The sequence below is a fragment of the Canis lupus genome, chromosome 25 (genome assembly GCF_003254725.2).
Source record: "Canis lupus dingo isolate Sandy chromosome 25, ASM325472v2, whole genome shotgun sequence".
In the NCBI taxonomy this organism is placed as follows: Eukaryota; Metazoa; Chordata; class Mammalia; order Carnivora; family Canidae; genus Canis; species Canis lupus.
This window is the reverse complement of record NC_064267.1, coordinates 3,577,597-3,711,018: the sequence shown is the minus strand read 5'-3', so window position 1 is coordinate 3,711,018 and position 133,422 is coordinate 3,577,597. Positions and strand designations below refer to the sequence as shown.

The following is a 133,422-nucleotide window of genomic DNA, read 5'->3' as shown; positions in this document are numbered from 1 at the left end:
ACAGATTTTATTATGTTCTATTTTCATTTTCATTCACATATATATTAAAATTTCCCTTGAGACCTCCTTTTTGGCCCATGCGTTATTTGGAAGTGTGCTGTTTAGTTTCCAAATGTTTGGGCAGAGATTCTCCTGTTCTGTTTCTGCTATTAACTTCTGGTTTCATGTGTTGTATTGTTGAGTACACTCTATATGATTTCAATTCTTTCATTTGTTGAAGTTTCCTTTATGGTCCAAGATATGATTAACTTGATATATGTTCAATATCAGCATTAGAAGAGAATATATAGCTGCTGTTTCTGGGTGAAGTTTTCTATAAATATCTGTTAGATCCTGTTAGTTGGTGGTGGTGTTTTCTATATTCTTGCTGATTTTATGTGTAGTTTTTGAAAAATCATTTATTGAGAGAGGAATATTGAAGCCTCTAAGTATAATTTATTTGTTTTCCCTTTCAGTTCTATCAATTTTTGCTTCATATATTTTGTTACTCTGTTGTTTGGGGCATACACATTTAATATTTGTATATCTTCTTGGTATGTTGAATCTTTTTATTATTTTTATATAATGTTCCTTTATGTTTCTGGTAATTTTTGATTTAAAGTCACTTTATCTGATATGATACTCACTCCTGCTTTCCTCTTTGATTCAGTTTTATATGATATATATATTCCTATTATTTTAGTTCAGCTATGTCTAAATTGTTATATTTGCTGTGAGTATCTTGTATATAGTATACAGTAGGGTCATGTTTTATAAATCCTCTCTGCAATCTCTGTCTTTTATTTGTTGAATTGAGACCATTTGTATTTAATGTAACATATTATTGATATGTTAGAACTTGTCTGTTATTATATTTTTTGTTGTATGGTTGTTCTGTTTTGTTTTCTCTGTTTCCTTTTACTGCTATCCTATAGGTTACTTGAACAATTTTTAAAATTCCATTTTGATTTATTTGTAGTCTTTTTGAATATATGTATATATAGCTTTTTTAGTGATTGCTGTAGATATTACATTGTATATGCATAATTTTTCACAACCCACTGGTGTTATTTTACCAGTTAGAAGGAAATACAGAAATCTAATCTCTGTTCTTAGTCCCTCTATACTCCTTTATGTATAATTATATAATTGTGTTATATATTCTTCTACATACATTTACAACATCAGATAGTTATAATATTTGTCTTTGTCACCAAACATAATTTTAAAAGTCTAGGGGAAAAGGAAAATCTTTGTATTTACCAGTATTTTGCTTACCATAATCTTCCTTCCTTCCTTCCTAATGTTCCAGGTTTCTTTCTTTTGATGCTTTCTTTCTGTTTAGAGAACTTTGTGTAGCCATTGTTTTGGTAGGTCTGTGGGTGCCAAATTCTCTAAGCTTTCGTTCTTCATCTGAGATTGTCTTAATTTCCCCTTTATACTGGAAGGATTTTTTTCCCCTAAGTATAAGAAACTATGTTGATAGTTCCTTTCTTTTTGCATTCAGAAAATATTGTGCCACATCCTTCTGACCTCTCCATGATGTCTGATGGTGAATTCTGTAATTCTGATTGCTTCCTCACTACAGGTAATATGCCATCTTTTTTTCTGGTGGTTTTCAAGATTTCAAGAGTTTTTCTGTCTGTAGTTTTCAGAAGTTTAATTATGTGTCTTTGAGGAGTTTATCCAATAAGGAATCAGAATCTGTAGGTTTATGTTTCTTGCCAAGTTTGAATTTTTGGCCATTTCCTCAAGTACTTTCTCAGCCCTTGCAGGGACTCTGATGATACAAATGTTAGATCTTTTTATAGTTTCACAGGTTCCTGAGGCTTTTTTTTTTTTTTCCATTTTAGTGTCTTTCTTTTGATCAGATTGAATAATTTCTATTTATCTTTCAGGTTACTGCCTCCTTCCTTCATCGCCTTCATTCTACTGTTGAGCCATCCACTAAGCCTTTTATTTTATTGTGTTTTTCAATTCTAAAATTTCCATTTAGTTTTTGATAACTTCTTTTACTCCACTGAGATTTTCTTTTCTTTTCTTTCTTTTTTTTCCTAAGGCTTTCTGTTTTTTCATACGTTTCAAGCATGCTTATAATTGCATTGTAGCATTTTTATGATGGCTACTTTAAAAACATTGTCAGATAATTCTAGCATTTCTGTAATCTCAGTGTTGGCATCTATTGATTGTTTTTATTCAAGTTAAGATTTTTCTGGTCCTTGTTTGACATATGATTTTCTCTTGAAACCTGGACATTTAAAAAAAATTGTTTTTGTAGACCCTGGATCTCATTTAAACCTTTCTTTTTTAAAAAAATTTTTTTTAAATTTATGCATGAGAGACAGAGAGAGGCAGAGACACAGGCAGAGGGAGAAGCAGGCTCCATGTAGGGAGCCCGATGTGGGACTCGATCCCAGGTCCCCAGGATCACACCCTGGGCTGTAAGGCGGCCCTAAACCGCTGAGCCACTGGGCTGCCCCTCATTTAAACCTTTCTTATTAGCTAGCTTTTTCTGACACTACTCTGACAAGGGAAGGGGGAGCATGTCTTACATTGTCAGGTGGAGGTAGAAGTACAGATTCCCCACTTGGCCCCTATTGATACCAAAGGGAAGAGAGGCTATTTTTTACTATTGGAGGAATGGGAGTTCTGGCTACATGGTCTTCATTGTGAGGGTTCCTTTATTACTGCTGGATCACTAGAGTTAATGATGCCTTCTCTGACACCATGTCAGTGAGGAGGAGGTAAAGCAGCTTGTTACTCTGTGAGGAGGGTGTGGGAGTGGAAGAGAGGCTCCTCTGGTGATCTCCACTATGTCATAAGGTAGAGGACTCATCACTGGCTGGTGGGAATGAAAGTCCTGCTCCTTACGTGGCATTCTCTGACTTCACCCTGCTAAGGGTGTTTGGGTGCCTTATTATAGCCTCATGAGAGTACCAGTCTAGGCTCCCCATTTAGCCTTTGCTATTGTCAGCAAGGTTAGGGTCACCATTTGTTTTCTGTAGTGTTTGATTGGAAGGGAGCAGTTACTGTCTGAAGGTTTTCTGTTTTGCTGACCTTGCTCCTTTCATGGTCTTTTGGCAAGAGAGAGAGGCATTTTAGGAATTTTTTTTTTTTTTTTTTTTTTTGCCTGTGCCCATTAGCATTTTTAGTGACTGCTTCTCCTACAAGTCTGAGATATATGAGACAAAAAGAAAACGTAAGGAAGTCACCACTGTGTCCTTCTGTATGTCTCAAGGTCCCTAGACAGTCTGCCTTCTTCTTGCATCTTTCAGAATCTACTTCTGTTTCTTTTATATATAATGTCCAGGGGTTTTATTTGTGCTTAGCAAGAGAGAATAGAGTACATTTATTTCACCTTGCTACTTTAATTTTTTTTTTTTTTTTGGTCGTAGAACAATTATCCTGCTTTAGCTTTAGCTGTCCCTTCCACTAAAGCTTTTAAGAAAATATTTCTTTAGATCTCAAGGAATACAGTTAACACTATAAATGAGTGGGACTGCTATTCTAAGTTTATTTCGGAAGAATGACAAAGAGCAAAAGGAACTGGGAGGATATAAAGTATCTTCCCAGATGGAGGTGTTTTTACTTCTATCGAAGCTGTACATCATGCATGGAGAGTCCTATAGAAATATAATAATTTAGGGAAAATTTTCCTAATTTTCAACTGCAAAGATTTAATTTTCCTCAGAACATATCTGGCCCCTTGATTTTTACATTACTTGAATTGCTATGTAAATGCTTCACACTTTCTTTCCAAGTAGATTGTTCGAGATTAGACACCTTTAAATGTGATTTCCTCCGAATTACATAATAAATCCATCCAATAATGCTTGGGAGCTAGGCATTCAATATGTATGTACTCACTGAGTAAATGATAGAATGAATGAGTTATTTATAAAAGATATATATATTTTTAAGGATTTATTTATTTATTTGAAAGAGAGCACTGTGGGAGGGGCAGAGAGAGAGGGAGCCAGAATCCCAACCAGGCTCCCCACTGGTTGGACCCTGAGATCATTATCTGAGTAAAAACCAAGAGCCACACATTCAACCAATTGCACCACCAAGCTTCCCCCAAAATAATCTTTTTCTTTTTAATTTTTATTTATTTATGATAGTCACAAAGAGAGAGAGAGGCGCAGAGACACAGGCAGAGGGAGAAGCAGGCTCCATGCGCCAGGAGCCCGATGTGGGATTCGATCCCGGGTCTCCAGGATCGCGCCCTGGGCCAAAGGCAGACGCCAAACCGCTGCACCACCCAGGGATCCCATCTTTTTCTAAAGATTTGGTAGTGTACACATTGTTAGTTTAAGGACTTGTACTTTCTCTTCAATTTTATTTTGGAGGATTCAAATTTAAATTCATATACTAGTGTGTGTTTGGGGCATATTTATGGGCACTATGTATTTTGAGGCCTAGGTTTTCCTGTTCCTGCACTCATAGTGGAATGAGTTGCATTGACAATCACCTACCCTCTACCTTCATCACATACACACATATATTACACACACAATTGCATATGCATGCCCATTTTCTTGTTAATGTAAACATTTGTGGGTCAGAGGTAGTATACATAACTTCACTTTCCAGGAGTATTTCTGAGGTGCATTGTGATACTTTTCAGATAAAGATCACCGCTGTCACTCTTGGTCCTTTCTCTGCCCTCAGTCCTTTCTGTAGGACTAATGTAGTCTTTTCTATAGGACTACCTTTTGATGGAAGAAACCTGGAGGCAGGTTTCTGCTGATTACCATGGAAGCCCTTGCTCTACCCCGACCCTCCTAGGTGGGGGAAGTTGCCCAGTGTCTGCAGAAGCTTCAGTGAGGTTTAAACCCACTGCTGATGTGCCTGACTTTTCATTGGGATTCCTAGAGGCTGTGGGAAGAGACAGTTTCTGGCATTTCCACTTGGAAAATGGAAAACAATTTCTCCACAGAAATAGCATTGCAAAACACGGTCAGGTATTACTGCAGACTAGTACAGAGTAGTTCAGGTATATTATAGACTTATTATACATGTTTCAGACTGCTGTAAGGACTTAACCATACTTTTCTAATATTGTTTTCATGGGAAACAACTTATGAGTTCCAAACAACTGACTTATGAGCAGGCGTGGGTTTATAAATAGAAGACAGGCTGAGTGCCTCCAGGCATGTGGTTCTACAGGTGGGATTGGCAGGCATCGTGCCCTTAAAATGCAAAGTTCTCAGAAGGCAAGGATAGTATCTGTTTTGCTTGCACATGTAGTGCACTCTATCACTGTATTAAGTGATCCTGGGATGAGTTTTTTTTTTTAAATCTATGTATTTATATATCTATCTGTTCGTATTGTGTACAGAAAGAACACCTACATGGGTTCAAATCTGCTTTTTTGTGACCATCAAAATACTACCTGGAGTTTTACTTAAAATCAGTGAATTAGGGGATCCCTGGGTGGCTCAGCGGTTTGGTGCCTGCCTTCCGCCCAGGGTGTGATCCTGGAGTCCCGGGATCAAGTCCCATGATTGAGTCCCATGTTAGGCTCCCTGCATGGAGCCTGCTTCTCCCTCTGCCTGTGTCTCTGCCTCTCTCCCTCTCTCTCTCTCTGTCTCTCATGAATAAATAAGATCTTTTAAAAAAATAAAATCAGTGAATTATAAATGTATCACTTCATAGAGTCCTTTATTGGATTAACATAATGAAATAATTAATTTGTAGATTTGACGGATTTTGAGATTGCACAAAAAACAAAGCATCCTACCAGACTACTATTTCAGGGGACTTAGCTGTCAATAAAGTGGATAAACTCACTCATATATTTTTTTTTTGACAAATAAATTGAAATGGTGGCATTATCTGTTTACTTTGGGAAACTTTATTGAATAATCACAATTTAGAATGTGTGTAGACACAAATTAAAGGCAAGGTGTCTGCTGTGAAGGAAATTATAACAATAAAGAAAGTGGAAAATAGAACTGGAAAATCAACCATGAATGGCAGAAGTGCATAACTATGGAGAGAATGGAATTACAGATGTCAACACATTATCATCCAGATGGAATCTGAAGTCAAACAAACTCTGTATTAAAATATTCTGTAAGAATAAGTCAGAAGGTAGAAAATAAATGGTCAAGTTCTTTTTTTTTTTTTTTTTTTTTTAATTATTTTTTTTTTTTATTGGTGTTCAATTTACTAACATACAGAATAACACCCAGTGCCCGTCACCCATTCACTCCCACCCCCCGCCCTCCTCCCCTTCTACCACCCCTAGTTCGTTTCCCAGAGTTAGCAGTCTTTACGTTCTGTCTCCCTTTCTGATATTTCCCACACATTTCTTCTCCCTTCCCTTATTTTCCCTTTCACTATTATTTATATTCCCAAATGAATGAGAACATATAATGTTTGTCCTTCTCCGACTGACTTACTTCACTCAGCATAATACCCTCCAGTTCCATCCACGTTGAAGCAAATGGTGGGTATTTGTCATTTCTAATAGCTGAGTAATATTCCATTGTATACATAAACCACATCTTCTTTATCCATTCATCTTTCGTTGGACACCGAGGCTCCTTCCACAGTTTGGCTATAGTGGCCATTGCTGCTAGAAACATCGGGGTGCAGGTGTCCCGGCGTTTCATTGCATTTGTATCTTTGGGGTAAATCCCCAACAGTGCAATTGCTGGGTCGTAGGGCAGGTATATTTTTAACTGTTTGAGGAACCTCCACACAGTTTTCCAGAGTGGCTGCACCAGTTCACATTCCCACCAACAGTGTAGGAGGGTTCCCTTTTCTCCGCATCCTCTCCAACATTTGTTGTTTCCTGCCTTGTTAATTTTCCCCATTCTCACTGGTGTGAGGTGGTATCTCATTGTGGTTTTGATTTGTATTTCCCTGATGGCAAGTGATGCAGAGCATTTTCTCATATGCATGTTGGCCATGTCTATGTCTTCCTCTGTGAGATTTCTGTTCATGTCTTTTGCCCATTTCATGATTGGATTGTTTGTTTCTTTGGTGTTGAGTTTAATAAGTTCTTTATAGATCTTGGAAACTAGCCCTTTATCTGATATGTCATTTGCAAATATCTTCTCCCATTCTGTAGGTTGTCTTTGAGTTTTGTTGACTGTATCCTTTGCTGTGCAAAAGCTTCTTATCTTGATGAAGTCCCAATAGTTCATTTTTGCTTTTGTTTCTTTTGCCTTTGTGGATGTATCTTGCAAGAAGTTACTATGGCCGAGTTCAAAAAGGGTGTTGCCTGTGTTCTTCTCTAGGATTTTGATGGAATCTTGTCTCACATTTAGATCTTTCATCCATTTTGAGTTTATCTTTGTGTATGGTGAAAGAGAGTGGTCTAGTTTCATTCTTCTGCATGTGGATGTCCAATTTTCCCAGCACCATTTATTGAAGAGACTGTCTTTCTTCCAATGGATAGTCTTTCCTCCTTTATCGAATATTAGTTGCCCATAAAGTTCAGGGTCCACTTCTGGATTCTCTATTCTGTTCCACTGATCTATGTGTCTGTTTTTGTGCCAGTACCACACTGTCTTGATGACCACAGCTTTGTAGTACAACCTGAAATCTGGCATTGTGATGCCCCCAGCTATGGTTTTCTTTTTTAAAATTCCCCTGGCTATTCGGGGTCTTTTCTGATTCCACACAAATCTTAAAATAATTTGTTCTAACTCTCTGAAGAAAGTCCATGGTATTTTGATAGGGATTGCATTAAACGTGTATATTGCCCTGGGTAACATTGACATTTTCACAATATTAATTCTGCCAATCCATGAGCATGGAATATTTTTCCATCTCTTTGTGTCTTCCTCAATTTCTTTCAGAAGTGTTCTATAGTTTTGAGGGTATAGATCCTTTACCTCTTTGGTGAGGTTTATTCCTAGGTATCTTATGCTTTTGGGTGCAATTGTAAATGGGATTGACTCCTTAATTTCTCTTTCTTCAGTCTCATTGTTAGTGTATAGAAATGCCACTGACTTCTGGGCATTGATTTTGTATCCTGCCACGCTACCGAATTGCTGTATGAGTTCTAGCAATCTTGGGGTGGAGACTTTTGGGTTTTCTATGTAGAGTATCATGTCATCGGCGAAGAGAGAGAGTTTGACTTCTTCTTTGCCAATTTGAATGCCTTTAATGTCTTTTTGTTGTCTGATTGCTGAGGCTAGGACTTCCAGTACTATGTTGAATAGCAGTGGGGAGAGTGGACATCCCTGTCTTGTTCCTGATCTTAGGGGAAAGGCTCCCAGTGCTTCCCCATTAAGAATGATATTTGCTGTGGGCTTTTCATAGATGGCTTTTAAGATGTCGAGGAATGTTCCCTCTATCCCTACACTCTGAAGAGTTTTAATCAGGAATGGATGCTGTATTTTGTCAAATGCTTTCTCTGCATCCAATGAGAGGATCATATGGTTCTTGGTTTTTCTCTTGCTGATATGATGAATCACATTGATTGTTTTACGGGTGTTGAACCAGCCTTGTGTCCCAGGGATAAATCCTACTTGGTCATGGTGAATAATTTTCTTAATGTACTGTTGGATCCTATTGGCCAGTATCTTGTTGAGAATTTTTGCATCCATGTTCATCAGGGATATTGGTCTGTAATTCTCCTTTTTGGCGGGGTCTTTGTCTGGCTTTGGAATTAAGGTGATGCTGGCTTCATAGAACGAATTTGGAAGTACTCCATCTCTTTCTATCTTTCCAACAGCTTTAGGAGAATAGGTATGATTTCTTCTTTAAACGTTTGATAAAATTCTCCTGGAAAGCCATCTGGCCCTGGACTCTTGTGTCTTGGGAGGTTTTTGATGACTGCTTCAATTTCCTCCCTGGTTATTGGCCTGTTCAGGTTTTCTATTTCTTCCTGTTCCAGTTTTGGTAGTTTGTGGCTTTCCAGGAATGCGTCCATTTCTTCTAGATTGCCTAATTTATTGGCGTATAGCTGTTCATAATATGTTTTTAAAAATCGTTTGTATTTCCTTGGTGTTGGTAGTGATCTCTCCTTTCTCATTCATGATTTTATTAATTTGAGTCTTCTCTCTCTTCTTTTTAATAAGGCTGGCTAATGGTTTATCTATCTTATTAATTCTTTCAAAGAACCAACTCCTGGTTCTGTTGATCTGTTCCACAGTTCTTCTGGTCTCGATTTCGTTGAGTTCTGCTCGAATCTTTATTAATTCCCTTCTTCTCTTGGGTGTAGGATCTATTTGCTGTTTTTTCTCTAGCTCCTTTATGTGTAAGGTTAGCTTTTGTATTTGAGTTCTTTCCAGTTTTTGAATGGATGCTTGTATTGCGATGTATTTCCCCCTTAGGACTGCTTTTGCTGCATCCCAAAGATTTTGAACGGTTGTATCTTCATTCTCATTAGTTTCCATGAATCTTTTTAATTCTTCCTTAATTTCCTGGTTGACCCTTTTATCTTTTAGCAGGATGGTCCTTAACCTCCATGTGTTTGAGGTCCTTCCAACTTCTTGTTGTGATTTAGTTCTAATTTCAAGGCATTATGGTCCGAGAATATGCAGGGGACAATCCCAATCTTTTGGTATCGGTTCAGACCCGATTTGTGACCCAATATGTGGTCTATTCTGGAGAAAGTTCCATGTGCACTTGAGAAGAATGTGTATTCAGTTGAGTTTGGATGTAAAGTTCTGTAGATATCTGTGAAATCCATCTGGTCCAGTGTATCATTTAAAGCTCTCGTTTCTTTGGAGATGTTTTGCTTAGAAGACCTATCGAGTATAGAAAGAGCTAGATTGAAGTCACCAAGTATAAGTGTATTATTATCTAAGTATTTCTTCACTTTGGTTAATAATTGATTTATATATTTGGCAGCTCCCACATTCGGAGCATATATATTGAGGATTGTTAAGTCCTCTTGTTGAATAGATCCTTTAAGTATGATATAGTGTCCCTCTTCATCTCTCACTACAGTCTTTGGGGTAAATTTTAGTTTATCTGATATAAGGATGGCTACCCCTGCTTTCTTTTGAGGACCATTCGAATGGTAAATGGTTCTCCAACCTTTTATTTTCAGGCTGTAGGTGTCCTTCTGTCTAAAATGAGTCTCTTGTAGACAGCAAATAGATGGGTCCTGCTTTTTTATCCAGTCTGAAACCCTGCGCCTTTTGATGGGGTCATTAAGCCCGTTCACATTCAGAGTTACTATTGAGAGATATGAGTTTAGTGTCATCATGATATCTATTCAGTCTTTGTTTTTGTGGACTGTTCCACTGAACTTCTTCTTAAAGGGGAATTTTAAGAGGCCCCCTTAAAATTTCTTGCAGAGCTGGTTTGGAGGTCACATATTCTTTTAGTTGCTGCCTGTCTTGGAAGCTCTTTATCTCTCCTTCCATTTTGAATGAGAGCCTTGCTGGATAAAGTATTCTTGGTTGCATGTTCTTCTCATTTAGGACCCTGAATATATCCTGCCAGCCCTTTCTGGCCTGCCAGGTCTCTGTGGAGAGGTCTTGCTGTTACCCTAATACTCCTCCCCATAAAAGTCAGGGATTTCTTGTCTCTTGCTGCTTTAAGGATCTTCTCCTTATCTTTGGAATTTGCAAGCTTCACAATTAAATGTCGAGGTGTTGAACGGTTTTTATTGATTTTAGGGGGGGATCTCTCTATTTCCTGGATCTGAATGCCTGTTTCCCTTCCCAGATTAGGAAAGTTTTCAGCTAGAATTTGTTCAAATACATATTCTGGCCCTCTGTCCCTTTGGCGCCCTCGGGAACCCCAATTAAACGTAGGTTTTTCTTCCTCAGGCTGTCGTTTATTTCCCTTAATCTATCTTCATGGTCTTTTAATTGTTTGTCTCTTTTTTCCTCAGTTTCCCTCTTTGCTATCAACTTGTCTTCTAGGTCACTCACTCGTTCTTCCACCTCGTTAACCCTCGTCGTTAGGACTTCTAGTTTGGATTGCATCTCATTCAATTGATTTTTAATTTCTGCCTGATTAGCTCTAAATTCTGCAGTCATGAAGTCTCTTGAGTCCTTTATACTTTTTTCTAGAGCCACCAGTAGCTGTATAATAGTGCTTCTGAATTGGCTTTCTGACATTGAATTGTAATCCAGATTTTGTAACTCTGTGGGAGAGAGGACTGTTTCTGATTCTTTCTTTTGAGGTGAGGTTTTCCTTCTAGTCATTTTGCTCAGTGCAGAGTGGCCAAAAGCAAGTTGTATTGGGAAAAAGAGAAAAAGAGAGGAGAGAAAGAAGGAAAGAAAAGAGAAAGAGAAAAAAAAAGGGAAGAAAAAGAAAAAAAAAAAACGAAAAAAAAAAAAAGAAAAAGAGAAAGAAAAAGAAAGGAGAAAAAAAAGGGGGTGGGGGAAGGAAACAAATCAAAAAGCAAAACAAAATAAAAACAAAAACAAAAACAAAAACAAACAAACAAAAAAAGAACCACCGGGGAGTATCTTCTGATTCTGTGTACTTTAAGTCCCTTGGCTTCTCCTGGAAGTTGTCCGTCTATCTGGTGTTCTGGGGGAGGCGCCTGCTGTGCTGATTCTCAGGTGTGAGCACTTGGGGGAGCTGCTGTGCCCCTGCCTGGTGCAGGGCTCAGTGGGGGGCGGGGGGGGTGTTTACCCCGTGAGGCCGCAGGAGGAACAGCCCCAGTGGCGGGGCAGCTCTGGAACCTGGATTCAGCTCCGGCAGGAACTCCGTCTGCAGGGCCTGGAGGCTCCGGGGCGGGGCCGCTGATCTGCTCAGCTGGGGCAGGAGCGTCCTTGCTGTCCTGGGCCCTCCCGGCCTCTGCCTGTCCCGGGGGAGGCGGGATCCTGGGCTGTGTCCCGGCGCCCTGTGCTCCGGAGCCTGCGCTGTTGGATTCGCGCTCCCGGGCCGCGCAGCCCCCTCCGCGGAGCCGCCGCCCGAGCCCCTCCGAGCTGCTCCTGGAACCGCGCAGCCCCCTCCGCACGGAGCCTCTTCCTCTGCCCGAGCCCCTCCGAGCTGCTCCCGGGGCCGCGCAGCCCCCTCCGCGGAGCCGCCGCCCGAGCCCCTCCGAGCTGCTCCGGTCCCGCCGGGTCCCGCCGTGCGCGCTGCAGCCCTTAGGGAGCTCGGCGCACTCTCCTGGGCGCGCAGTTGCTGTTAGTGTCCCCGGGATCCCGAGGGCATCCCCGCCCTCCTGGGTCCTGCTCCACCTCCCTGGAGCCCCTTTCCCCCGGGAAGGTCGGTGCAGCTCCTGCGTCTCCGGGACGGGGCTCTCCTGTCCTGGGGACACTCGCCCCGGCCTCAGCCCGGCTCCTCGCGGGGCCCCTCCCCCTTGGAGGCCTTTGTTTCTTTACTTCTTTTTCCCCGTCTTCCTACCTTGATAGAAGCGCGAACCCTTCTCACTGTAGCATTCCAGCTGGTCTCTCTTTAAATCTCAGGCCGAATTCATAGATTTTCAGGATAATTTGAGGGTTTTCTAGGTAGTTTGGTGGAGACAGGTGATTTGGAGACCCTACTCTTCCGCCATCTTGCTCCTCCCCCCCTCAAGTTCTGATTATAATAAGATTGTCCTCTCATTTTTAATCATGTCCCACTATCCTTTATACTTTCTTTTATTTAGAAGTACAACTATTGGCTACTTGTGGGACCTTGGGCAAATTACTTGCCTAAGCCTAATTATTCATTTCTGAAGTGTGGGTAATTATTCCTATAGGATACATTTGTTTGATCAGACTAAACTAATGCATGTAAAATTCTTATCAAACTTTCTTATACATAGGTAAAATAATAGTAGCCGATATTTTCACTTTTGCTATGGCTGCTTGTTATATTGTTAGCAGGTTCTGTAATGTCAACAAGTCAAACTACATTTTTTTTCTCACAGAGTGCTTCAGATTCTACACTATGCTGTTAACCTAGGTGAAATGAGTTTAGAAAGGTGAATTTGCATCAAGGATACCAGAACCCTATCTTAATAGTATTCATGGATGAACTACATAAAAGTATTGATACTTCCCCCTCAGAATTCCTATATGCTTCAAATATGCATTTTTATGCTAGCTTGCAAAGAGCAAGCTAGCAGGCATATGTCGACAGGCATATGTCGGATATATCATGGGTTTGATTCCAAACCACTGCAATAAGCCAAAATTGCAATAAAGTCCGTTGATTTTTTGGTTTCCCAGTGCATATAATAGTTGTGTTTACACTACTCTGTAGTCTGTTAAGTGTGTAATAGCATTGAATCTAAAAAAGTTATACACACCTTAAAGATTGCTTCACACTGGGTGTTATTCTGTATGTTGGCAAATTGAACACCAATAAAAAATAAATTTATTATTAAAAAAAAAAGATTGCTTCATTGCTAAGAAATGCTGACCATCATCTGAGCTTTCATTGAGTCATGATCACTGATCACCATAATAAATAATGACAAATTTTGAGGTATTGTGCGAATTACCAAAATGTGATGGAGACATGGATTGAGCAAATGCTGCTGAAAAATGGCACTGAACCTTGCTCGACACAGGGTGACCAAACCTTTCATTTGTAAAAACTATGTGAAATGCAATAAAATGAAGTATGCCTGTAAATTATTTTATTTTTAGTATAGTTTCATTAAGGATCTTATTTTTGGCTTGGGTTTGTACTTTAAACTCTTGTAAATGTTCATGATCATTCTTCTACTCTTGGCTTTCTATCATTTCTACTTGCATAAGCCTTGCTTTGTTCTCTTCATTTAAGTGACTTTAAATGCTCTTAAAATCTGGTAATAGGGCAGACTGGGTGGCTCAGCAGTTTACTGCTGCCTTTAGCCCAGGGCGTGATCCTGGAGACCCAGGATCGAGTCCCACATCGGGCTCCCTGCATGGAGCCTGCTTCTCCCTCTGCCTATTTCTCTGCCTTTTTCTCTCTCTTTGTGTCTCTCGTGAGTAAATAAATAAAATCTTAAAAAAAAAAAATCTGGTAGTAAATTAAGTTTGTTTATTCAGTTAATCACCAGTCAGTATCTACTATAGGCTAAGCACTGTGCTAGGGATTCTAATTTGAGTAAGAAATGGTTTCTGTATTCAAGGTTCTTATTGTCTATTGCAGATATGATCATATTACTGTTGTTGAAACCAGGGAGGAATCACTTTTCAGCTTATTTACTTTTTCACTTGAGTTTTGTCTTTAAAATGTTTTAAGGTACTTCTGAAACTTTTTGATATTTCCAATTTTCATAGCTTCAGAATCTCAAGTAGCATAGTCCTTAGAGCGTAGGCTTTGGATCCAGACAGACTACATGGACTAGAATCATGACTCTTACTATTTCCTAGCTGTGTGACCTTGGGTTAAGTAACCACTTTATGCCTCAGTTTCCTCTTCTATTGTAATGAATTATTATATACTAAGTGCATAGAACAGTGGCAGGCACACAGTAAGCATTGAATAAATGTTAGGTATTATTATTAGTTTCTTTAAAACATCAGGAAATCTAATTCTGAATTTTAGGGGTAAATTATTTTATAATTGCTATTTTATTAGTCTTTTTTTTTTTTTTTTAATATGTTATCCATCCATTCAACAGAGAGAGAGCAAGCACAAGCAGGGGAAGCAACAGAGGGAGGAGAAGCAGGCTCCCCACCAAACACAGAGCCTGATGTGGGGCTCGATCTGAAGACCCTGGGATCATGATCTGAGCCAAAGGGCAGACACAACCAACTGAGCCACCCAGGCGCCCCATATTAGTCTTTATAGTATCTCAGAAACAGGCTTCTGATGTTAAGTGTATACAATTATTAATATTACAAGAACTTTCTCTTTTTTAAAAGTAATCTCTATACATAGTAGGAGGCTCGAACTCACAGCCCTGAGATCAAGAGTCACATGCTTTACAGATTGAGCCAGTCAGGTGCCCCCAAAACTTTCTTTTTAATAAAGGATTTTTAGTTTCTAATAACATGAACTCAAGAGCAAGGTGTTGCCAAGAGAGAGACCATTTAAGCAAGTGAAGGCCTTTGTGACAGAACCTATGTCCTTTAATATATAATTTCTTAGAATTTTTTAAGTTGAAATATGGACTTAATATTGATAAATTTATATATATTTAAACATGTTAATTTGATTTTTAAATCTCTGAGCACAGATATATGATTTTGGTTTATATTTAAGTTCGGGAGAATTATGCAGGTACTTTAGAGTAAGATTCTCTCTTCTGTTTAAAAGTTGTATTTCTCAGAATCACAATGAGAGTTAATCTAAATACATAAAATTGCTATAGCAAAAGAAAATCTGACTTACAAATACCTTATATTTTTTTGGTCCAAAAGAGGTATAAGCATTTTGAGTTATGGCATTTAATTATTTAAAATTACCAAAAGGCAGACAATGTTTATTCCAGGTTTATTTAAAATTTTAATTTCAAATGAAATGTGAGACACTGATACATAAGAATACAAAGATGGCAAATAACCTAATTCATCTTCCCGGTTTGTTCAAGCCTCCAGGCACCAGTCAAATACCGAAGTCGTATAAAAAGTAGATCCTTGCCCATTTGTAGCCAGCTCCAAAATGGAACTAATTTAGAACCTATGATTAAAAAATAATTAAAAACGAATTAACTTAAACTCTGGAGAAAATATATCAATTAAAATTATATTTTATATTCAGTCTTACATGACCTTTGTGACCTTCCGGTTACCTTAATTTACTTTTTATATTATGTATGTATGCATATATTTATGTATATATTTAATTCCATCTGTACATTTAAAAATGACTTTTTAGGAAAATTTTCATGTTTCACATGCTACTTTTCAGTTTCATGTACTGCAGAGAAGTAGGTACATTTCCATACATAATATAAATTAATAATCTGGGATAAGAAATCCAAGACAAAAACCCAATTTTTATTCTAATTCTACTAAAGACTCTCAATCAGCTAAAAGAAAAACAATTTTAGCTAAGACATCTTGTCCAGTGGTTGCGAAATGGCAGTGTGCCAAGCCCAGTTGACTACAGGAGATCTGCCTCCTGGAGCATGTTTTAAAAGCTTGTATTCCTTGATTTTATCCTGTGGAACTGTTTTTTTTAATTAAGTCAAGGGTAGACTGCAGGTCGGGTAACTGGGGTGCTGGATGGTAAAGTGTCATGGCGAAGATCAAAATACCAACAATTTTCTAGATTTAAACCCAAATATGCTAGCTTCTTCCTCTTCTCTCTTTTCTTCCCCAACTTTATTGAGGTAGAATTGACAAATAAAATTGAAATAAATGTAAAGTGCAGAATGTAAGGATATATATATCCACATATATATACTTATGTACATATACTGTAAAATGATTACCTCAGTCAAGTTAATTAACTCATCCATCTTAATTTTATTTGCATCATTTACAAAGGAATTAAACATCTTCAAAGCTGAAGTGAGTGGTTTCACTAATGACAAAAACAAAACATCTTGGAAGTTAAATGAAATTGGGAATGATCTAAATTGTGGAGATTTCATATGGTCCTATTATAGGGAGGAGGGACTGAGTATATATGGGCAAGGATTCTAGAATGACTAACAGAAAACTACACATTGAGTGTCCATTAACAAAAAGTAATACACAACTGTCTCTGAAATGCACATGAGCAAATGATGTAAATACGAAACACATTTTTACTTTTTCCCATTTCAACTTCCCATAGAGTCTACGCTGGGCGCAGATCAACACATCAGATCCTTACAAGTCTGAGCAATCCTTTACCAGCTTCTGAATCCCCTTTGACCTAGGCCGCTACTGTGGAGAGTAGTTAGATTTTTCTAAGTTAAACTGATTCAGCAAGATTCCAAGAGGTTTGAATTTGTTTTAGACTCTATAGTTTGTATGATTCCCAGACTAGTTCTTAATCTTCTCCTGTCCCTAAACATTCATGGTTCCAGAACAATAATGGCATACTATAAGAACTACTTTCTAAGTGGAAGCCATGCTCAGCTGGGGAGGGGTGACTCTGAAAGTCTCCAGTTGACTGTTAACTGCTTCCATACTATGAATTAATTTTGATGCATTCTAAGGTAAGCAAAGGGGAAAACTAGAATATATTTTCAGTTCTATAAATTATAAGCTAAGCTTTTTCAAACAGGAATTATTAAGAATTATGATAGATTTCACATTATTAGAGATCTTAGAGATTTTCACATTTTTTGGATATATGTACAGGTACCAGTTAAAGATTGGCTCTGAACAGACTATGGACATTTGGAGTAAAAACAACTATAATTCCTTATTTTGCTCTGCATGGTGGCTTATAGGTACTCAATACCTACTGAGTAATGAAATAAGACAATAAATGAAAGGTGATACAAACAAAATTTATCTCAAAAGACTTAATCAAGCTTGTTTCTAGCCTTAGATTGCCATGATCCTGTCCGTTGTAGAAGTTTTACTGAATTTCATGGGCCGGGTAGGAGGCCTATTGAAGACCCCAGGAAGAGACTGCATGGATAGAGAAGGCAGGATGCCATCTAGAGGATGGAGGGGATTAGGAGGCAGAACTCTCTATGGAACTGCCCCTTCTCAGTCAAGTCAGTTGAGTAGGCCCTGATGGGGGCAGCCAGCTAACTTTACAACTGTATTGTTACCTACCTCCACCACCACTTAGTATCAGCTGCCACATGAACAAATATACTCACCTTCAATTTCAGTCCAGTTCACAGCAATCTCTGCTATTGGAATTTTAAAGAATTGTGCTATGTAAAGTAATTCTACATCAAAAGCCCTGAAACAGAAAATATATTGATTTTTATTCTTAAAAAGAGAAATAGAATGTAATTAAATCTCTACCTGGACATGTTTTAAAGAAACTTATAAAGCAGATATATAGCTTATATAGTAAAACTGAAAGTCAGATTCTTAGAAGGTCAAATAAAAGGTTAAGTAGTTCAGGAGCTTCAAGGTAAATAATTTAGTGTGTCACTGCATAACATTTAAATGAGAAATATGGTGTCCCTATCATAACTCAGAAGCTCCCAGGGGTAAAATTGGGCTGTAAGAGAAGATTTAATCATGCAAATTTTCAAGATTGATGGTTTTCAATCCCAGGCTTAACTAGCTGAAGGTATAGAATTGATAGCATTTTCAACTGATTTAGAGAGCTGATAAAACAGAACTCTAAGCAGCTCTTGGAGAAATGTCAGTCACTTTAGAGTAACTTGATTACATTCTCTACCATCAAAGGATCAAGGATTCTTTTTTAAATACAGGGTTGCTTAGGGCCTTGTCTTTTCCTTTTCCTTTCCCCATGCCATTCTGGGCAAGACAGTACTGCCAGCTGTGGAAAGTGAAAAGCCACCTTAGATTAGTCTGAAATGCTCTTTGGGTATAAGCAAATATATACATGGGAATAGATATATTGTCTCATTTTAACTTAATCATTAAAAGAATTTCTAGTCTGAATTCCCAGTTCATCCTTCCTTCTCCCAGTAGAAAGCTCTGAAAGCTCCTCCTCAGTTACCCCTTGGTTTAGGTGAAATCTGCTTCCCCTAAAGTTTCTGAATCCTGACTTAGAAGTTCTCCTGGATTCCACTTACAAATTCTCTGAAGCCAGTTTCTTTCTCTCACTGGCAGTGAGCTCAGGGAGAGAAGCCCCACTACCTGTTAAATCTCCTTCATGCTCTTCAAACCAAAAGCGCTGGGGTCCTTTACTGTTTTGCTTTCATCTTGTGCCCGTTAAGCAAGCCCCAACCCTCACTTTCTAGACTGCAAGGGAATACACTTCAGACTTCCAGGGGTTGGTTTCAAAGTATTAGCACAAACAAAAAAATACCTAAAATCCATTTCTATTTGATTTTCCTCCCAGAAAACTTGAATTTGGGAGCTTTGTTTTCTTGGCCACAAAACTACTACTATGCACTTTGTGACTAGTTTAAATCCCAAGTATTTATATAATTCACTATGAAAACTATTTTTTTAAAGCACTTAATTCTTTTTCTTATCCTAATAAAATATTTACTTAAGATGATAAAACAATCTACAAAAGCTTTCTTTGTGTTATTAAAAAGATTGCATATAAGTTCTGTTAACTAGCATGGGACACTCAAGAAAGGAGGAAATTATTTGAATATTAAGCCTGGTTAACCCTTAACCCTCTCCTTTAACACAAAACAAAACAATACCTAAAAGGCTGAATTAGTTCTAATGATATTCAATAATCTAAACAAGATTATTAAGTATTCTAAGGATATCAGCATATAGAGTGACTTATCAAAGACGTAAAACAACACAAGGAGTGGGGGAAGAAAAGCACTAATTAATTGAATTTATATTATATTATATTTATATTAACAAAAAACTGAAAGGGCTATTCACCTTCTACTATTATTACTATTACTTTTACTCTATCCTCTTTTAACATTTTAAAACAGACATGAAGATGTTTACTTAAAAAAAAATGTATCGTTCACATCATATTATAAGAGACCAATCTGTTACCAAAGCAAACATAAGTAACATACCAAGTATTTCTGCATAGAGCCTTATACTATTGTACAGAAACAGTGTAAGGGTTAATTTCCAAATCAGATGCCTTAGTGTTTTGTTTTGTTTTTTTTTTAAAGATTTTATCTATTTATTCATGAGAGATATACAGACATAGGCAGAGGAAAAAGCAGGCTCCATGCAGGGAGCCCAATGTGAGACTTGATCCCAGGACTACAGGATCACGCCCTGAGCCAAAGGCAGGTGCTAAACCACTGAGCCACCCAGGCGTCTCAACCTTTGTGTGTTTTTGCAGATGTGGGGAAGGCAGAGCCACTGTTTTCTTTTGTTACTCAGTTCCTGGTATAGCTGTGACCTCACAGATACATTCCTTAAGAACAAAGAGTGTGTTGATACTCTGTTAAACATAGCAGACATACACATATCCTACTGCTCCCTCCTGAAACCCCCCTAAAATTAAAACAACAGTGATGGAATAAACACATAAGAACAAAGAAGAAATGAAAATAATTTTAAAAATTGGGAAAAAAAATCTGAAACTTGGAAAGTAGTTGGTCAACCAGCAACTAAGAAAAGTAGATTGTGACAATGGGAGAAGCCTAGAAGCAGATGAATGGGTACTGCAGAGTGCCCCTCAAGGCTTAGGCATCACTAGCTTCTCTGCAAGTGATGTCTGCAAGTGGTGCAGGTGGGGCATTACAAGGGAGGGCCCACAGAAAATCTCTATGAGATTTTCCTTTGCTCAAGTTGGTTCTGTAAATGCTGGCAGCCGGGCTCATACTTCCCTGGCAGGAAATCGAGAGATCCACTTTAGTGAAAACAACCAGTCCAAAGATAATGATAGTTGGGATTTTACCGCACAAAGTGGCCCCACTACTTAGTCTGCAGTAAAATCTACCAGTTGATCAGAGTTCTCTGACCATGCACACTGCTTCTGATGAAGCTATACTATACTATACACATGTGAGGATAGATTTTAATGATTGAAAATATGGAAAAAAAATTGGAGCAACAGAAACAATGTAGAAAGAAAAAATGTCCAAGTTTTAAATAATACATTAAGTAATGGAAGATGCTGTTGTCATGAAACAAGAACAGGTTAAAAGATTAATACTGGAAAACAAAAGAGTTGTAGAAAATTATAATTTCTGATAACAGAAATACAAATTTAATCAGGATAGAGTTTCCACATCTGTTTTATAAGAGGGAAGAGAAAAAAGAGAGAGAAATATTTAATGATTAAAGGACATTTCCCAGAACTAGAGTATGGACTTGCAGATTTAGAGTGGCTACTGCAAACTTAACAAGATGCATGATAAAGAGCCACATTAAGTCCCCAAAATCATGGTATTTTGAAACACTGTGGAGAAAAAGCTTCCAAAGGGGGATGGGAATAACACCAAACAAAGAACTGAGATTTAGATTATTGTCGGAATTGGACTTCTCCACAGAAACACCGAGTGCCAAAGACAATACAGCAATGCTTTCAAAATCCAGAAGAAAAATGATTTCCAACCTAGAATGCTTTCTCCAGCTAACTATTAGGCAAATGTGAGGGAAGACTAAAGGTGTGTTTCACACACAGTATCTCCAGGTTTCTTATTAAATGCTTTGGCAGTTTAACAGAGGATGTAATCTACTGCAATGGGGTGCAAACCAAGGAAAAGGAAGAACAGGGACTGTGCAGCAGGCCAGAGAACTAGAAAGGTGAGAGCTGACGAGACGTCTTCAAGAAAAAGGTGACACTGATGCATAATCTGGTGCATCAGAACGTATAGGGAGATATTTTCTACTCCTCATAGAGTGGGAGCCTAAGTGACATGTCCATAGTAAAGGAGTGGATAGAAACTCCAGATATTTATTATCTTCAGGAAAACAGAAAGTACAATAATCATATTGCACAGTATGTCTCAAATATGAATTATCTTTACACAGCTATACCAATCAGTAGTGATCCAACCACAAATTATTTAGAAACTGTATTAGCAGGGTGTGGAGCGTGTACAGGCGTTTAAGAGAACTAATTACATATCTATCAGTTGATTTATTTTGGAAGGTAATATCTAAAACTGAAGAGAGACAGGACTATGCAAACCCATTATTCTGAAGATGAAAGCAAATTCCACAAAGAAACAGCGGAGAGTTCAAAGTGGCTGTAGTTAGGGAGAAGGAACTGGGGACAGAAGGGAGATGGGGGAAGGGACAATGATTTTTTTAGTATAAGCCTTATGGAACTGACTTTAAATTATTAACATGCATAACACTGATTTAAAAAAAAAGCATTCTTGGAACGAATAATCATAAGATTTGTGTGGAATCAGAAAAGACCCCAAATAGCCAGGGTACTATTGAAAAAGAAAACCAGAGCCGGGGGCATCACAATGCCAGATTTCAGGTTGTACTACAAAGCTGTGGTCATCAAGACAGTGTGGTACTGGCACAAAAACAGACACATAGATCAATGCAATGGAATAGAGAACCCAGAAATGGGCCCTCAACTCTTTGGTCAACTAATATTCGACAAAGCAGGAAAGAATATCCACCGGAAAAAGCACAGTCTCTTCAATAAATGGTGCTAGGAAAATTGGACAGCCATGTGCAGAAGAATGAAACTAGACCATTCTCTTACACCAGACACAAAGATAAACTCAAAATGGTGGAAAGATCTAAATGTGAGAGAAGAATCCATCAAAATCCTAGAGGAGAACATAGGCAACACCCTTTTTGAACTTGGCCACAGCAACTTCTTGCAAGATACATCTATGAAGGCAAGGGAAACAAAAGCAAAAATGAACTATTGGGACTTAATCAACATAAAAAGCTTCTGCACAGCAAAAGAAAGAGTCAACAAAACTACAAGACAACCTACAGAATGGGAGAAGATATTTGCAAATGACCTATCAGATAAAGGGCTAGTATCCAAGATCTATAAAGAACTTATTAAACTCAACAGCAAAGAAACAATCAATCCAATCATGAAATGGCCAAAAGACATGAACAGAAATTTCACCAAAGAAGACATACACATGGCCAACAATCACATGAGAACATGCTCCGCATCACTTGCCATCAGGGAAATACAAATTAAAACCACAATGAGATCCCACCTCACACCAGTGAGAATGGCAAAAATTAACAAGACAGGAAACAACAAATGTTGGAGAGGATGAGGAGAAAGGGGGACCCTCTTGCACTGTTGGTGGGAATGTGAACTGGTGCAGCCACTCTGGAAAACTGTGTGGAGGTTCCTCAAAGAGTTAAAAATAGAACTGCCCTATGACCCAGCAATTGTACTGCTGGGGATTTACTCCAAAGATACAGATGCAGTGAAAAGGCAGGACACCTGCACCCCAATGTTTATAGCAGCAATGTCCACCATAGCCACACTGTGGAAGGAGCCTCAGTGTCCATCGAAAGATGAATGGATAAAGATGATGTGGTTTATGTATACAATGGAATATTCCTCAGCCATTAGAAACGACAAATACCCACCATTTGCTTCGATGTGGATGGAACTGGAGGGTATTAAGCTGAGTGAAGTAAGTCAATCGGAGAAGGACAAACATTGTAGGGTTTAATTCATTCGGGGAATATAAAAAACAGTGAAAGGGATTAAAGGGGAAAAGAGAGAAAATGAGTGGGAAATATCAGTGAGGATGACAGAACATGAGAGACTCCTAACTCTGGGAAATGAGCAAGGGGTAGTGGAAGGGGAGGTGGGCGGGGGGGATGGGGTGATGGGGTGACGGGCACTGAGCAGGGCACTTGATGGGACGAGCACTGGGTGTTATGCTACATGTTGGCAAATCGAACTCCAATAAAACAAACAAATAAAAAAGCATTCATCAGAGAAAGTACATTTTAAGGAATCCATTTTTAAAATTACCATAAATTCAGTCCAATTATACTTTAATATTAAAAGGAAAGAATTTAGATGGGATACAGTTCTGAGGATGGAGATTATATATATACTTATATGTAACATTACATATATCTTTATTGTTTACCAGAACCCATACTCAGGTCTGTTATTTTGAATCAGAGATGCCTGCCCAGTCTTTCTACTGTAGCTTAATGTTTTCTAATACCTAGCAACTCTACTTGATTTGAATTTCCTGAAAGTTATGAGAAAAATGACAATGAATTTTTGGGATAAATCCTTAAAATGCCAGTCTGAGGTGACACATGGAGATAAAGAAGAGATGTGCAACTTGCTTTCTATAAGTTATGCTGCATAAGAAAGAAATACATTTGTTCTTTAGTCTTTCTTGATTCTAAGTCCAGGACAAAGATGCTTGAATAAAAGTCAGTGATGAAACATTAATATAGTGAAGGGTATACTGCTAATCAAGTTGATATATGCATATTTGGTGGTTCTCATTACACAAAATAAACATATTTGGACCCCAAAGAGAGATGTAAGAGGCTGAATTTTAAATTAGGTCAATACTATTGTTAATCAAATCCAAATAAATATTAAAAAGGCATGCACACAAACATCACATTTATTTTTTATTTTTAAAATTTTTTTTTATTTATTTATGATAGGCACACAGTGAGAGAGAGAGAGAGGCAGAGACATAGGCAGAGGGAGAAGCAGGCTCCATGCACCGGGAGCCCGATGTGGGATTCGATCCCGGGTCTCCAGGATCGCGCCCTGGGCCAAAGGCAGGCGCCAAACCGCTGCGCCACCCAGGGATCCCCAAACATCACATTTAAAAGAGAAAGTATGAGCATGTTCTTTAACTTAAAAAACCCCCAAAACTCTAGAATTATGATATCCAATACTGTAACCAGTAGCCAAGTGTGGCTACTGAGTGAGCACTTGAAATGTGGTTAGTGTGATTGGAGGTGTACTTTAGTTTGAAGACATAGTACAAAGAAAAATATGTGAAATACCAGATTATTTTTTCATACTGAGGGCATGCCAAAATGACATTTTTTTTCTATAAAGATTTTAGTTACTTATTTGAGAGAGAGTGTACCCAGGCACACATTAGCAATGGGGAGGGGCAGAGGGAAAGGGAAACACAGAGAATCTGAGAGGGAGAATCTCCGTTGAACAGGGAGCCCAACACAGGGCTGGATCCCAGGAACCTGAGATCATGACCTCAGCCAAAGGCAGATGCTTAACCAACTGAGCCACTCAGGTGCCCTGAAATGACATTTTTATATTGTGTTAAAGTACACTATTAAAATAAATTTCATGTGTTTCTTTTTATTTTTTTTAATGTGGCTACTAGAATATTTAAAATTATATAAATGTCTCAGATTATATTATAATGGCCATTATATTACAGAACAGACATTATATTGCTAGAACAATTCTGACAAGAGAAGCTTTATGAGGGGAGCCGGGGTGGCTCAATAAGCATCTGCCTTCGGGTCAGGTCATAATCTCGGGGTCCTCGGATCAAGCTCAGCATCAGGCTCTCTGCTTAGTGGGTTGTATGCTTCTCCCTCTCCCTCTACTGCTCCCTCTGCGTCAAATAAATAAATAAAACCTTAAAATAAAAAAAAAAAGAAAAAAAAACTTCATGATTTTTAAGTTATCAACCCTAATTATCAACTCTAACCCTAAATGTCCTCAACCCTCAGTCCCCAACTTCCTTTCAAACTACAGAGAACCTAGTACTTTGACTCTAGTTCTGGACCCAAAAGCTGATTGAAAAATATCTAATGTAGAGGGAGGGCTTTATTTCTAGAGTGGCTTCTTCAATTAGATTCTCTGATTGTGGAGTCAATTAACTATCAATCTATTTTATTTTTTAACATAACAGAAACATGTATCTGAATTTGAAGATCAAATATACATTACTTAAAAATTTTCAATCTATGAAAAAAAGATTAAAAACCATGTATGAGAATTTTAATTCTGAAATGATAGTTTCTTACAGTTATGGGGGGGTGGTCATATGACACCTATTTCTAGGGAGATAATAGATCTTTGCAAACAGATGCACAAAAGTTATAGAAACTATAAAAGTGAACATCCATTGGAATAATTATTCAGATTCTCACCATGAACACAACTCCCACAGAACCAATGAGTAATACTAAGTATTAACTCTTCCAACAATATTTATTGAGCAGCTGTAATGTGCCAGGTACTGTTAGATAGTGGGATATACTAGCAAGCAAAATCAGATGGGATTCTTGTCCTTTTGGAGCTTGTTTTAATAGAGGAAAAGAAAATTCTGCAAATAAAAAGAAAACTACAGGTGTGACCTGTGAAGAAGGGCTATGGTACTGCAACAGCACACAATTAGGGGTGTCTGATTTGTTTGGAAAGAGAGGATTGGTTGCTCTAAGGAAGAGCTGAAGAAGTTGGGAAGGGAAGGGTCCCATGTGGAGACACAGGTAGGCTGGATTATGCAGCATCTCTCAAGGCCACAGGAAGGCACGGAAGGATTTTAAGAAAAGAGGTGCATTTGATTGATCACTTTTAAGTTTTGAAAAGACTCCTTGGGCAGCATAGGCAATGATGGGTGTGCTGGATGCTGATGGGGAAGATGAAGAGAAACAAAGGGACACAAAAGCTAAAATCAAGAGGCCTGGGCCATGAACTGGGGAATGTCAGAGCTGACTGCAAGGTTTCAAGCTTCTGTGTATCAGTGTTATTCACTAAACAGGCAGAGAGCTGAGGCGAGGTCTGGGATAAAGATAGGCCGGAGGACCAGGATATGTCAAGAGAGTGCTCAGAAGTATGGAACACTGCTGATGGATTAATTAAGACAGTAAGTGGTCATATCACATGACCTCTCGGTTTCATGACAGGAGGTCCCTAGATGCTAAGATGGAGGGATGGGGAAAAATCCATATTGAGGTGGGGTGAGACATGAGTGGGAAGAGAGAAAACAGAAGACACAGGGCACTCTTTCAATAAAAGGCTGGCTGTAAAAGAGGTCTGGAGCTGGAGGGGCACTAAGCGGGTGGTCAATGGAGAGAGGTTTTGTTTGTTTGTTTTTAATGGTAAGAGAAATTGAAGCTTGTTTTGAAAACGGATGGGAAAGACAAGAAAAGATGGTTGACAGGAAAAGACAAGACAAGTAAGTGAACAGGATGAAGTTCTTAAGAAGGCAGAAGGGGATGCAGAGGTTGGTCACAGGCAGGAGAAGGAACTTACTACTAAAAAGGAAAGAATGAAAAGAAAACAGGTGCCCTCTTCTGTTTTGATATTTATGGGCTTTTTTTTTCTTTACAGGAAGATATAGACGCCTAAGGAAACAGGATGTTTCCAGGCCTTTTGATCTATACGGTCCACAATTAAAGTGAATAAATTAACTTTATACCATGTGTTTAGTTTGAGATTTTGAAAACAAGATCCAACTCAGGAAAAGAATAAAGGCATAGATTAACTTTACATATGTAAGTGTCAATTTTGTTTAAACCTCAATGTTCCTTCTGAGAATGTAGGGCTGCTTCTTATGACCTGGAATAGCTGCTGTGTAAGACATGCCCAATACATCTGGTTAGGAACTTACCATCGTTCAATGTGTAGAGATGAAAACGTCCGTGAAGCTGCTTCTCGAGTAAATAATTTGAACCCACACTGTGTGTCTCTGATTCCTTTGACACAAAGGAACCATACCAGAAAGTGGAACCCATACATGAGCAGAGTACGGAAGTAAGAACGCTGAAACAAAACCAAAATATAAATGACTTTTCCATTAATCTATAAAGGACAATTGAAAACACCTGGCTGCAGACAACTGCATTTTAATATTTAATTGGCTGTGTAGACCTTACATATGACACCACTGTTTCATTAGCTTCACTGGCAAAGTATAGTGAAGAAACTCTGAGGATGCCTACTCCTTACCACAGGGCAGAGGGACCAGGGAAGTAGCTATTCATTTTGCGAAGATTCAAGAAGAAACAGACAAGAAGAATCACAGTACATGTGAGAGGCCAGGGCTTTAATCTACCAGGAGATTATCATAACTCTTTTGGGCTGCTAAGAACTCGGAGAGCATCTCATTTGTCTACATACTTTGTGCTTTGGATATATTTCAGTTTCAAAAACGGTGAGAGAGAGAGTTGGGACACCTGAGTGACTCAATTAAGTGGGTGCCTGAGGCTCAAGTCATGATCTCAGGGTCCTGGGATGGAGAACCAGGCTGGGCTTCCCATTCAGCAGGGAGCCTGCTTCTCCCTCTCCCTCTGCCCACCCCTGCCCCACCTCACTCATGCTCCAGTGCTCGCTTTTTCTCAAATAAATACTTAAAAAAAAAAAAAAAAAAAAAAAAAAAAGAAAAAAAGGTGACACCTACTGGAACATCTTGGAAAAATGAAACACTATGATTTAAACCTAGAGTTCTATGCCTAGTTAATGAGAATACTGATCAAAGAAGTGCAGCAGAATATCACAAAAGTCAGAGTAAGAAGGAGTCTGAAACGAGTCTTTCTAACTAGAAATAGATAATGGATATTCAACTTAAGTAGTCTTTAATTCTACCTGAGTGTTCATATTATTAGTAATTAATTTTGTTATGAGTAGTAGCATGACTTAATATTCCATTATTTATTAAATATTGCAAACTTTAAAACTAAGAATAATGAATCATTATTATCATTGTATTCAAGACTCTCCTAGTTAGGATTAAAAGGATCTCTTAAAATTTTCTATAATGTAATAGATCCATGGAATGATATACTATATATGCACATTGGGAACCTAATAAGAGTCTATGTAGAACATTTACCATTTCATTTTATTATTTCCCTTCCTTCTTTTGGTTCTTGCTTTTTATAACTGTAATCTTTAGTATCATTCTTCATTTATATGGCTTTTTCTATCATTATCAAATGGAACCATGACTAACCAGTGATAACACAACAAAGCAGAGAAAGCTACTGACCTGAGCAGACCTCAGGTCTATATTTGAATCTTGGCTGCAATAATATTTAGCAGGGTGACCTTGAGCAAATTATTTCAACTCTTTCCAGCCTACTTTCCTCATCTATCAAATGGGAAAGAAAATGCCCACCCCACAATGTTATTGTAAAGATTAAATGAGATAATATTCAAGCCTTTAGCCAACTGTTTGGCACAGACAGTAACAGGAACTCAATAAATGTTTTTAATAAAGGAAGAAGGCTTGAAAGCTCACTTTAACCTCCTGACCACAATTTCACTTGTGCATTATATAGGGCAGGAAGGGAAGGAAAAATAAAATAATTATCTGTAAGGTATGTGAAACACAGTTTTTAAGCATGTGTGTATTTCTCTATGTTTTTATTATATTTCATATCAAAGAGGAAAAAGTCAAATAACAGTGAAACAAGATATCTGCAGTACATGTAACTGAAAATGAGTAGTATCCATTCTTTCTATGTTAGAAAAATAAAATTTTAGAATTCTCTAGAAATAAAAAATAAAAACGAGTACAATCCTAAAGCAGACTGGACACAACCTAAGAGTAGCTCATAGAAAAGTAGCCTTATAAACATATTAAACAATGGTCATTCTCATTAGTGACCAATAAAACCAAATTTTAACTACAGCATGACACCATATTATACCAATCAAACTGGCCAACTCTATAAAGAATCACAGCATTAAATCTTTTGTTAGGATATGGAGTGTTGGGGATACTCCACTAGTGGGAGTATAAATTGATCATCACTTTGGAGAAGAATTATGCAAAATGTTTGTAAACTGTAAAATAAACTTTTTGGAAGGATCTAGCACTTCTCATTTATCACCTAGAATTATTAGTTATGTTCTGATATAAATAGGTCTTACCTCTCTAAGCAGATAGGGCAGAAACCTCATCTTAAAATACTTTGGTAATCTCACAACAGCTTGCTCAGTGCCTTCCATATAAAATATTTCCAATAAATGCTGGTTGACTGATTAAACCTCCAAAAGAGCATTTATGCTTAGGAAAGGAAAAATTGAAATCGAAAGATAGAAAAATTAAAATTAAAAGGTAGAAAAAATAATGCCTATAAACTATTCTTGAATGATTTTTAATGCGATTTAGGTGTGCTTACTAGTTACCAGATGAAAATATTCTATGACTACTTTTGCTTGGATCTTAATAGAAGATTTTTATTTGCTTTAGGATAATGGTTATTTTTTAAAAATCAGAAACACATGGAGATCACATGAGGACCTTATTTGATTTCTAACATATTGAAAGCACAACAAGGTAAACGACAAACAATAAGATCTCCCTTTACTTTTTATAACCTTGCAAAATATCTTAAAATTTACAAGATATCTAAAATATATTATGGAACAGACTTAGTTCAATAAAACTAACAAAGTCATAGAGTAATATTATATAAACCTCTGAAGTAGACATTTAAAAATATGAAAAAAATTCACTGCTTTAATATTAATAATAATCTGATGTGGATAAAATGAAAACAAGGAATTCAGGTGAAATTTAAAGCTGACTGGTACTTTCAATATCTTAAAATAAATTCAAAGAAGTCCCAAGACTTAAGCCAAGACTTTAAAGAAAATCTGAAGACATCAAATAAACACTAATGGATTCTATTCTGAATCCTTTAAAAATGATAAGTGCAAGAATACTCAGACAATATAAACATCCCTGGTATAACTGTTATAAAGAACATGTGGCATACAGATTCACTGAAGATGGTAAGGACTCCAGAGAAGCTGTATCATGTTTGTCTTCCAAGGGAGCAGTAGAACAGATGGTAGGATTAACAGAGAATATGTCTAAAAGTATTCAGGATAGAGAGATCTGAAAACTATGCAATTAAGCTATTGAAGTTGCTGTTCACTATCTTCATTAATTCTTTTATAATTTCCTCACTGTCCACAGACTAATCACCATGCAAAGGTTTATACTGTGTATAGCACCTTAAGAGAAACCTGGAGTGGTTCAGGAAGAGAACACCATACTGCACTTTCTTCCACATGTGGCAGGTGGAGATGACCTTTTCTAAGGTAGGCAGGGTTCTATGACAGTAAGCAGGACTACTTGAACTACAAACCTACAGAGCAGCAGTCATGTGTAACATCTGCAGTAGACAACTGCTGGTTTCTCACCAGTGGATCAGTTTTCCTTCCTTTCTATAGTGTAGCAGCTGATTCTGTGGGCTTCAAGATTTTTTTTTTTTTTAAGATTTTATTTATTTATTCAGAGAGAGAGAGAGAGAGAGAGGCAGAGATACAGGCAGAGGGAGAAACAGGCATCATACAGAGAGCCTGACGTGGGACTCGATCCAGGGTCTCCAGGATCATGCCCTGGGCTGCAGGCGGTGCTAAACCACTGCACCACCAGGGCTGCCCTGATTCTGTGGGCTTCAAAGGCTCTAAATCAATCACTAAGTTTTACAGATGGAGGAACAGATGAACGGATGACAAAATAAATGATAAATACAAAGATCCTGGGATAGTTCCCTTGAGGTCTAGCTAAAAGCAGCACTAGATAAAAAGGAAATTTAGACCACAGCACAGCCTTATTTAACTACTATCACTAGGAAAAATTCAGAGTTTTCAACTAATGGAAGTTCTAAGTGAAAAGAATTTACACCATTAAAAACAAAACCAAAAACGTGGTTCCTTTCTACTGCCGCCATATAAATATTTGGAACCTAAATATAGGTCCCAGCTATCTCTTGCCTAGAGATTATTTCATTAACTTTCTAATTACTCTCTTGCTTCCTATTTTGCCGTATCCTTTTTTTCCTTTACCAAATATATTATCTTTTTTCCTCCTATTATGTTTTTTTAAAAGAAAAAAAATTATTCATAAAACCATTAAATACCAGCCTAGTCTTAAGTGTTTTTGTTTACAGATATTTTTGCATAAATAATTATGCTGTATTTATTCTTTTTTTCTCATACAACTTAATATTTTGGGTATTGAATGGGTATTGAACAGCAAGTTGAATGGTTCACAAATGCATAATTTGGAAAAGTTTGTCTTATATTAAGAACTGAATGGGGACTCTAGTATCTTAAAAAATAAATAAATAAGAGCTGTTTGCATCTTAAGTCAAAGTAAAGTCTACATACTTTTTGTATACTTATTTAAAAAAACCCAATGTGGGGATCCCTGGGTGGCTCAGCGGTTTAGTGCCTGTCTTTGGCCCAAGGCGCGATCCTGGAGTCCCGGGATCGGGTCCTGCGTTGGGCTCCCTGCATGGAGCCTGCTTCTCCCTCTGCCTGTGTCTCTGCCTCTCTCTCTATGTCTGTCATCAATCAATCAATCAATCAATCAATCTTTAAAAAACAACAACAACAACAACAACAAAAAACACCAATGTTATTATATAGTCTCCACGGTCATCTGTTTTATTGGCTGCATGGTATTCCATCCAGGAGAAATATCTATTTATATTTTCTATATTTAAAATTTAGTATTTTATAGTTTATTGTTTTATAATTACAAAATAATGTAAACATCTTGGACATATACTTTTCCTTTCCTTATCCCTTGTTTATCAGCAAACTGATGAAGTTGGACTAGCTAATCTCTAAGCAATCTTTCAATTTTAAATTTCTAGGAATATGATATTCTCTATGGTTAATAGCTTACCTTTTTCAAATATCACTAAGAGTCTACAGAGGCAGAGAACACTGGATTACATTAGAAGACATTAAAATAACTGATTTTTTAAGAGTCTAGGTTTCCACACTTGAGCATAATCCTTAAGAGGTTCTATGACCCTGCCATCAGTGTATGTTAAAAAAAATTGTAATTTCTTCACATCTTATTTCAGAATCATTGAGGGAAAGATTTAGCCTTTTATTCTGTTAGTTCTCAAACTCTGGTATGCATAAGGTTGGCCTGGGAAATTATTAAAAATATAGATTCCTGGTTCATCCCTATAATCTGATTCAGTGTGTCTAGGACTGGCTAGAAATATGCATGTTAAAACTAAACAAAACTCCCCAGGTAATTTTGACCTTGCATTAAAAAATACTGCCTTATTTTTTTTATCTATTTGACCACTCTAGTAGATGAACTATTAAAAATATAATGGACAGGTTGGGAAGGCGTAGCGGACGGAGTCGATTCAACGGGGTTCCGGGCTGGGCTATGGAGCAAGTAAATGAGCTGAAAGAGAAGGGCAATAAGGCCCTGAGTGTGGGCAACATCGATGACGCACTGCAGTGCTACTCTGAGGCCATTAAGTTAGATCCCCAAAACCATGTGCTCTGTAGCAATCGCTCCGCAGCATACGCCAAGAAAGGAGACTACCAGAAGGCTTATGAGGATGGCTGTAAAACAGAGGACTTAAGGCCCAACTAGGGCAAGGGCTATTTGAGGAAGGCTGCAGCCCTTGAGTTCTTAAACCGATTTGAAGAAGCCAAGCAAATCTACGAAGAGGGTTTAAAACATGAAGCAAAAGCAAATAATCCTCAGCTCAAAGAGGGCTTATAGAATATGGAGGCTCGGGTGGCAGAATGGAAATTCATGAACCCTTTCAACATGCCCAATCTGTAACAGAAATTGGAGAGTGATTGCAGGACAAGGACACTGCTCGCTGATCCTACCTACTGGGAGCTGATAGAGCAACTACGAAACAAGCCATCTGACTTGGGCACGAAACTGCAAGATCCCCGGATTATGACTAGACTACTCTGAGCGTCCTGCTGGGTGTGGATCTGGGCAGTATGGATGAGGAAGAGGAAGTTGGAACACCTCCCCCACCTCCTCCTCCCAGGAAGGACACCAAGCCAGAGCCAATGGAAGAAGATCTTCCAGAGAATAAGAAGCAGGCGCTGAAAGAGAAAGAGCTAGGGAACGAAGCCTACAAGAAGAAAGACTTTGACACAGCCTTGAAGCACTATGACAGAACCAAGAACCTGGACCCCACCAAAATGACTTACATGACCAATCAAGTAGCTGTGTACTTCGAGAAGGGCAACTACTGTAAATGCGGGGAGCTTTGTGAGAAGGCCATCGAAGTGGGGCGAGAAAACTGGGACTATCACAGATTGCCAAAGCTTATGCTCGAATTGGCAACTCCTACTTCAAGGAAGAAAAGTACAAGTCTGCCATCCATTTCTATAACAAGTCTTTGGCAGAGCACCGGACCCCAGATGTGCTCAAGAAATGCCAACAGGCAGAGAAAATTCTGAAGGAGCAAGAGCGGCTGGCTTACATAAACCCAGATCTGGCCTTGAAGGAGAAGAACAAAGGCAATGAATGTTTTCAGAAAGGGGACTATCCCCAGGCCATGAAGCATTATACAGAAGCCATCAGACGGAATCCAAAAGATGCCAAATTGTACAGCAATCGAGCTGCCTGCTACACCAAACTCCTGGAGTTTCAGCTGGCGCTCAAGGACTGTGAGGAATGTATCCAGCTAGAGCCGGCCTTCATCAAGGGGTACACTCGGAAAGCAGCTGCCCTGGAGGCAATGAAGGACTACAGAAAAGCCATGGATGTCTACCAGAAGGCGTTAGATCTGGACTCCAACTGTAAGGAAGCAGCAGACAGTTACCAGCACTGTATGATGGCCCAGTACAACCGCCACAAGAGCCCCAAAGACGTGAAGCGACGGGCCATGGCTGACCCTGAGGTGCAGCAGATAATGAGTGACCCGGCCATGTGGCTTATCCTGGAGCAGATGCAGAAGGACCCTCAGGCACTCAGCGAACACTTAAAAAATCCTGTAATAACACAGAAGATCCAGAAGCTGATGGATGTGGGTCTGACTGCAATTCGGTGATGACTTGCTCATCATTCCCTTCTCTTCGCCCTCATGTGGAAAGAGGAGCTGGGATGGCGGCAAGTCCCACGGAGCATAGGGGAGAGCAGGGGAAAGTGAACAACTTCTCTCTATATATTTATATAGACCTATGTGGAAGACACAGAGACTCGTACTCATGTTACTCACACCGCCGCTGCCTCTGGGCCCTCCCAGCACACGCATGGTCTCTTCCGCTGTCCCCCGGGTTCCCTGTTCCCTTCCCCAACTTCAGTCACTGTCTAAGCTGCTCTCCCATAGTTGGTTATTTTTTATTTGGGGCAGTGGGCATGTATGGGGAGGGGATGCTATTCTTCCCCGACCTCAGGTCCCAATTGTCCTCATGTTGTTAACTCCACATGCCCTTCTCCAATAAAACAAACCAGTTGGGTGTGGTTATATATATATATATGTAAAAAAAAAAAAAAAAGAATATAATGGACAATTACTGGGCTTGACACACTGGACCCAGATATTTAACCCAGATATTTAAGTGAAAATATAAATAAAATAATTTTTTAAAAATTATACATAATAATTCCTTAATATATTTTTTCCTCCCAATATACTCCAGCTTTTCTAGCCTAATATACAAATAACAAAATGAAGAATTTAAGGCCTATGGTGAAGGTAGTCACAATTTTAGTTTTAAAGTACAGCACTTTTCTAAGAGGAATAAAGTTAAAAAAAAAAAAAAAGATAACAAAATACTTTAAATGAAACCCAAAATATAGTACTTGAAGTATGCCAATGTCAGAAAAACTATAGGCAAGTCGAATGGCTCACAAATCCATCATTTAGAAAAGTTTGTTTTATATTAGAACTGAATGGGGACTCTTGTATTTTAAAAATTAAATAAATAAATAAATAAATAAATAAAAGAGCTGTTTGCATCTGAAGTCAAAGTCTACATACTTTTTGTATACTTATTAAAAAAACCCAAAAACTCAATTCCTAAACATGCTAATCTTTCACAAACTTTCCAATAAAAAAATTCCTTTGAAAGGAAACTCATTTTTATAAGATTAAATATGAAAGCTTATTTTTTGCTAATAAGTATGAAAAGAAAAATAATCTGCTGATCCATGCCAGTTAGTGAAAGCCTCACCTGAGCAATTGATTCTTTTTCCAAATGAGCTCGAGATCCACATGCAATAGCCATTTGTTCCTGAAGAAAAATAAAATGATTTTTCAGTATTTGAATATTGTATTTGAATATCAGTATTAAATATCATTAATAAAAATATTTTCAATCCAAGTCATCTCATTTTTTAGATACTATTTTTTTAAGGTCACATTAAAATCTTTATTTATTTTTAAAAGATTTTTATTAATCTATTCATGAGAGACAGAGAGAGAGAGAGAGGCAGAGACCCAGGCAGAGGGAGAAGCAGGCTCCAAACCATTGAGCCACCCAGGGATCCCACATTAAAATCTTTCAAGGTTTACTTAGATGTTCAGAGTATGTACAGCTTCAAGAAGCCAATTATACTTAATAAGAGGATAATATTCAGGGCTAAATATCAGGGACATGTACTACTTGAAAATTCATATTTTTAAATGATTTTTCTGATTAAAAATATATTAAGGTCATTAGAAGGAAAAGGTAGTGGTATTAGAAAAATGGTATCTTTCTTGGGTGTTGACTTAATAAGTTTTTTTTTTAATTTATTTTTTATTGGTGTTCAATTTGCCAACATAGAGAATAACACCCAGTGCTCATCCAATAAAGTGCCCCCATCAGTGCCCGGCACTCAGTCACCCCCACCCCCCACCCACCTCCCTTTCTACCACCCTTGGTACATTTCCCAGAGTTGTAGAGAAAGCAGAACCCTCTTGCACTGTTGGTGGGAATGTGAACTGGTGCAGCCACCTGGAAAACTGTGTGGAGGGTCCTCAAAGAGTTAAACATAGATCTGCCCTACAACCCAGCAATTGCACTGCTGGGGATTTACTCCAAAGATACAGATGCAGTGAAACGCCGGGACACCTGCACCCCGATGTTTCTAGCAGCAATGTCCACAATAGCCAAACTGTGGAAGGAGCCTCGGTGTCCATCAAAAGATGAATGGATAAAGAAGATGTGGTCTACGTATACAATGGAATATTACTCAGCCATTAGAAACGACAAATACCCACCATTTGCTTCGATGTGGATGAAACTGGAGGATATTATGCTGAGTGAAATAAGTCAATTGGAGAAGGACAAACATTATATAGTCTCATTCATTTGGGGAATATAGAAAATAGTGAAAGGGACTAAAGGGGAAAGGAGAGAAAATGAGTGGGAAATATCAGAGAGGGAGACAGAGCATGAGAGACTCCTAACTCTGGGAAACGAACAAGGGGTGGTGGAAAGGGAGGGGGGTGGGGGGGGTGGAGTGACTGGGTGCCGGGCACTGATGGGGGCACTTTATCGGATGAGCACTGGGTGTTATTCTATATGTTGGCAAATTGAACTCCAATAAAAATAAAAAAAAAAAAAAAGAAAGAAAAATGGTATCTGTAAATGGTATGATTATACATAACCATTACATTCTGGAAAACCCAAGATTATCAACTGAAAAACTACAAACATTAAGGAAATTTAAGATGATGAGTGGGCATAAAATGAATATATGAATATATATATATATATATACATATATATAAAATTAGTCTTCATATATACAAACAATAATCAGAAAACATAATGGAGACAGTATTTGTAACATCCATAAGAAAGAAAAATCTTAGAAATAAACTTTACAAAAATGTGGCAATATCTTAAGTAAAGAAAACATGTACATGCTACCAAGAGAAACAAAAGAATCCAGAACAAAGAAAGGCATACCATGATCATGAATGAGAAGATGTGATGATGGTATCAAAAATCAATTCTCCTTAAAATTAATATTTAAGTCCATACTAATAGAAATGTCAAAATAATTTTTCACTGAACTAGATAAGCAATTTGTAAGACTTAATATTGAAAAATAAAGAATCAGAAGAGCCAGGAAAAATCTAATAATGAGGAAGGACCAGCCTTAAGGGATTTAATATATAGTATAAGCTATAATAATTAAAACTAAAGTACTAGAATGTTAATAGATAAATTCATGGACCAGAATAGTATGCAAAGACTAGAAACACACACACACACACACACACACACACACACACACACACACACACGGATAACTAGATACAATAAAGATGACATTTTCAATCAGTGGGGAAAAGATGAACTGATAAATGCTGTGGGACATTGGGTAGCTTCTTGGAAACCAAATTAAGTTTTATGAACCTGAGCCTCATACTGAATAGTATTTAAGTGTAAAATATCAGGAATGATTTTTAAAATGATCTCAAGGACAACATAAGTACATGAAATCTATAAGAAAAGGTAAATCAATTTGATAATAAATTTTTTGAAAATTACATGGCAAAACAAAAATCCAAGCACATTCAAAGTTAAAAGACATATAAATTGGGGGTAATTCTGGTAATTTATATTACAGACAAGAGGATAATTTCCAAAATGCTAAAGTACCCCTATGAATTATTTAAAAAGTACCCTGAGAACTCAGTTGGAAAAGAGGCAAAGTTTATAAACAGAGTGTTCATAAAAGAGGAAGTGAAAATAGCTCTTAAACAACTGAAAACATCCTTAATCACATGTATCCCAAAAGCAATGCAAATAAAACCTATCAGTGTTTACAATATGGTGCCTACACACTCTGCAGACAGCAATGTGAAAACTATCAAAATTACAAATATACTTATGGTCTGACTCAGCAATTCCACAACTAGGAATTCTTCAGGTAAAAACTTGGGAGATGTGTGAAAGGACTTTCACACAGGGTTAATCATTTCAGTGTTGTCTTAAGTGGGAAACCTGTATATCTATCCAAAGGCATTAGTTATGACTCTGTGAAAGAATGAGGAAGCAGTTTGCTGTATAAATATGACTCAATCCCCATGTTACATTTTTTTTAAAGATTTAATTTATTTATTCATGAGAGACACAGAGAGAGGCAGAGACATAGGCAAAGGGAGAAGCAGACTCCCCACTGAGCATGGAGCCTGATGCAAGCATTGATCCCAGGACCCAGGGATCATGACCCGAGCCAAAGGCAGACACTGAACAAGTGTCCCAAGAGTACATTGTTAAATGGAACAATAGAACAGTAAATAGTGTTACAATTTGCATTTTTTAAAAAGATTTTATTTATTTATTCATGAGAGACAGAGAGAGAGAGAGAGGCAGAGACACAGGCAAAGGGAGAAGCAGGCTCCATGCAGGGAGCCCGATGTGGAACTTGATCACAGGACTCCAGGATCACACCCTGAGCCAAAAACAGACACTCAACTGCTGAGCCATCCATGGTTAGAGTCAGGCGTCCCTCAATTTGCATTTTTAAATAAAGAATACAAATACACATCTTCTAGAAGGATACACAAGAAATAAATACACTGGTTACTTCTGAGAGTAATTGGGTGATTCAGAAATGAAGGGCTTGCCTCCTTTCACTGTTTATCTTCTTGTACCATTTGACTTTTGAACTATTCAACAAAATGAACAAAATTAAAAAGTGCATACTGTAAAAAAAAAAAAAGGCAAGCATCTAAATTTGCATATAACTTTACTATAAAAAGTCACGTATAATCTCCCTACCTAAAAGAAGGCACTGATAGTATTTTATTTTTCCCTTGAGTTTTTTCCCCTCTGCATTTAAAACTGTAGCTGAAATTCACCTACGTATCAGCTCTTTTTCACTTAAAATAATCTAAAAATTTCTTTATTCAAGTTCATTGTTTTTCAACTTTTTATTACGGGTATTTTCAAACAATACATAAAAGCAGAAAAAGGGCTGCCCAGGTAGCACAGCGGTTTAGCGCCACCTTCAGCCTAGGGCGTGATTCTGGAGACCCGGGATCTAGTCCCACATCAGGCTTCCTGCATGGAGCCTGCTTCTCCATCTGCCTGTGTCTCTGCCTCTCTGTCTCTGATGAATAAATAAATAAAATCTTAAAAAAAAAAAAAAAAACAGAGAGAATAGAAAAATGAAGCCCCCATGTATCCATAGTCTGGCTCAATAATTATCAATAGATTAAAAAAAAGATAAAATGAAAAATAAAAACAATACATGGCCAATCTTGCTTCCTTTTAAAGCCCCTCATCACTATTCCACCTAACAAATTCTGGGCATCACATACTATAAATTGCTGTATATGTCAGTCACAAAAGTACCATCAAAACTAAAACATTAATAATTCTTTAATATCATCAGATAGTTTTCAAATTTGTCCAATTATCTCTTAAATGCATTCAGTTTATTTGAATCAAACCAAGTAAAATTCTTACAAGTTGGCTGATGTTTCTTTTACCTGTGGATTCCCCCCTACTTCTGTTTATTTTTTTTCTTATAAACTATTTGTTGAATAAACTATGTAACTTGTTTTGTAAACCTTCCTAGACTTTGGATTTTGCTGACTGTACCCACCCTGGTGACATTTACCATGCTTCTCTGTCCCTTGTATTTCCTGTAAACTGGTTGTTAGAAGCTTGATAAAATTCAGGTTTACTTTTCAAGAACTTATCATAGCAGTGTTGCATGTCTATCTTTCTTTTTTGTGTCAATGGTCAGGGCAATATTATATTTCATCATAAAGATGTACCATATTTTCACTAGTTTGTCTGTGTTTACTATTTCTAATTTCATGATTTTAGAAAGGTACCCAAAAGAATATCTTTGAATATAATAAAACTCTATTTGGATTTCCTTCTTTGGAAAAAGTCATAGAAGTAGAATACTAAATTGAAAGCATGAATGTTTTAAATGTATATGGCCAAATTATTCTTTAAAAGGCTCTATATATTCCCATTAAATGGGCATAATATTGACTACTTCATCAAATCTTTGCCAGTTCTAATTATTCTCATTTTAATTTCCTAATTTTATAAGGGGAAAATATAACCATATGTGATCTCATTTCCTTTTCTTTTTAATAAAAAGAAACTTTGGGGAAATTTTAGTGTCTATTATATTTTCTTTTGGAAATTATGTGTTACCTACTTTCCCTACTATTTAGTAGTAGAATAATTTCTTCCCTTTTTCTGGCAGAGGTACTTTGCTCAGGAAGAGAGAGAATACTTTTCTTAAGAACCATGTAAAAAGTTCAGACAGTGTATGGCAAATAAGATTCAACTTTAAATCCAAAAAGAGCAGTAATGTTACTATTAAAAAAAAAAAAATAAAGGACCTCCTCCCACCTTTCAGACACTGAGTAGAATTAAAATGTCACTTAATTAAAATATAAAAATAAAGTGTCACTTCATTAAACTAAAAACAAACAAATGAAAGCTTTCATTTAAAATCTTTTTCTCTCAGTCTAAGTCCCTAAAAGCTTTTAGAAGAAGTTTGTATTTCTGCAGTTCGTATATAAGAATTGAATCCCTGGTACTGTCCTCAATATTGCAAGGAATACATCTAAATAGCTTTTAGAACAGTTAGCTGTTTTTTTTGTTTGTTTTTTTTTTTTTTTTTTTTTTTTTTAGTTAGCTGTTCTTTAGGAAAAGATATTCTTGTTTTTAAAATTGCTCATATTAGAAAATGTTTGTAAACATGGAGTCTCTTTTAAGCTGCTTTAGAGTATTGCTAATTTTTTGTGGGTATTGAAAAATGAATACTTCAATTACTGTGACAGCTTTTATTTTTTTTTTTAAAGATTTTATTTATTTATTCGAGAGAGAGAGAGAGAGAGAGAAAGAGAGAGAGATGGGACACCTGGGTGGCTCAGTGGTTGAGCATCTGCCTTCGGCTCAGGGCATGATCCTGGAGACCTGGGATCGAGTCCCACGTCGGGCTCCCTACATGGAGCCTGCTTCTCCCTCTGTCTGTGTCTCTTCCTCTCTCTCTCTGTGTCTCTCATGAATAAATAAATAAAATCCTTAAAAAAAAATTAAAAGAGAGAGAGAGAGAGAGAGGCAAAGACACATGCAGAGGGAGAAGCAGCAGGCTCCATGTAGGGAGCCTGATGTGGGACTCAATCCCGGGCCTCAAGGATCACGCCCTGGGCCAGAGGCAGGCGCTAAACCGCTGAGCCACCCAGGGATCCCCAACAGCTAGCTTTTAAAAGTGGCAAAAAGTGGTACTGTATTGTCTTCTAGAAAGAAATGCTCAATCAGAATTTCTCTCACCTAGTACTTCTCCATTTAAGTATTTCCACACAATTCATGGGAGAGAAGGAACGGACTAGAAGAACTAGGTAGATCTAATTTATATGAACAATTACAAACAATGACATAAGAATCCTCTCTGAAAATCAAGCACAAAGACTAATGTTAATAATTAGAGATAATGGTTATTGAGTGCTGAACACATGCTAAACACCTGACCACATATCTTAAAACATTTTAATAATTCTCTCAGGATTATGAACTTAGGCTCATTGTCCCTATGTCAGTGATGAGGAAAATGAGGTGGATGGATTAACTTGCCCAAGGTCACATGCAATTTGAACCTAGATGCATTTGAACCCCACACCCAAAGTTAAGAAACATAAATGAAGTGGAAATGGAAATTGACACAGGTACTCCATAAGGCAAACCTGACTCCAAATGAGGTAGATATATAAAGTTGCAACAATTTAGAAATTGGTAAAAGAATACTCAGATAGTGGAATTAGTCCTATTTAGCCAATGTGGGCAGAAATGGAAAACTTAGAATATAAAGTGAAGTAGTGAATTTTTTTTTTTTTTAAGATTTTATTTATTTGTTCATGAGAGACGGAGAGAGAGAGATAGAGAGAGAGAGAGAGAGAGGCAGAGACACAAGCAGAGGGAAAAGCAGGCTCTAGTCAGGGAGCCTGATGTGGGACTCCATCCTGGGACTCCAGGATCATGCCCTGGGCCAAAAGCAGGCGCTAAACCACTGAGCCACCCAGGGATCCCCTGAAGTAGTGAATTAAGAAAAAGTTTTATGGGATCCCTGGGTGGCGCAGCAGTTTAGCGCCTGCCTTTGGCCCAGGGCGCGATCCTGGAGACCCGGGATCGAATCCCACGTCGGGCTCCCGGTGCATGGAGCCTGCTTCTCCCTCTGCCTATGTCTCTGCCTCTCTCTCTCTCTCTCTCTCTGTGACTATCATAAATAAATAAAAATTAAAAAAAAAAGTTTTATTAAAAAATTGTTTTGACTTAAAAAAAATCTTATCCCCATTTTTTCCTCAAAAGCAATAAATATTCATAGTTAAAAACAAACAAGGCATGCCTTGCTGGCTCAGTTGGAAGAGCATGCAATTCCTGATCTTAGTCTCATGAGTTTGAGCCCCATGCTGGGTACAGAGATAACTTTTTTTAAAAAAAGATTTATTTATTTATGAGAGACAGAGAGAGAGAGAGCAAGAGAGACAGAGACAGAGACAAAGGCAGAGGGAGAAGCAGGCTCCTCGCAGGGAGCCTGATGTGGGACTTGATCCTGGATCCCGGAATCACAACCTGAGCCCAAGGCAGGCGCCCAACTGCTGAGCCACCCAGGCATCCCGGATGCAGAGATAACTTAAGAAACAATTAAAGAAAAACAAAAATTTGAAAAGATATTCACAGTCCCACAATCCAGAGACAACTGATGTTATTATTTCATACATAGATAACTAGATACAGCTCTAGCTACCTATCTGTATATATCTAGATGTTTAAAATTTATTTTTTCTTGCAAGAAGTTACTGTGGCCAAGTTCAAAAGGGTGTTGACTGTGTTCTCCTCTAGGATTTTGATGGAATCTTGTCTCACATTTAGATCTTTCATCCATTTCCATTTTGAGTTTATCTTTGTGTTTGGTGCAAGAGAGTGGTCTAATTTCATTCTTCTGCATGTGGATGTGCAATTTTCCCAGCATCATTTATTGAAGAGACTGTCTTTTTTCCAGTGGATAGTCTTTCCTCCTTTGTCAATTATTAGTTGACCATAAAGTTGAGGGTCCACTTCTGGATTCTTTATTCTGTTCCACTGATCTATGTGTCTGTTTTTGTGCCAGTACCACACTGTCTTGATGACCACAGCTTTGTAGTACAACCTGAAATCTGGCATTGTGATGCCCCCGGCTCTGGTTTTCTTTTTCAATAGTACCCTGGCTATTCAGGGTCTTTTCTGATTCCACACAAATCTTAAAATAATTTGTTCCAACTCTCTGAAGAAAGTCCATGGTATTTTGATAGGGATTGCATTAAACGTGTAAATTGCCCTGGGTAGCATGGACATTTTCACAATATTAATTCTGCCAATCCATGAGCATGGAATATTTTTCCATCTCTTTGTGTCTTCCTCAATTTCTTTCAGAAGTGGTCTGTAGTTTTTAGGGTATAGATCCTTTACCTCTTTGGTTAGGTTTATTCCTAGGTATCTTATGCTTTCGGGTGCAATTGTAAATGAGATTGACTCCTTAATTTCTCTTTCTTCAGTCTCATTGTTAGTGTATAGAAATGCCACTGATTTCTGGGTATTGATTTTGTATCCTGCCACACTGCCAAATTGCTGTATGAGTTCTAGCAATCTTGGGGTGGAGTCTTTTGGGTTTTCTACATAGAGTATCATGTCATCGGCAAAGAGGGAGAGTTTGACTTCTTCTTTGCCAGTTTGAATGCCTTTTATTTCTTTTTGTTGTCTGATTGCTGAGGCTAGGACTTCCAGTACTATGTTGAATAGCAGTGGTGAGAGTGGACACCCCTGTCTTGGTCCTGATCTTAGGGGAAAGGCTCCCAGTGCTTCCCCATTGAGAATGATATTTGCTGTGGGCTTTTCGTAGATGGCTTTTAAGATGTTGAGGAATCTTCCCTCTAACCCTACACTCTGGAGAGTTTTGATCAGGAATGGATGCTGTATTTTGTCAAATGCTTTCTCTGCATCTATTGAGAGGATCATATGGGTCTTGTTTTTTCTCTTGCTGATGTGATGAATCACACTGATTGTTTTACGAGTGTTGAACCAGCCTTGCATCCAGGGGATAAATCCTACTTGGTCATGGTGAATAATCTTCTTAATGTATTGTTGGATCCTATTGGCTAGTATCTTGTTGAGAATTTTTGCATCCATGTTCATCAGGGATATTGGTCTATAATTCTCCTTTTTGGTGGGGTTTTTGTCTGGTTTTGGAATTAAGGTGATGCTGGCCTCATAGAATGAGTTTGGAAGTATTCCCTCTCTTTCTATCTTTCCGAACAGCTTTAGTAGAATACGTATGGTTTCTTCTTTAAACGTTTGATGGAATTCCCCAGGGAAGCCATCTACCCTGGACTCTTGTGTCTTGGGAGGTTTTTGATGACTGCTTCAATTTCCTCCCTGGTTATTGGCCTGTTCAGGTTTTCTATTTCTTCCTGTTCCAGTTTTGGTAGTTTGTGGTTTTCCAGAAATGCATCCATTTCTTCTAGATTGCCTAATTTATTGGCGTATAGCTGTTCATAATATGTTTTTAAAATCGTTTGTATTTCCTTGGTGTTGGTAGTGATCTCTCCTTTCTCATTCATGATATTTGCAAATGACCTATCAGATAAAGGGCTAGTTTCCAAGATCTATAAAGAACTTATTAAACTCAACAGCAAAGAAACAAACAATCCATCATGGGAAAAGACATGAACAGAAGTCTCACAGAGGAAGACATACACATGGCCAACAAGCACATGAGAAAATGCTCCGCATCACTTGCCATCAGGGAAATACAAATCAAAACCACAATGAGATACCACCTCACACCAGTGAGAATGGGGAAAATTAACAAGGCAGGAAACCACAAATGTTGGAGAGGATGCGGAGAAAAGGGAACCCTCTTACACTGTTGGTGAGAATGTGAAATGGTGCAGCCACTCTGGAAAACTGGAGGTTTTCCAAAAAGAGTTAAAAGAGTGGAGGTTCCTCAAAGAGTTAAAAATAGATGTGCCCTACTACCCAGCAATTGCACTGCTGGGGATTTACCCCAAAGATACAGATGCAATGAAACGCCAGGACACCTGGCACCCCGATGTTTATAGCAGCAATGTCCACAATAGCCAAACTGTGGAAGGAGCTCGGTGTCCATTGAAAGATGAATGTATAAAGAAGATGTGGTCTATGTATACAATGGAATATTACTCAGCCATTAGAAACGACAAATACCCACCATTTGCTTCGATGTGGATGGAACTGGAGGGTATTATGCTGAGTGAAATTAAGTCAATCGGAGAAGGACAAACATTATATGGTCTCATTCATTTGGGGAATATAAAACATAGTGAAAGGGACTAAAGGGGAAAGGAGAAAAAATGAGTGGGAAATATCAGAAAGGGAGACAGAACATAAGAGACTCCTACTCTGGGAAATGAACTAGGGGTAGTGGAAGGGGTAGGTGGGCGGGGCTGGGGGTGACTGGGTGATGGGCACTGGGGGGGGGCACTTGATGGGATGAGCACTGGGTGTTATTCTATATGTTGGCAAATTGAACACCAATAAAAAATAAATTTATAAAAAAAAATAAATAAAACGCAGCACCAAAAAAAATATTTTTTCACTTAATTATATTTAATGAATAGCATTTTATATAATAATGAATTTAACCTTTGTAAATGAGTATTTAAAATTTCAAATGATTTCTAATTTTTTCCTTTTACTAAAAAACATTGCTATTAAAAAAAAGAAAGCAGCAAAAAATCCTTGAAAATGGACACACCTGGGTGGTTCAGTGATTGAGCATCTGCCTTGGACGCATGGCATAATCCTGGAGTCCCAGAATGGAGTCCTGCATCAGGCTCCCATAGGGAGCCTGCTTTTTCCTCTACCTGTGTCTCTGCCCCTCTCTCTGTCTCATGAATAAATAAAATCTTTAAAAAAAAATTAAAAGAAAATTTACTTTTATATACATTCTTAATTATTTCCTTAAGAAAAATTTCTCAAAGCCAGGTTAAGGGATATGTATTATTAGATCAACGGATGTGAATTAAACCTTTTCTTATTTTCAACTTGTTCTATAAAAATATTGTATGAATCTACAGACTCAACAGATAAATTTGGCAACATTTACTTTTTCTTCCTTTTATTTGATCAAAGATGCCTTATTATTTACCTGCCTTTTATTTTTATTTTTTAATGATTTATTTAAGAGAGAGAGCACGCATGAGAGAGCCTGCATGCATGTGCGTGCATGCGCAGGAGGGAGGGGCAAAGGGAGAAGGAAAAAATCCTCAAGTGGACCTCCCCACCTGAGTAGGGAGACTGATGAGAGGCTGGATCTCATGACCCTGAGATCACAACTAGAGACAAAATCAATTCTGACAGTCAAATGACTGAGCCACCCAGATGTTGATCCCTGCCTTTTAAAATTAAGAGTTTTCTCTTCACAATTATGAGGACATTAAATTTATGAACATTTTCATGGTCATATCAAGGTTTCAATCTTCTATAACAAGGTTGTAAATGATGGCCTGTGGGCCAAAGCCTGCCTGCTGCCTTTTTTTTTTGAATGACCTATGAGCAAGAATGGTTTTTCAAGTGTTGTTAAAAAAAAGGCGGGGGGGTGGGGTGGAGACCATATGTGGTCCACAGAGCCTAAAATATTTACTCTCTGGCCCTTCAGACAAGTTTGCTTTCCCTGTTCTTAAGAAATATCCACTTTCAAACCATGTTTGTTGGCTTTATACACATGCTTGGTAGGCAGCTCGTGTTGTTCAAAGATCCGGGAAACACACTTCATGATCTGCTGAGACAGACTGTCCTGAAAGTTTCATTGAATATCATCTACCTCTTTTTACATTTTTAAGACTATCTTCTTAATTTGTGTATTCTGCCTTGATTTTCATAGAGAGCTCAGCAAAATGCTTGTGTAACTGCCAGGTCTATAAAACGAATGATTTGGAAAGTCAAGGGATCTTTTTTTGGATGCTTGGCCATCTGAGAAGGTGACACAAATATACCTGGCTCTTAGACCTGCCCATGGTCCATAAGAAAAGGGGAAACAGCAAATTGTCACATTCTCATTTATGGAAAAAATAAACCACTCCTACGTGTATGAAGTGTTGGTATACCAAAACCACACTTGGCCCAAGGTTACTATACTGAAGACAAAGGAACATTCAGGGATGTCAGCTAGCAATCACTGTAGACTCAGGGGTATGTGTGTTGAAGGTGGGGTGGCTAGTATTTATTTCCTATAGTTTTTCTCAATGCAATTTTGCTCCATATATGTTACTTTTCATCATGTGTGGCCTTCAAAACCTAAAAACTAAGTTTACTGAACTATGTCTAAGTGAGAATTCAAGATCCCAGTCACGGCCAGAGGAATTACTCTACGGTTATGGAGTGCAGACTTCTTGTCAGCTATTTTGCTGTTTAGGGAATTTTAATTCTATTTGAATAGTTAAGCCACTAAACAAGTGATCATCATATATTTTGCTTAGAAAAATTACTGTAAAATTAAGCATATTTTATTAAAAGAGGTAGCATAAGTATTGGTTAAGAAATTGGGAAGCTGGGAGAAAAGTTTTCCACTTAAAGAAAAAAGATGACACAGATAACAATATTCAGAACTAAACACAAATCCCTATTTTATTTGTGTGTCATAAAATCTCTACTTAAATTACATATGTTTAGTTTAAAACCTTAAAAGGTCTTCAGAGAAGAAATTGCAAACAACTTTTCTAAATTCGATAAGAATAATCTGACCAGAACTCTAAGTAAAAATACAAGCACAAAGTAGGAGTACATTTCTTTTTGCTGCATTTAAAAATAAAGTCAGCTGAGAAAACATTAGAAACCATTACAAACTTTCTGGAGAGTCAACACACTACTGTAAAAGATATTTAAGTTAAAGTTAACTACTGCCATCTAGTGAGTTAGTCATGTAGTCATTACAGAACTTGACTACTAGAAACCCACGTTGTTGTTTCACTATTTTCAGAATGGTTCTAATCAACTTTTATTAGGTCTTAAGGGAATATATATAAGCCATGCTTATCAAATTTGTGACTTAAATGAATTGAGAACGGAATGGCAATTGCATAAAAGATAGAAAAAGAGTCCTACACCTTGAGAAATGGAAATCGACCATGGTAACGTTTAATACAGTCACACTTCCATTCCTAAATAAACCAAGGCAAAAGATACATAGTTTGAGGATGTGTTTGTGCCAGCTGGAGGACTGGGGAGACAGGGTGCAATGGCAATGCATCCAAAAGAGTTGGTCATATGTGGTAGCTATGTAAATGTGCTAACCAGATCCACACTAACTGAAGCACCTTTAGGGAAAAATGATCAGGATAAGAAAAAGAAATACGCTGCTTTATAAGCTGAAAGAACTATTGACAGCCTAAAATAAAGACACATGGAAAGCAGTTTTAACTGTCTAAAGGGCCGTTACAAAAAAAGTACAAGACCATTTTGTATAGCTCTAAAAAACAGAACCAACCAAAGGGGTTCTGGAGTGATTAAAAGGAGGCATTTTTGCATTTACCGTAAAGAGGAACTTTGTTACTGAGATGGATGGGCTGTTTGGGTTCCACTACAGCTATGCAAACAGAGACTGAAAGATCACTGGGTAGTTATAAAAAGTTTCCAATACTGGATAAATAATTGAATTAGGGTCTGTAATCTATAGCCCATGGCCCAAATCTGGCCTGCTGCTTGGTTTTGTGAATAAATTTTTATTGGAACATAGGCATGGTCATTCAGTTATGTATAATCTGTCTGCTTTTGTGCTACAACTGGTTTGAGTAGTTGCAAGAGACTATATGGCTTTAAAGATGAAAATCTTTACTCTGTGGTCCTTTACAGAAAAAATTTGCCACTATCTGAATTAGATAATTAAGAAGATTTCTTCTATTTCCTCTGTGAATGTTAGCTTCGTAGTGCAAGTCTTCTGAGAGCAATAACTGGCTATTTAAGGCTTTGTCAGGATGATGAGTAGACAGTGGTCCCAATTCAAAAATAATTATTACTGAGTTGATCCACAACGGATTTTGTAACTTTATCACTTATGTGCATCCTTCCCACCTCCTTCAAAGAGGTGAGATGCATATAAAAAGAGTCATGATACTCTTAAATAATTAGGCATACCTTGAGGTGCTGTAGGCCAAGGCTGTAAATTAGATGTTTAATCATAATCAAATGCTTTAGTTCTTTATAACTCAACATTTACAGTAAAAGGCAGTAAATTAGATTATGATAAGGAAAAAAGATGGCATCAGAACTTCTTTCCCTTACAGAGTTGTATAAAGGAAATTAGATTCACAAGAAAGTTCAGATTTTTCTCCTGTTTATTGTTTGGTTTACCCTATAACTTTGGCTACATCATTTAATTTTTCTTTGCCCTTGACATAAAGTCAGCTGCAAACAATCTGACACCGTCCACCCTCCTCCTACTCATGGCTCCCCTAAGCCAGAGGCATAATGCAGAAGAAATATTGATAATCTTTGTGGGTTCTCTGGGAAGAACTAGGATATCAAGCCCAACAATTGTACTAGTTAGATTTTCTTTTAGCATATCATGATTCACTAAGAGGTGGAAGAAGAAATATTTTTTTAGTAAGAGTGAATATGTAACATATCCAATAATAACTTCATATTATATAATATAAAGTAGTAATGTCCAACATACCTTTGTGGTGATGCAAATGCTTTATATCTCTGTTAGCCAATAAGACAGCTACTAGCCACAGGCATTTGAAATGTGGCCAGCGAGAATATTTAAAATTTAGTAAGGAACTAAAATTTTATTTAATTTTGATTAATTTAAATAGCCCCATGTGGCAGGTAGCTACTTTTTTTTTTTTTTTTTAAAGATTATTTATTTGAGAGAGAGTGAGAGCAAGAGCGAGAAGGAGAAGTAGACTCCCTGATGAGGAGGGAGCCTGACACAGAGCTTGATCCCATGACCCTGGGATCATGACCTGAGCTTAAGGTAGACGCTTAAACCACTAAACCACCAAAGTGCCCCGGTAGTCGCTGCTTTGAAGAGTGTGGGTAAAAGGGATATTTTCAGAGAGAATTCTTTTAAGAATTATATTAGTTAATTCATTTAGTGTCTTTTTTTTTTTTTTTAAAGATTTTATTTATTTGAGAGGGACTGAAGAGGGAGAGTGCGTGCATGCGCGCAAAGGTGCGGGCCGAGGGAGGAGAAGCAGGCTCTCCATTGAGCAGGGAGCCAGATGTGGGGCTTAATCCCAAGACCCTGGGATCATAACCTGAGCCAAAGGCAGATGTTGAACTGAATGAGCCACCCAGGTGCCCCATTTAGTGTCTTTAAAGAAAAACTGCTAGACAGAAAAGAGAGGTGGGTGGTGGTAGAAAGAGAAAGGGAACACTTGTAAAAAGCCATGAAATTAAATAAATATATGATTATTTTTAGGAAGGAGATGAGGTTTTTTTAATTATTAAATTTTCTGCTTTTGGGTGTTTTGCTTTTTTTATTGCTCAGTTTTTGCTATAATAAATAGGTATTATTTTAACAAATCTAACATAATAGTTCTAAATTATTCATGAATAACTATTTCATTCATGGATAGTCCTATTCATTGACCTTATGTTGGCCTTCAATTTGTTTCTTGGCTTCTGTAATTTCTCTTTTAATACCATTCTGTTGTTCTGTCATCCCTCCTTCAAATGCCTCTGTTGAATTATCTTCATTATTTCTTCAGCAAAAATACTTTCATACAATTTTATACTGTTTCTTGGATTATATTGGGTTTCATTTGGAGTCTTTCTTTTGTATGAAACTTCAGTTCTTTTTCTACGGTAACAGGTCAGTGTTTTGTTGTGACTAACATAGGTGGCTCTTGTACAATAGAAGGAATTCTCCTTGATATACAGGTATCCCCTAGTCTTCAAAAATTCACGTTAGGCCACACAGCTTTTACAAAAGACCAACATTAGTACCTGCTCTTGCTAAATGAAAGAGATATAAAGAGGATTTTTGCTTTTACAAAAACAAACACCAGAAAGCACAAATAGTGTTCCACATTTGCTTTGTGGCAAACTGTTAGACAGGCAGTGCACTGAGCAGTGAGAGCCACCCTGGTAAGCTCCCTTCCCAGAACTACACTCAGCATTTCAGCAGCAAGCTGCCACTGCTTTGAATGGTGTAAGCATGTCTACTTTATCTTTTTTTTTTTTTAAGATTTATTTATTTATTTATTCATGAGAGACAGAGAGAGAGAGAGAGGCAGAGACACAGGCGAGGGAGAAGCAGGCTCCATGCAGGGAGCCCAACGTGGGACTCTATCCCGCGTCTCCAGGATCACACCCCAGGCCGAAGGCGGCGCCAAACGGCTGGGCCACCGGGGCTGCCCATGTCTGCTTTATCTTGATTTACTTTGTGTATCTGTTAGCAAGATGTGTCTTAAGGTGTCAGAAAAGCCTGAGAGAGGTTATTTTTTGGGTCTGGGAACACTCAAAGAACTTGCCATGTAAATTGATGGCAATTGCTTCTTTGCTTTATGCCATTTGGTTTAGGAATGAGAATGTTCTACTTTTGGATAGCAGGGGTAACTTGAACTTTTACCTTTTGTAGACCCTGTTTGTCCTCTCTGAACTAGAGATTCAAGGCCTGAATATTATACCTGGGGGAAGGAGGGAGCACATCTAAAGTTCAATAAAGCTTTGTTGGGGTATTTGGGTTCCTTGCTGTTGTGAGATTTTGTCATGTCCTATACAAGGATACATGTCACTGAGAATAGATTTAATCAACATGGATCTGTGCCCTAAACTTAGCCTGAAGCCCTGAAAATAGCAAGCTCTAGCAATTTTTCTTGCTTCTGTTGAAATTCTGAAATACTATGTGATGATAGGTAGGTGTAATATTTAATGTTCTCCAATGGTGCTTACTCATTCTCTTAGTCTGATACTCTCCAGGTTGGAATTATTTGGTAAAAAGCTCAGAATCTGGTAAATTTGTCTATTCTAAATGGCCTTTATTTATTTATTTATTTTTTAATTTTTATTTATTTATGATAGTCACAGAGAGAGAGAGAGAGGCAGAGACACAGGCAGAGGGAGAAGCAGGCTCCATGCACCAGGAGCCTGATGTGGGATTCGATCCCGGGTCTCCAGGATTGCGCCCTGGGCCAAAGGCAGGCGCCAAACCGCTGCGCCACCCAGGGATCCCCTAAATGGCCTTTAAAAAGTGGAAATGGCAGGCAGCCCAGGTGGCTCAGCAGTTTGGCGCTGCCTTCAGCTCAGGGCCTGATCCTGGAGACCCAGGATTGAGTCCCACATCAGGCTCCCTGCATGGAGCCTGTTTCTCCCTCTGCCTGTGTCTCTCATGAATAAATAAATAAAATCTTAAAAAAAAAAAAAATTTTTTTTTAAAGAAAAATGTTGATATAGACTTTATGCCTAATTGTCCAATCCTGGAAATAACCTGAATGCCCTTCAACATTGAATGGATAAACAAACTGTCATACTCTCATACAAAGACAGCAGTATGGATGAATCTCAAATGCATTATGCTGAGTCAAAGTCAATCTCCATTTTCTGAAATTATTGCATGAAGTTGCATATAATCTTTTCTGAGTGGTTGGTGCTTGGGTTTGTTTCATCACAAACAAGCATAGTGTGATCCAGTTTCATTTCACACCTTTACTTGGGAGGTCCGGTCTATGCTTTTAAATAAAAGCCTAAGCTGAATATATATAATAAACATTAAAACTCTGGTAGAAGTGATTGAAAATTGAGAGAGATGGCTAGCTAGAATGTTAAATAAATAATTGTCAAGTAAATCTCAGATCATCAGTAAGTGCTTATAATAAAATGATTAGCTTTTCTGTGGAGGAATTTCTGTACAGGAATTTCACACCAAAAAAGCACCAATTTTTTAAACTTGTATGCAAATCCCATTTTCATGTTAAGACTACCTGTTTTCTTGATTGAAGATCATTTAATCTATATCTTATACTCACAGGCCAAGGCTGTAGATCATTCAGTCCCTTTTCTAATTTCTCAATATCTGGAAACTGTGTGGCTCCATCAGCATCTGCCATAAGGATCTTTTCTCCTCGAGAACTGAATATACCCTGTATTTAAACATTTCAATTAAAAGAAAGTCACTTAAAATTAAGGTTAAATTTGTTTTGCTTTACTTAAAATAGCTAATGTTAGACAGTCTAATACCTAATATTAGGTGTGAAATGGCCTAAGGAGACCAAAGTTCCTTGGAAACCCATTATATTGATAAGATTCTTCCAAATGCATCTAATGCCTATTTAATGATTTTAAAAACTGTGAGATAATACCACTAATACTTTGTAAAATATGCTAAGAAAATAGATTTGGACAAATAAAAGATATCCTACATCAATAAGAACAAAAACCATAAAATATATATTATATATGTATTGTCTATGTATCTATTTTAGGGCAGCATCTGAAGAACATATTTATGGGTGGGTTGCACAAACATATACAAATTTGCTGTGAAACACATCCTAAGATGATAGATCTTTAGTATTTGTTTATATGGAAATTAGTTTTTTTTAAGATTTTATTTATTTATTTGAGAGAGCAAGCGAGCGAGCATGAGCAGGGGGGAGGGGCAGAGGGAGAAGCAGATTCTGTGCTGAGCAGGGAGCCCAATGTGGGGCTCAATCCCAGGACCCTGAGATCATGACTTGAGCCAAAGGCAGACATTTAACAGACTAAGCTACTCAGGCATCCCTGGAATCTAAAGTAGTTTAAAATAATTACTAAATAAGGAAAAATGGAATGTCACTAAAATTTGGGAAATGTGGATATATCCAAATACTATTTTATTTTATTTGAGGAATCTGATACTTAGCAAAATTACGCCTCTCAATATTGAACTTTTTCCCTGGTCTTTTGTACAAAATCGGGCTCTACGAGTGTGTATTTTACATGGTAATAAATTATATATCAACTCTTAATTCATGGTCCATTTGAGTGAATTCATTGTTTCTTAAGTATAAATATATGTATGGTTTGATAGAGAATACAGTTCGTGATGTCACTTAACAGTATGAATATAGATAAGATATATACAAATGTAGACAAAACTTTAATCATTTATTCTAAGGGATAAACCCGCTAATTAGTTTCTGTAATTTTTTAAATCATATCAATTAGAATGCAGGTAAAAAAGGCAGAATAAAAATGTTTTATTTAACATCTAGACAAAAAGCCAAAAAAACCCTCAAAAACCAAAAACCAAAACCCTAAAAACCAAAGGATTATTTCAGTGATACATGTTGAGGGTGAGCTGGAGGTTAATTACTTAGCATTATGGAAAAATGCCTTTCGCTTTTGATCTTACTTAAGCCACTTTATTATTATTTTTAAAGGAGGGTCTTTAATGACTGCTCTCCATTCTACCAATGATGGCCTTCACTTCACTGCCAAACTTGTTGAAAACAGTCTATGTTAATGCCTCCCATCTTTATCCATTCAATCACACCCTATCCTTTCTCACTGCTTGGACTGTTCTTCCTTATGTGCTTCATTTGCCCAAAGCTTGGTTTCTGGCTGTCTTTTTTCTCTCTACCTTTTTCCTTGCCAACCTAATGGTTCAACTATCATCTGATGCACGTGGATTATTCACTCACACTCACTACCAGGCTACTCTGGATAGTTGGTATCTCAAACTTAATATGGCTCAACCTCAATTAAAGATACTGTCTTTTATTTAAGATTTTATTTATTTGACAGAGAGAGAGAGAGAGAGTGCTCAAGCAGGGGAAGTGGCAGGCAGAAGGACAGGGAGAAGCAGGCTCACCACAGAGCAGGGAGCCTGACATGGAGCTGGATCCCAGGATCCTGGGATCACGACCTGAGCCCGAGGCAGACATTTAACTTTCCGAGCCACTCTGGCTCCCCAAAGATACTGTCTTTTAAACCAGCTCCTTCTGCAGTGTTTCATTCCTTCTATAAATGACATCCTCCTCCTCTCAGTCACCCAAGGCCATAAATTATTCCTCTCCCTGAGCACCTGATACAATTCTACCTCATTTTTAATCCACTTCCCCTCCACATTTGTCCTCTCCTCTTCTGCTGTGTCACCATCATGATCCAAATAATAATTTACTGTACCTTGCTTATGCTACTGCACTGGCTGCTGTCACTCTGTCAAAAGTCTGAAAGTTCCTAACCTAAAAGTTCAGGATCTGAACCCACCTAACCCTCTGACCTTTTCCCTATAAAGCCAACCACATGTACCACTAACAGTTCCTCATTGTGACACTTTCTTTCCTATCTTTGGTCATGTCCCTCCTCTGCAAGCTCCCTACCCCAACTTTTGCCTGGGTAATTCCTAGTCTTCCTTGAAGATCCAGCGGAGAATTTACCTCTTATGGGAAGTCTCTGCTGCTGCTCCTCCCAGACGGAAGGTGGTGCCAATATTCTGCATATACTTCTATTACAACATTTACAACACTACTAAACTATGATATCCTTAAGGATAGGATGGTTATCTGTCTTTCATTTATTTATTTGCGAGAGAGATAGAGAAAGAGAAAAAGAATATGCACATGCAAGTGGGGATAGGGGCAGAGAAAGCAATCTTCAAGCCTCCTGAGTGAGGAGCCCCATGTGGGGCTTAATGTGGGTCTCAATTCAAGACCGATGAGATCACGACCTGAGCCAAAACCAAGAGTTGGACACTCAACTGGCTAAGCCACCTAGGTGCTCTGGTTATTCTTCATCTAAGTATCTCTAATAAAGTTGTAGACACTTATATTAGGCTGAATTAAGTGAATGGATGGATTCAAAGGCCATCATGATACTGCATCTATTTTCTTTTTCTCCTTTTTGCATATCCTATGCTCCAGTCAAAGCAAACTCACTGCTCCTGATACATACTCTAAGAGTTCTGACTTCTGTCTTTTCTTACTTTGGCATGCTCTTCTCTCAACTTTTCCCGCAAACTATCAGCAAGATTCATTTAAGAGCATGGATTTCAAGATACTAACCTAATCTAAATCTTCATTCTACCTATTATTAGTAACTATGTGACCTTGGGTAAGTTACTTTACCTACCTAAACATCACTTCCCTCATCCAGTAATTGAAATAATAGGACCTAACTCACGAGACAACATGAGGATGGATTAAATGTGATAATTATGCTGAAGTGGTTAATTGACTCAAAATAACCAACTGAGTGGAATAACCAAGTGGAAGCCAGTGTTCATCACTGTGGGAGGCTTGACTTCAGTGATTTCTACTTTGTTAAGTCTGCTAACACAGGCCTGAGACTGCTAGTTACTTACTCAATATCTATTCTTTCCTTCTTTTTTATTAATGGATCTCTGATTAGGTCAGGAATGGAAATGTTAGAAGAAACATTTCTCAGCCACCCTTGGAAATAGGGGTGGCCTTGTGACATTATTCTGGCCAATGAGAATTAAGTCATTGGGTAGAGCTTCTAGGAAAGCTCTCTTAAAGGAGCCAAATCAGCCAGCATAGATCTTCTGCCTCTGTCCTGCTCCTTCCTGTCTGGAATGCGGACACTCCAGGAGTCATCCTGTATGCATGAGGAAGAAGAAGTGCAAAGTTAGGCAGCAGGGTTTCTGGTAACACCATGGAATTGCTGAACAAGGCCTGGGCTGCCAATACTTAGACTTTCTTCAAATGGGGGTAGGGCGGGGGTGGGGGTGGAGGGCATAAAATAAACCTCTAAATCATGTAAGACACTCTTTGTATTTTCTTTCACATTAACTATCTTGATTTGTGGTTTTTCTTCCAAGTATCTTGACTCTGAAAGTAATCTATTCCTTTTGGAATTTCTATAGCACTTCATATGTACTTTTTATAAGTACAATCATTTTTTCTAGTAGACCACAAATTTCATCAGGATAGACCCACATCAGATTTTATAAACTGCCAAAAAAATCATTTAACCTTATTATCCAGTGACTATATCAAAGACACACAAAGGCACATGGTAACATTTTAAACTTTGATTTAGATAAGCATATTCTCCTGAATTACCCAGTATGTTATAAATATGGTATAGTTTTTAAGATTTGATGTTATATATACATAAGTGTATGAAGTTCTTATTAAAACTAATTTACCACTAACTTCAAAGGGTAGTATTCAACTAGCCAGCTATAGAATACAAATGTACTATAGTCTGCAAAAGAAGTCATTAAAAAATGTTCATATTTTAAGGTTTTTTTTTTTTTAATTTATTTATTCATGAAAGATACACACACACACACACACACACAGAGAGAGAGAGAGAGAGAGAGAGAGAGAGACAGGCAGAGGGAGAAGCAGGCTCCATGCAGGGAGCCCAATCCCGATGCGGGACTCAATCCCGGGACTCCAGGACCATGCCCTGGGCTGAAGGCAGACACTAAACCACTGAGCCACCCAGGGATCCCCCAAAATGTTTATATTTTAGATAAAAATGTCAAAATTATGCATTACCATCTTAATAGCTCCGCCTTTCCCACGATTCTTCACCAGTGTTATCACTCGTACCTTGTCACTTCCATACTTCTGGCAATATTTAAAAGCTACCTGTCAAATTATATAAAAGTCAGAATAATATTAACTTGGATTCCAAGACAGTAACATAAACTGGGTTTCTGAGTTTGACTTAAATATTGCTATTTCAGTTGCCTTCTTCTTGTGACTAGATTATACTTACTGTACATTTTAGTGTCCAGAGTTGTTGAATTCCTGGTGTCAAGAACCAACAATGACCCTCCAAGTTGAAATCACAATTCATTTCCCTGTAGAGGTCCCAACCAGAATAGGCAGTGGCTCTGTCTTATTCTGACTCTTTTATTTAAGCTAATGAGTTGCTAGAGAAAATAAAATCCATGCGCTGACAGATACACACTTGTGATTGCCACCTGCTTATTTGTCAGCAACTGATCTTACTCCCCAGAGTTGTTCATATCTTAGACCATTTTCCCCAAATCTTTTCACTCAACTGCCATTATTATTATTATTATTATTTAAGATTATTTGGGGATGCCTACATGGCTCAGTCCACTAAGCATCTACCTTTGGCTCAGGTCATGATCCCAGGGTTCAGTGGGGAGCCTGCTTTTCCCTCTCCCTCTGCTGCACTCCCTGCTTGTGCGCTCTGTCAAATAAATCACTAAAATCTTAAAAAAAAAAAAAAAAAAAAAAAAAAGAATCAGTTGATTATTTGAGAGACAGTGTGTGAACAGGGGGGAGGAGCAGAGGGAGAGAGGAAGCAGACTTTCCATTGAGTATATATACTGATGTGGGTCTCCATCTCACGACCCCGAGATCATGACCTGAGCTGAAACCAAGTCAGATGCTTAACCCACAGAGACACCCAGGCATCTCTGCCAGTACTTTTTGATTTATACTCAAAGCCATGAAACAGTGATACGTATTTGCTGTGTTCATCTCTTCAGTCACTCAGTCCACTGTACTATGGTCCATACCCTTTGCTTTTCCACATTGCTTTTCTATATTATCTCTCTTCATCAACAGCACCCTCTTTATTTTTTATTTTATTTTATTTTGATGTAGGTTCCACACCCAGTGTGGAGCCCAACATGGGGCTTGAACTCACAACCCTGAGATCAAGACCTGAACTGAGATCAAGAGCTGGATGCTTAACCAACTGAGCGACCCAGGCGTCCTACCCGCCCCCCCCCCCTTTTTTTTAAGTAGGCCCCATGCTCAATGTGGGGCTTAAACTCACACTCTAAGATCAAGAGTCACATGCTCTGCTGACTGAGGCAGCCAGGCACCCAATAACTTTCTCCTTTGGACCCTAATTTCCATAGGGAATGTGACATTATTCTCATCTGGTGTTTGCATTCCTGACAGACTAGCTTTTATTTTTTTCTAGCAGCTCAGTAGCTATAGGTCTAAGAACGCAAGAATGTGAGAGGATGATACTCTAAGACACTTGTTACCTTCCATAGGTAAATCTGGATGGAAGTATGCTAAAGGACATATCTGATACCCAGTGCCAGATATGAAGACATCCTATATTTGCATATTACTTTAGAAACTGTAAGGCAAGGTGGAGCATAAAGAAAAAAAATTGTGTTTAGGAAAAAGGAACCAAATATTGATAGGCAAAGAAGGTTCCCAGTGGCCATGGTGAATTGTTGTGCATGTTTTCTCCTGACTTGGTGATCTTCAAAGCTTCCCTGGTCTTAAGGAGTGAGGAAACAGCAGGTATATTTTCCAGCTTTCCATTGATGAAATTTCTGTTTTGGCTACTCATGCTGTAAAGTAGAGGGTGCTGACAACAGCTTTAGCATTCTCTGATGAGTTGAAGTAAGACTTAACAACTGCAAATTATTCTATTTCTTTTCTACCTAGTAGCAATCCTAAAAGCAAGTTTACTTACTTTTGAAGTCTGGTCTTTGCTGCCATCATCAACTACTATCACCTCATAAGTGAACGTAGGATCTTGCTTCTGCAAGAAACAAAAATAAAACACCACAATTTGGCATAAGTGGCATCAAGAATTCTGATAAAATTGTAAGGAGTTTAAATAAAAATTGTTTTAGTGTGATGCATATTAACATGAATATAAATAAGTATGCAAACCACATAAAATAAAAAGGCCAACAACTAAAAGGAGGAGAGTGGTGGGACAGGAGGAGAGGGCAAACACCGACTCTTGCTCCCCCCTTGACTGCCTACCCACACCGAATCTGTGGAGTAGCCAGGTGCTTGTGGTGCTGAGCACTTATGAGAGAGGATACAAATATGTATGAGAAAAAAAGCCCATGAGGTTAGAATGTGCAATGCTAATCTGGCCACACTATTTCTAACCTTATGATATTGGATGAGTTAGAGTTTTAGCCTGTTTTCTCATTTAAAAACCCCCGCCAGACCAAAAAAAAAAAAAAAAAAAAAAAAAAAAAAACGGACCAGCCACAAAGCTCATTTTGTTTCCTTAAACTCTCCAAGAAGATTCCAGCAGCAGCTGATGATACAAAACAAGGACACATACTATTTTTCTTCTATTTATTCAGGGAAAGTAGAGAAAATAAATGAGCGGAACTCCTCTGAATAATAAAGAAAAACAATTTCACTCTAAGTCTTTTTCAAGTAAATGTTTTAAAAAGTCACTAAAGTAAAAACAGCATCGTGTTGCCACACAGTCTGCAGACATACTTAATTTTAAATATATCATCAGGCAAGAGCATACAAAGTGGTTGGGAGGGTACATAAGAAATTTCTGCTTTCCGTTTGTTCTGGGTTCACCCACCTGCGTGCGTCTGGAGGTAGCGTGTCATGTGCTGGGCTTGCATGCTAACCCGTGATGGAAGGGGACAAGCTGAGCACAAGAGGCCCGGTGACCTCGACGGCTTGGGCATGGCTGGCACTGCCTCTCTCAACAGATCTAGCCTGGGATCTCTAAATTGGTGATTTAGTCTAGTTTTAACTAGGGACATCATATTGAAAGAGAAATATGGTACCTGTCTCTTTTCCAGATAGCCCAAAGCTTCATCCATCATTACAGGCACTTAAAGAAAAAAAAATACATCTCTGAAAAATTGTTTTCGAAAATGATTTGCCAAGCCCCCACTCAGTTTACATATGGAAAAAGTCTGAATAGTCTAACAGAGCCCTCTCGGACCTCTTCCAGCGGCCCTTCCCAACTAGAAGGCCTGTTTTCTGTCCACAACTAGCTTAATGTCTCTCTAGAACACTTCAGTCCTATGACTTCATGATGCTGACCGTATTCTTTATAGCTGGCATTTGTTTCCGCTCTCATGAACTACAACTACCAACTATGCACTCATCAGAGCCCACATCTACTAATGTTCTCACAAAGATAGTAAAGTTCATACTTTAAATTTCCTTTTCTTCCCAATGGCCCCATATCCCAAAAATGATATTGGGCTTACACCGTTTTTCTTCATTGTATGAAGGCACAACAACGGAGAGCTGTTTGGTAGGCGAGTCCCATACGCTGGGCAAAGTTTCCTTCTGTCCTTTGGCATTTAAGAAGAACTTCTCCTCTTCATGTTGATGGAGATGTGGCATTTTTGTAGCAGTTATAAATGCAACAAAGGAAATCTAAAAGTAGGTATGTTAACAAGAAACTATATTATGTAAGATTACATCATTTATGTGATTTTTATTGTTGTTGTTAAATGTTCACTCTCAGTTTTTAGTCCATTAAGAATGGTCTGGAGGTGACACCAAATTCAAATCCCTTACTTATGAACTAATAATTGTCCTTCTTCCATTGGTAGGAACTAATGCCTTAGGAGCTGTGTCTTCCCACCTGTCATCCCTAGGCCTCTGTCATCCCAGATTTAATAGGGAATAGTCACCAGAGAAGTGCAATCCACTTTAAGATGCCCTGAATCTCCAACCCCTGGCTAATGATGACAACATTCATTTAGCATTGTTTTAAAGATCGCACAACATAAAACATTGAATACAATACCCCCAAATTATAAGTCCTCTATAAATGTTAGCTTTTTAAAAAATTATTTTATTTTCATTTATTCATGAGACAAAGAGAAAGGCAGAGAGACATAAGCAGAGGGAGAAGCTGCCTCCCTGCGGGAAGCCCAATGTGGGACTCGATCCCAGGACCCCGAGATCACGACCTGAGCCCAAGACAGATGCTCAACTGCTGAACCACCCAGGTGCCCTAAATAGTAGCTCTTATAATCACAAGCTGGTAGGATCAAATACTTCCAGTTCATCCTCAAAATGCACCCATTTAATTCTATAAAACAGATAGATCAAATAAACAGAGTCAATTTAGGATTCTGTCAAAACTCTGCCCCCACCAAAAACCTGAGAAAACCTTGAAATCTCCATCTACCCCTAACGGAGAGAGAGGACTCCTTTCTGACCCCGACACAAATCACCGAAGAAGTCAGGACACGTTGCTTTTTCTCTATAAGTTATTTCTAAACTGTGAAGTGTGCAAACCCGGCAAGGCGGAAGAACGGCCTTCCCAGCAGTGCTGTCAGGGGGGCTAATCTGGGTGTCAAGGAAGCTGGAACCTCTCCACGTACTAACTGGATGGCAGGCTCGTTCCAAATTATAAGGGAGAAAGCTCACTTGGCAAACCATTACTAATGAATCAGCAAGTGCTTACAATGTTTGTTTCCAGAGTGATGGCAAAGAAAATCCGAGTCTCAATTCTACTGTGCCCTCCTTTAGAGGCAGCGAATTTAGGGTGTTTAATCCTGGGTACATAGGGACTGCCAGACAACGGTAACAGCAGGCCTGCGTGCCTCGGCCTTACTGTGTCCCTCCTGGGTCTTCTTGATCCACTGATTCACCCCAATCTCTAGCAGATGGCTCTCGTCAAAGCTGTCACCACCTTCTAGTTGCTTCCCCGCATCAGGAGGGTCAGTCCAGGGAGCGCAAACCTCCTGGGGGGCTCGAGACCTTCCCGGGTGCAGCCGGAACTGCACAGGCTGCAGATGCAGGAGGAAGGGGTGGAGAGGTCGGGACTGACAGGGCAGAGGTCGGGGGCGGCGGGGCCGGTGGAGGCTGACGGGGGCGCACGTCCCCCGGGGAACCAACGTTACAAGGGCCTGGCCGCAGAGGGAGGTAACGCTCCAAAATAAAGACAAAGAAGGGAAGAAAGGGGCTGTGAAGTTCTAGGAGAGGAAATCCTGGTCAAGTTTCGGGGGAGAGCGTGGGGGGAAAGGGACGCGTCGAAGCGTGCGGGGCAGAGGACAGGCTGCGTGGCGGCCGAGTCTCTGAGAGGACGGAGCCCAGGCCCGCGTCGGTCCCCAGCCCTCTGCTCACCAGCGTCAGGGCGGCGGCCGCCAGCGCCACGCCGAGCACAGCCAGCTGCAGCAGGAGCGCAATCATCGTCCATACCCGGCTGCCGCGCGCCCTCCCCAGCGCCTACACACACGCGGAAGCGCCGCCGCGCAGCTCCGCCTCCCGCCGGCAGAGCGGCCGAGCCCGCCCGCCGCCCGCCGCCCGCCGCCCGCCGCCCACAGCGCCCCTCGCGGCCAGGCGGCGCACACGCCGTCCCTGGCGGCCAGGCTCGCGCGCAGAGGCGGGCGCCGGGTTCCCCGCAGGGCTGACAGAACCCGCAGGCACACACAGGATTCCACCCAGTCGGAATTTCAGGTAGGCAGTGAGCGGCTTTTCGACAGCCGTCTTAAGACAGCACTCACGCACCGTGCAATCCACCCATTAAAAAGGTTTTATTGTATTCCATGAGTCTTTAAAAACGGAGACAGCATAAAATTTGCCATTTTAACCATTTTAAGGGTACGATACGGTGGTATTGGTTACATTCACAATTTCCTGCACCCATTATCTATTTCTAAAACATTCTTCGCTCCCAGCCGCCCCCGCCCCCCGCCCCGTAACAACTAATAACATGTACTATTTGGGGTATACTCATAGTGGGGAAAAATTAGCTTGTGTATCTGACATTAAAAATTAATTGGATGTTCTGTATTCCGTCTGGCAAACCTACCTAGGAGGGAGGTGACGGCTTTGAGAACAAACGCAGCCCACGGCACAAGCTGCTCCTCAGGAGCCCCTCCGGGGGCCCGCAGAGTGTACCGCGGGGCGATCACCAGCGCGCACAGAGTTTACGTGATTGCTCAGCAACTGGAGCTCCAGGGAGCCCTTCCCTTGGGGTGAGGCACGCCCAGGGCCCAGCCTGAGACAGAGGCGGGAAAGGACGCAGGAGCTCTGGAATAATGCCCCACACTTAATACTCACTCAATTCCTGGCAATAAGGTCGGTTTCCCTTAAACTCCTGAGCTAGCATACCGTTTTTCTAAAGAGACACACCCGTCTCTTTCCCAATAGCAGATTCGACAAAACGCGTCCGAGGCCAAGAAGCCTAGAGGCGCGCTGGGCTCCTCCGAGCGGAGGCGGAACGAGAACCCCCTCGCGGCCACCAGCCCTCGGCCTCTGCAGCAGCGGACGAAGGGCGCAGGCGCGTCAGTCGAAAGTTTGGAGGCGGGGTAGGCGCGCGGCCCGGGGGCGCGGCCTCGCCTGGCGCAGGCGCACGCGCGCGGGCGGGAAGATGGCGGCCGGGTTCAAGTGAGTGTGGGCGGCCGGCGGGCGCGTGTTTGTACTCTGGCGGTTGGAGGCTCCCTTTAACCCTTCGCTGGGATTTTTTTTCACCTGGAGGCCACCCTGCCAGATTCCGGTTTGTTTCCGTCACGGCAGTAGGCGACGGGCAGAAGGACCTGGAGGTGGTCGTGGCGAAAGGAACGGGGGCTTTTTCTCCGCAGTCCGACGGAAGATGGAAGGGACCGTGTGCGGAGCTCGGGGCCGAGGCGAGCGCCGCTGGCGTGTGTGGCGGCCGTGCGGCCCCAGGAGCCCGCGTCGTAGCCTTCTCATAGGTGTTCTGGCAGAACCACGTGCCGCTCTGTTCTCCCTCTCCCTGACGTCCTTCTAAAAGGATTGTGCCTTGTTGGGAAGGTTTTACTTGAGCCTTTTTTTGGTGTCACTCTGGGGAAGCCCGTAAATTTTTGTCCTCACAAATTTTTCATTGGGTAAACTACATAAGATTCCACAGGAAGACCGTCGTATTGACGCAGTTATCTATTTGCAGAAACTCTCGAGTTATTGATACAGTGATATATATGTGCTCCTTTAAAAATTAGCATTCTTAAACAAGCTCTAGCTAGTGGGGAGTCTAGGAACTCCTGAATTCCAGAGTAACGCGTCTGCACGTGACCTTCGACAACTATAAAGTAAAAACGAAAACATTTAACCTCTGTGGTTGTTAAGTTGCAGGTACTAATATAAAGGCTTCTTTCCTTGGTCATAATTAAAGAATATGCTAAGTTTCAGTTACAGGACACTGAAAATAAAGATGTAATTTTTCCTCATGTTGAGATAATCCCTGCTTCAGAGCGAAAGTGACATCATTATTTTGTAATAATTGGATTACTTCTTCCAAAGATGTCCAAAGGCTCGGGCTCCAGCCTGTGTTTGTTTAAGGTAGCGTTAAGGACAGCAGTTGAGTCTGATTACGACTGCAAGAGCACCTTTTAATAGTTGTATGGGGCAGCATAAACATCAGAATTCATGAAAGGAAGTTACAAATTGGGGAAATTTATGCTGCATCCTCACACTCCTAAGATCTTTGCCAGTTTCTGGATTTATGTTAAGATGTACTAACTTACCTCAGATACGTTTTTAACATGTTTCAGGACTGTGGAACCTCTGGAGTATTACAGGAGATTTTTGGTGAGTAAAGGTTATGTGTATTGTACCTTTTGATAACAGTATCATGTGCATCTTTTCAAATTATGTGAATTAACGAGGTTTAATGTGTTTTTCTCTGGTGTGTGTAAAGTATAAATGTAATCCATTTTCATGTAAATGTCTATTTAGAAAGAGAACTGCCGTCCTGATGGAAGAGAACTTGGTGAATTCAGAACCACAACTGTCAACATAGGTAAGGATATTTTGAGTTCTAAAATAGGTTATTGAAGTTGCTTCAGAATTTTTCTGTTTTTAAAGCTTTTATTTATTCATGAGACATAGAGAGGCAGGCAGTTGACATAGGCAGAGGGAGACGCCGGCTCCCTGCTTGGGAGCCCACCTCAGAACTCCATCCCAGAACCTCAGGATCACGCCCTGAGCCAAAGGCAGACGCTCAACTACTAAGCCAACCAGGCATCCCTCTTTTTTTTTTTTTTTAAATAGAAGTATTCTTTTTGGTGGTTTTTAAAACTCACTGTTGTGTCAATTGTGTCAATGTTCTTCCTTTAAATTTTGAAGTAACAGTAGTGTTTTATCCCTTCTTTCTTCAAAGCCTCCAAGATACGTTTTTTTATGTCTTATTAAACTTTCTGTTCGAAACACAGAATTTTCCAGTTTAACTTGTATGACATTCCTGAGTTTTAGCCTGAGCCATTGAAACATATTTCAGCCAAATTCTGCTATATCTAAAGGAATCCAGTAATGTTTTGTCAAGAGATTGTTATCTGTAGAACAGTTCTGTGACTGAATGAAAATGACTAACTCAAATTCAAGGACAGGTGAATAATTCCTAAAACACTAATTTTTAAATAGTTACATCATTTAAAAAAGAGAACTAAATTTTCATAGGCTACTGAGATATATAGCAAGATAAAATCATGTGTAGAAAATGAAAACTTTCCATGTATTGTTTATTTTGCTTTTATCTTTTCAGGTTCAATTAGTACTGCAGATGGTTCCGCTTTAGTGAAGCTGGGAAATACTACAGTAATTTGTGGAATTAAAGCGGTAGGTTTAATATATGTCTTACCAAGATTTGATTTGCCAAATTATTTTCATGTACTTATTATAATTTACACCTATAATTCTGTTGATTAGGCAGCCATGTGTCAGTTTTTTTAGTGTTTTTCATTTCCTAAGAGCTTTCACCTTTGAGTAGAGAACACCCAAAGTAGATTAAAAACCCAAATCTAAAGACTCTTGTCAACATGCATCAAACGTGCTGAAATGAAAGTTTTTAAAATCCTCACTACCTTTAAGTTTTTAAGAACTTGTTATTTGAGAAAGATTTTTTATATCCTCTTATCCAGTGATAACATTTAATCAGTCCAAATAATGTAGAAAATTGAGATTGCTCAAAAGAGTTTGAGGGAATAATAGCCACTGTTTACTGAGTACCTTTTATGGCCCAAGAACCTTAAATTGGGTGCTTTATTACAGAATTACCAGTTTAATCATGAGAACAATCATTTGAGGTAGAATTTTTCTGCCTTCTGTTTTAAATGAGGTTCAGTAACTTGTCCAGGAATATACCATAACTAGAACTTGGATATATAACTTTGACTCCAGCTTGTGCTTTTTTCACTATGTCACACTGTGAATTACTTAACCTAAGTTCAGATTCTTTCTCAGGGTGATAAAGCTGGGGTGATATTGACATCTGAGCACTTAATTGTTGCCAGCTTTTATGCTGGGGACATACCTCATTTGACCCTTATTGAGAGTCCCTAAAAGTAGGTCATATTAACTTCTCATTTTACAGATGAGAAAGTTGAGTGGTAAGAGTTTAGGTGATTTGACTAAAGTTCTTCAGCCAAAAAGTGTGGGTCTGACATTTGAACCAGGTCAGTGATTCCTAGACTTTTGCTCTTGACCACATTATCACTTCCTAAATCTTGCTAAGGATTAACATTAAGTTTAAATTCAAGCTTGTTACTGAGAGGAAGAGAGAAAGAAAATGCATTTTTTTTTTTTTAAAGAGCCCCCACGTAATTTTGGTTAGTAGCACTAGAATGTAGGCAACTGAGCTATGCTGCCTTTTTACTTTGCAGACCAGACCTAGCCAATGTCCATATACAGTCTGATGGGACTCCCTACGCATATTAGATGCTCTTGATGTAATTAGCCAAGATGGTCTTTGCTGAAGGCTTCTATAACTAATTGCTAAGCTCTCTTCACAAATATCGAGTAGCTTCTTTCATAGAACATATTTGTTTCTATAGGAATTTGCAGCACCACCAACAGATGCCCCCGATAAAGGATATGTTGGTAAGTTAAATGGTTCTGTTATTTTATTTTTTTATTTTTTTATTTTTTTGTTTTTTTTTTTGTTTTTTTTTTTGGTTCTGTTATTTTAATACAAATACTTCAAACACATTTAATGATACTGTAGTTCAGTCCTAGTAGTTGAGTTGAAGAAAATGTAGAAGATTCAGAAATACCTAGGAGTGAAGCATAATACATTCTTGAAACATTTTGTTAGAATGTAAGACTAATAGCACAATAGAGAATTTTACGAATTTTTCAGCTTTGATCAGTTGTTTATACACTCAGAGGTCATCAAACAAGAAAATAGAATCTCTTAGGAAAGTGTTGTAATCCTAAACTTTTATATTTCCATAAATATTCCTCATTTATACCACTATGGAATATTCTTCTTGCTGCAGACCATCTGTTCTTTATAGTAGGTACCAACATTTTAAAAATGCAGGCAGGTGGATTTAAGAGGCTATCTACTGATACAGATTGAGGTATTTTGGAAGAAATCTTATTTTTCTGAAGGATTTAGGATTGAGGCCTTCCTTAATAGATGCTTATTTTTTTTGGCATTTCTGTGGGGAAAAAAAAGGAAAATGTATATTTTATCTAAGCCTGTGAGTCTTACAAAGACCAAAAAAAGAAAAAATTGATTTTACAACCTTTGGAAATCCTGTCTATGGCTATAATCACCTTTGCAGTGGATTGAGAATATCTTTAAGACTTCCACAAACCAGAGGTAAAGTTTAGTTCATAGCTGCAGAGTGTTTCTTTCAGTTCCTAATGTGGATCTACCACCTCTGTGTTCATCGAGATTTCGATCTGGACCTCCTGGAGAAGAGGCCCAGGTGGCTAGCCAGTTCATTGCAGATGTCATTGAAAAGTAAGATCATCCTGATAACATTTGACTGTCATTTATTTTTAGATAGCTTTTGACCTTTAATTTATTGTGCTTTATTATTAAATCAAGTTCACAGATAATTCAGAAAGAGGACTTATGCATTTCTCCAGGAAAGGTAAGATGAATAAGGAAGCTATGAGGTTTTATTAACTCTGAATTGTTTTTTATGGAAAGACAACAGGGAAACAAAGAATAAGCCACAGTGGGCTTAAATATGAACGTCCTAAGAAAGATGGAATTTAGTTAAAAAATCCAGCTTACTCTGTAACTATCTAAAATGAACCATGTAGTTCATAGAAAAAGTTTTTTGACTTTAAAGCTGAGGAAAAAATAATAAAAAAAAATAAAGCTGAGGTAACTTTTTTCCCTCTTTTACAGTAATTCAGCCATTTGTTTATTCTGTATAGATTAGTATCTGATCAGCTGATGTGTTTAGGGTAAATCCACAGTATACATTTCTAGTCTGTTAGTTTCACATCTAAAATTTAGAACTAAGTTAACTAGGACTTAGAAGCTTTTCCGGTTTCATTATATACAGATTTATTAGCATTGTAAAGCTTAGCCATATCATATATTAAGGTTTTCGTGGGAAAGTACATTTTGGACTTCATTTAGGACTTCCAAAAGCATTTCTTTTACTGCAAACTTAGCAAGAATGGAAATTGTTTATACTTCTATAGCTATCGATGGAAATCTAGAAGTTATTTATCAGCTTGGAAATTAAAAAAAAAAAAGCCAAAGTTTTTAAAAACCAAACCTGCTTTGTTGGTTATATACTTTATAAATAAGGGTAGCTTTTAAGTTTTTGAGCTCTGAAGGTATCATGCTTGTCTAACCAAGGATTCTGCGGTTTGTAGGCTTAAACAGTTACCATGTTCTACCCATCAGAAGGCTTTAATTCGTATTTTGTATAAATTCTGTTCTAGCTTTCTTGGGTTCTGTACTGTGATATCATTTGCCTTGACTATGATGGGAACATCTTGGATGCCTGTACATTTGCTTTGTTAGCAGCTTTAAAAAATGGTAAGCAACCTTAAGATTGTTTGCTAAACTTTATCAATACACTTTTTAAAGTTTTAGTTAATAGTGATCGATCATTCATGAAATTCTAAATTAAAGAAAAAGAATGTTTATAGCCACTAAATTTACCTTAATTATCCTAAGATAATTAAAAAAAAATACTTCTAAACAATGTAAGCAGAGAAAAGTTTAAAGCATAGAAACCTGTATTTGTTTAGAGTGAGACTTATTTCATGTTTGCCTTTCTAGCACAGCTGCCCGAAGTTACTATAAATGAAGAAACTGGTTTAGCAGAAGTTAATTTAAAGAAGAAAAGTTACTTGAATATTAGAACTCATCCAGTTGCAACTTCCTTTGCTGTATTTGATGAGTAAGTTAATCAAATGTATTTAAAAAATTACGTAATTAAGGTAATGGATTGCTACTCTGCTTTCTTACTTTTCAGTAAATGCTTAAGGTAACCATACATCCTAGTTTGGATTGTTATTACTCTGCTTTCTTACTTTTCAGTACATGCTTAAGGTAACCATACATCCTAGTTTGCCCTGGACATCTAGGTTTATAACTGTTGTCCCTCCAGTTATTATTAGCTAACCCTTATACTTTCAAAACTGTCCTAACTTTATGATGAATTTTTGTATTTTCCCAGGAAAAATTTGGAAAAAATTTGGAAAAAATTTTTTTTTCCAAAAAAAATTTTGTATTTTTTTCTTATTCCTGCCTAATGTTAATCTTCAATATTTCACAGATTTACCTTAAGCTATCTTCTGATTTGCCAAGGACTTTAAAATAGTCATAAATCGAAGGGCAAAGAAGATTTGCCCTACTTGTAAGAACAAGTAGTAGAATGTTAAGTTGCTATTAACTTTTCTGGTTTCCCACCAGTTCTAGTCTGTCATCAACACTAAGTTAATCTGACATCTAATACTAGGTCACAGTTTTTATTCTTTGTAAATAAAATTTGTTTCATAGATTGGTAATTTATGTTTTTCTTGTATTTTAAATAGCACTCTGCTCATAGTTGATCCTACTGGAGAGGAGGAACATCTGGCAACTGGAACCTTAACAGTAGTAATGGATGAGGAAGGCAAGCTATGTTGTCTTCACAAACCAGGCATGTTCCTTTCATTTTAACCCTATACATGTAAAATTAAAAACTCATTGTGAGCTTCTTTGTATTAGGAAAGGCCAAATAGAATGTGAGGTTTTATTATTTACCTAATACAAGTTTACTGCAGTTTATCATCTCAAATTCCTTACTTTTCTATATTGTCTACCAGTGGTTCTTAAACTTACGGTATGCATTAGAATCACTTGAGGGCTTGTTAAAAAAAGAACTTGCAAATCTTGAGACAGTCTCACTGGCTTACATTATTGAATTTTTTGTTTTATAACTTGGTGTTGGTTTATTTATTTTACAAGTAAAAATAACATGAAAAGTGTTGTCAATAATCTTTCAGGTGGAAGTGGCCTGACTGGAGCTAAACTTCAGGATTGTATGAGCCGAGCAGTTACCAGACACAAAGAAGTAAAAAAACTGATGGATGAAGTAATTAAGAGTATGAAACCCAAATAAACAACCACCACATTTTCAAAACGGATTTGTAAAAACTGTATTTCTTACACTGTGCACAAACCTTTTATACTAAATAAATATCAAACTACATTCTTCAGAAAGATGTTTCTAGTATTTTTCTTAGGTCACTTCCATATGTAGTATGTACAGTGAGACCACTTTTTAAAAAGCAATGACTTAGGCAAACCAACCCTAATGGTTTGTTAGACCATTTCCCTGTTTTTAATTAAAAATCATAGGGTTGTGCTTCTGTATAAAGTTTGTACATTTCACAATGTAAAATACTGACATTTAAAAAAAAAATGAAGTAGAAACTCAAGAATCCTTTGATTCAATGCTCTTATGGTTTTAAAAAAGAGGAAAAAAAAATAAGCAAGACTCAGAATTTTGGAGTGTTTGGCGTGCCTCTCTTCATTTTACTTTTTGACTGGCTGCCTGTATGCCGATGCCGATGTAGCTGAGCTGTTTGTGCTGCTGCTGCTGCCATAGCCATTTGATGCTGTAAGAATCGCAACTGCTGCAAAAGGGAGGGGGGGAAAAGTCAAGGTTACATTAATTGTAGGCAGGTATGGAAGGGTGCTTTTCCTGAGAGATGAAAACAACAAAACTGAAAGGGAGAAAGCACCAAGATAACAAAAAGGGACTATACCACACTGAGACAACGCACAGTCAAACAGCACCAGTGGCACAGAAGCCTGCTAAGGGCTTTAAAAATGGGTTCTTGGTGAACTTCAAAAATAGTTGTTACTTTGCCCTGCCAATCTATATTGTAGTAACTCAGCAACTTCAGTTACTATTTGTTGTATGATAGTTTATAGCAATATAAAACCACCCTGCATATCAAAGATAGTCAACCATAAAATGCTGACTTCCTACAATGATGGAATAACATTTTTCTAAAACCGGTATGACATTTACTAATAGGAACACTAATATACTTGCCTTTATCTGCAGTACAATATCAAAAAGCTAACCATTGGCACTTATAACTATCTGTTTCAAAAAATAACTGGAAACTGAAAAATGTATGTTAATGTGCCACCAGCACTTCATGTAAGATTTTAAATTAGGGAAGAGTATGGCTTAAATGTACAAAATATGTTCAGTGCTCCAAGATGACTGGCTAAAATGTCAGACTTTTAAGTAAAACTTGCTAAATTATTTACCTACTACTATATAGTCTTAAAGGACAGTAAAATAAAACTAGAGTAAGGTATGTTGAACTACTTTTGGAGCAGAGTATCTTTAAAAATGTAATCAGAGTGAAGTTGCTGGATTACTTGTATCTGTTGCTGCTGCTGTTGAAAGGCAGAGGAGAGCTGGAATCTCTGCTGAGGAAGGCTTTGCTCAGGTCTGTTCTCGCCAGAGCCAAGCTGAGACAACACTACAGAGAGGAGAAGGGGAAAGCAGGCCAGTCAAAAAGTTTGAAGGCTACCAGGGTTAGAAAAGGACAACACAGAAAATGAAATAATAGAAAAGTTATCAGTATGATTAATCTTAAGTATCAAATCACAGACATTTCAGGATAAATTTAGTATAGTCTCCTGTTAGTTGAGGGTACCACTGATGATTGAACCTCCTGAATATGAAAGGGAAGGGAGTGCCTGTGTACCAAAGCACTGTATCCCTCCTCCTTGCATTACAATGAAATTTGCTATTTTGCTGAGAAGGTTTTCTGGCAAAATGTAAACAACAGCATGATGCTTTAAAATATAATCAATGAAGTAAGGAAAAGTGGGAGAAATCCATTCTACCATAATGACAAAACTGGTAGACAAGTGCTTTAAACAAAAGATACTGTGATGAGTTCCAAACTAGACTACTACTAGCCAACAATGGTAGTAAAATGAAACTGCAATATTCCATTTCTTTTCGAGCTGAAGGGGACCAGAGTAATCAGTTTAACCTTCTCAACATACAGATGAAAAAAATTTCAGGCAAAGGCCAGAGATGGTCTGAATGACACACTCAAAAGAATTATTATTAGCAGGTCTAGAGCTAGAAACATTCTCATTACTTTTTAGCCTAGAATTTCCACTAAAATATACAACAGCCATTTTAGAAGATTTTATAGCTCCAGTGGTAAAGGTTCATGATCACAAATTTATATTTGGAAATTCACCAGCTCTAAATACGGCATTATGCAAGACCCTGCTTATTCTAAATTCAGACACTGGGAGTTGTTTAGGACAGTAAGTCCAGTGATAATTCAAAATGTTGACATTGTCCACTCAATCTTCAAACTATCATGACTTACTTATACACGTGGTTAGTGACTTTAATTAAATATTAAGTTATAATTACTGTTTTTAAATGACAAGATACCTTCATTAAAGGTAATTCTTTGGCTCACCACTTACTGCTGGAAGTGGTGAGCATTTAGCATATATATATATATATATATATTACAAATGATAAAAGTGGGTTATAAAAGTTAAGCTGACCAGTAAGTCTTGATTCATGCAAATGCAAGCTACCAGAATGAGATAAAAGATTATGGAATCAAGAAAAAGGCAGTCTCAACCCAGGAGAACTGAAGATTTAATAGCTTTGTAGCTTTGTAGTAAGCTGGATAATTGTATAAAATTCTGCCAACTGTAATGTGAGAAAACCCAACCACTATTTATATGAAAGTAAAAACCCTTTTAATCAACTGTCAAATTAACAACAACAACAAAAAATCTTAGGGCCATCAAAATCAATAGTGCATGCATTAAATAGAACCATATTTTTTCCTGCTACTGCCTGCAAGAGAAGGAAAAGAAATAACACTGAGATCTCTAAATGATCAGTTATTTTTAGTAACATATGAAGGTATAAAGATACCAACCAGCTGCCTGTGACTGCATAAAACTTCCTACTCCAGCAAGGTTAATAACAGCAGCGTGCTGAGCAGATAAGGCCTGTTCTTGACTGGTTGAACCTTGTTCAGAACCCTAAATAAAAAAATGATACATGACTTGTACAGAAAGAAAAACAATTTTGATTTGTTATTTTTTTTTTTTTTCCTGTATGAGGTAAAATACCAACATCAGATTAGGTCTTGTAAAAAGAATAAAGAAAATATTTAAAGCTATGTAGAATTAGCAAGAATAAGTATGTGGTATTTTGCGTTTATCTTTTAAGTAAGCTCTACACCCAACGTGAGGCTTGAAATCACAACCCCACGATAAAGAGTTGTACACTTGGGATCCCTGGGTGGCGCAGCGGTTTAGCGCCTGCCTTTGGCCCAGGGCGCGATCCTGGAGACCCAGGATCGAATCCCACGTCGGGCTCCCGGTGCATGGAGCCTGCTTCTCCCTCTGCCTGTGTCTCTGCCTCTCTCTAGCTCTGTGTAACTATTGTAAATAAATAAAAATTTAAAAAAAAAAAGAAAAACCCTTTAAAAAAAAAAAAAAAAAAAAAAAGAGTTGTACACTCTATTACCTAAGCCAGCCCAGGCATCTCAGTATATTGTATTTTGAAACCAAGAAAATAAAACCTAATTTTTTAGAACTAATTCTGTATTGGTTTATTGTTTGATGATATATTAATAATCCTTAAGGCTTCTATAAAGCTTTATCAAAACCATTTTTTTAAAGCTTAAAACACTAGCAACATAGCACTAGAATTTCTAATGATTACAATTAGCAATAAAAAACAAATTAATAAGCATACAAAGAAAAAACCTGTTCTTATATGCAAATGGCATGACTCGAAAATATTGAGGAATCTACAAAAAAGCTCCTAAAACTAATAAACAAGTTCAGTAAGATTGCGGACTATAAGATCAACCACAAAAATCAATTCTATATGCTATCAGTGAACATGCAGAAACCTGAAAATTAAAACAGTACCTACCCCATTTATAATTCCAAAAAAGGAAAGAACACTTATGTGTAAACTACAAAACATATATAGGATTTTTGTGGTGAAAAATTGCTTTTTTTGGCTTAGGTAGAGACATTCTGCGTTCATGGACTGGAATATTCACATATTAAAGATGGTAAAGTCACTCTCAAACTGACCTACAGATTTAACTCATTTCCCTTAAAAACCCTGACAGGTTCTTTTTTTCTCTGTTTCTATAGACAATTCTAAAATTTAGTTGGAAAAGCAAAAGATCTAGAACAGCTAAACAGTTTTGAAAAATAAAATGGGAGGATATTGTCTGATATTAAGACTTATTCTATAGTTGACACTAATCAAGGCAGTGTGGTACCAACACAAGGATAAGTACATAGAAAAGTGGAAGAGAACAGAAAACAGAGAGAGCCATGCAAATACATCTTGCCAAAGGTTCAAGAGACTCAATTGATTAAAGATGGCTTTTTCAACAACTAGTGCTGCAGCAATTGGACAACAATCCCTTTTGCCCACCGCCAAAGAACTCTGACCTAAGTCTTACACCTTATACAAAAATTAACTAGAAATGGATCACAGATTTAAATGAAAAGGTGTACAATTATTAGAAGGAGAAAATGGTTACTATTAAAAAAAAGACCCAGAAAATAACAAGTGTCAAAACTTGTCAGGATATTGAGAAACAGAAACCCTGTACACTAGGGAGAATGTAAAATAGTATAGCTATATAGAAAACAGTACGTAAGTCCCTTAAAAAATTGAATCTCACTCCTGGGTATTATCCAAAAAAAAAAAAAAAAAAAAAGAAAAGCAGGGATTTGGAAAAGAGCTGTTTGTATACCCATGTTCATAGCAGCATTATTTATCATAGCCAAAAGATGGAAGCAATCCAAATGTCCATCAACAGAGAAACAGATAAATGTGGAATACACATACAATGGAATATTATTCAGGCTTAAAAGGTAAGGAAATTCTGACATACACTACAACATGGATGAACTTGAAGACATTACACTAAGTGAAGTAAACCAGTCAGAGAAAGACAGATATTGCCTACAGTAGTCAAATGCAGAGAAATATAAAGCAGAATGATAGCTGTCAGGGCTAGCAGGAGAGGGAAATAGGTAGGGAATTACTTGGTACAGTTTAATGGGTATACAATTTCAGTTTTGCAAGATGAAAATGCTCTGGAGATTGGATGCCTAACAATATGAATATATGTAACATGATTTAAAATACACACTTAAAATGATGAAGATAACAAATTATATGTATACTTTACAAAATTAAAAAAAGTACAAATCAATTTTATATCTAGCCAAGTAATCCTTCATATGTTAAAGAATAAAAAAATAGTTTTGAATGTGCCCTTCCTGAGAAACTACTGGCAGATGAGCTTTACCCAACCAACACTTACCTGGGGAATCTTTGTGAGCTAAGAGAAACTTGGGTTGGGACCTGAGAATAAGTATTTTTAGTTCCTGAATGATTCCAAAGTGTAACAAAGATTCAGAAAAAGTTGTAGTTCCTTCTACTTTAATTTACTGCAGTTCTTTTTCAATTTTATTCTGTTCAACAACCTACAAATATTTTTGTCAATCTTCCCTCTCCCCTAAGCTTAATAATAGTAAGGACATCTCTATTCCAAAAGACACAGAACACTGCAAACAGAAGGATAATGACTGGACAAAAAATGCATAGGCTATAGGGGCAGAAAAAGAATTTGAAATAGGCACCCAATAACTGATCACTACTACTGTTAATAAAAGCAGAACAGGAACTACTACCTGTATGAACAAACTAAAACCATGTCAAATATACTTTAAACATATGAAAAAAAGTTACAATTCTATAATGTAAAGCAGGTAGGGAGCTGGAAAGCACATACCTGCTCCCCTGGTTGTTGAGGACTAGAAGTTGTGGGTTGCTGAGGCTGCTGTGGTGTAAATTGAGAGAGCTGCTGTTGCTGCTGCTGCAGAGTGTTAAAAATGAGTGAGCCACCTGGAAGCTATTAAAGAAGAGCTAATTAACCCATCTCACATTTTAGAAATTTCTTTATTCCATAAATACTTTTAGAATATTCACTATGTATCAGACATTCTTCTGTGGATTGAGGAAACAGGTAAACCAAACCAATATCCATGACCTTAAAAAAAAATTTACTTAAAAAAAGTTCTTAATTGCTATTATTTCGGGTTCTCAAATATGTAGGTAATCCCAAACATATATCTTTTTGCTTAATAGCTATCCAAATATACATATGGCTTTTATTTAAACCTTTCTTACACATCAATAAATACAAAATAGCATTTTTTAAAAAAAAATATTTATTCATGAGAGACACAGGCAGAGGCACAGACAGAGGGAAGAGCAGGCTCCCTGAAAGGAGCCTGATGCGAGACTCCATCCCAAGATCCTGGGATCACACACTGAGACGAAAGCAGATGCTCAACCACTGAGCAACCCAGACAACCCCAAAGAAACTAACGATAGTCAGATACAATTAAGAAAACTTATTTAATTTGTTCCAGCTTTACACAGCTTTACAAAGACCCGAAATGCATGGGTTTTTATATAACACAGTAAGGAATTCCAATGCTGTAACGGAAATACAGTAGCTATCCATATGTTTAATTTAAGGGTACTACTTGCTGCTCTGTCATTCTGTACCTAAATTACTTCAAAAAAAAAAAAAAAAAAAAAAACAACCCAAAACTTTTTAAAGCACCCAGAAAGCTCCATGTTAAAAATTAAAACTTTGGTTTCTAAATGCATCAGAAAATAAATGGCTTTTCCATTTATTCTATATGGGTTTAAGTTATAGTAATCTCCCTTCATGCATGGTTTTGCTTTCTCTGGTTTCAATTACTACAGTCAACTGCAGCTCAGAAGCAGATGATCCCCCTGACACGGTCAGGTCAAGAGTAGCTAATGCTATGTCACAATGTTTACGACATTCACCTCACATCATCTTATCATGTACACATTTTATCAACTCACATCAAGAGAAGGGTGAGTACAGTACAAAAGATATTTTGAGAGAGAGATCATATTAACATAACTTTTATTACAGTGTAGTTATCAGTGTTCTATTTTATTAATCATTGTTAATCTCTTACTGTGTCTAATTCACAAATTATACTTTATTGTAGGAAAATATTCTTCTCTTCTTTTTGTTGAACTTGCCTATGGTTTTGTCATAGCTCGCTTGGCCCAAATAGCAATTCTCTGAAATTCCCAAATAAATCTACTTTGCTGGTAAAATAACCGACAATTTTATTTTTAAGGTTAACAGTATGTACGCAGAGGAAAAAACAGTATGTTATACAGGGTTTTGGTACCATCCATGTTTTAGGCATCTACTGAGTATCTTGAAATGTATCCTCTGCAAATAATGGGGGACTACTGTATAAGCACTTTGAAAACTTTAAGAGAAAGTCCAAGCAAATAAATACCCAACTACAGAACTCTGCATAGCCATAAACAAACAAAAAAACAAACAAATAAGTAAAAAAGTGTTCTTAGGTCAGTATCTCTAAACCTCATTGCAAGGCAAATTTGGACTTAGCAGAGGTCAACTGTTCCTTCCTCAATCAGTTAGATAATAAGTGTAGCAAAATATAATTTATAAGGTAGCCTTATGATTAGTGCTATTAAGAATTCCACTCTTTTCCAACAGCAATCTGCAGAAAAGTTGGCTAAATAAACCAATGTGACCTGTGGTCTATCCATATTATAAGTGGACTGTTCTGTGATTACATTCTATTAAGTATAGATACTGTTTACATCTTATATAAGAAATGTTTAAGTTTTGGCTTAAAATACGTTTCCTAGTTTGTTACTCCTGAAACCAGGTTGATCAGTCTGGTACTACTGCTTTTTCCCAATAATCCAAAGCTCTGCCATTTTGTGTCCAGACATTCAAGTCTACCTTTTTCTTAAAGTTCTCTGTAGACAATACCACCCATTTTCCAAATAGGCAGCGTCATACTGGATTTCATCCTTAAATTAAAGGACCTAGCATAACACCCAGAATATTGTCAGTTCACAACATGTACTAAATTTCCCACTTCTAATCTCTTTTTGTATGTTGACACTGATAACACATAAGTAAAGATACATCATTAGACACAAACTATAAACTGACATTTATTGAATGACTAGGAGCGTGGCATTTTGTTAAGAAATCATATTCTCTTAGGAAAAGAACACCTACCTATTTTTAAAATATTTAAGCAAAGAGTATTACATACCATGTATACATTAAATGTCTATTGAAAGAGGAATTCTTTTCTAAGTATATTTATCAATGCTATTGTAGGCAAGTGTAGTCCTTTGTAGTTGTCAATTCTCCCCATTGGAGCAGCCAGTGCTTGGTTAGGCAGGGTGTTGGAGCTAATGAGTGCGGTTTATAGGATACAAATTCTTCTCCTTATTCACCTTCCATGTGATCACACAAAGGAAGTAATAATGAACCACATCCTTAGAAGATTTTGAACAGACTTCAAAATTTCAAATGCTTATATATATGATCAGATATACATCATTAAAAAAGATACCAAGCATAAAAACTTCAATCAAAAGCAGTATTTCTCATTACCTGGAGTAGATTTAAAGGCCTGAGACTTGAAGTATTTTTTAATCCAAAAGGAACACCTGTTAAATAAAACTCATGGTTATAACAGAGAATTAAAATTTTATTACACTTCAAAATATTTTATATTTTAGCATATATAAATACATTTTAAGTACTTTTTGCATAGATGTGTTTATTTTTTCTATACCTTTAAAATAAAAAAAAATTCATCAGCACCTATTTTAACACTATTATCTTACTCAAAGATGTGGTGCACCAGATGTGCATTTTATAGGCATACCTCAGAGGTATTGTGGGTTCCAGACCACAGCAAATAAAGTGAATATTACAATAAAGCAAGTCAAATGAATTTTTTGATTTCCCAGTGAATATGTTTACATTATACTGTTGTCTATTATGTGTGCATTAGCATTATGTCTAAAAACAAAATGTATAAACCTTAATTAAAATATCTTGTTAAAAAATACATCAACTGGGGCAGCCCGGGTGGCTCAGTGGTTTAGCTCTGCCTTCAGCCCAGGGCCAGGTCCTGGAGACCCTGGATCGAGTCCCACGTCGGGCTCCCTGCATGGAGCCTGCTTCTCTCTCTGCCTCTGCCTCTCTCTCTCTCTCTCTTTCATGAATAAATAAAAAACCTTAAAAAAAAATCAACTGAATTTTCAACGAGTTATAATCACTATTGCAGAGAACTATAACAAATGTAATAATAATGAGAAGATTTGAAATACTACAAGAATTGCCAAAATGTGACCCAGAGATATGAAATGAGGAAAAGTTATTGGAAAAATGGCATCTATTGATGCCTTGCTTCATGCAGGGTTGCCACAAATCTTCAATTCATCGAAGAAAATGCAGTACCTTCAAAGTGCAATAAAGCAAGGAATGCCTGTATTCTATTATTTCAGAAATGATAACCTCTTTTATCACTATTTTGATTTTTGGCTAGAGAAAGAAATCAAGAAGTATGCAGACACCATGAATGTAATAAAACTACATTGTTGTGAAAACATATTTCAGGTAGTGACATCTATTTAAATTTCTCAAAGGTTAAGGAGCATACAATAAGAATCATATCTCCAAGAATCCATGTACTGTTTGCTATTTTTTCAAGTACAAAATTGTAATATTAATAATGTTTAAAAAAACACTGAATTTTGTGCTTCAGGGTCAAAACTGAAAGTCAGGAAACATTGCTATTATTTCTGAACATAATCCCCAAAATCTTTAGAGTGCATCATAATACAAGGATTGGCAAACTTTTTCAGTAGGCCCTGTGGGCCACATATGGCCTCTCTGGCATATTCTTCCTCTTGCCTTTTTTTTTTTTTTTTTTTTAAGACAAACCTTTAAAAAAAGATAACCATTCTTGCACTTTGCTGACCATGGCCTCAAAGTCCACATAAACAAAATATACCTATCTGAACACTAATTAAAATGTATCTGGTCCTCTAAGCATATAGTTCAATAAAAAAAGGATAAAAAGCAGAACTTTTACAGGTGATGGTATCAAAGCCTTGTGAAAGAAAATAAAAAAAAGCATAAACACACTAAAATATTACAGTACTGATTTATCCCCTTCAGGAAAAATTCTCATGGAAAGCTATAACTCCCTTTAAAAATGGATGACATCTATATAATGCTTGTAGCTTACCAAAGGCACTTCCAAATCACTTCATTAATGTCTCCTAAGTACCATCTGAAGTTAAGATATTTTTACTCCCATTTTTGAGCAGATGAAACTGAGGCTAGGGAGAAAAAATAAGTGACTTCTTTTGGGCCCCACACTGAACATCTGGAGCCATATGCAACTAACTAGCAGAGGTATATGCAAATATAAGCAAGCATCCTAAATTCAACACCTGATTCCATTTTCCAGGGCTTCTGTCACTAACTTTTATTAAAATTGAGATCATCAGATTTAGGAAATCACAGCAATATGTTACATGTTTAAATTATACTCTTTGTGTTTGACCTCTTGTAATTCAGAAATTTTTTGATAAATTTTTCTATGCTAAGTTTGTTTCCCTGCTAATTATTTTCTCAGGAAAACAATTATCCAAGATGTTATAAAACATTATTTTAAACAGCATTAAAAAGTTGTGTAAGTTATTAGAACTCTTCTCCAATATATGTAGTAATAAATAACTATTGCACTAAAACTATTACTAATTATGATGAGTACAGCAAATTTTTTTGAATGCTTATTACGTCTCAATTTAAAGTACATCATTTATGTTTACTCAATCTTCACAACTATGAGGCAAAGCATTATTATTATTCCCTATCTAACAGACAAGGAAAGTGAGGTGACTTTCCCATGATTGTACTGTTCAGTAAGTTGCACAACTGTGATTCAAACTCAAGCAGTCTGGCTCCAGAGCCTAGTCCTTTTACTGCCATTCTATGTTACCTTTCTTATACAACCTGTTTCCAAAATGTATTTCTTTAACCTGGAATAGGGCTACACTGACAATAAGGCTATCAAAATTAATTTATTATGTTTGGAAGGCAGATATAATTTGCAGAAACTTACTAAGTTTCTTCATAGAAGTTAATTACTAAATGCTTTTTTAATTCAAATATTGGAACTTCAAGGGTTTTATAAACAAAATACCTGTGACATAATGCTTCAAGAAATAAGGATGTTAAGCGCATATAATATGCTTAAAATGACATTTTTATACTAGCATATACTTTAATTTTTTAGAGATTATGATTTCCAATATTCTGACCTGCTTGAGAAGCTGCCTGCATTGCACTGGGCAATGCATTTGGTAGCAGACCTCCTGAGGGTAGAAGGCCACTCAGGTTTATTCCTGCAGGAGTTATGGCACCAGTGTTACAGCCCAGCATAGGATTTGAACCACTCATCAAAGCCTGAGCTCCACTGCAGAAGAATAAGATAAAGCATTAAACCTGCACTACAAAAGAAAAACTACAGTCACATAATAATTCCTTGGATTAAAAAACAAACTACTACACAAACACAATTAGGTATCTTGGTTTTAAACATCAGTTTTGGGGTTCTGTTTCATTTTTATGCTAGATAGTTACAGCAAGATTATCTAAAATTAAGTACTGTATATTTACCAGAGTTGAAAAGATAATTTGAAAGAATAAAAGCATTAATCAAGGGATTAAAAGATGGCAATGCTGAGGATAAACAGGAAAATCTATGCTGCTGTCAATGTGTAATATTAGGTTAGTGCATGTAATACATGTATTACCTAAAACTAAAACAGATTTGTTGAGATAGTTTCTATCCACATGTAAACTATTTTTCAGTTTCAGAAATATGCAATTTGTTAATTTCACAAAAATTTCTTTACATCACAGTGAGAGTATCTTAAAAAACAAACAAACAAACAAACAAAAAAAACAAAAAACAAAGCAAAGAAACAAAACCAGGGCATCAATGCAAACTTACCAAACAGAGCCCACTACATTGATGAAGTTAAGTCCAGCAGAGTTTGCCATGACCTGGGTGGCCGTGGTTCCTGTAGTTATGGATGTTACCATGGTGGAAAGAGGAATGGTCGTTACAGGCATTGCCTGGCTCAGAGACCTTTGCTGCTGAGCAAACTGAGTTAACAAAGTGGGCTGAGGGGTGAAGCCTGAATCTTGGGGAGTAAGGGTGGCTGAAGGGGTAATAGGAGTTGAGCTCTGAGCATCAGGAGGGTGTGGGGTCGATGAAGGGGTTGGTGTAGGAGTAGATGGCTTAGGAGTTCCAGATCCTGCTCATTGAGAAAAATAAAAATTGCTAGTTTGTTATAAATGGCCAGTCCTTTTTAAAATAAGGTTAATGGAATCTTACTTAGCACTGACAATTTGTTCCAGTTTTTTTTTTTTAAGCAGTTAACTGCAAGTGTTAATTTCTACACATGATACATGAGTGTTGCTACACTCAATTACAATTAAGGATGCAGTATATCACCTAAAAATTCCATCAGAGATGCTATTACAGTAACAGTAAAAATATACATTTGTATTCTACCACAATACCCATTTAAAAGTTAATTTCCTACATGCTACCTTTGGCCTAAAAACTTTAAGAGGAATTCAAATTAATTTTTGTTATTTACGATTTCACTAATTTAGAACTTCACTTAAAAATATTGCTTCTTTTCTGTAACAGTCTGAGATAAACTCTGAACATACTTAATAAATTACATATGGTTAACAATCATAATTGGCACCTAAATGTACATGTTTAATTCCTAACACATCAAGTTTATCCTGACAAACAAATTTACAAAACGCAGTAATAAAGCAAATATTTGATAGATAATACTGCATCTTTAACAGTAACTGTGTACTTCTGTTTAAATGTAAGAATGTATAGAAAATCTGTTGTGAATGAAGTATGCACAGTTTATCAACTTTTTAAAAAAAAAACAAAAACAAAAAACAAAAACCAAAAAAATAAAACCAAAAGCTCTTGAGGTGTTTTCTTTTTTAGCTTTCATGTCCTGCAGAAAGAAAGGAAAGAAATGTGAATGTCCAGAAGCTGTCACTCAACCCTTACTTAAAGTAACAACTGTGTGCAGTAGATTAACATAATCCATACCCACAACATAAGAAGTGTGAATAAGACTTCCAGGAAATTTATAAATTTTTCTTTGTGCAAAACAAGAAGGCAGAAAAATTACACCTTTTGAGCTATCAAGATGAAGATGTTTATATCTAAGGCGAAGACCACTCTATCACTGTGCAGTGTATAAAACTTTCAGCACACTTTAGTTATCTATAAAAAAATCTAAAAAACTGGAATGCTTTTTTTCAAATTGATACCTAAATATCTCAGAAATCTCTAATTTGAAGAAATCTTCCCAATTGAATGCTAGAATTCTTGCATAAGTCTTCTTGATGTTAAAAAAAAAAGTATTCAGTAGTAAAAATTACATTTTAATATTTTCAGAATAATGCTTTATGATTACCACATTTTAGTAACTGATTACAATTTTTAAGAGTGTAGGAGTGTTTCTGAAAAATCAGCTTTCAGTTTATTCTATCACCACCTTGGAACTAGTTGGTTTCTTACATACACAAATAGGACTGCAGCAACAACTCGTATGACATTTTTCCTTTCATATCAGCTATATAATTTACATAAAATGTAACATGATCCTAGGGTACACTGGAATAAAAAGTATTTTGGAATCTTATTGCCACATTTGGCTAACATCTTTTTAAGGATATGTGTAGGTTGTAAGTCTATAAGGTATACACACAGTGCATACACAGATACAGAAAAACAAATACAATTACAATAAACACAAAATACATACAATCAACAAGAGATTTGCCTGAAGCTTCTCAAAATTTATACATTTTGGGTACATAGTACATTTAGATTTCAACTTTACTGGTCAAAAAAAAATAGCTGTTTTAAGAAACACTAAGTACAAAAAGCTAATGAAGAGCTTATGAGGAATTTAAGTTATAACTCACTTTGTGATGAGCTGGCAGGTGACAGGGCAGCTGGAGAAAGCATGCTAACTTGATTGAGATCCACAGATGACTTCCGAGAAAGACTTGGTGGCTTGGAAGCAGGAGGAGGAGTTGGAGATTTTAGAAAGCTGCTGGCCTGTTGTGGTGTAAAATAGTTACCTAGAAGAATATAAAAGTTATTTTCTACACTTACAATTCAAAATTCTGTTAACTAAGTCATTATATGAAGTTTTAAAAACAGATTTTGACTGTGTGACAGGTTTTACTCCAGATTACAGACAACAAAGAATTTAATACCTGAAGAACTATTTCCTGAGCTTGAGGGAAGTTTGATGGGTGGAGGTCGATGTTTTACTCCCTTTCCCAATACTGAAGACTGAACTGACACAGTCTCAGGCTGCTAAGAGACAGGGACATTAAATATACTTGTTAAAATTAAATTAAGCTCAAATCAGAAATTCATAAATTAATGCCACTATAGCTTCTAGATGAGAACACACAGTTTAAAACTCTGCAAAGTACTCTTATTGTTATAGATTGGGTGTGAGAGTTAAAAAAATACATAATTTCACATAAGAAGATCCATGAAATAAATTATAGTATATATAAAAAATGAAGATTTCTAGATTGTAAGGTGGGCAGACAGTTTGAGGAAGGTCAGATAGGTAAACTTCCACTCTAAAGCAAAGCTTCCACTCTTAAATCTTTCCAGGGAAAATAGTAAATTGTTGAAGCCAGGTGATTAATATGCACAGATAGATGTTCATTATACCCTTCTACCTTTGTGTATACTTGAAAGTTTACATTATAAAAAGTTAAATACTTGAACTGGTATAGCCACTCTGGAAAACTGTGTGGAGGTTCCTCAAAGAGTTAAAAATAGATCTGCCCTACGACCCAGCAATTGCACCACTGGGGATTTACCCCAAAGATACAGATGCAGTGAAACGGCAGGACACCTGCACCTCAATGTTTATAGCAGCAATGTCCACAATAGTCAAACCGTGGAAGGAGCTTTGGTGCCCAAGGAAAAATGAATGGATAAAGAAGATGTGGTCTATGTATACAATGGAATATTACTCAGCCTTTGGAAACGACAAATACCCACCATTTGCTTCGATGTGGATGGAACTGGAGGGTATTACTCTGAGTGAAGTAAGTCAATAGGAGAAGGACAAACATTATATGGTCTCATTCATTTGGGGAATATAAAAAATAGTGAAAGGGAATAAAAGGGAAAGGAGAAAAAATGAGTGGGAAATATCAGAAAGGGAGACAGAACATGAGAGACTCCTTACTCTGGGAAACGAACAAGGGGTGGTGGAAAGGGAGGTGGGCGGGGGGTAGGGGTGACTGGGTGACGGGCACTGAGGGGGGCACTTTATCGGATGAGCACTGGGTGTTATTCTATATGTTGGCAAATCGAACTCCAATAAAAAAAGTACACAAAAAAATAAATAAAAAAAAATAAAAAGTTAAATACTACACAATACCCCCATCCCTTGAAAAAAGTCTTTAACATTTCTTAGATTCTTTGAAAAACAAATAAGGACAAAAGAGTCATCAAACACACTTCTGTTTCTTTCCCTGGAGAAAGCTGGCTCAAGCTGGCAGAGCCACTGGAGCTGTGTGACATTTTGACTGGACATTTGGCTTCATTCTGGACCAATTCCTGGTACTGATTGACTACCCTGGAATATGAAGAGTAAATGAGTAAAGATTAGCTAACTCTGTTCTAAACACAAATTTATAGGAAATAAATAACTGTTAACAAAAAAATTCCACCAAAATTAACACAAAGATTCAAACTAGACAATTTATCTTTGCACCAAAGGTACATTCTTCTAGTCTTTTCAACAAGCTACTCAAAACATTTTGCTAATAAACAATCTAAAGATAAACATATAATATCTTCCTTCTAATACAGGAATTACAGGGATTATTTAACCAATTAGCAGCTAAAGAAATTACCCACTGACTTTCACTCACATTCTGATTATATACTTAGAAATTATCCTCCTGAGCTACCATAGATATTTTATCTATGCTTTCTTATTCAAAATACACTGTATTTTAAACATTATTCTTGTGTTATTTTCCTAATTCCATAAGAAATCCTTTAAAAGTGAAGCTTTTAATATCCATCCAGATTAAAGATAAAAATGCAAATATTTTTACCTCTCAGCATCAGTCTTCGATCCAATAACAAACCTGAAGTGTTTAAAAGAGAGAAAAGTATTATGTTAAGAGTTGTCTTAAGGAGCCCTGGGATACTTTTGAAGGCTTCCATATTTTAGTGACTGTAGTTTTATAAAATGAGTCAATCTACAGAGATATTACAAAAAAAATTATTAAATACATTTAAACTTATGAAGCAATGACCAAGTTTTGCATGCATTATAAAATAATTCTGTGGATAATTTGGCTGATTTAAGGGAGATGTATTTTGGCACAAAACTGATGTATAAAAACAAAATCTGGGCTGAAAGTTACCAAGTGCTATATATACTTGCAAGTGTCTGCCCTACAGCAAAATTCACTGAACTACTGTGTCCAATGCCTTTGGCTTTCCTCTCACTTTAACCTTTGATTTTTGAAGTCATTAATGTCTACAGAGCAGATCTTAGAATATATTTTAGACAAGGAAGGTAGTTTGTTGCCAATTCAATAAAATGTCTTTACCAAATCTTTTTAAAGAATTTGACATTTATATGATTTCTTAACAGATTAAAATAGTGAATTTGTTTATTTTTTAATTACCAATTTGAATGATCATCTGTGGAGGAGCTGAAATATAAAATGTAAAAAAAAGAAAAAACTTGGTTAATGCAGCTCAAACTTTAATTTCATAGTTATTAACTCAAGTAATTTATGAATATGGAGGAATGACTGGAAGTAACAAATCATGCAGCATTTTTCAGCATCTCCCTGATGTGAAGGCAAAAAATTCAATTCTCTTGTTACCGCTACTCAATTGGCATTTGAACTGATTTTTTTTTAATGAGAAGAATTAATATTATCTCTTTGTGTTTGAGGAAAGTTTATGATTTAAAATGACCAATGTCTGTCTAGAAAGGGGAGATTTCTAAAAATAATGGTAATCAAAATATCTGATCTATGTGGTATTCAACACTAGGAACTGTTAATGTGAAAAAATAACTTAGTGATTCCCCAAATAAAACTATTTCTTCCCACTGACTTTAACTTAGATACTGGTGAGGTTGTTCTTTAAAATCCATTTCTGCTATAGTTTCAATTCATATTTTATGTTAAGTAAAGACTTCATAAACAATTTAACATAAGCCTGACCCCTGCCTTTTTTCTTTTAAGCTCCTTTCTGTAGTCTCTTCTATTTGAAAGAGCAACCTGATTGAAAAACAAAATAAACTAACAATGAAAACAAAATACTGTTACCTTGTACTGAATAAGCATAGTCCGTAAGTTTTGGAAGATCAAATGTGTATTATTTTTTCAGAGCCAAAAACCACATTAAGCACCGAGTCTTTGTCCTTACAAGCAGTGGTGCAATACCAAGGATCTTTTCATTTACAGTAAGCTTGTTACCCATTTAAACAAACTACTTCTCAGAAATGCTTCAACTTCATGCTCACAGGTTGAAGTCACATCCACACATAACTATAACAAGGAAATGTCCTTCAAAGCAAGTAAGGAATTATACTATAGATTTTTAAAAAGGTATTATTATTATTATTTTAAATAACTCCTGGACAGCCTGGTAATTGTTGTAGTTTTTTTTTTTGTTTTTTGTTTTTTTTGACAACATGGTAATTGTAATTTAGGTCTACTTATATCCACTGACAAATCTAAATTGGAGTACTTTAATAACAAATGAATCCCCAAAGGGAAATTTTTATTCATTGGTGGTTGCTAGATAAATTCTGAGGTCTCATTTTGTCAACTACATGCATTTAACAGAACTCACTGGGATGGAGACATCTGGCTGTCATTTTCTTCATCTTCTTTACACGGCTGTATTTTACCATAGTAAAGTGGATCACCAAGTGACTGCAAAATGGTCAGCTTTGTTTTCTGATACTGATTACCAGCTTCACATTCAAATACATAATCATCTTTTACATCCTGGAAAAGACAGTGTCCCAGATACTTTCTTCAGTCAATACACAAAGTTAACAAACAACACATTAACTTGTAACTGGCAATAAGACAGATCACATTTTGACTATAGACTTGTTTAAGCCCATCTAAGAAAATAAAGTCCAGGATTCTTTTTTACATAGCACTTTTCAGGATGAGAGTTCCAATAGAGTAGTTAACCAAGCCCAAGAGAAATAATAGCAGAATTGCATATACTGTACATACAAATGCAAATACTAAATATTAAAGGGGTAAAAGTTTGGAGACGGAACTACTTCTGTTTGTCACATATAAAGAATTATTACTGCACTTAGGGAAAATTACACAGAACATTCAAAATCATTGTTAGAATAAGTTACTAATTAGAAACAGAAAACAAATCAGAACTACCAATATGCTTCTGAAACAGAAAAATGCAGTTACACAACTGCCCTTTACAATGAAAACTATACTTTATGAAAAACAAAACAATTTTTCTTTCCTTTAATTCACCAAACCCCCAGGATGTACTTTATATAAAAAAACAAAAAATAAAAAACAAAAAACTTCAAGTAAAAGCACTTTATGTTTAATAAATTCAGAAACAGCCTCATCAGAAAGGAGACTGCAATGATGGACTTACATGGGCTGGCCAGACTGTGGGTTGTGAGTCATCAGATTTGATGGACTTTTCCACTTTAGCATATTTCTCCACCTAAGTAATCAAATCAAGAGACAGCAGATGTAATGGAATCAGTATTGTGAACAAAGGGAAAGACCTAAATCACTCAACAATACAATACAGTTTCAAGCACAAAAATTCTTAAATTACTGATAACATTATTTAAACTCTAGTTTAAAACTCTCCTGATACATTAATTTCACTATTTGGCTTTAATAACAAATTAGAATCTCTTTTGTCATTAAATAGGTGTAGTAAACACAGATGCTTTTTTTTTGGGCAGTTCCTCTTCTTTTATCCCGTAAGTTGATATCATCACATTTATCCTTTAGGAAAGCTAGAAAGTCAAAAAGAGAATCAGGACCAGGATCTTTTCCTTCAGCTGGGTTTTCATGGAACAAGAGTTCTCTTAAGAGTGGTGACAAAACTGGGGGAAGTCTAGGGAATTTATATTGAAGTGGATAAAATTTTTGTTAATGTTTTCCATTTTTTAATCGGACATGGACCGTATATTCTGCATCATCTCCTACTAGCCCATGTGAATCAAATATTCTCATCTTTCTGGCAACCATGACCTTAAGAGTAAATCAGATTCACCTGGGAACTTGGTAAAGATACAGATTTCCATGTCCTTCCCCTGGAGACCTGACTAAATTAGAAGATCTGGGGCCTGAAACCTATATTTATTTGGCATTCTAGATGATTCTTCTGATAGATTCAGACTGAGAAACTTTGTATTAGTTTTGCTACTCAAAGTGTAAGCTGTAAACCCAGCACCCTCCACCACCTCCCCCTAGTACCATGCAACCTGGGAGACTGGCAAAACTGCAGCATCTCAAGTGCTAGCTCAGATTTCCTCAATTAAAATCTGCATTTTATCAAGCAAGCCAAGGTGATTACGATACACATTAAAGTTTGGGAAGCAATGCTTTGGATATCCAGTCTACTTTCCAAAGCTAAATCCCACTCTTTGGTATTTATACTAACATCTCTTCTCAAGCTGTGTTCCTCCAGAAACACCTAAATTATCAAAAAATAATATAGTTTACTTCCTTTAGTCATATATATAGTGTACTTCTGATGGTTTTGGATTTGTACTTTTCACAATTTTTTTTTTAATTTCCAGAAAATAAGAATAGTACATTTGCTAGCTTAGGAAGGATGCAAAAGAAAAGCAAACATCCATTAAAATAACAAACCAATTTTAAAGAGTTGAGCAAAGAACAAAATGGAACACAGGAGAAATAGGAAAGTAAAAGAAATAAGGGACAGGTCATCAAAAGGTCTCTTTCATGTTTTTGATCATTTATAGGTCATGAATATTATGGATCAGCAGAAAATAACATCAAAGTTTCTAATTTTGGCCACTGCTCTAATATTGTTAATTTTTACATTTAACTAATTCAAGAAAAGTAGCATTACCAGGAAATTATAATGAAATACTATGAAAAAAGAATACATCTTATACGTATTATGTAATATTACCATCTTTTTCTATATTTAAAAATTCCTTGGTTATTATTCCTACTCTAAACAGACTTTTTACAGCAATACAAATGTATTAAGCAGTTATTCTTACACAAGTTAATGTGAAAGAATATTCTTAAAATATTCTAAAAATGAGTTACTGATTAAAAAAAATCATTACTTTGTAAGTTAAGTGTTTGTTTTCCTAGAGTATAAGCTGCTACTAGTTAAATTTAGGAACCTTATATGAAAATAAGTGCAGGGATCCCTGGGTGGCGCAGCGGTTTAGCGCCTGCCTTTGGCCCAGGGCGCGATCCTAGAGACCCAGGATCGAATCCCACGTCGGGCTTCCGGTGCATGGAGCCTGCTTCTCCCTCTGCTTCTCCCTCTGCCTGTGTCTCTGCCTCTCTCTCTCACTGTGTGCCTATCATAAATAAAAATTAAAAAAAAAAAAAAAGAAAAGAAGTGCAATTCATGAACTGACTTACATCCACTTCAGAAGGTATGGCCAAATTACAGGGACTCCGCTTCCACATATCTACACACTGAAAATTAAAAACAGTATTAATACGCTGAAAGTTCAAAGTGAGCAGAGCTCTGACATAATAATAAGCTTCATTTAAAAAAACACATACTTACATTTCCTGCTTTAGATATCTTGAGATCATAATGTTGACCTGCCTTTCTTTCCTTCCTTTTTTGTAAGAAATCAAGTAATTTTAGCTGTGGAGGAGGTGGACAATGAGACAGATCCTGTTGCCGATTCAGAGACGACCTGGAATACCTCTTGAAACATCTGAAATATTAAGAGTCAAACTAACAAAATTAAAGAAATAAAAAATCTCTATTTAGATCAGTAAGCATTATATATATAAATCACAGATATCTGTAGAACACTACCTCTTGCCAAGCAAAGTCCCAGGCAATGGTAAAACAAAAATGAACAAGACCAACAAAATTCCTGCCACCATGGAACTAAGAAGTCCAGAGGGAGAAAAAAAACATTCATATGTAAACAGGTAAGATCATTTCAGAGAGCACTGATCAGTAGGAGGAAAAACAAAACAAAGAAAACCAGGGTACTGTGGTGAGTCAGAGATAGAGAGGGCAACATTAGGTAAGATAAAGGAAGGACTGACTGAAGAAATGATGTGTGAGCTGAGACATGAATGGCAAGAAGGAATTGGCTATGAAAAGATCATGGAGGGCACCTGTGTGGTTCATTGGTTGGGCGTCTGCCTTCTGCTCAGGTCATGATCTCAAGGACCTAGGATCAAGCCTTGCATTGGGCTCCCTGCTTGGTAAGGAGTCTGCTTTGCCCTCTCCCTCTGCCTCCACCCACCCCTGCATCCCCTGCTCATGCTCTCTCTCACTAGCAAACAGGTAAAATCTAAAAACAAACAAACAAACAAAAAAGACAAGATCTGGGAATGAGTATCTGAAGTACAGAGAAAAACGTAAAAACTAAAAAAGAATTAACTTAATCTGTTTTAAAGACAGAAAATAGATGTGGCCACATTAAATAGATGAGGTCAGAGAATGAGGAACGGGCCTTACAGATCAATGGTGAAGTGTTTTGATTTAATGTGAAGTACAATGAGAAGCTTTTAGGGAAATTTAAGCAAGCAGTGGCATAATCTCCTTTGAGGTTTTTAAAAGATATTAAGGTTTGCTGACCTGGCAAATAGACCAGAAGGGAGCAAAGATAAGTAGCGGGAAGATCAGTTGAATAGAAATTTACTGCAGAAGTCAAGATGAAGATGACGGTGACTTTAACAAAAAGATTTAGCAGTGGGCATGGAGATGTGGAGAGAAAGAGAGATTTTATAAGAACTGCTGACTGATCTTATATGGACTTATTTCACTATTTCTGAAATTGTATCTTTTCTTTAGCATACACTGTTTACACAATAAATTTAGGAATTTAGAAATTGGGTTTTTGAAATCCTTCAAACTTGAAGATTATCCAAAGTGAGCAATTCAAACAATTATGTCAAGAGTACTTAATGACGAACGAATTATAACTGTAGCCCAAATTAATGTAAGTAGAGGAGATAGCTAAGACATTTAAAGACAAATTACAACGTTATAAAAGGGGCATCTGCTTATAAACTAACTTGCCAGGCTGTGATATTTTACCAGATCTCAAAAATAAATTCAAATTGTTTCTTTCTTTCCACAATTTTATTTACTTGAGAGAGGGAGAGAGAGCACAAGTGGGGAGGAGGAGGAGGAGAAGCAGACTCCCTGCTAAGCAGGGAGCCCGACTAGGGTCTCTATCCCAGAACCCCTGGATTATAACTTAAGCCAAAGGCAGATGCTTAACCAAATGAGCCACCCAGGCACCCCCACATCATTTCTTGAAAAGCAATATTATCAAAACAAACAGGTTATTGGTTATTAGTAATTAATAAAGAAATTATTCTTTGTTTATACTTGTCTCTCTCAGCCTCTCTTTGGTAAACACTCTAAACTTTAGAAGTTTATTCTTTCACAAAATGCAGAGAATGTACCATTTCAATATAAAGCAGACAGTATTTAAAAACCGTAATACACAAAAAAAGTAATAAGGCCATTAAATTCCTATTTAAAAAAAAATCAGAGCACTTAAATACTTTGGAGGGAAAAGATGCCATAAATAGGGAAGTTTAAAGCTACTTGCCTAGGAGCATCCTTTGGTTTACCTATCTACAAAGGCAATTACCGTTTCATTGGGCGTGTATTCATCTTTTGCTTGTTATAAAGCAGTCTGTTTGCAGTGCAGGTTACTGCTATAGAAGGATCAAGACACAGTGGTTCAGCTGTAGCGAGGATCAGTTGGCTCTCAAGCAACAGTTTATCTTCCTAGAATGTATTAAGAGCAAACGTCAATAACAGATACAAATTTTTCAAAATTCAGTAATTTGTCCAAAATGGTCAAGTTGTAAGAGTGCCTATTCATTAATTCAACAAATATTTGCTGAGCACCTAATGTGTTAGGGCCTATTCTAAGCATTGAGGATTAAGTAGTGAACAAAACAGATAAATCTGCTTCCACAAAGCTTACAGATTCATGATGGATCATAGAATTTTCATTAACACAGAGATTAACACTCCCATTCTATACTTAGCTTAACTTCATTACAAAAATAAAAATGAACACACTAACACTGTATACACTCTATATGCCCAATTTCAAATTGTATACAAGTGTTTTACTGGTATTGCTTTACTGCATTCCATTTTTTGTTGCTTAATGATTAAGTTATTTTAATAGCAACAACTAAATTTTTTATGGTCAATGAGTCAATTAATACTATTGCTGAATAAGAATTTTTGCAAACAAAGAAACACTGCTTCTTTCAACAGTTCAACTTTTTATTATGGCTATTTTCAAACATACACAAAAAAAGACAGAAGTATAGTGACACCCATGTACCAACATTCATTTCATTTAACAACTGCCCCTGTAACATATTTGTTTAGCTGGAGTAATTTAAAATAGGTTATATTATTTTATCTGAAAAAACTTAAGCATGCATTGCTAATTGATAGGAGCTCTAACATCCAGTCTGGCTTTAAATTTCCCATTATCTCCAGTGTATTTTTAGTTGGTTTGTTAAAATTTCAGCTCAAAGTCTATAGTTATATTTGGTTTTTATCTCTTAAACATCTTTTTAAAATTCTGTAATGATCACCTCTTTCTCATTTTTTTCCCCTTTTCTCATGCAGTTGTTTATTGGATCTGACCAACTCTTTCCCTGTGGACTTTAACTGGATCTGACTGATTGCTTCCTCACTTTGTCATTTAATAGTTTCTTTTACTTCCTGAATTCCTAGTAAACTACTAGATCTAGAAGCTTAATTTAATTCTTGTTCTGCCTTTTAAGACAGTAATTCTTGTCTAATAGGCACTATCTGTACTTTCTCTTGCATCACACCAGGAGAAACACAATGAATGACTGTCCCCCTTTTACACCAGTGGGGTTAGTCAGATCTCTGCATTATAAATACTATGAACCTATGATCTAATGGTTTATATACCTAAGAATTCTAGTTGTCTAGATTAATACTTCTAAATTGATGTTTTAAAAAATCCATTTATTTCTTTTGTACCTATTAGCTGTAATTATTACCCCCAGCCCTCCTTGAGGCTATGTATAATATGTGCTAAGTAGTTGTGAGTGTCAGCTTTTCAATTGTGGTAAGATTACCCATCAGGCAGGAATGTTATGGAGCTTACATCAACATTTAATGGTATAAAATTCAAGGAAAATTAAGTTGAGATACTATTAATATCTATAATATGTGAAATCACAACAAAATTTTTGCAATTTGGAATCCTTAATTACAAAAGCACCATTTAGAATGCATCTCATTCAAAGAAATTCAAATACTCTCCAATATCGGAAATGCAAGTGGTCTTCTATACTTCCTGATTCTTACTGGAACCTTTTAAAATCGTTAATAAAGCAATATTTGAATGTATTATACTCTCAAAAGTTAAGTCTAAATCCATGTTTATATGAATGCAAATTTAGAAAATAAACTTTTGTGTAAAGATGCAGGTAGTATTTTTTTGTTTGTTTTATTTTGAGATCTTATTTATTTACTTGTGAGACATAGGCAGAGAGAAAGAAGCAGGTTCCATGCAGGGAGCCTGATGTGGGACTCGATCCCGGAACTCTAGGATCATGTCCTGGGCTGAAGGCAGGCGGTCAACAGCTGAGCCACCTAGGCATCCCCAGGTAGTAGTTTTCAAAGACAGAAACTATGCATCTGCCTGTAAGAAATGTCCTCTACTAACATTTACTTTGTATCAAGATAATTCTGTATGTTCTCCCTCTTTTCTACTGAGATGTAACTGACACACTATTTTTAGGTGCAGGAATGATTTGATATTTGTATACACTGCAAAATGACCACATTAAGCCTAGGTAACAAGTATTACTACATACAGCTACAAAAGTTATTCTTCTTGTGGAGAAAAATTTTAAGATCTAGTTTTTCTAAATAATTTTCTCCTAATCACTGATTGGCTATCTAACATAGAGTTCATACAGGAAAGGCAGAATAAAAATGCTACAATCTCTCCCTTTATTCATCAACATTCAAAATAAGAAACTGATATCCTAGCAACTTCTTATGCTGACCAATAAGGGTTGGTTTTTTTTTTTTTTTTTTTTTGGTTTTTAATGTTCTTTCAATAGCTTTTAACCTTGCAGGTGAAGATTATAGCCTAAACTAAAACACAACACTTGACAGTTACTGATGATTGCATCTTATTCATAACCACATTTTGCAGATAATTTTCATTATTGATATTTTCTTGGGTTTAGTAACTCTTCTCCTCTATAGCAGCAGAGTGGTACCTAATATACACTAAGCCAGCACTGGAGAGTTAATTGGCTAGGCTTTTTGCCTAATAACAGGCATGAATGGCAAAAAGATAGGCTAGACCTGCTTTAGCATCCTAGATAATAAAAAAGCAGCATCTATTGTATCCATGGTATAAAAACAAATATTTTTCTTCTATTTGAATGGGGATTAAAAAAAATTAAGTTTCACACGTTGTGCAGATGAAGGCATTCTGACCCTGTTTCACCATGGTCCTAAAGCAAATGGGACTGAACTATTTAGTTCCCTGAGCAATTACTGCATGGATGAAGAGACCCCTGACTTCTAAAGCTCATAAAGGAATCCTAAAACTTACTCATGAATAAAATTATGAGTAAAATATCTTTTGCTTAACTTAATGGTAAGTACTGTTCTACCCTTTATTTTGCCTGTTTGGGATTAAAAAACAACTAACCTGGGTCCATTTATGGTTATCGCTTGTTATTGAATGTACATCACAGATTAAAGTCTAAAAAAATATAAAATTTAAGAAATACATTAATATGTAGACATGCAAACATATGAAAATATTTAATAAATAAAACTTTAAGTAAAACTTAAAATTCCCTTTTTTTAAAGTTTTGTTTTTAGGTAATCTCTACTTCCAAAGTGGGGCCTGAACTTACAACTCTGAGATTAAAAAAGTCAACAGCTCCACTGACTGAGCTAGCCAGGCACCCGTAAAATAATTAAACATTCCTTACCTGCATTGTTGGTCGTAAGAGAATATGCCTACTTTGGTAACCAGGAGATTTCATATTACTGGACTGCCTGTAGTCACGTATTTCTGCTATGACACATCCACAATGAAAAATATTAACCTGTTTTAAGTGAAAATATTTAATTGTCTTTTTTAAAAGACTACATAAGTATTTTTACATTCAATGTTCAGGTTCTTTACATGCTTATGCAATGCTTCTGACCACTCACATAATCTTAAGTGGACTTCCTTACTGGTGGATTTACCACTATATAAACTTTTCCAAGGAATTATTTTATGGTCATCACTATGACTCAAGAAGCAGTTTAAAATCATTTAATGGCTTCTAATTATAGATTTGAGTTTTGGCATTTATATTCTATTAATGTTATAAATCACTGGAAATGCTGTTCTTGATGTTCACTGGCCCACTGTTATAATTTGCTAACTCTGTCATTGTTATAGTTTGTCTTTGTTATACACTGTCAATCAAATCTGCCAGAGTTTCGGCTTCTGATTTTCAGAAATATGACTGTCTTTACTAACAAAAGAAGCTAACTAAAAATATAAATAATAATTTTCAGCTAAACATACCATTTTCCAGGCCAAAGGTAAGAACATTTATCACTTAAGTCTTGCTAAATACAACCTGCTATAGGCACTTATAGTATTAGGTTTTTTTCACTCTTTCAGAACTTTTACTGGGAACTGTGACTTTCTATGCTAGGAGTTGTTATTATGCTCATTCTTTTAAACGAGTATTTATTGAAAACGACAATGTGAACTATATGCCAGGCACAATCCAAGAAGCTTCACAGATACAGAGATGGTGGTGGTGGGATGACATTTACTCTTAATATGGGAAGACAGGGAATAAACACGTACAGAAATAAACAAGATAATCTTAGATGATGATAAATGCTAGAAAGGAAATAAAATAGAGAGGAGCTAACTTAGATTGTGTGATCAAATAAAAAACTCTTTGAGGGAGTGACTTTCTGGCTGAGGCCTGAATCATAACAAAGGGCCAGAAATCGGCACAGATCATCCAAACAGACGGAACAGCAGATAAAAAGTCTTAAGGTAGGAATAAACTTGGTGTGTTTTAATATGTAAAGAATCATAGATGTCTGCAGTGTAGCGAGTAAAGATAAGAATCAGGAGATGAAGAAGAGAAGGCAGGGGTTTTGTACAGTGAGAAGACATTAGACAATTTTAAGCTAGGAACCTTTTTTTGTTTTTTGTTTTTTTGTTTCCAATTTTTGTTTTGTAAGCTTATCTAACTCTCCATGGAGAATTGATTTCTGGGGTTCTAGAGTGAAAGCAAAAAGTTCAGCAAGGTAACTACAATAGGTCATGACCATAAATATTTTGAAGGTACAGCTGACATTTGCTGATGGACTGAACGTGAAAGGTGAAAGCAAGATAGAGATTACAGAGATTGAAACTGGTATGAAAGCTTTATTCTTGTCATGGTAAGTTTGAGGAATCTATTACATACCCCAGTAAATAGAAGTTTGGACCTTGACGGAATGAACAGTCATGCAGAGAGATATAAGCAACAAATTAAATGTCATTTTAAAACCCATGACACTGATTGACATCCTCCGGGGACAGAGTGTTACTAAAGAATGGGGGGGGGGGGGTAGGATTGAACCCTGAAAACCTCACACATTTATGAGTGGAATAGAGATGACAGTAAAGAAGATGGAAGGAATAGAGAGAAGAGGAAAACCAGAATGTGAGGTCTCAGAAGCCAAAAGAATGTTTCAAGGAGGAAGCAGTCATTTGCACTGAATTTTGCTGAGACCAATTAAAATGAGAACAGAAAAGTGACCAATTGACTTTGTGCCATGGACGTTACTGGTGACCTTGACAAAGCCACCTCTGTAGAATGGTGATGTTATAAATGCTGAAAGAGGTAGGTAGTGAAAAGAACTGGATGAGATAAAATAGAATGATAACAGACAACTTTGTGAGTAACTCTATTGTCAAGAAAAGCAGAATTATAGAACAGCAACTGCAAAAGGACATGGGGTCAAGAGAGGATTAAGTTGAGATATAGTACAACCCACTTGTATTCTTTATCTAGTAAAAAGGGGGTAAACAGATGCTAAAAGAGAGAGGGGTCATAGATGCAAATTGAGAAGGAAGAGAATCCAGAATACAAGTAGAGGGGATTTCAAGAGAGAGGTTACAGTTGCAAATCCTTGAGGAGGAGAATCCAGAATACAAGTAGAGAGAATTTCTTAGGAACAGCAGACTTCATTTTAACAGAAAAGCAGGCAGATAGTATCAACACAGCTGTGGATGCTAGTTGACTAGGACTAGGAGAAAATCGAAAATTCCATCAGATGGCTTCTTTTTCCTAAGTACCTAGTACTGCTGAAGTAAAGCCAAGAAGTAGTTTCTCCCATAATCTTGATTGCAGGTATAGGGATATGTGTGACAAATGAACTGTTAAAGCAATTTTAGAAGAATCAACTAAATCTACACATTTCAGTACAGCCTAAAGGATGAGTATCCCACGGTAAAATGGGTTACCATTTAACTATATATATAATGTCTCATTTCATGTTCTAATCACCATTGAGAACATAATTATCACTTATAACAAAGACCATAGAGTTGACAAATTTAATGACATTATACATTTATTCAAGATTTTATTTATCCGAGAGAGAGAAACAGCACAAGCTGGGAGAGCAGCTAAGCAGGGAGCCTGACACAGGGTTGATTCCAGGACCCTGGGATCATGACCTCAGCCAAAGACAGATGTTTAACTGACTGAGTCACCCAGATAACCCTCTAATGACATTTTAAAGAAAATGACATTTTAAAGAAAAAGATTTTGTACCTGAGATTTTTCTAGGAGATCAACCAAAATAGGAGGTAATTCTTCTGCATCCAAGTATTCAAGCAATTCCCCTTCTTCATAAGGCAGTCGAATGGTCTCAGAATCTTAATATTAAAACAAAGTTTCTGAAAAATGATCAGGCTCACTGCAAACCTTACATACATAATTTAAATGAAGTTCCATAAAAAATGAGAATAAATCTCCAAAACTTTTCTAAAATCCTTTATTTAAGCCTTATAAATGAATCACTTCATGTACTGCTAAAAGGCTTTACCAACTGTATACAATTTTAGGCCAGGAAGGAGAAAATCCCCAACACACCATGGAAAAGAATCTGGCGTAACAACAAAATGCAAACCACAGCCAGCAGTACAATAATCAGAATATGATAAAATTCCAACCCTGGTAACTGAAAGTCCCTTGAAGACTACAAATCTAATCTAAAAATCAGTACGATAATTTGCTACCTCATCTGAAAAATGGTCACTTACAGAACAAAATTCTCTGTTACATTTTATAACTATCAACAACACAAAAAAATCCTTAACTGGATGACTGCCTTATAGAACCCATATCATCACCATATCAAATTTCTAGATGTCTCTTTGATAAAATCTAAAAATACTTATATTTCAAAACTCCATTTTCAAGTTTACATTAATAGAAATAAATCTTACCAAATAAGAAAATTATTCAAAAGGCAGTGAGTCTGCTTAATTTCAGACTCAGAGTCTACTCAAAATAAAGAAGAAAAACATAAAACACCGTATGCTACCTTAAAATGTAAAATAGTAATAGACAGAAAATTGTGACAATTATTTAAATGTTAGGTCTTTTATAATTTAACTTCCAAGACCTACCGCAGTTGTAATTCAACTGCACATTCACAAAGGTAATCATCTTACAGATATTTTCTAATAAGACACGTTGTAAAAAGGAAAATTTGGACTCACATCTTCTTTTATCATCACTGATCTGAGGGACAGACCACCTAGTAGGTTGAAAAACTACTTCTAAAAGATAGCACATCCTGCCTTGCAGATGGATTTTTTGTGGCTACAGCTCTCTGCAGGTTCTTACCTGATCCATTTTTCCCCCTGAGCATCAGAGAATATCCCTCATTTCCTGGGTATAGGTTGACCACTAAACAGGATAAGGTCTCTTGCATAACAAGCTTCTCTAATAAATTCACATTTCTTCTTAATTTCTGCTTTAAAAAGAGGCAGAGCTCATGAAAATAATCCAGCATAACCTTAACAAAAATGCTATGGTCTAACAAAATCAGATCTGAATTAATCTTTCGTGCTCCTTCCACATATGATCCTGAATATATGGGGAAGATTCACAAACATGACAGCCATCAAATACAGGATGCCTAAGTAAACTCAATTTTGATCTAATTACTATGTTTTCTACAAATTAATTCATACCACAAAAAGCAATCTATAAAAAAATAAAAAAATATATAAAATACGTATCTTTGCATACATAAGCAGAATATAACAAAAATATTTAAATGAGTAAAATATAAAACCATTAAGCGCAAATATATAAAGCACAGACACCATATACTTACTGTTAAGTATAAATCTACACATAAAGAACTTGTGGTATTATCTTAAGTTGTACTGTTATTGTACTTTTTAAAATATTTTCTGGCATAAAATAGATCATAAAATTCAACAGCTCTAGTTAGTTGTAATGCTAGGCTCAAAGATACCTAGCTGGTAAGGGGAAATAAGGAATTTAAGTGATTTCCTATATAAATTCAATATAATAGCTCTTTACAAACCATTTTGTTAAGAAAATCATCAGGAAATACAGTACACATACCTAAAAGTCCATTATTTTAGAAACACACATTTTAAAATGAACCTCACATATATAGCTGTTAAAATTCATTTCATCAAATTTTACTTATAAAAAAATTGAGTCCATGAATATTTTTGCAGGATCTCAAAAATACACTTGAGTATTTTATATTAAACATGTATATATACAGTCACATGCAGAAATAAATGATAAATTGATTTATTGTAACCATGGAATAAAACCTCCCCAGCATTTTGAAAATTAAAAAAATGATTAGCAAATTAACAATTTAACTATTTAAAAAAAATTAGTAGAAGGGTGCCTGGATGGTAGAGTTGGTTAAGTGTCTGACTCTTGGTTTTGGCTAAGGTCACCATCTCAGCTTCATAAGCTCAAGCCTCAAATCGGGCTCTGTGCTCAGTGAGAAGTCTGCTTGAGATTCTCTTCCCCTCTCCTTTTACCTCTCCCCACTACATGCTCTCTCTCAAATAAATAAATAAATCTTAAAAAAAAAAGATTAACAGAGAGAGACTAAAATTTTTAAGTATTTTCAAGTGTAGAGAAAACCTAATAAGACAGAACAGTCAGATCAATTGTGACAGCATTGAGTATCTCTCCCCACTTACTTCTGGGGTGAGTAAAATAACAGGTCAGAAAATTTCTTGTTAAAGGGCTAGACAGTTTTAGGCCTGTGGGCTATCAGCTCTGTGTTACAAATATGTAACTCTGCTATTGTACCCGGAAATCAGCGACAGACAAGACATAAATGAATGGTTGTGGCTGGATTCCAATAAAAATTTACAAAAACAGGGACGCCTGGGGGGCTCAGTAGTTGAGTGTCTACCTTCGGCTAAGGGCATGATCCTAGGTATGGGGACTGAATCCCACAGTGGCTCCCTGCAGGAAGCCTGCTTCTCCCTCTGCCTATGTCTCTGACTTTCTCGGTCTCTCATGAACAAAAAAAATATCATTAAAAAAAAATTTACAAAAACATGCAGTGGGCTAGATTCAGCTGGCAGATAGATAATGGCTGCCAACCTCAATTTAGAATCTTTATGTATCCTGTCTTAGCTGTGTCCCTAAGATGACAGATGTGTTTGTTATATCGATTGTGGTGACAGTTTCACGGTGACTATGTCAAAACTTAGAAAATATAAACTTTAAACACATGTAATTTATTGTATATCAAATATACTTCAACAAAACTTGTAAGAAACATATCATAAGGTTTATTCAGTAATTATCTATCATCTTTCCCTATGTTAAGATTTTAAAAGCTAGATATTACTGGCATTCCACTTATTTTCTGCCTAAAACTAAAATAGTGTGTGTGTATATATATATACTAGTAAAAATGTAAAATAGTGTATATATATACTACATATATATATACTACACACACACACACACATATATACATATACATATACATATATATATATATATATAATTTTTTAAAAAGAGAGTGCACAAGGGGCAGATTCTCCGAGGGAATCTTAAGCAGCCTCCACACTCAGCATGGAGCCTAACATGGGGGCTTGATCTCAGGACCAAGATCATGACCTGAGCAAAAATCAAGAGTTGGATGCTTATCTGACTGAGCCACCCAAGCCCCAAATGGATTCATTTTTAGTGTATGTGCTGCAGAAACAACACAATGGTATTCATATTTAGAGAAGTCATAGAGTCTTTTAAGGCTCTTATTACTCAAGAATGCAAAAGATATCAAAAAATCAATTTGTTACATTATATTGCTCATACTTTTATACTAAATAAAAATGAGTTAAGTTAACCTGGGCCAGAATTAATTTTTGTGACCAAATTCATCTTCTATTATCACACCTGAATTTCCTACACATCCTTGTAATAGCTTTAACTTTCCAGTACAAATCATCATGAGGAAAAAGGCTACTTTTTTCCTCCTGTCTTCAGTCTACAAATCACTTGGGGGTGGGCAGAGCAAAAGATAATATACAGGGTAGCTTTGCTTCTTTGGGCTTCTCAAGGAAATATTTTCCATTATTCAGCAAGCACTATTCATCTCTCTTACCCAAGTAGATAATCCATACCTGGTGCCAGATTAGCCAAGGCTGTGGGTCAGCTACAGAATAGGCTACCGTGTAGCTAGAAAAGATGTTATCGTCTACTCACAAAAGTATAGATCATGATCTGCTTCAAATGTCCATCTTCCTTTACAGTTCAAAAACAATAACATAAAACATTTATACTTACCTTAACCTCGGGCTCTTTTTCACATTCTTCAATATATAAGTCATAAAGTTTTTGAAATACAGATTTTCTAAAATTTAATGAAACAAAATAATGTGATTATTATAATTATCACAAAATGAAATGTTAATTTGGATTTTTCTCTAATTCCCCCCCCCCAATTTCCCCCAAATTGGGAGTGAAGTTGGATTGGATATAGTAGCTAATATCAATTTAGAAATTTCTAATACATATAAAGTACCTATAACATTTCTGGCACAGTGCCCAGAGGGAATGCAATAAATGGTAGCTATCATCATACTTTCAATAATCTAAGATATCAATCAAGTATTTATACCTTCCACTAGACAGGTATTTCCTTTTAGGAGGTCTCTGTCGGGCACTTTCAATGACATACTAAAAAAAAAAAAAAAAAAAGTTTATGAAAACAGTTTGCCTTTTGCTTAGTGCATAAACAGCTATATTTTAAGTATACTTAAAACGTGTTAAGACTAAGAAAATCAGTCACTCAAGTCTCTGATTCACATTAAATTATACCTTGTGGGAAAAACTACTTAATTTCTAGATATACGTTATGAGCAAGTGAAATTTAAACTGCACTAAAATTTAGCACAGTATTTCACTGTGTTACAAGCAAAATCATACAGTTTCAGGACTGTGATTTCACAGGTCAGAATTATTCTCAAAATGTTTTATGGTTGTTTAGAATATGCCTAGCATATCTAACTGCAAGAACTCTCCATATTCTTGGACTATCTTTCCCTTTAATTGAACAATTAGAAAACTTATCAAAACAGGAAAACAATTTTAAAATTTCTATGTCTTTGTTCAATAATTTTTATTCCACATTATCCAAGAATTCCAAATAACAGATGACCCAAACATCATCACAAAGTATTTCTATATATTTATAACTAAATTATATGCATACTTACCCTAAAATTCTGTTAACTGTACTCCTTTGACAACCACAAAGAAAAATCTCTTAGAATAGTTTTGTTAATTAAGACATAAACACTACTTAATATGTAACTTAATCATATCTCACCTCAGCACGATCCAAAGCTAGTTCTAAAGCTTGTTGCTGTAAAAAGTAAACAGTTTATCTCGTATTATTCTTACAAAAAGTAATTTAATATACATGTAATATTTTAAATTAAATGTTTAAATAGATTTTATTTTCTAAAGCACATCTAACATATTTTCCTTTATTTGATATCCTCAACCCACCCCACTGTATGTTCAAGATATATTACAAAGAAAAAACATGTCATTCTCGGGTACCTAATCATGACAATAAATTATACAAGAAATGCTAAAAGGTTTTTTTCTGGCTAGTGCTTATGGCTGATACAGAGCAAAGGTTGTAGATAGGAACTACTACCACTTTATAAACTTCAAGTTCTTCAATATTAAGAGCACCATTCAAGTATTAAAATATATGGCCATCAAGTATGCAATTAAAGTGAACCAAAGATAAAGTCTCCTAATCCACTAGGAATGCTGAAAATTGAGGGTGCTGACATACTGGTATCTAACACCAATTTAGAAATTCCTAATTCCTTAATGCAGACAATCAGTGCCCAACAGAAATGCAATAAAATGATAACTATCATTACCATGTTTCAATGACTTAAGATATCATCAACTGTAAGTATGCATCAGTATCCTAAGTAATATTAAGAAAAAAATGCAGCCAATTATAATTGTAAGATGCCCTTGATCATAGACTCAGTAACATTAAAATGTAAAAGGAAATGCATCTAGAATGAAATAATAGTTTTATTCCTGCATGTAGGGTTTGAGAACTTAAAGATTCCCACCCTTCATCCATTTCTTTGAGACTCTTTTATCAAGGCTAGAGAAAGAAGGGAAGTTCTCCCTTCATTTATAAAACTTTGTTTTGTAATGACATCTAAGAATAAAAAGTATTAGTTTTAAATAAGCAAATTTAACACCAATGATATCTCTAGAAGAAGTGGTTTGGGTACCATACAGGATTACAGTATTTTTCAGTAACAACGATAGTCTTTTTAAAAGCAATTATTTATATATTTGAGAAAGAGTGAGAGAGCATTAGAGAGGCAGAGCAAGCCCAAGTGGGGGGTCAGTAGGAGGGGGAGAAGCAGGTAGAGGGGCTATATCTCAGGACCCCACCTGAGATCATGACCTGAATAGAAGGCAGATGCTTAACTGAGCCATCCAAGTGCCTGATAGTCCTCTTTAATTCATTTTCTTTCTTATTTAAATTCAATTTGCCAACATACAGTAATAACACCCAGTGCTCATGCCATCAAGTGCCCTTCTTAGTGCCAATCACCCAGTTACCCCATCCCCCCACCCACCTTCCCTTCCACAACCCTGTTTCCTAGTTAGGAGACTCTCATGGTTTGTCTCTAATTTTTCTCACTCAGTTACCCTCCTTTCCCTTATAATCTCTTTCACTATTTCTTATATTCCAAGTATTAGTGAAACCACATGATTGTCCTTCTCCGATTGACTTATTTCACTCAGCATAATACCCTCCAGTTCCATCCATGTCAAAGCAAATGGTGGGTATTCATCTTTTCTGATAGCTGAGTAATATTCCACTCATGTGAGTAATACACCACATCTTCTTTATAATTAGTTCCATTGAGAGGCAGAGAACTTTTCATTTTTTATTTACAAGGGCCTAAATTTTTGTTTTATTTTGTAGACTCTAGTAATTCAACCTACTAAATTCCATGGGATAAAAACTAGCATCCACCAAAATCCCAATAAAGCAAAAGGAAAAATAAATACTGCCAACCTTTGGAAATCATGTAAAGGTTTAAGTGGCCCTGCTACCCTAGTCCTAGGAATGGAGAATTCATGATTACAAAATAGCTGGTCTTTTTAGACTGCAATTTAAAAAAAAAAGAAAAAAAAGAATACTTACATTACTAAACATCTAAAATGAAAAAGTGAAAAAAGTCTGAAATATGCCATCATTTCAAAAAAGTTCAGTTAAAATAAATTTATATTTTTTTATGAAAAAAATCTTGTAAGCAGCAAATTCCTAGTGAAATTGGTTCCCAGGTTTCAAGAGGAGATTCTTGAATGTAAACCATTTTCCACCACAAAACCATAACCCTTGATATTCCCTCTCAACAAATATATAAGGTTCTTTTAATTGTTTTGGTCTTAAAATCTTAAAGTAAGTTTATATAAAAAAATGAGAATAAACACAAATATATACTCTAGAGCAAGTGACTATTGTTAATCTTCTCAAGCAAACTCATCTTGTGAAATCAAAACTTCAAAAGCTCTAGTGAGATATAACTGCTTGTATTTGTAAGCATCATTTATTCATCATCTCCTTCTAACACTTAAGAGGAAAGTAACAGCTAATATGAATGAAAAATCTAAATCTAAGTGGAAGTCAGCACCTCGTTGCAACAGTTCTAATTTTCTCTAACAGGGCAGTGGTGGAAACACAAGATCAGAAGAGTATATATATAAATGTTTTCAAAGGTTTATTCAACACTGCGGTCAGTGTTTATTACTGTTTCTTTCAAACACAATAAAGTGATTTTTCCCCCTTTGTCTTTAAAATTTTTAATGGCAAAAGGAAAATGCCTTGCCCCAAGTATTTTTAATGATTCTAAGTCAGTGAACAAAAATGTGCGATTAGAAGGCAAACACTGGGGATGCCTGGGTGGCTCAGTGGTTGAGCATCTACCTTTGGCTCAGGTCTACCTTCGGCTCAGGGCGTGATGCCAGGGTCTGGGGATTGAGTTCCTCACTGTGCTCCCCACGGAGAGCCTGCTTCTCCCTCTGCCTCTCTCATGAATAAATAAATAAAATCTTATAAAGGGGGGAGGAGCTAACACTGATGCTGCTTAAAATGTTATTTGTAGTAAGCAGGTTACATTTGTTTTTAGACCAAAAAAAAAAAATCTAAAATTATGAGGAACTTTAAAATATGAGAAACCTGTGCAACCCCTCCCCCCCCCCAAGTCATTTGTATTTATACCCATCCTCCTTGCCAGTGATTTGACTATGGCAGACTGAAGTATTTTTTTAATGCTTCACAAACATAAGGACAGATAAATTATCTTTTTTGAGTCAGACATAATTATAACACTGAATTGAGAGATGAGCCCCTTATTTTCTAGAGAAGATTTTGCAGGTGATTGCTAAGTAATTTCCCAGGGAGGGTTCACTTGGGCATACATGACTATTTCTGTACATGTAACACTACTATTTTTATAGAGATAAAGGAAGAGAACATTCTAAAACACAAATAAGAACATAATGAGCTATAGCTTACCATTGTGGTATAAAATAGGGGTCCAGAAAGAAGAGAAAACTTATGTGCGTTGATGAAGAGGGGTGAAAACCATGTCTTTAATATAAATCTTTATGGTGCTAAAAAAGCAAAAACAATAAAACCCCCACATTAACATAAACCTATTAAGAAAAATGAGATTATTTCATTATTAAGGAAAATGACCTGAGAAATAGAAACTTATGAGCGCTTTTTTAAATAATCAGCAACTATAAAAATCACCTATCACAATCTTTCCAATTGTTGAAAAGTACAGCTTTAACTAGATAGAGTAAAATAAAGTTTGCATTACTCGTTTTCTTCAAAATATTTAACATCCAGGATAGAAAAGAATAAATGCTTTCAAATTTCTCTCCTTCACCACTGTTGCTGTTCTCATTGTGCCTCTTGGATTATTGTAATAATCTATCCACTAACCTTCATCACTATACAGTCACTTTACAAATCATGCATTTTATCATACCTGCAGATAAAAATCCTTTCAAGATATTCCCCCAAACATCCCAAGCTCCATTTTGCAGATACAGTTCCAGCCCCTCCAGCACTTGCCCTCCTCAAGCAAACTGGATACACTGAAGAATCTCATTCCTCTAACACATGGGTTCTCACCCTGGCAGCACAACAGAATAACCTGAGGAGCTTTAAAAAGTGGCACAGCTCAGGTAGCCCCGGTGGCTTAGTGGTTTAGCGCCGCTGTCAGCCCGGGGTGTGATCCTGGAGACCCGGGATCGAGTGCCACGTTGGGTTACCTGCATGGAGCCTGCTTCTCCGCCTCTCTTTCTCTCTGTGCTCTCTCATGAATAAATAAAATCTTTAAAAATATTTAAAAAAAAAAAAAAGTGGCACACTCATGCCCTACTTTCTGATCAACTGGTCTGGAGTAGGGCTTAGGGATCAACATTTTTTGAATCTCCTCCAGGGGATTCAAAGGCTAACTCCCTCTAACTTGTATGTCTCCACAACTAAGCTCTAAAAAGCACTTCCTCAAGGGACAGAAAACAGTATTTTCCATGTGAAATTGTTTTGGCTTTTTAGGGGCCCCCAAAGCTTAGGTTTTGCCAGTTTGGGTTTAAGAAACAAACAAAAAATGACAGGCACCATACAAGTTCCAGGAATAATAATTTAAAAAGTGAGTAAGACATTAATCCTACCTTTCAACAGTTTGTGGATTTATTATGAGTTTAAATTAAGGTGAAAATTCCTGATCATTGAATCTAAAGATGAAGGTAAAGCAGGTAACAGGCAAAATGTCATGACTTTAAAATTAGATCTGTCACTAATTTGGGGGAAACAGAAAGAGGAAGGAAGGCTTAGCAACTTTAAATATTACAGACAAAAACCATTGACTACGTATACAACTTACAAACCCAACTTTATGACTTTACATAGGATTTACCAGAACTCTGTGAAAACACTGTAATTACCGTCTCCATTTTACAAACTGAGGCACTCAAAATGAAGGGCTTTCCCAAGATCACACAACAGCCTGGAATCCAGACCTCTCTCGATTTTTGATCTTAGGTTCTCTGTACTAAAACTTACGACCTCCAGGCCATCGAACCAGCCCTCGTTTTTAGATCTTAAAAAGCAAAGCTAATAAAGACCCGATTTTGCCTAGACTAATGTACTTCTTTTCTTTCTCTTAATTTCGATCTACCTTGCTATCATGCTTCTCAACCTTCACACACTGTCCTCAATCTAACCCCGAAAATCTTGCTAATCACGGTCTATTTTCTTGCCAGGGCCTTTAACGTACGGAACTCAGGAAAACGCAGCCCCTACTGAGGCGGCGGTTCCAAGAGATGCCCTCCAGAATAGCTTGCTATTAAGTTAATTCCTGAAATCCCGGGAACCACGGCGAGGACCAGCAATTAATCCGGCCGTAGAAGTCGCAATCGAATCCACTGCTTTTCCTGACCGACCTGACTCTTCAACTGTTCACAAGTTTTTGTCTTTGTTCTTTTAATCAACTTAGGCTTTACCAGCGTAGCGCCACAACTAATCAACCGGGCCCACAGCCTTGTCACAATATGGATACCAAGAAACCCTCCCCCAAAGAAGCGCTAGGCGAAATTCTTGGGAATTTTCGGAAATACCTGTACCTGGAATCCACAAGTCAAAATTACAACGGAAAGGGTAGCTTCAAAACACTGGGAGAGGTGACCGAGGCGACTCCCAGGCGACGCGAGGGCTCAGCCCGGCCCGGCCCGGCCCCCCGGTCTCTGGGAACACCTCCCCCCGCGGCGCTGCGGCTCTGGCAAGCCGCGAAAAGCCGCTCCGGAAGCCGCTCGCTCACCTCCGACCCCGGCCAAGATCTCGCGCGCCTACCAGTCCGCGGCGGGCACGCCACTCTCCCCTCCTCCCCCCGGCCCCCGCCCCCGCCCCCCGCCCACCTGGGCGGGACGCAGCCGCGCTGGGTCTCAGGACCGCGCCGCTGGCTCGGCCGGGACGCGACGTGCGGCCAGTGGCCCCGCGCTGCAAGCCGCACGCTCGCCCCGCACGCCCCCTCGCGGGCGTGTCGCAGCTCAACCGACCGCCTGCTCCGCGCCTGCACTTCCGCCTGGCGCGCTGGGCGGGGCGAGTTGGGGCCTGAGGGCGGAAGAGGAGGAGCTGAGGGGGCCGGGCGGCCCTGAGGAATCCGAGCCGGCGGCTGGCGTCGCCGGGGCGGGTCCCCCTCAAAGCCCTGGGGGACTCGTGCCCGGAAGGGGGGGCGGCGCCCACAGGCTCCTTCGCTGGCAGGGCCTCCAGCTCCGTAGAATGCGAGGTAGGACGTGGCTATGTGGTGTGTAGGGTGCCCTTTTGAATTTCTAGGGTGAAAGAAACTTGGAACGAGCGTTTGTTTGTTGCACAGCCCATCGAATGGAAAGGGAACGTCGCCATTCCTTCAGTTACTAGTCCAAGCCTTTCAGCCCCCCGTAGTATGTTCACACGGCAGTGGGTTTAATGTGTAACAAATCCCAAAAAACAAATAGAAGCAACCTCACTCAAGAGTTCTAACAATTCAGAAAGGGAATAACTAGCCGATATTACAATGTCTAATTGTCGTTCTGCACCTTTAAACAACTTTGGTTGTTGGTTGGGTGTAAACTTTATTCCTATTGAGGTGAAATTCACAGAACAGAAAATGAAACACTTTAAGAGTCTAATTCAGTAGCATTTAGTACATTCAAGATGTGCAAATTCCAACTCTTAATTCCAGAACATTTTTATCATTAAGCATTTAGTCTCCATTTTTCCCACTCTTAGGCCTTAGTAGACATCTAATACTTTCATCTAATACTTTACACGATGTGGATATTTCACAAAACATGGAATATGTGGCCTTTTTTGGTCTATGTTCTCTCACACTTAGCATAATGTTTTCCAGGTCTATCCACCTTATGGTAAGTATCAGTACTTCATTTCGTTTTATGCCCTATATTCTGTTGCATTCTGTGTATATACCACAGTTTTATGTGTTATATTCTGTGTGTATACCACACGGTTTTATGTGTTGGTCCATTGATGGCCATTTGGGTTATTTACACAATTGAACTATTGTGTATAGTGCTGCTGTGAATATTTGTTTGGAAGTATTTAGTGCCTGTTTTTAATTTGGGGGAAGGGTAATATACTGTAAAAGACAACCAGAGCCTGACATAGTTCAAGTGGTAAAAACAGATTTTATTTAGGAACTATTGCAAAAGAAGGCAAGAGGCTCTGTATAGAACTGGGCTCAATTCCAAGTACACAGCATGAACAAGTAGTGATTTATAGCCAAGGAAGAGAGGTGGAGGGTAAGTGGATGGAAGTTTCTTAACATCTGGCTAAACTGACTTGATGGGATTCTGACTGAAGGCAGATCAGGGTGATCAGACACCAAGGGTGGCGACTAAGAGTTTGATCAGATATGGAAGGTGATCAGATATCCAAGTGGATCCAGATACACAGTTCTCTGTAAATGGACTTAGGTTTCTTGCTACAACTGGTTGATAAATGTCCCACAAGGTGGACTAGAGTCATGGAGAGAGCTTGTCATTGATTCACTTTGAGTTAGTTTTTGTATATGTTGTGTATTAGGGATTCATTTCATTCTTTTGCATGTTGTCCCAGAACCATTTGTTGAAAACACTATTCTTACTCCCGATGAATTGTCTTGATCTCCATAGCAAAAATCAATTTGCCATACACGTATGGGTTTGTTTCTGGACTCTTAATTCTAATCCATTGGTCTATATGTCTGTTCTGTATCAAAGTTTGTGTTATGCCACTTTGCTTTTATAAAAGGCCTACATTAGTACCTGCTTTCATTAATTGAAAGAAATCTGAAAAGGATTTTTGCTTTTACAACAAAAGGTTAAAAGACAAAAAAGTGTTCAGCATTTGTTTTATAGTGACCCTTTAGAGAGACAGCATGCACCCTGAGCCTCAAGGGTGGAACAACATTGGCAACTACATCTTGGTAACAAGCTACTGTAGCTTTACACGGTCTGTGAGCATCTGTGCTTAATCTTGATTTATGTTGTGCATCCATTAGCAAGATGTGTCTTAAAAGTATTGGAAAAACCTGAGAAAGATTATTTTACGGGTCTGAGAATGTTTTTAAAAATTTCCATGTAAATTAATGTTAATTACTTCTTCACTCTATGCCATTTCAGTTTATAAAAGTTTTCATAGGAGCTCTATTTTTGGATAGCAGGAAGAAATCTGTACCACAGTTTTCATTACTATACCTTTGGAGTAAGTTTTGAAATGGGGAAGTGTAAGTTTTCTAATTTTGTTGTTCTTTTCTAATATTGTTTTGGCTGTCTTGCAGCTTTATATGAATTTGAGATTCATCTTTTCCATTTTTACAAATAGATCGCAAGGATTTTGTTTTTTTTTTTTTTTTTTATTTTTTTTTCATTTTTATTTATGATAGTCACAGAGAGAGAGAGAGAGAGAGAGAGAGGCAGAGACACAGGCAGAGGGAGAAGCAGGCTCCATGCACCGGGAGCCCGATGTGGGATTCGATCCCGGGTCTCCAGGATCACACCCTGGGCCAAAGGCAGGCACCAAACCGCTGCGCTACTCAGGGATCCCTGATCGCAAGGATTTTGAAAGGGACTGAATCAGTAGACCACTTTAACAAGTATTGCTGTGTGAAATTATTCAGTGTTCCAATTCATGAGCATGATGTCTTTTCATTTCTTTAGATCTTTAATTTCCTCCCGCAATGTTTTGTGGTTTTCAGTACACAAATTTTTCACCTCCTTAGTTAAATTCATTCCTAAGTGTTTCATCTTCTTACATGCTATCTTAGTCTGCTTATGTTACTATAACAACACCACACACTGGTTGTCTTAAACAACAGAAATTTCTTTCTTATAGCTCTGGAGACTGGGAATCCAAGACCAAGGTGCTGACCAGTTTGGTTTCTGGTATGAGGTTTCTTCCTGGCTTGTAGATAGTTGCCTTCTCACTTTGTCCTTCCTTAGTGGGAAAGGAGAGAAAGAAAGGGAGACAGAGTCTCCTTTTTTCTTAAAAAAAAAAAAAAAAAAAAGGATTTTATTTATTCATGAGAGAGAGAGGCAGAGACACAGGCAGAGGGAGAAGCAGGCTCCATGCAGGGAGCCCAGTGTGGGACCTGATCCCAGGACTCCAGGATCACGCCCTGAGCGGAAGGCAGGCACTAAACCAGTGAGCCACCCAGGCATCCCTATCCTTTTTTTTTTTTTAATAAAGATTTTATTTATTTATTTATTTATTTATTTAATTTATTTATTTGATTTGACAGAGAGAGAAAGAATGCAAGCAGGGGAACAAGTGAAAAGAGAGGGAGAAGCAGGCTCCCTGCAGGGGGCTCAATCCCAGGACCCTGGGATCATGACGTGAACTGAAGGCAGATGCTTAAGGATTGAGCTACACAGGTGCCCTTCTGGTATCTATTCTTATAAGGATACTAATCTATCAGATTAGAGCCCTACCCTCATGACCTCATTTAGACATAAATTACTTCTTTATAGGCTCTATTTCCAAAAACAATCACATTGGAGATTAGAGCTTCAACATATGGATTTTAGGGGGATATTATTTAGTCCATAGCAGATGGTATTATAAATGGAATTACCAATTTCCTTTTTAGATTATTCATTGTATTAAAAAAAAACATGTTTCTGAGTGTTGATCTTGTACTCTGCAAATTTGCCAAATTTGTTTAATTAGCTCTAATAGTTGTGTGTGTGTGTTTATGTTCTTTAGAGTTTCTGTATATAGGATCATAGCATCTGTTAATTGAAATAGTTTTATTTCTTCCTTACAATCTGGATGCTTTTTATTTCTTTCCCTTGTCTGATTGCTTTGTCTAGGGTCATTCTTTCATTTTAAGGAATCGGCTTATTCAGTTGTTGTTGAAGCTGGCAAGTCTGTGTTTGTAGGGCAGGGTAGGAGGCTGAAAACTAAGGCGGGACTTAATGTTGCAGCCTTGAGACAATTTGTTCTTCTGCAAGAAACCTTAGATTTTGCTGTAAAGACCTTTGTATATTACCAAGGTTGATTGAAAAATGCCCACCCATATCATTAAGAGTAATATCCTTTACTTAGAATCCATCAATTGTAGATGAGTAACACATCTACAGAATTCTTTCCCAGTAACACCTGGATTAGTGTTTGATTAAATAGGTGGGTAGCAAAGTTGACACATAAAACCATCACAACCAGAGAGGTAGTTTTATTAGTTCACAATTTTTTAAATAAAAAAATTTCACTTTTCTCATGTCTTCAGCTTGGGTAGGATCTATTTCCCCCACCCTAGTGACTGCATTTTTCCATATGACTTGCTTTGGCCAATAGAATATAAGTGGATGTAACATATGTCCATTAGTTAGGAAACTAGATGGGATCGTGGAGAGAAGGGAAAGACATGTATATTCTGAATCCTTTGGCTGTGTGTGTGTGTGTGTGTGTGTGTGTGTGTTTGTAGGCAATGATATAGTGTCCAGCTTGAAATGGCTCCTACTGGCAAAAGAAGCAATACATGGGGCACGAAGGACAAATAAAAAATTTTTTGACTGCAGTGGATTGAAACACATTAAATATGTTTAAATACATGAATATTTAGCATTTCTTTAAAAAACTCATGAAAAAACATACGGATTGCTACATACCAATTCATTATTCTGAAATTGATAAATAAAAGTTAAAAAACCAAAACAATTACCCTGCTTTTCCTACATAAACTGAAATATAGGGCAACCAAATTGACTGTGAAGAAAACTTTTTTATAGAAGAAGTCCAGTGAATAAATGAGGGAGGAATGAAATAATATTACCATTTTACAACCCATAAAAAGAAAATGTTTCTAAGAAATAATAAGTCCAATTCCATATGTAAGGAGCTCAGAAGTTGCTACTGCATCCTAACAATAAGTAAAAAATGAACAAAACTGAAAAATCAACAACTCTTTTTAGATCTGCAAGGGAAGTGAGGTCATAGGGCACACAGTTACCCCCCAGATAGAACTGGAGCAGCAACCTCCTGGAGCCAGTGCTGGGGTAGGGAAACCTGAACTGCAATTGATGAATTGTTGGAGGCTCAGTGTGGACAATTCTACACTTAAAAACTCCAGGGGACCAGTCATGAGGCAGCCCCCACACTTGTATATACTTCCAAGAACTCTACCAGTTTTTCACAGTAAATATCAGAGAAAAATCTTGTGCTTCAGACAGGAAGAAAGGAAAGGAGCCATCTGAAAACAAACCAGAGAACTCTGTTCTCTTAGTAAAGCTTGCCCTCAGGAAACTAGTTAACCAGAGTCTAACTTGTTGGGGTTTTATCAGAGCTTAGATGATCTGCAGGGAAGGAAATAAAACTCTAACCCACTCTAACCATCCTGTCCTGCATATGAGAGGAGGAGGGAGGAGGCTGAGAAGCATTTGTGAAGTTCACAGTTCAGAGGCATAGGCTCACTTGTGGGGCTGTAGAATGCTTCATCTACCCTAAACCTCACCACTACATTACTAAAGGTCTGTTTACAACAGTTCTTTTTATTGTCTAGCTATCAAGAAGGAAATACAAAACATTCCAAAAGACAAAAAATATAGTTTGAAGAGGCAGAGCAAGCATCAGAACCAGACATAGCATGGGTATTGGAATTACCAGACTGGGACTTTAAAACTATGATTAAATGCTGAGGGCTTGGGACATCTGGGTGGCTCAGTAGTTGAGTCTGCCTTCGGCTCAGGGCGTGATCCCAGAATCCCTGGATCAAGTCCCATATCAGGCGGTCCTGCGAGGAGCCTGCTTCTCCCTCTGCCTATGTGTCTGCCTCTTTCTCTGTGTCTCTCATGAATAAATAAATAAAATCTTTAAAAAAGAAATGCTGATGGCTCTGATAGATAAGGAAATAGCATGCAAGAGAAGATGGGCGATATAAGCACAGAAATGAAAGTCCTAAGAAAGAACCAAAAGTAAATCTTAGAGATCAAAAAAAATGTGTAAAAGAAGTGAATGCCTTTGGTGGGCCTATTAGTAGACTGGACATGACTGAAATAATAGCTAATATTTGCCAAATAACCATTAGGTGGAAGGTTGAAAGGGAACTTTATAAAACATGAATCAGGCTGACAACACTTGATCAATCTTAACAGTACTACAAGTGAGATGATCAAGTATTATGTGCCTCCTGATGTGATACATTTCATATTGTTACTACTAATGAAATATTTTCACAAAACCAGAAATTAAATCTAAATCTAAAGAAGCCTCCAGATCTAGCAACCAGTTTGCTTGAAAAAAGAGGCACAGAGTAACACGTTAAGTAACACCATGATAATAGAATCCATCCAGTACATAATGTGATAACCACTCTAGGAAAATGGAAGGTGCACTGGCCATGTTAACTGTTATAGAATGAATTCTGTCCCCTGAAAATTCATATACTCTAGCTTGAACCCCTGGTACCTTAAAACATGACTGTATTTGGAAATAGAGTCTTTAAAGATGTGGTTAAATTAAATGAAGCTGTTAAGATGGGCCCTAATCCAATATGATGGGTACTGTTATAAAAAGAGGTTATGACACATAGAGAGACACCAGAGACATGAGCACACCAAATCTGGTATTTTGTTATGACAGTCCTAGCAAACTAGTACAATAACATTAGGTGGAATAATGACTTTTTGGTTATAAGAGTAACAAAAATGGACCCTATCAGAGATATAAAATGTAGTGTTTACAGGTGAAATTATGAATTGTGGGATTTGGCTTAAAATACTTAAAAAATACATGGCAAATGAAATAAGAATGGCAAATTTTTGGTAATTATTGAAACGGAGTAAGAGATATTAGAAAGTGCATTGTATCTCCACTTTTGTGTATGTTGAAAGTGTCCAAAATAAACAGTTGAACATGTATGCACATGCACACACATATACATATATGCAACATGCAAATATATATCATATGTAAATAGAGTGTTTTCTCAGAATTCTGGCTTAAATTCATCCACTCTTATGGATTTGCCTACAGCCCATGTGCTAAAGATTTGCAAGTCTGCAGTTTTACTCATTTCTGGTAACTCAACATTTTTACTTGCTGTACCAGAGGACTTTCACGTGTAAAGTGTCCAAAATGAATTCACCATCTTTTCCTTGAGATTTACCATGTTTTCCCTGCTGGTGATCATCACCTTCCCACAGACAAGAGTCTGGCTTAGAGATCTCCTCTTTTAATACCCATATCTCTTCAGTCTTCAAATTCCTGGAGTTCTATTTCTAAATACCAATCAGGTCTCGCCTCTCCTCTCTTATGGTGTCATTTCCATGGGTCTCTCTCCAGTTCACTGTAGTCTTAACTGAATTGCCATAGGTCCCTCTTACATGCAGTCCTTGCTTCCTTTCAAATCCTGGGTCTCCCTCTCCTAGTTTTGTTAATGTTGTTGATAAAGTTGTTTTTTTTTTCCTCATAACTTTTTAAAGGATGTTGGACAGATAATACATGAACATGAAGCAGCACAAAAGTACAGAACATTAGAAAAAAGTGAGTCTATTATTATGGCACAATTTATGATAGCACAAATCTAGAAGAAACCAAACTTCAATGAAAAGATAACCTGAGTAAACCAGGGTAGGGTCATATAATGGAGTAATCTATGGCCCTAAAAAGGAAGAAGGAATGTATCTCTCAATAGCATATATTGTTGTGTGAAGAAATCCCCACACTTCTGGTGGGAAAGTAGGGTACAACCTGACACTGATAGTGTTTGTGACTTTCGGACTTGTCATTGCTTCTAGGTACTTTAGTGGACAGTGGTAAGAAATAAATATAAATATAGATATAAATATAGATATAAATATAGATATAAATATAAATATAAATATAAACATACATCATGAAATTTATGGACACTCCAATCTAAATTCAGTATTTTGGGGTTTTTATTTAACCTCTTTATCTTATTTGTATATAGCCTTTCTCCCACAGTGAAAATGCTGGTCTCCAAGCACACCAAAATAATGACTCATTGTTTTGTCTTACATAACATTTGCAGCTGTCTCAGAATAACATCAAAACTACTGTCAACAATATGATCACTCTAACAAATATTTTTTTAAAAGTTTTTTTGTCCTTAGAATATATACTATAAGAAATACATATATACTTTAAAAAAATTTGAAATAATTTCAGGTTGGTTATGTTTTGTTTTTGTTTTTAGGAACTGATTTAATAATTTACTTTTATAAGAATATGAAATAATTATGTGCTTACATATCAAATCTACAAAATTTGGCTAAGCTCAGGACCTCTAGCTTCTATTTCAGCTCCTTCATCCTGTACTTCGTTCCCTATGTTAAGCAATATATTTTATTTCTAATATAGTTACTATATATATATATATATGTATGTTACACATGTGTAGTTATTATGTATATGTGTATATATGTGTCTTTTATTACTAAATAAAATAGAATTAAGCATTTATTTTGTTTTTGTAATTTTCTGTACCATGAGGGATTCAATTAATTTATGATTAAAAGTGTCTTTTTAAAGAATAAAAGCTAATAGAACTTCTGGGGAGGATGGTGGAGTAGGAGGACCCTAAGTTCACCTCCTCCCACAGATACACCCAGATAGCACCCACCTCAGTGTAAATAACTCAGAAAATGACCCAAAGACTGGCAGAATAGACTCTGAATAGCTAAATGTAGAGAAGAGGCCACATCAAAAATGCTAGGAAGGGTGGAGACGCAGTTAGGAACAAAACTGACTTGCCATACTGTCCACAGTGTCCACAGCAAGCATGGAGAAGAGAAAGAGCAGACCCCACCTCAGTCACCCCAGGCACAGGGGATGTGCACTGGGAAGATGAATCCTCATAACATTTGGCTTTGAAAGCCAGAGGTGATTAACATCATCAGCTTTTATAATCAGTGAGGTTTAATACCACTTAAAAAGCAGTGACTCAACCCTGGGAGAGCTAGAGGGCAATAGGAAACTGAGTACTCACTTTAAAGAGACAACATAAGAAACATCCCCATTATGCCCCACTACCCATTGAGCATAGAAGCAGCAGTTTGGAAAACTTGTGAGGTATAGGGGAAGGAGATTTATATAATAATCTCAGGACATGTGCTAGAGGGGCAGGGATCATTAGACTTCTCTGAGGATAAAACAGCTGACAGGCACCAATTCCCTCTCTTGCCCCCCCCCCACCCCCCCAGCTTTCATACATCTGCAGGAACTAGTGCTAACACTTTGCACCTAGCTTGCTAACCATACCACCTGCCCCTACACTCTCTTGTAGACATGCCCCTTCTCTCCCCCCCCCCCACCCAAACCTACCCTCTGTAGGAGTTTTCCAAAGCTGCTTCAGGTTTCCTCCCATAGCAGACTCATACAAACCTTGCTAACACCAAGTGCCCCACCCTCACATTCTCCTGTGAACCTGCCCTTTCCAACACATCTTTGGCAGGAGTCTGTCCAAAGTGATGCTACATGCCTGGCAATGTGTAAGCATCCCTGACAATCCCTGACAGGGGCATCATCACTCCAAAGTGGCTCCTATCCTGGAGAGAGGGGAAGAGAACTGGTTTGACTCTGGCCCCAGCTGTTGGCTGGGGGCAGATATCTGGTCTGACTGCAGACCCCACCCATAGGTTCTCAGAGGACAAACATGGTTAGTGCCCTGCATTGAGGTGTGACCATAGCTCTGGCAGACTCAAGCCCAAGGAAGCCCCAGACTGGCCCCTTAACGACACATGGACCAAACCTTGCCCACACAGGTAAAAGAGCCATTAAAAGTGACTCTGAAGGCAAATGTGGCTTAGCCACAATGGTGAGTGCACACAGCATACAGAGGGGAGAGACATCCCTGAAATGCCAGGGACATTGTATTGCAAGACACTATAGGAGCTCTTCTTCATAAAGCCACTGTGTTCAAGAGTAGGAGACAAAGCTGACTTTCTTAATCTATAGAAGCAGATACAGAGAATTAGGCAAAATAAGGAGACAGAGGAATATGTCCCAAATGAAAAAAAAAAAAGCACAAAATCACAGAAAGAGAGCTAAATGAAACAATAAATATGACTAGTAGAGAATTTAAAGTAATGATCATAAAAATATTCACTAAGAAAAGAGTAGAAGATATTACTGAGACCATCAACAAAGAATAGAAAACAAAAATGAATCAAAGATGAAGAACTCCTAAATCAAAATTAAAAACACACTAGAGGGAATTAGTAGTAGACTAGAGGAAGTAGAAGAATGGATCAGGAGGACAGTAATGAAAAGCAATAAAACCGAAAAGGGGAAAGAAAAAAGAATAATAAAAAATGAGATTATGGGAAGTCAGCAACACCATCAAGTATTAACATTTGCATTATAGGGATCCCATTAGGAGAAAAGAGAGAAAAGAGGCAAGAAAATTTCTTTAGTTTCACTTAGAGGTGAAAACTTTGCTAAACTGGGTAAGGAAACAAATCCAGATCCAGGAAGTACAGAGAACCCCCAACAAAATCAGTCCAAGGAGGTCCACCCCAAGACACATAGTAATTCAAATGGCAGAAAGTCATGATAAGGAGAATTCTGAAAGCAACAAAAGAAAACAATTACATTCAAAGGAAACCCCATAAAGCGATCAGTAGAATTTACAACAGAAACTCCGCAGGCCAGAGGGATTGGCATAATTTAGAATATTATTCACAATAGTGGGAGAGATAAAGCATTTTCCAGACAGAAGTTAAATGAATTCATCACCAAAGCCCTATAAGAAATGTTAAAGGGGACTTTTTGAGTGGGAAGGAAAGACCATAAGTAAGAGAAAAGTAGAAAACATAAAAACAGCAGAATTAAGTGTATCTATGAAAATCAGTCAAGAGATTCACAAAAGAATGTAAAAGATGATACTATATGCCTAGAACATGGGATGGGGAGAGGAGTAAATATCTAGTGCTTTTAGAATGGGTTCAAACTTAAGCAACCATCAAATTAATATAGACTGCTATATGCTTAAGATGTTATATATAAACCTAATGGTAATCACAAATCAAAAAATGAAGAGAGAGAGAGAGAAAGTAACTCAAATATATTGCTAAAGAAAGCCAGCAAATCATGAGAGAAGAGAACAAGAGAAGAAAGGAACAGAAAAGAACTACAAAAACAACTATTCAACAACTAACAAAATGGCAGTAAGTATATACTAGCAGAAAAAAAGAAATAATAAAGATGAGAGCAGAAATAAATGATACAGAAAGTAAAAAAAAGTGTAACAGATAAATGAAACCAGAAACTAGTTCTTTGAAAAGATCAACAACATTGATAAACCTCCAGCCAGACTCATTTAATAAATAATAAAATAAAAAAAAGAGAGAGAGTGAAACCAAATAAACAGAATCACAAATGAGAGAGGAAAAAAAAAAATCCACAACAACCAACACCACAGAAATACAAAATTGTAAGAGAATATTATGAAAAATTATATGCTGACAAATTGGACAACCTAGAAGAAATGAATACATTCCTAGAAACATATAAACTACCAAAATGAAGCAAGAAGAAATAGTTTGAAGAGACTGATTTCAACAATGAAATTAAATCAATAATCAAAGAACTCCCAACAAACAAAAGTCCAGGACCAGGCAGCTTAACACAATACTATATATAGAAACTTGAAAACCACTAAAAAACTGCTAAAACTGATAAATAAATAGTGTTGCAGAATACTGAATCAATGTATGAAAATCTGTTACATTTCTATACACCAATAATGAAGCAGCAGAAAGAGAAATTAGGGAAACAGCCTCATTTCCAATTGCACCAAGAATAATAAGATACCTAGGAATGAACCTAACCAAAGAGATAAAATATGTACTCTGAAAACTGTAGCACACTGATGAAAGAAACTAAAGATGATATAAATAAATGGAAAGACATTTCATGCTCATGTATTGGAAAAATTAATATTGTTAAAATGTAGTCTACACATTTAATGCAATCCTTATCAAAATATCAATAAATAGTGTTTTTCACCAAACTACAACAAACAACCCTAAAATTTGTGTGGAGCCACAAGACCCCGAATAGCCAAAGCAATCTTGAAAAAGAACAAAATGGAAGGCATCACAATTCTGAACTTCAAGTTATATGACACAGCTATAGTAATCAAAACAGTATGGTACTGGCATAAAAAATAGACACATAGATTAATGGAACAGGATAGAAAACCCAGAAATGAACCCACAACCATAAGGTCAATTACTCTTTGACAAAGGGGGAAAGAATTTTCAATGGGAAAAAGTCTCTTCAACAAATGGTGTTGGGAAACCTGGACAGCTTCATGTAAAAGAATAAAACTGGACCACTTTGTAACACCATGCACAAAAATAAATTAAAATGGATTAAAGTCCTAGATGTGAGACTTGAAACGATAAAAAACTTAGAAGAGAATGCAGGCAGTAACATCTCTGACGTTGGCTGTAGCAACATTTTTTTCTATATATGTCTCCTGAGGCAGGGAAAATAAAACGAAAATAATCTATTGAAAATAGTTTCCTGCACATTGAAGGAAACAATCAACAAAACTAAAAGGTAACCTATGGAATGGGAAAGATATTTGTAAATGACATATCTGATAAAAGTTTAGCATCTAAAATACATAAAGAACTTAACACCCAAAAAACAAATAACCCAATTAAAAATGGACAGGGATGAACAGACGTTTTATCCAAAGATGACATCCAGATGGCCAACAGACACATGAAAAGATGTTCAACATCACTGATCACCAGAGAATACAGATCAAAACTGTAGTGAAATATCACCTCACGCCTGTCAGAATGGCAAAAATCAAAAATACAAGAAACAAATGTTGGCAAGGAAATGGAGAAAAAGGACAACTTGTGCACCATTGGTGGCAATGCAAACTTATGTAGCCACTGTAGAAAAAAACAGTATGGAGATTCCTCAAAAAATTAGAAATAGAACTACCTATGACCCAATCACGCTACTGGGTATTTACTCTAAAACAAGAACACTAATTGAAAAGGAGAGATGCATGCCTATGTTTATTGCAGCATTTTTATAATAGCCAAATTATGAAAGTAGCCCATGTATCCATTGATAAAGGGATAAAGAAATGGTACATATATACAATGAAATATTACTCAGCTGTCAAAAGGAATGAAATCTTGTCATTTACAACATCTATAGAATTAGAAAATAAAAAAAAAGAATTAGAAAATAAAATGCTAAGTGAAATAGAGAAAGACAAATACCATATGATTTCACTCATTTGTGGAATTTATGAAACAAAGGAGCAAAGGGGGAAAAAAGACAGACAAACCAAGAAACAGATTCTTTAGAGAACAAACTGATGGTTACCAGAGGGGAGATGGGTGGGGGAATGGGGGATGGAGATTAAAGAGTACACTATCCTGATGGGGAAAAAAATTCACAAACACAAGTAAGAAAATAAGTATTGGCAAGGATGTGGGGAAATCAGAATCCTTACACTTTGCTGGTGGGCATGTTAAAATGCTGCAGCTACTATGGAAAACAATATGGTGGTTCCTTAAAAAGTTCAGTGGAAGTACTATGTGATCCAGCAGTTGCACTTCTAAATATATTCCTGAAAGAGTTGAAAATAGAGACTTTAGCAGATACTTGCACACCATTGTTCATAGTAGCATTATTCACAATAGTCAGAAGGTGGAAATAACAAGGATATCCATCAAAAGATAAACAAAATGTGTTGTTTGCATACAATGGAGCATTTTTTAACCTTAAAAAGGGTTGAAATGCTGATACATACTAACACAGATGAACCTTGAGCATTATGCTAAGTGAAATAACCTAAGCACAAAGGGACATCTATTGTATGACTCCACCAAATGAAGTACCTAGAATAGTCAAATGCACAGAGATAGAAAATAGAACAGTTTACAGGGGCTACGAGGAGGGAGGAATGGGTCGCTTAATGGATATAGAGTTTCCATTTTGTAAGGTGAAAAAGATCTGGAAATAGAGAATTCCACATCTGTTTTTCTGTAATATTTGAACCTTTGAGGTTGGGAACCATGTTAGGGCTTCAAAAAATGTTTGCTGAAAAGAATTAAAATGGTTTGTTATACATGGAGAGTTTTCATGTATATAAGTGACACCTTGTGGCATCAAGTGGAATAGTCCATACTATATTGGTATTTTCTTTGAACAGATGGCACTCTTTTTAAAAATCCCAGATTCTGGCAATTCTCCACAAAGGTGTTTGTTGTTTGTTTATTTTTGTCATTGTTGGGTTCTTTGGTTTGTTTTGAGATTTTATGTAGGTGAATTTATTTACTTTTTAAAGATTTTATTTGACACAGAAAGAGGGAACACAAGATGGGAGAGTGGGAGAGGGAGAAGCAGGCTCCCCCTGAGCAGGGGTCCTGGCACAGGGCTCCATTCAGGCCCAGGGATTGTGACCTCAGCCGAAAACCAGTGCTTCACCACCTGAGCCACCCAGATGCCTCAATGTATTTGTCACTGTTGTTAAAAAGAAAAAAAATCACAGGCTGAAAATGTCACTTAGGTTAAGGCCTCAAGTCAGTAAAGCAGCACTTAATGCCTCACCTACCTGCATCAATCCCACAGAAATGTAGCCTTCAACTAGTCAACATGGAGATTTCCTGGTCAGCCCTTAGAAGCTTACTAATAGACCCCTTCATTCCTCTTAGAAGGAAAACCTAGTCTAAAACAATGGGTTCTTGGCTAATCATTTCCTTTTTTCCCACTACTTCTTCATGTTTAAAAACATTTCCTTTTCTGTAGCCCATTGAAGCTCCCCTCTACTTGCTGGATGGGATCCTGCCTGACTCATGAATCAATTAATAAAGCCAATTAGATTTTTTAAATTAAAAAAAAATCCCAGATTCTACATATCTTCTTTAAAGTTCACTTGAAATAACCATGATTGCAGTCAGAGGATAATAGACTAATGGCATTGCTAACGGATGCTTTTGTATACACGAGTGGGACCTACCTGGGACAATTCCTAAACACCTAAATCACCATAACCCCTACCAGGTCTGGAAACTCACCACACTTTTAAGAGATTCTCTTAATCAAAATTACTAATTTTTTAACAATAAGCCTAAAGATGATAGTTGAAACCAAAGAAAAGGAGACACATGCATATTGGTTATTATAAGCCAAGGGGATTTGCAAAGAACCCTGAGAAATGTCAGTTGTATTGTTAATTTTCTTGAGGGAAGATTTTGGGCTTGAAAAAAGTATTTACAGTTGCCAATGTTAATTTCAATTTATTAAAATTATAAACTTGTAAATTTAGATCTTTTAAACCTTTAAGTTCAATATGCTAATTTTATTATAAGGTTAGTAAGTTTTGTTTCAAATAAAAAGTCATTTTTTTCTAATTCCTTAGGGGATTCTTAAGTGCTCTGAAGTTTGAGAACCATAAATAGGGTTTCTAAATTGCAATGAATTAAACACTAATTCTTGAATTATTGTCTCAGCAAGGTAATCAAAAGGAAGTTTTATAGATTTGGCATGAGATTCTGTAGCATGTCCAGTTCTAACAGGCACAATCTAAACTCAAGTTTCCTTTAGCCATCACTGGTGTCAGAAGAATGTGTCTGCCTTGAGAAAGAAAGAAAAAGATACAGAAAAATTAGAAATGGAAAGCAGAGTAACACACCAGTCCCCAGTGCAGAATTTGACTTATTGTCTGTGCCCATTTCATTTTTTTCCCCAGCAAACTATTGAACAAGTATTGGTAAAACTGAGCCACTACTCTGAACATTCCAGGACTTACTCTGATTCACATTTGCATCTCTACTGGCTATTGAAATCTGAGGGCTTAATGTTCATTCATTCATTCACTTAGCAACTATTCACTGAGAACCTATAATAAACTAGGCATGATTCTAACTGCTGGGGATGTTAGCAGTGACCAAACAGACAAAAATCCATGGCTTCATAGCAATACATTCTAGTGGGAGAGGCAAACATTAAAGAAATAAGAAAAACACATAGTATGTTAGATGTATTAGTATCCTTATAGGTGCAGACCAGTGGGAACACACTTGTAGTTGAACCACTTGGGTTTATTGTTGCAGTGAGGGAGAATTGTCACCATGGAAAACTGTGGGGAGGCTCAGTAAGAGTGTTAGAAAGAACATATTATAGAATTTAGGTTGGGTAATTTTGGAAAGGGTCTAATGAAATGGAGATTTGCTGTGGATTGGATATTATCAGAAAGCAGGGATAATTTTAAAACTGAATGTCCTTGTCTATTGTTAATACTCCATGAGATTATTTATGTTCAATGGGAGACCACCATGGCCTAACTGTAAGCATCAGGCCAACTTCCAGATGTCAGAGACTTGTTTTCTTAGATGATAATGAATGCCATGAAGAAGAAAAATAAATCAAGGAGAGGGAAGGGATAAGGAGTAATATGTGGAGATAGGCAAGAGTGATTTTGGTTTTTTAAAAAGTATAGTCAACAAAGGACTCTATGAGTAACATGTGCAAGGATCTGAAGGAGGTGAGGGAATGAACCCAACCAGTGAAAAGGTGAAGAAATGAGTAGGAAGGAATGGCATGTTCTAGGAACTGTAGACCTAAAAATGATTGGTTAACAAAGGTAAAAGAAATGACCCAAACTAAGATATTGTTGCTAGATCTATTGTGTCTCACCCAGTTACCCAACACTGAGTGGAGTTCATACTGATTTCAGCAGGCCTTGAGTCAAGACTGGACCACCTTTGATATACTAATTAGGGGTATTGATCTGGAGTTGGATTAGTCAACTGGATTACTTTATTATTTTTCGAGAGAGAGAGTGAGAAAGTGCAAGTTGTGGGGGAGGGGCAGAAGGAGAGGGAGAAAGAGAATCTTGAGCAGCCTCCATGCTTACCATGGAGCCTCTATGCAGGCCTCAATCTCCTGATCCTGAGATCATGACCTGAGCCAAAATCAAGAATCAGCTACTTAACTAGCCTAGTCACCCAGGTGCCCCTCAACTGGATTACTTTAAATAGCAGGTTTTGACAGACTATTTCCTCAGCGTTCTCTAAGAACAGTTAGTTCCCTAAATAGGTGTAGAGCTTTGTGCTCGCACATGGTGAGCACTCAAACATCTGCTGAATGTGTTTACCTAGTTATAAGGCCTCCCTAAACAAATTTCACATGGATAACTGAAATTGCCTTCAAATATATATTTTGTGTGAGAATTCTGAGTTACAAATAAATGCCTCTTCTAGTTTTTCACTAAGGTCTTTCATAACAATGTTTTAAACATTTATTATGCAGTATATATATATATATATATATATGTGTATATTTGAACATTTTAACTGCCTTGTGATATAGGGTAATAATTTTCTTATTTTATATTTGACCAAGAAAAATGGCATTTGCATTTGGCCCAACATGAAAGGTGAGGAAATTTGATAGGTTAATATAAACAAAGGAGAGTTAATGGTAGAGTGGAACAGCTCTTACATTTATGTCTCAATCCTGGACTACTGCCTTGAACTTTAGACTCAGTTTCTCCTCTTGAAAATCTAATAACTACTTCAAATTTAGTATGGTGAAAACTGTTTCAATCAAAAGACATAGAGTGGCTGAATGGATAACAAAATGACTCAACTATATGCTGCCTACAAGAGATGTTCCAGCTTTAAGGACATATACAGACTGAAAGTGGGGGGATAGAAAAAGATATTCCATGCAAATGGAAACCGAAAGAAAGTAGGCTAGCTATACTTACATCACACAAAATATACTTAAGGTCAAAGAGTGTAATGATAGGAAAATAATGATAAATCCAACAAGAGGATGTAAGATTTGTAAATATGTACTCAACAGTGGAGCACCTAATTTCATATAGCAAATATTAACAGACATAAAGAGAGAAGTATTCATACAATAATAGAAGACTTTAATGACCCACTTTCAACAAGAGATAGATAAGACAGAAAATCAATAAGAAAACATTGGACTTAACTTACATGTTAAACTAGATGGGCTTAACAGAAATACACAGAATATTTCATCCAAAAGCAGCAGAATGTACATTTTTATCAAGCACATGGACATTCTCCAGGATGGATTATATGTGTTAGGCCACAAAAGAAGTTGAGTTTAAGAAGATTGAAATCATATCAAGTATCTTTTCTGAGCCAAGAATATAAAACCAGAAATCAATTATAAGAAGAAAATGTAAAATTCATAAATATGTGGAGATTAAACAACATGATACTGAACAACCAATGACTCAAGGAAGTAATCAAAAGAGAAATAAAAACTACTTTGAGATGAATGAAACTAGAAATATGACATACTGAAAGTAATACCACAAGCAGTTGTAAAAGATAAGTTCATAGCAGTAAATGCTTACATTAAGAAACAACTGAAATAAAAAACCTAACTTTGTGCTCGCTTCAGCAGCACATATACTAAAAACAAACAAAACAAAACAAAAAAACCCCTAACTTTATACCTCAAAGAAGTAGAAAAAAAGAACAAACTAAGCTCAACATTAGTAGAAGGAAATAACAAAGATCAGAGCAGAAATAAATGTATTAGAAACTAAAAGACAACAGAAAAGATTAAATTGAAAGCTGACTTTTGAAAAGAAACAAAAATAGCTAGACTCACCAAGGGAAAAAGACAGATGACTGAATTACATATAATTAGATATAAAAGAGGATACATTATCACTGCTGCCACAGAAATACAAAGGACCATAAGAGACTAACATGAGTAATTATATACCCATAAGTAGGACAACTTAGAAGATATGGATAAATTCGTATGAACATATAATCTTCCAAAGCTGAATTGTAAAGTGGAAAATCTGAACAGACCAATTGCTAGTAAGTTTATTGAGTCAGTAATCATAAACCTACCAACAACAACAACAAAAATCTAAGACCAGATGGCTTCACAGGTAAATTCTAATTATTTAAAGAAGTATTAATGTCAATCCTCCTCAAACTATTCCAAAACATAAAAGAGGAGGGAACACTCCCAAAGTCATTTTTTGAGGCCACCATTACCTAATACTAAAACCAGGTAAGGACATAAGAAAATTATGGGCCAATTTCTTGAGTGAGCATAGATGCAAAAAATCCTCAACAAAATAGCAGACCAAATTCAATAGTACATTAAAAGAATCATATACCATGATTAAGTGGGATTTATTCCAGGGATGCAAGGATGGTTCATCATGTGCAAAACAATCAGTGTGATAGACCATACTAACAAAATGAAGGATAAAACCATAAAATCATCTCAATAGATATAGACAAATCTTTGATAAAATTCAATATCCATCGTGATAAAAACTCTCATCCAAAAGAGTTTAGAGAGAACATACCTCAACATCTTAAGGGCTGTGTATGACAAACCCATAGTTAGCATTATACTAAGTGATGAGTATAAAAGCTTTTCCTCTAAGATCAGGAACAACACAAAGATGCTCATGTCACTTTTATTCAGTATAATGCTGGGTCCTAGCTAGAGCAATTAGACAAGAAAAATAAATAAAAGGCATTCAGATTAGAAAGGAAGTCTATTTGCAGATGACATGTTATGTAGAAAACCCTAAAGATGCCATCAAAGAACTGTTAGAACAAAAAATCAAATTCGATAAATTTGCAAGATTCACAATTTGCAAAAAATCAATGTGTTTCATACACTAATAATGAACTATCTGAAAGAGAAATTAAGAGTACAGCCTCATTTACAATTGTATCAAAACTGGGAATGAATTTAATCAAGCCAGTGAAAAAGCTGTACATTGAGAACTGCAAGACATCAATGAAAGACGTGAAGATATAATTACATGGAAAGATATTCTGTGTTAATGGATTAGAACAATATTATTCAATGTCTGCACTACCCAAAGCAAGCTATAGATTCTTTGCAATCCCTATCGAATTTCCAATGTCATTTTCATAGAAGTAGAAAAATTATCTTAGAATATAGAACCCAAAAAGACCCCAAATAGTCAAAGCAATCTTGAGAAAGAACAAAGCTGGAACCATCACTTTTCCTAATTTGAAACTATATTACAAAGCATTAGTAATCAAAACATATGGCATTGGAATGAATATGAACACATATCTCAGTGAACAGAATGGAGAGCCCAGAAATAAATCCATGAGTATATAGTCAATCAACTTACAACAAAAGAGCCAAGAATATATAATGGAGAAAAGAAAGTTTCTTCAATAAATGGTATTGGGAAAACTGGACAGCCACATGCAAAAGAATGAAACTGGAACTCTGTCTTATGCCATATGCAAAAATCACCTCAAAATGGATTAAATATTTTAACATTACACCTGAAGTCATAAAACTAGAAGAAAACATGGAACCTGAGCAGGCTCCTTGACAGCAGTTTTGGCAATGGTTTTTTGGAAATGACACCACAAGCTAAGTCGACAAAAGCAAAAAATAAGTGGGACTACATAAAAATAAGAAGCTTCTTTACAGTGAAAGAAACCCATCAAGAAAATGAAAGGATAACATCAAATGGGAGAAAATATTTGCAAATCATATATCTGATAAGGAGTTAATATCCAAAAAGTATAAAGAAATCATATAACTTAAAAAAGAAACCCCACAAACAATATGATTAAAAAATGAACTGGAGTGCTTGAGTAGCTCAGTCAGTTAAGTGTCAGACGTGATTGCAGCTTAGGTCTTGATCTTGGGATCATGAGTTGGAGCCCCACACTGGGCTCCTCTGATGGGTGTGGAACCTAGTTTTAAAAATGAGAAACTGATTAGACATTTTTCTGAAGAAGACATACAGATGGCCAAAAGGTACATTGAAAAGGTCTTCAGCAAACCAAAACCACAATGAGATACAACCTCATACCTGTTAGAGTTGTTCTAATCAAAAAGACAACAGATACAAGTGTTGTTGAAGATACAGAGAAAAGGAACCCTTGTGCATGTAAATTGGGGCAGCCATATGCAAAACAGTATGGAATTTACTTAAAAAATTGAAAATAGAAGTACTTTATGATCTAGCAGTTCTACTCTGTCATATATTTGAAGAAACAAAATCACTATCTTGAAGATACAACAACTTCTCTTCCCCTCAATATTCATTGCAGCATTATTTACAGTAGTTAAGACATGGAAACAAACCTAAATATCCATCAGTGGATGAAAGAAAGTGTATATATTTACAATTCAATGTTATTTCACCATGAAAAAGAAGGAAATTGTGCCGTTCACAACAACATAGTTAGACTTTGAGGACATTACACTAAGTGAAATAAATTCTATAAAGAAAGACAAATACTGTATGACCTCACTTATATATGTAATTTTAAAAAGCAAACTGAAACTCACAGAAACAGAACATATTGGTGGTTGCTGGAGGGGTGAGGGAGTAGGGGAAATGAGTTAATGTAGTCAAAGGTGGTCAAAAGGTATAAATTTCACATTGTCAGTTCTAGAGCTATAATATACAGCATGGTGACTATGGTTGATATACAATACTTGAAAGTTGCTAAGAGAGTAAGTCTTAAAACTGTAGCTATATGAGCCGATGAATGTTAACTGGACATTTGGATCATTTCATAACATATCTGTCAAATTTATTATGTTGTACACCTTAAGGTAATATATATCTATTATATCTCAATAAAACTAGAGGAGAAAACCATGATAAAAACTGAACTTTAGACTTCCCACCAAATCCTCTCCTGTCATCTTTCCCTTTCCAGATGGCATCTCCATATTTCCAATAGATCAGGCTAGAAAACTGTGGCCATCTTTGACTCCTCTTTTTATCATATTCACATTTAGTTATCACATTTGTTCACATTTAGTAAATCCTAGTTCTACTTATGAAGCGTAACAGAATATGACCACTTCTCACTGTGTTGTCCATGCCACCACTTATTATCCTATATAATTGCAACAGCTTCCTAACTGATTGCTTTGTGTTCACCATTGCCTGTCAACAGTTATACTTTCCATGCAGAATGACCTACTACATATCTAAATCTGATTATATTATTCCTCTGCTAAAAATACTCTAATGGGTTTCCATTTCACATAGCTAAAGTCATTAAAAATCCTATAAAATTCTATGTTATCCTACATGCTCATGACCGAATTGATCTCACCCTCTTAAGCACATTTCTGCATTAGGGCCTTTGTATCTATCGTTTTCTTTACTTAAAATTCTCTGATATTTTAAAAATTCTAATCGTAAGTACTTCACTATATATCTAAGAGACCATTTAAAAAGTAATCATAATATCAGTATCACACCTTAAAGTTAAACTATAATTCCATAATGTCATCTTTTTATTTTTTTTAAAATTTATTTATGATAGTCACACAGAGAGAGAGAGAGAGAGGCAGAGACACAGGCAGAGGGAGAAGCAGGCTCCATGCACCAGGAGCCAGACATGGGATTCGATTCCGGGTCTCCAGGATCGCGCCCTGTGCCAAAGGCAGGCGCCAAACCGCTGCACCACCCAGGGATCCCTCCATAATGTCATCTGATAGAATTTACCTTTCCCTGGTTTTCTTCTTTCTTTCTTTCTTTCTTCTTTCTTCTTTCTTTCTTTCTTTCTTTCTTTCTTTCTTTCTTCTTCT

General features: G+C 36.9%; 3 protein-coding genes and 1 pseudogene across 32 annotated transcripts; 2 read left to right on the top strand and 2 right to left on the bottom strand.

Annotated features, from left to right (window-relative positions):
• Positions 1-15,253: 15,253 nt before the first annotated feature.
• On the bottom strand, positions 15,254-63,720 carry ALG5 (ALG5 dolichyl-phosphate beta-glucosyltransferase). Of its 3 annotated transcripts, none has more exons than XM_025462447.3 (10): positions 63,657-63,720; positions 60,842-60,955; positions 60,410-60,456; positions 59,329-59,397; positions 57,408-57,500; positions 52,926-53,039; positions 35,140-35,199; positions 26,831-26,982; positions 17,543-17,628; positions 15,254-15,453 (listed from the first exon to the last, which is right to left on the bottom strand). In XM_025462447.3, exons 1-10 carry the CDS (start codon positions 63,703-63,705, stop codon positions 15,338-15,340), a joined length of 900 nt encoding a protein of 299 aa, XP_025318232.1. In that variant the 5' UTR covers positions 63,706-63,720; the 3' UTR covers positions 15,254-15,337. The 3 variants fall into 3 exon arrangements, with proteins under 3 accessions (XP_025318232.1, XP_025318230.1, XP_048957236.1); XM_025462445.2 differs by lacking the exon at positions 63,657-63,720 and adding an exon at positions 62,718-62,875 and having other exon boundaries at positions 60,842-61,013; XM_049101279.1 differs by lacking the exons at positions 60,410-60,456; positions 63,657-63,720 and having other exon boundaries at positions 60,842-60,954.
• LOC112669387 (stress-induced-phosphoprotein 1-like) lies at positions 32,035-34,458 on the top strand (annotated as a pseudogene).
• EXOSC8 (exosome component 8) lies at positions 60,885-71,013 on the top strand. 2 transcript variants are annotated; one of them, XM_025462452.3, is made up of 11 exons: positions 60,885-61,023; positions 65,105-65,141; positions 65,289-65,352; positions 66,094-66,167; positions 67,382-67,427; positions 68,193-68,298; positions 68,386-68,431; positions 69,243-69,339; positions 69,586-69,706; positions 70,344-70,450; positions 70,797-71,013. In XM_025462452.3, exons 1-11 carry the CDS (start codon positions 60,998-61,000, stop codon positions 70,910-70,912), a joined length of 840 nt encoding a protein of 279 aa, XP_025318237.1. In that variant the 5' UTR covers positions 60,885-60,997; the 3' UTR covers positions 70,913-71,013. The 2 variants fall into 2 exon arrangements, with proteins under 2 accessions (XP_025318237.1, XP_025318236.1); XM_025462451.3 differs by lacking the exon at positions 60,885-61,023 and adding an exon at positions 63,855-63,983.
• On the bottom strand, positions 70,925-110,863 carry SUPT20H (SPT20 homolog, SAGA complex component). Of its 27 annotated transcripts, XM_025462426.3 has the most exons (27): positions 110,436-110,619; positions 109,485-109,609; positions 108,316-108,413; positions 105,070-105,105; positions 104,359-104,417; positions 104,025-104,091; positions 101,061-101,190; positions 99,981-100,084; positions 97,128-97,244; positions 96,839-96,892; positions 93,752-93,891; positions 91,687-91,843; positions 91,536-91,592; positions 89,542-89,613; positions 88,747-88,904; positions 87,564-87,590; positions 86,982-87,014; positions 86,377-86,494; positions 85,101-85,203; positions 84,804-84,962; positions 82,780-83,086; positions 82,085-82,239; positions 79,356-79,411; positions 76,644-76,763; positions 73,743-73,848; positions 72,193-72,296; positions 70,925-71,429 (listed from the first exon to the last, which is right to left on the bottom strand). In XM_025462426.3, exons 3-27 carry the CDS (start codon positions 108,316-108,318, stop codon positions 71,292-71,294), a joined length of 2,580 nt encoding a protein of 859 aa, XP_025318211.1. In that variant the 5' UTR covers positions 108,319-108,413; positions 109,485-109,609; positions 110,436-110,619; the 3' UTR covers positions 70,925-71,291. The 27 variants fall into 27 exon arrangements, 25 of the variants coding, with proteins under 25 accessions (XP_025318211.1, XP_025318210.1, XP_035574731.1 ...); XM_025462425.3 differs by lacking the exons at positions 109,485-109,609; positions 110,436-110,619 and adding an exon at positions 110,727-110,863; XM_035718838.2 differs by lacking the exons at positions 109,485-109,609; positions 110,436-110,619 and adding an exon at positions 110,727-110,863 and having other exon boundaries at positions 101,061-101,187.
• Positions 110,864-133,422: the final 22,559 nt, after the last annotated feature.

Coding starts and splice junctions, on each gene's coding strand:
- EXOSC8 (XM_025462452.3), top strand. CDS start 60,998: ATGCAACAAAGGAAATCTAAAAGTAG. Junction 67,428..68,192: donor CCCCGATAAAGGATATGTTG/GTAAGTTAAATG, acceptor TGTTTCTTTCAG/TTCCTAATGTGGATCTACCA. Junction 69,707..70,343: donor TCCTTTGCTGTATTTGATGA/GTAAGTTAATCA, acceptor TATTTTAAATAG/CACTCTGCTCATAGTTGATC.
- ALG5 (XM_025462445.2), bottom strand. CDS start 62,783: ATGATTGCGCTCCTGCTGCAGCTGGCTGTGCTCGGCGTGGCGCTGGCG. Junction 26,983..35,139: donor AAAAAGAATCAATTGCTCAG/GTGAGGCTTTCA, acceptor GTTTTGTTTCAG/CGTTCTTACTTCCGTACTCT. Junction 17,629..26,830: donor TCTCTACACATTGAACGATG/GTAAGTTCCTAA, acceptor TTTCTGTTTCAG/GGCTTTTGATGTAGAATTAC.
- SUPT20H (XM_025462425.3), bottom strand. Junction 104,418..105,069: donor TAGCTTTGGATCGTGCTGAG/GTGAGATATGAT, acceptor TTTTTTTTTTAG/TATGTCATTGAAAGTGCCCG. Junction 101,191..104,024: donor AAAAAGAGCCCGAGGTTAAG/GTAAGTATAAAT, acceptor CTCTTTTTAAAG/CAGAAATTAAGAAGAAATGT.